Here is a 144,179-nt window from a genome sequence, read left to right on the forward strand (position 1 = left end):
CTGATGAAGTACAGCTAACGTTCTCTGAATTAATGCAACAAGAACAGCCCATTTGTGAGGGGGGGAAAGGAAAGTAAGAAAGAAAATAACGCACTGGGTGTATATGCCATATGTATTTCATCACTAATATTAGGAAGAGACGAGAACCGTTTTATGTACATTCAACTTGGTACTTAATATAGTTCTAAGGCCTGTTTGGATGGAGGGATAAGCCCAAGTACTTTAGATTTTATCCGCAAGGATAAGAATCTGAAAATTCACTGTTTGGTTTACTCATATCATCATGGGCAGGAGCTTTCAAATTGATTTCCTTCTGTCTTCTGATCAATATGAATTGGATGGGATTTATCACCAATCCCATTCATTAGGAGACACCCCATCCAAACAGGCCCTTAATGTGTGTTGTGGATACAAGGGGACATGTATCATCATCTACCGTTAGATAGTACCACCTTGAAAGCCCATCAAACTGATGCATGGATGCATACTTACATATGCATAGACATGCATGCATACATTTGTACATATATGTTTGTGTGTAAGTAATACTCAAACAATGTTTTATCTTAGATAAATAATTATGCACTAGATAAAAATATAAGGTTTTCTCTCAATTGCCAAACTCACGAAGCCGACGCCTCTCCGAGGCAATTTCTTAAGAAACAGAATGTCCTCGTTGAACAGTTTCAAGTGCATCACTTCTTTCACTAACTTTCACTGTCATAGATGAGTCTTTATGTAATCCATCGCCTTCATGTCACCTTATGTCCACATGGACTGCATCTAAGTGTTGGGTTTTACGTGGTAGCCATGTTGAACATTGACACATGTTCACATCTAAGTTTTCAATACTTTTCAGCTACCGTTAGCACTAATTATATGGCATGGGGCTTTGTTTATGCTTTTGTTTTCCCCTCTCTATTAATACATGCATTTCACTGAAACATCTAATTACTTCTCACTGATTTATGACAGTTGATAGTTGCCGGAGCGGGCGTAGGCGTTTGGGCTTATCAGAGGCACCGGCAGAGGACTAACGTGCACATCATGGCATTGAACCTTGTGAGAGGCGTCCCATTGACTCCAAAGGAGAAGCAGATGATGCTTGAACTCCTTACTCCCCCTCCGCCCAGGAAGTGAGTATAATCATGACTCATTGTGCCACTTACTCATTGGTTCTTCAGCTGTCCTGCCTGCTATTACCCCAGTTGAGTTTGCTAGAGCTCCCCCTACACACTCCCTCCAAGGTGATCCCGGGCCCACTGACATGTCTCCTTATCCATGGTTCGGCATGTTTCAAGAGATCGAGAAGTTTAGGTTGCGTTTGGATGCACTTTTGAATTGAATACTGATAATTGGTTTAATTAAGTGGTAATTACAAGCCTGTTAGTCTGCTTGGTATTCAAATGAGTGGTGAGTCTCCAAATTCCAACTGCATTACTTTTGGGTCCGTTTGGATGCCCAACTGGACCATTGCAATAATTCAATTACATATATAGAGTAAATGACAAAAAGAAAAAAAAAATGGAGGTCAGAGCATTTTTGTTCTTTATGATGGCTACTTCTAATTGTAATTTCTTGTGTTTGGATTTGGACATGAAACCAAAATCAGTTGACTCAGCTTAGAATTTTCCACTAAATGAAGTTTTTCTGGAAGTATTGACAAATATTCATGAATTTTCTAATGAAACCCAAATGTTCTCTTTGTTATTATCAAAAATAAAATAAAACAAAATATTATCCGACTCTCGGTTGCTTAGTCTTCTGGAAAATTTCCCATAACTCAGCGAATGGGTCGGGTTAAGCTCAACTTGAACCAGGCCCATTTATTAAACAAGCCAAGAATTCGCCCATTATAATATATGGCTTAGGTTAGGTCTGAATCATCCGACTGAACTGACCTCACCTGGCAAACTCATGTTTAAGATTGAAGTATGAGGTAACTGCTATAAGGTATGTCCAAACCAGCACAATTTGTGGATACATGCATTATATTATGTTCTATCTTTTTGTTTTGGGTTTGGGGTTGGTTTTCGGCAAGTGGTCTTTTAATGCCTGTGTCCTCAGTTGATCTTGAAAACGACAATTCCAGGTGGGTTTCAAAAGGGCTGCAAAACCCTCGTTTCCATTGAGGGTAGGGTTTTCATCTCTGAACATGGTTTTTTTTTTTTAATGGTGGATCCAAACCGTCCCTTGGGCTATTAAAAGTTTAGCAAATAAGGTCACATTAATGATGCGATCCAACGATCGGGTGGGCCAACCAGATCATTGTGTAAGGTCACCTTAACGATGTGATCCAATTAAGTTATATGAAGCTAATTTGGAAGTGGAGAAAACATATTAATTATATTGGGAAAGGTTCATAATTTATCCGATTTGCATCATTATACTCCTCTAGCACAGCTAGATATCTAGTATTGTACCTAAGATCATAGTTGTAAGCCTTTTTCAAATATCTTAGTACTTTATTCACAACATTCTAATGATCTTCTCCATAATTACTAGTGTATCTACCTAGCTTATGAATTGCATATGCAATATTAGGTCTAATGCAGTTAATTAGATACATTAAATGCCCAATAACACTATAATACTCAAGTTGCAATATATTATTACCCTCATTTTTACACAATTTCATACAATGATCAAAATGAGTACTCACAGGTACATAATCAAGAATATTATATTTTTTAAAGATTTTTTCAACATAATATAATTGAGATAAAGTGATTCCATTAGAATCTTTCACAATTTTGATTCCGAGAATCACACCAACATTTTTCAAGTCTTTCATGTCAAATCAAAAACATAAGAAGGATTTGGTCTCATTTACCGCATCAATGTTAATACCAAAAAACAATATATCATCCAAATATAAGCATATAATAATGTATGCATTCTCAAATAATTTACTATATACACATTTGTCAAATTCGTTGATCTGAAAATCATTTGACAAGAAAACTTGATCAAACTTCCTATGCCATTGCTTTGGAGCTTGCTTAAAGCCATAAAGAGATTTAACTAACTTGCACACTTTATTTCATAACCAGTTACCACAAACACTTCGGGTTTATCCATGTAAATCTCTTTCTTTTCTTTTTTTCTTTATTTATAAATGTACTTTTCACATCCATTTGGTGAATCACGAAGTTCTGAATGGAAGCAATTGTTATCAATACACATATGGTAGTGATTTCAGTAATAGGTGAATATGTATCAAATGAGTCAATACATTCATTTTTCTTATACCCTTTAGCCACAAGTCTAGCTCTTAATTTTCCAATAAACGTATCTAGTCTGAGCTTAATCTTAAAACCTCATTTAAAACTTATGGCTATCTTCGGGCAAGTCTATCAATTTTTAAGTGTGATTGTGCAAGATAGAGTTTATTCATTATTAATGATTTCTTTTCAAAAAGTTGCATTAGGAGAGCTCATTATCGTTGCATATGCAATGGAATCATCTTTTACTAGAAAGGTGTAAAAGTTTTGTTCAAAGCTAGTCTCTTCTCTAGCCCTTACTTCTTTTAAGTTTCATAGGCTCATCAACTATGTCATCCTCTACACCAATTCTTTTAGCCGAGTATACTACTGCTACGAAAGAGGTGGCCTCGGATCTAGCTAGGAATATATTTTCAAAGAATTTGGCATCTAAGGGTTCTGTGATAAAGTTGACTTATATATGGTTATGAGACTTCAACACCAAGAATTTATATCCCTTGTTATTTTGCACATATACAATGAATGCACAATCAAAAGTTTTATCTAATAATTTTATTTTCTTAGACAAAGATAGTCCTATCTTGACTGAGTGCACTTTAAGATACCTCTAATTTATAGCTTTGTTCTTCCATAGTTCATAGGGCGTCTTATATGAATACTTATATACAGGGTATGCAGTTAAGAATGTGACATACGATAAAGAAGGCTTCTCCCGATTAGTTAGATGAAAAATCAAAACTAGAAAGCATAACATTTACCATATTCGTTAGAGTTAAAATTTTCTTTTAGGTATGCCATCTTGCTGGGGTAAATATAAAGCAATTACCTCGTGTACCATCCTTTTTTATTTATAGAACGATATAAAGTCATGAAAAATATATTATTTGCTTCTATCGGATCTTAAAACATCCACATCTCTTTCTAATTAGTTATTTACTTCATTCACATAGGCCATAAATTTGTCATTTTTTTCATGTTTACTCTTGATTAGATATATGTTTGCATATCTTGAGTAATCATCGATGAATGTTATGAAATATTTCTTTGCTCCATGAGTTACAATATTTTTCAGATCACATGCATCACTGTGAACCAAATCACATGCATCACTGTGAATCAAATTCAAGACTTGAGTGTTTCTTTCAATTAACTTGAATAATTTCCTAGAGTGTTTGGATTTTATACAAATTTCATATTTGTTTTGGTTTTCCCTTTTAACTCTAAGAATAGTTTTATATTAATCATGCTTTCAAGAAAATAATCTACATATCCTAATCTAGCATGCTAAACATTTAGAATCTCGATCAAGTGAGAGAACTAGCACCATTTTATTCATAATATTGAGCTTAAACAAGCCATCATACGTAACTTTTCCCAATAAAGGTACCAGTCTTGGAGATTACATATTTTTCCTATTAAAAAATTAGCTTTAACACGTTCTTGTCGAGTGTGGAGCCGGAGATCAGATTCTTGGGGAGGTCTGATACGTATAGTGTGTCCAAAAGAGTCGAGACATTGTCAAAGGTAAACCTCAAGGTCACATTTTCCTTGCCAACGACCTTTGTCCTAAGACAAATTTTTCATGAAAATGTCACTCTCATGCTCTACCTTCTCGTGAGAGGAAAACACTACTGATTTCTAGCTTAGGCGTTTTGTGGCTCCTGAATTAATCCATCACTCAGCAACGAGTGCTTCAATGATTACTCCTATAAATTTCTCAGCAACATGTACGTGGGTTTCCTCCTCCTTATCACATCTGCGTAAGCCTCCTCGTTATCACGTCTGCATAAGTGACAGTCATTGGCAAAGTAACAAATTGTTCACATACATAGCAACATTCACTTTTTTTTATTATTTTTGTCTATTTTCTTATTCTTTTGGACATGTGAGTGTTTTTCTTTGGTGGTCCAAATTTTCAATTGTCTTAACCCTTCCGGTTACTCTTAATAAGATAGGTCGGGCCTTTATTACATATTTCAATTTCAGAGAATATCCATCACAGTTTCTTACTTCTTCCTCCATCCGTATACGGAGGATCAGGTCATCCAGGCTCATGTCTTTTCTTTTATGCTTTATAGAATTTTTATTTCTTCCAAGATGGTGGACTTTTTAATCATTACTACCACTTGAAAAGTCTCATCGATGACCATAACTTCGGATGAGATTTCATGGGCAATCTTGAGTAGATCATGCACTTAATCTACTACAAATTTATCATCCATCATCTTGAAATCAATATAGCAACTGACTACATATTTCTTACTACCAGCATCCACATTTTTTAACTTCTTTTCAAAATAGCTCCATAGTTCTTTGGTAAAAGAATGATGACAATAGATATCATAATTATTATTTGTCATCGCATTAAGAATGTAATTTCATCACAAATAAACATTGTTCTTCAATTTAGATTGTTCAAATGATGTTGTTGGTTCATTTGCCTCCGATGACGAGGTAGGATCTTTGATGACATATATCAATTTGAGGGTGGTAAGATAGAATTCAATTTTCTATTGTCATTTTTTAATGCTCAGATCATTTAAAAAATAATAATAAATAAATAAATAAATAAATCTAAGATTCTCAGAAATAGTTGCTATAGATGTTGAGATTTTGAGAGTGAACTATGTCTTTAAATTGTTAGTTCTAATAAAGAGATATGCCAGAAAATCAAAATATCACAAATAAAAATAATATAAATTTATTTAGAGAGTTAAGGAATGTTACAGCCATTGTCTTAAAGACAATTTTGCTTCCACAAGAAAGATCCCCCATGCACGATGTTTCAACAACTCTGCCTCCAGAATACAACAACTCTCCTCCATGATGAATGTCTTGGATTAGGAGCATACACGATCTCAGCCACAAGAACTCAAGCTTACGCTTTCTGATTTGCTCAATAGAGAAAATGTAGATACAAAAATTAAGAGAAAATCAGAAAGAATGACAAATGATTTTTACATGAGTACAATGAGAAAATTGGAAGCTTGTAAGGAATTATGAGATACTTTCTTAGTCACTTGACGTATGCTAAGCAACGTATCAATGATACGTTAGTGCATGATAGCTTATTTATTATTGTGTTGATACATGATGGCTCTTTATATATGTGTACATGCACGTGATATCACATGTGTAAAAGGGAAAATGGTACTACTATATATGAGGTTGACCTCATGGGAAGTTGTGGACCCCACCGTGATATGTGTCTAGCATCAAGACCGTGCATTTGATGAGTACCCTTTAGGTTATGGGATATCTCAAAAATCAGCTATATATGGAACTTAGGTGGGCCATACCATCTAAAACATGTGAAGACATGCCTAAACCATGTGGGCCCACCTGAGTTCTGGATGTGGCTGAAATTTGGTCTGACCTTTCATCCAAGTAGGACACATATAATGGATGGGCGGATTTGTGAACCACATCTAGGTGAGCCCAATAAATGATTATAAATGTTTAATGGGAGCGTAACTCCTATCAATTGTTGTAGGTGGTGTGGCCCATCGAAGTCATGGATTGACTTGATTGTTAAAACCGTGGCCCACCTTCTAATGGCACATTTGACAGTTGGGGTAGATGTTAAACACACATCACAGTGGGGCCCACCCAGCTCGACCTCATGGGACGTATAGTACCATTTTCCATGTAAAAGAACAAAACAAAACAAAAATAAAAATGCCAAATCAAAGATACACCGTGCTTTATTGTCATGTGTGTAAGGTTGCTTTCATAATATATTCTCAATACAAACAATAAGTAAATGATATATATACACACACACACACACACCGTGCTTTATTGTCATGTGTGTAAGGTTGCTTTCATAATATATTCTCAATACGAACAATAAGTAAATGATATATATATATATATATAGAGAGAGAGAGAGAGAGAGAGAGAGAGATTCACTTTCTTTTCATTTTCAAGTGGGGCTAAAATAACGTTAAAAAAGACAAAATGCAGCAATGGACACCCAACACGTAAGATCGAATCAAAACAAGAAAAAAGACAGTTAAAATAAAAACAGAAATTATAATGATTATTAAATATATTTTTTTTTCCTAACAACCTCAGCAGGATCCTATGCATCCAAGTTTCCTTCCATTCCCTAGGCAAGGTAGCAGAGGCTGCTGAACATGAATGACGTGACATAAACGAGCCCATCCATTGGACAACTGTTGTGTGTGAAACTTTATGATGTGAAGAAAGCCCATCTCTAATTTGACCATGTCCGCTGATCAGGATCGTTAATCCTGATTTCCCGGTGTGGATGGACCAAACAAACGTGAAAACGACAATGGTTTAGCGTTCAATGAGCAGAAATGGATTGATACAACGGTTAGGATGATCTAATCCCGCTATCTGTTGGGTTGTAGCCTTTTCACGGGGATTTCCACTGGATGGACCGTAATCATACCGTACAATTTCTCACTGTGATGGCAATACGGTAATTTAATGCACCAACTGAGGGCAATGGAACAGTCGGGCTCGGCTTACCGGTTGTTCCGTGGTGCACGCTCTGGACGATGTGTCCGAACAGTGCGGAAGGCGTTACTGTAGTTATTACAGCGGCGGCGAGTGAAAAAGTAAGGTGAGGTACGGAAGTGGATTGGCTGGTGTACCACACACCAGCTACATAGCTGCTGTAGATACGTGTCGTGTGAAGACGAGCGCCGACGCTCCTCGAGTTCGGAGGTGTACGAACGGTTCAAATGAGATCAAAGTTACATGAGCCCCACATTGATGTATTTATTATATCCACACCGTTTATCAATTTTTTGAGATCATTTTAGATCATTAGCCAAAAAAATGAATCATATCCGAAGCTCAAATGAACCACACTAATAATAGTAGCGGGATAATGATTTTCACCGTTAAAATATTTGTAAGCCCAACATAGCGTTTATTTTCCATGCAATCTGTTCATATGGTCACAGGTACCAGTATGAAGAGGCAAAAAAATTTCATGCTCATCCAAAACTTCTGTGACCCAAAAGGGTTTAAATGGTAGACGTTCAATCCCCGCTGCTTTTTGCAGTATGGTCCACTACATCTTTAGAGCTGTTTTTAGCTGGGGTGTGGTACACCCGCCAATGCTTCCGTAGTCCCACGTGATGCCGGTGATTGCAAACATAAAAATATCTGATGACCGGACGCGGATTGCGTCCTACCCGGCCATCTTTAGCCACGAACGGCCAGTTCTGTGGGCGGGCCCACTGTTATCTATCGGTTTATCCACGCCGTCTATCACTCCTGTAAGATTATTTTATTGGATTATTTTAAGGCATAAGCATAAAAATTAGGCAATCCAACGCTCAAGTGAACATACTATATATGACCATTTAATGTAACCGGCGTGTATAATGCTCTTTGCATTTATGACGCGGATTTCCTGCAAAAGCCTATCTTAGTAAGTTCCTGTGCAACGCAAGGATGCTGCCACCACCATGTTTGTGGAAAATATACTACATTACTCCGATTTTGCGAGCTCAAATAATAAAAAATGAAGTGGATATAAGCCTCAAGTGGGCCACACGAGAGGAAGCAATGGAGATTCAATGAGAACCATTGAAACATTCTTAGGACTATGAAAACTTTGCTTCAGGCCCTTTTTTTTTTTTTGTATTATTTTCAGTTCATTCTTGTAGTAATGACCTTATAAACGGTTTGGATGGCATATAAGGTGGAGCTCAGAAAGGTTTCAACCGTAGGTATTTCTTTTCCCAATTTTCCCTCTCCAATGGTCCACTTTAGTTTTGGATCCACCTCTTTTTTAATCTCGTCTTAAAATGAGCTTGCCAAACGGATGAACGATATATATTTCCCACAAACATTGTGGTGGACTCCACTCAGCATCCTTGCGCAGGAACTTCCTACGAAAGGCCTTGTGCAGAAACATTAAAATAATCTGTGGGAAGGTATGGAAGGCGTGGATAAATTGATAGATCAGTGGGTCCACCCACAAAACTATCCATTCGGGGCTAGAGACGCGGGTAATTTTGTGGGTGGACCCACTGTGATCTATCAATTTATCTACGCGGTCCATACCTCCCCAGTTGTAATATTTTCATTCGAGGCATATCATGTGTTAGACCTATGTTGGAGCAAGATTAGGTGCGTCCCTCGCCCTTACGGAGAGGGCCACTTTGATGTATGTATTTTATATCCACGTCGTTCATCCTTTCTTAGGTGAACCATATCACAGTAAACGGTGGTGATTAGCAATTAATTGTTAGAAAAACTTCTTTTGGATACACCGAAAATAAAAAATAGAATAAATAAAAATTATCACCAGGCTGAATCACGTATAAAATACGTTGCCCTTAAAGCGTGATTCGCCTCCTTATCAACTGCTGATGGGTTACAGGCGAATTGCTTCCAGGATAAGACAAGCCTTATCTGAATTCAGCATGCAGCAATCACGATAGGTCCACTATGGAACAATTTTAACGCAGTAGATTTATTCTGGCAGACTTAGACTATGGAGATGATAACAGTATTCTAATATGAAGCTATGGACTATCTGATTTGATGGGAGAGCTGGTGTGTTGAGATGATGAAATCGGACTGGAATGGTCCAGTTTATATAGGCCTCAGGTTTAGATCCGTTGCTGTGTGGTATTCAATGGTCCAGAACGTTTGAAAAACATTTCTGGCCGTTGTCCATTAATCTCAGAAGTTTCTGGTCATTAGATCTGTAGATCTGACCATTGGATCATCCTGGCCCGTCCGTTTTCGGACCGTTGTGGCTTTTAAGGTAGCTATTCGTTTAAGAAACGGCTGGACGTTTCGGATTTAAGATCCGACTGTTCTCAGTCACCTATAAAACTCAGGCTCATTTTCAACATTTCAGATCCACACCGCCCTAAGGCTCTGACCAGACCCATCGCACCGTCTCGCGTCGGTTCGCAAGTGCAAAGTGCGCCATCTAGCGCCACTACAGCCACACTGCCTCACTGCCCACGCCCATGCCCACGCCCATACCCGAGCGCGAGCGCGCGCGCGCGTGCGTGTGTTCCAATGCGAACCCGTATTTCATCTCCTTCAAAAAGCTCCGAGTAAGAATACGTTTCTCAACATCTCATATAAACTACAAAACTTTTCTTTGCATTTCCGATGTGGGACAAAGCACACACACCGCACTTTTTAATTAAAAATTTAAAAAAAATATTTTGGCAGGAAAATCCTGAAATTTTGAAATTTTTGAATTTTCATTTTTTATTATTTTTTAAACCACTGATTTTCAACATTAATGTGCCAAGAAAGCTTTGTGTTGATGCAAAAATCTGGTTCGTCCTCTTAGACCTTCGTATACCTGCACGGAAAGAGGACAAAGGAGACCCTGGCTTGAGCAGGGGACCCTCCGATGCCAAAGTCAGGCCTGGATTCTGGGTCTAAATGTATTGAGGGGTTTTGAGAAAGAATTTTTGCCTACCTCACAAGACGATGGAGGTCCCTCTTTTATAGCTGCTGGAGCATTTAATCGTACGAGGATTCTCCTCTTGATATCGTGTGCGGGATCCTCTCCTGATATCACGGAGATGGGATCGTGCCCATCTCCAGTTTTCATCCAATCCCGTGAGCTTCGGGGTCGGGGATCTTATCCCAAGATATTCGGGGTGAGGCTTTATCTTGCGCTGGCCGATCTGATAAGAAGATCGGCCCGATGCATGCCCGGATTGCTGATATGTCGTCCGAACCGACTTAACTTCTGTCTCGGTTTAGTGAACCATGCCTCGGATCTGACACATCCTTTGGCGACCCGAGGCATTAAGTCCGAGTCTCCGAACTCTGTATCTTTTGTCCCCAACAGTAAGCCCCCTTACTCCGTGTGTTTCATATGACACTTAGGAGTAGCGAGTTTTGAGTCGGTTCATAACTTAGTCCGAGACAGTAAGTAGTCATTTAATGCATTCTGTGTCGCCTTTGACTGGAGACGGTTCAGTTTCTGACATCGCATGCGCCGACAGCCGTCAAATCGCTCACCCCGCCAATAAGGGTTGGATACGTAGCAAGGGCATTATTGTCGTCAGTCGACATGCGCCACGTGTCGAGTAGGGGAGTCGATGCAGGCGTCGAATCATTTTTCCATTAATTGCTTCCGCCACATGGCAATCTTATAAAATGGTGGGGGTCCCGCATTTCGAACTTCTACTGTCATTCCCGCTTTGCATTTTCTTTGGAGCTTTTTCGGTCTTTCGTCTTCTTCCTTTCCTCTTTCTTAACTGTCAGCGGCTCCTTTCGCCATTTTCGTTTTCCTTCCTCCCTCCGGTGAGTCTCCCCTTCCTCTTTATTTAGTGATAATGGCGGCTAGAGGTTCTCGAAGTCCCCAGGAGGGAGTTTCCGGAGATGAAGGCGAAGCGCAACGTTTTTGGAATGTTGCGGAATCGCCTTCCTTACTGACAGAGATAGCAGTTGATGCGAACGCTGCTTTTCTTTCTGAGAGGGTCACTGAAGCTCCGGCGGAGCGCCCTGCTTCCGTTGATCCTTCTCGTGGTGGGTCGTCTTTAATAACCCGCCCGGGAAGGCCTAATTTTCCAAGGGGCATGGAGGAAGAAGAGGAGGAGGAAGAGGAAATATTGATTGCCGAGAGAACCTCTAGGCCGGTTCCTGTTGATAAGTCGGCACACGCCGAGTCTGAAAGAGAAGGATCGGGGGATGATCTAAGCGGCCCGGTTCCTTCAGTTTTAACTGAGGCGGATTTAGACAGAATCCGAATCGAGTATCACATCCCCGAATCGGTTATCACTTATCTCCCCCATCCGAATGACTTGCCGGATCATCCTCCTGCTGGGGCGGTCGCGATCTACCAAGTCTCGATGCAATGCGGCTTGTGTCTGCCCCTTCAGGCCATCGTCCGGGGAGTTTTATCTCGTATTCAGATTGCCCCGGGGCAAATAGTTCTGAATGGGTGGAGGAACTTATTCGGGTGTGCGGTGTTGTGGGCTGAGATGGAACAGCCACCGCTAACAGTCGACGAATTTCTCCACTTATACCAAGTGCGCGTGAACCCGAACTACCCCAGCTTTTATGTCTTCGCTGCTTGGCGGGGCGGAGGCGGCTCCCTAATAACTGACCCTCTCACTTCCAACAAATATTGGAGAGAACGTTGGTTTTGGGCCTGTGGTCGCTGGGAGACGGCTGAGTCCGGGTCCTGCGAGGCTCGTGTTCCTCGGGCGTTCCAGAGAGCAGGTGACTTGGGTCTTCTCTCTTGCCCTTCTTTATTTTTGTAATATTCTGAGTCTGACTGGCTTGTGTCTGGCAGATATTCCGAAGAAGCGGCAAAAGCTCGGCTCCAGTGCTTCAGCTCGGATCAAAGAGTTGAGGACGTTGGATCCGGCAGATAGGTCCTGGAAGGTGCTCTTACAGCCGGAGCGTCTTCATCTCGCAGGTCTAGATTCGACCGTCACAGGTAATGGAAAAATGTATCTTCATGTATCTTCTGAATTTTTTCTGACTTACTTCGTTTTTTTTAATTATTATTTTTAGATTTACCCGAAGCTCGACCCCATCTCAGGATTGTTCCCGAATCGGCCCCCTCGGAAATGACTAGAGCTCGTCCTCCTCTTAGGGCGGTTTCGAAGTTAAAGGCTCCTCCGCGATCAGTTCTTCTGTCGGAGCCTCGGCCGCCGAAGAGACAAAGAGTGGTGCGGAAGGAGAAGGAGCCTGCGAGTTCTTCTGCCCCTACTGTCGTCGTAATTTCTGACCCGGAAGAAAGGGTGGAAGTGACGGTGGCCGCAGCCTCGGAACCTCAGGCGGCACCCGACTCGGGACACGTTGCAACGGATGTTCCGAGACAGGAGGAAGAGACTAGGGCTGCGTCTTCCAGAGGGGAAGAAGAGACGAGGACTGCATCCTCCAGAGGGGAGGAAACGAACCAAGAAGGGCCGTCCGTCCTGCAGAAGGTGGTGTCGGGGATGGTTCCCTGGGCCTTAGCCCATGGGAGCGAAAAAGAGTTCATCAGTCTCTACAACGCTCCTTCATCGCAAACCATCGGCCATGCAGCAAGGGTGCTTTTTGAACTCACTCCCTGCTTGGTTAAGGCCAGCAAAGAGTTATCTTCGACTCATCGGCTGCAGACTCTTCTGTCGGAAGCCGAAGGGTGATGCGAGGATGCCGAAACTCTGGTCGGCGTTCTGATAGGCGAGGCGGCCCTTGCCCGGAAAGCTGCCGAAGACGCAAAAGCAGAGGCGGCTTTCTCCAGGAGAGCCCTTGATGAAGCGCAAGCCGAGGTTACTCGAGTATTGACTCTCCTTTCCAGAGCTGAAGAAGAGAACCGACGAGTTCTCGCAGTCCATGCTTCTTGTGCAGATGACTTGGCTCGGGCTAAGCTTGAGGCGGCGGGACATATTCAGCAGGCCAACGAGAAGACTCGGGAGGCTAAGAAGGCTAGGGACCAAGCCGTCCAAGCTTTCCTTGAGTCAGCGGACTTCGAGGATGAGAGGGATCGCTTGTTCCAAAGTCGATTTCTAGAATGTGTCAAAGACATAAAGAAATCTTTTCCTGACCTTGATCTCTCAGAAATCGAGGGTGGAGGAGCCTTGGAATCCGAGAATCCGGACGCCGCTGCTGAAGTCACTGCTGGGGATGAGGCCGGTACATGCGAGAATGCTTCGGGTACCGTTCCTACCGGAGGACAGTAACCAGGGCCCCTTGTGTTTTTTTTTTTTTTTAATCGATGTATTCACATGTTGTACTCGCATGTGGTTGATGAATGAAAGAAAATGCTTAGTTTTATTCATTTGACTTGGCTTTAATCTTTCTTAGTTCAGAGTCTTTAAACATTGAGTACCGAGCTAAGGATAGTAAATCTTGAGGTGCTCAGCGTTCCAAGGATGAGGCAATGATTGTCCGTTTAGATCTTCTAGCCGATACGTTCCTGGTCGGATGGTGCCCGAGACGATATAGGGTCCTTCCCAATTGGGTCCCAACGTACCCGATCCAAATTCCTTGGTATTGAAAAATACTTTTCGGAGAACCATATCTCCCATTCGAAACCTCCTGACCTTAACTCGGGTATTGTAGAACCGAGCCACTTGTCGTTGCCGTGCCTCCATGCGCAGCCGCGCCACTTCCCTTTGTTCGTCCAGAAGGTTGAGCCCGAGTGTAAGGAGTTCTTCATTTTCTTCCGCATTGAACGAAGTGATTCGAGCCGAAGGTAATCCGATTTCAACGGGAGTGACGGCTTCCGAGCCATACGCGAGTGAAAAGGGAGTTTCTCCTGTGGCGGTTCGAGCTGTAGTTCGGTAAGCCCAAAGAATTTTCGGGAGCTCTTCGGCCCATGCTCCTTTGGCCCGGTCAAGCTTGGTCCGAAGATGTTGCTTGATAATCTTGTTAACCGCCTCAACTTGTCCGTTAGTTTGAGGATGATGAGGTGAAGAATAGACGTTTTTGATTCCGAAGTTGTCGCACATCTCGCGAAAGCTCCCATTATCAAATTGCCTTCCATTGTCTGTAATAATGGTACGGGGTACTCCGAATCGGCAGATAATGTTTTTCCATACAAACTCGGTGATCTTCTGCTCGGTTATTTTAGCTAATGGCTCTGCCTCGGCCCACTTCGTGAAATAATCCACTGCTACCACAGTAAACTTGGTCTGACCTTTTCCCATAGGGAGTGGACCTATGATGTCGACACCCCACTGTGCGAAGGGCCAGGGACCAGTCATCGGCGTCAGTGCCTCGGAGGCTTGCCTCGGAATTGCCGCGAACCGTTGACATTTGTCGCATTTTTAGACGAGCTTGCGAGCGTCGTGTTGGATAGTGGGCCAGTAATATCCGTGTCGTAGAACCTTGTGGGCGAGAGATCGCCCTCCAGAGTGGTTTCCGCAGATTCCTTCATGGATTTCACGTAATACATAGTTCGCCTCACTGGGTTTGAGGCACCGCAGCAACGGAGCGTAGTAACCTTTCTTATAGAGGGTTCCGTTGAGTATGGTGTAACGGGAGGCTCGGATCTTAACTCGTCGAGCCTCGGCACGATCTTCAGGCAGCTTTCCCTTGTCAAGGTATTGGCGGATTGGATCGATCCAGGATGGTTCCGAGTCGATTGTATTGACGGCCTCGCTAATTGGTTCATTTATACTCGGCTTATCGACGTATTCGACAGGGACGGACCTGGGTATATCATCTTCATCGGCGGAGGCGAGCTTTGCTAATAAATCGGCTTTGCCGTTTTCTGTACGAGGGATCCGAGTGACACGACAGAGTTGAAATCCATTGATAAGTTCTTTCGCTTTCTCCATGTATGCTCTCAATTGGTCTTTCCGTGTCTGGTATACACCGGTAACTTGATTAACAACCAACTGAGAATCGCTGAAAACACTTAGGTGCGTGACTCCCATGCTAGCGGCGAGTCGGAGGCCGAGTAACAATGCTTCATATTCTGCTGTATTGTTCGACGCTTGGAATCCAAGTCGTAAGGCATACTGTATATAGGTATGATCGGGGGTTTCCAGCACAACCCCAGCCCCACTTGCCTTCGAGTTGGAAGAACCGTCGACAAACAGTTTCCAGGGAATAGGGCAGGGTAGGGTCGGGGGAGCGGTTGTTGTTGGAACTGCAACATCCTTTGGCATATCGTTGACCGGGAGTTCGGTTGGTGGTGTTCCCTCGGCAATAAAATCAGCTACGGCTTGCCCTTTGATTGCTACCTTCGGTCTGTATTGAATGTCAAACTCACTCAGTTCGATAGCCCACTTCGTGAGTCGGCCGGAAGCTTCTGGTTTCTGCAATACCTGGCGAAGCGGAAGATCGGTCATCACGATGATGGTATGAGCATGGAAATACGGCCTGAGTCGGCGAGAGGAAGTTATTAAAGCCAAGGCCACTTTTTCCAAGCTTGGGTATCTCGTTTCTGCTGGCAATAACGCTTTGCTGACGTAATAAACCGGCAGTTGCTTTCCTTCGGATTCTCGTATCAAAGCCGAGCTAACCGCTGCCTCGGATACTGCTAGGTAAAGGAGCAGGGACTCCCCTGATTCGGGTTTTGATAAGAGAGGTGGAGAACCGAGATATGATTTTAATTGTTGGAATGTCGCTTCACATTCTTCCGTCCAACCCATTGTTTGTCTTCCTTTCAACTGTTTGAAGAAAGGGAGACATTTATCCGTGGCTCTGGACAGGAACCGATTAAGTGCTGCGACTCGTCCAGTCAACCTTTGGATGTCCTTAATGGTTTTAGGGGATTCCATATCAATCAAAGCCTTTATCTTCTCAGAGTTTGCCTCTATTCCTCGCTGACTAACCAAAAAATCGAGGAACTTTCCAGAGCCCACCCCAAAAGCACATTTACTTGGATTCAGCTTCATCCGAAACTTCCGTAGGATGAGAAACATTTCTTCCAAATCATTCACATGATCTGCCGCGTGTATACTTTTGACGAACATGTCGTTAATGTATACTTCCATGGTTCGGCCTATAAGCCGAGCAAAGATTTTGTTAACTAATCTTTGATAAGTTGCGCCGGCATTCTTCAGACCAAATGGCATCACTCGGTAACAATAAAAGCCTTTGTCGGTGACAAAGGTAGTTTTTGATTTATCTGTTTGATGCATTACAATTTGATTATACCCTGAATATGCATCCATGAAGCTAAGGAGCTCATGTCCGGCGGTACTATCTACTAGCTGGTCTATCCTCGGAAGCGGAAAGCTATCCTTCGGGCAGGCTTTATTTAAGTCAGTATAGTCAATACAGACTCGCCACTTCCCGTTGGATTTCTTTACAAGCACGACATTCGCGACCCATTCTGGATAGTGTATTTCTTCTATGAAATTAGCCTGGAGGAGTTTGTTGACTTCTTCTTCAATGATGGCGTATCGTTCAGGGCCGAGCGGTCGTCGCTTTTGTCGGATCGGTCGATATGACGGATCGATGTTGAGTCGGTGAGTCATCACAGAGGGGTCGATCTCGGGCATATCTTCATAACACCAGGCAAATACGTCGGCGTACCTACGGAGCAGGGCTATCAGCTTTTCTTTCAAGGGGGACTGTAAAGACGAGCCAATTCGTACCGTCTTGGATCCATCTGTTTCGACCAAGGGGACTGAGATAAGATCTTCGACCGGCTGCCCTCGTTCATGACTCTCGCCCCGAGGGTCCAATGATTCGATCGTTGATATGTTGATCGGACTTTTGTCGGCGGTTCCTTTTACAGCTATCATGTAACAACGCTTCGCATCTTGCTAGTCTCCTTTGACAATTCCTACTCCCGACTCAGTCGGGAATTTCAGTGAAAGATGGTATGTGGATACCACGGCCTGGAGGAGACTCAATGAAGGTCGGCCGAGTATTGCGTTGTATACTGAGGGTTGATCGACGACCAAGAATTCAACCATCATCGTCGTCTGATGTGGGGCACTACCAGCAGTGAGTGGTAACGAGACAATCCCTTCGGGCAATACTTGTCCTCCGAAAAAACCGATTAACGGGGTCCGAACTGGGCGTAGCATGGATCGTTCGATCCCCATTTTATCGAACGCCTGAGTAAACAACACGTCTGCAGATGACCCCGTATCGACGAGTATCCGGAACACTTTTCGGTTAGCGATAGTCAGGGTGACAATCAATGCGTCATCGTGGGGGTGATAGATACCTCGGGCATCTTCCTCTGTGAACGAAATGCAATATCTTTCCCTTTTCTTCTCCTTTGGTGGCCGATCTATAATCATAAGCTCGGACTTAGGCTGACTAAGTTTTCTCGCATGATTCCTTCGAGCATTGTTTGAGTCGCCCCCACCTCGCGGACCGCCGATAATTGTCCGGATTTCTTCCATAGGCTGACTCTCGGTCGGACGTCCCTCAGCTACCCCAGCTTTAACCACATGTTCTTTGAGTCGGCCGTCCTTTATGAGTCGTTCGATCTCTTCCTTTAGGTGACGGCAATCACTTGTGTTATGCCCGTGATCACGGTGATAATAACAGTATTTATCCTTGTCCCGCCGATTAGGATTACTCCTGAGCTTACTGGGCCAGTTGACAAAGCCTTCGCTTTTGATTTCCATCAATACCTGTTCCTGAGTCTTGTTCAGGGGGGTATATGTGGAAAATCTTCGATCTAGTCGTTTGCCTGACCTTCGCTCATCATGCGCTTGATCATCCTTGCGTTTCCTTCCTCCGGCCGAGTCGGCCTCCTTTTTGGCCGACTCTTTGACCAAAGTTTTAGTTTCACGCAGAATTTGCGTTTCTTCGGCGTTTGCATACTTATCCGACCGTGCCATAAATTCTGCCAGAGTATCGGGCGGAGTTTTGTTTAGAGATGCCAGGAATGGCTTATCTCTAACTCCTTGCATGAGCGCATTGAGAGCCGTTTCTTCTGAATGTTTTCGAACCTGAAGGGATTAGAAATTGAAACGCTTGATATAATCCTTCAATAGCTCTCCCTGCTTTTGAACTATATTGTTCAGATGTGCAGGGGGCTTCAATTTCTTTTTTCCACCGATGAAGTTGGTGAGGAAGGCGTCGCTCAGCTCAACGAATGAACTGATGGACTTTGGTTTCAACTGTTTGAACCACAGTCGAGCTATATCGGTCAATGTAAGAGAAAAGGCCCGACACATTACTGCATCCGAGGCATCGTGGAGCTCCATATAGATTCTGAAGCATTCGATATGCTCCGTCGGGTCGGTCTTGCCGGTGAAAGGAGTGATTTGAGGTAATCGAAACCTCTCGGACAACCGAGCCTTCATTACCGAGTCCACAAAGGGGGACGCCTTTGCTTCGGATCTGGTCGAATACATATTCCGGCCATGCTTTATGTCCGCCATCTCTTTCGCCATTTCTTCCCACACTTCTCTTTTAAAATTTTGAATATCGGCTTTCCAAGGTTCACTGCTCTTTGCCGTGCCTTCCATGGAAGGGCGGTTGCGCCTTCTTCGCTCTATCTCGTGTCGAAGATCGGTCGGGGATAGGGAAGCGTTGGCCGACTGCGCTGGAGATGGTTCTGATTCGCCTTGGGGTTGGCTCGGCCGGAAAGACTGCGGCGCGGAAGGTTGAGGATCAACCGTCGCAGTCGGAACGTGCACTGTCTCCCCTTGAGGATGCGGGAGTGGCTGCATTTGCTGCTGATACATTCGTTCCAGCATCTGCTTCATCATATTCATATCGAAGCAGATTTCTTCTGGTCCAACCGCCCATCGTTGCGACCCCGCGGATTGTTGCTGTTCTGGTCGCTCCTCGTTGGCGCTTGTTAGGTGGGTTCTGGGCTATGGGGACCGCGACCGCTGGCCCTGTAATCGCAATCTCATTCAAATCTTCTTCCGGGACCGTCCTTCTAGTCATCACCATGGAATTCAATATAGAAATATGAGATGGCTTTTTTGTACGGTTCCCACAGACGGCGCCAAACTGTTGATGCAAAAAACTGGTTCGTCCTCTTAGACCTTCGTATACCTGCACGGAAAGAGGACAAAGGAGACCCTGGCTTGAGCAGGGGACCCTCCGATGCCAAAGTCAGTCCTGGATTCTGGGTCTAAATGTATTAAGGGGTTTTGAGAAAGAATTTTTGCCTACCTCACAAGACGATGGAGGTTCCTCTTTTATAGCTGCTGGAGCATTTAATCGTACGAGGATTCTCCTCCTGATATCGTGTGCGGGATCCTCTCCTGGTATCACGGAGATGGGATCGTGCCCATCTCCAGTCTTCATCCGATCCCGTGAGCTTCGGGGTCGGGGATCTTATCCCAAGATATTCGGGGTAAGGCTTTATCTTGCGCTGGCCGATCTGATAAGAAGATCGGCCCGATGCATGCCCGGATTGCTGATGTGTCGTCCGAACCGACTTAACTTCTGTCTCGGTTTAGTGAACCATGCCTCGGATCTGACACATCCTTTGGCGACCCGAGGCATTAAGTCCGAGTCTCCGAACTCTGTATCTTTTGTCCCCAACACTTTGTATGCTGATATTTGTTTTTTACCTTCGTCCAGGTCTACGTGTTCTTATCAACCGTTTTGACGTAAATAAACATTACGAAGGCTTTACCGTGGGTTGTCGGAAGTTTTTAATTGTAGGGCATTAAATCACTACTGTTTCCTATAGAGATCTTCTTTATTTTTTGGATTATGCTTTAAAACGATCTAGAAAAATAGATGTACATCATGGATATAAGAATACATCAAGGTGGCCCACTGAAAGGGCCGCACTATCTTAGATAGGCGCACCTAACCCGCTCCCGCTGTGTTGGACGGGGCAGATTTTAGTCAGCCACGTGCTGCGGTCAGAGATGAGGCCGAAAATCTGTCGGGAGCGGGTACTCTTCGGTGAGGCGCAATTAACCCGCTTCATCTGGACCAAGCTCTTTCCTTCCTCATGTGAGGGAATTTGAGTTGATGGCCGACAATAATTGCAGATGAGATTTCAAACATGATATTCAATTGAGGGAGCTCGGTCCATATGCCATCTTTGATAATGCATCCCTCTATCCATGGATGTGGGTGGATACTTGATTGTGGGCCTACCATGATATATGTTACTTAAATTCATGTTGTCCATCTGTTATGACGGATCATTTCAGGGACTGATCCAAAAAATGAAGTAGATCTAAATCTTTAGTGGATCACATGATAAGAAACAATGGTGATTAAATATCCACCTTTTAAAATTTTTGGGCCATCAGAATGTTTATTTGTTATCCAACTTGTTGATAAAGTCACAAAGACTTGGACTAAGGGACCGCACAAATATCAACTTGATCCATAACTTTTGTGGCCCACAGGAAGTTTTAATGGGCAATCACCCCTGTTTCTTGTGGTGTGGTCCACCTGAGATTTGGAATTTCCTAATTTTTTGGATCATGCCCTAAAATGAGTGTCAAGACAGACGGACAGCGCGGATGTAATGAACATACATCACAGTGTGCCTCACACTCAGAAACCCACCTGAGGATCCCCCAATCCCGCGCCCTCTTCGGCCCAATTAAATCTCTCACGTCCTGACACTGGGGTCACCACCCAATCGGACTTCCTTTCTCATTTTACCAATGCGTTCTATCTTCCATAATGCCCATGATAAGGACGGTTTGGATTTTCTACAAGTTTGACCCTTGCACGGTGAATGTGTGCATGGATGGTTCGTAGGAATGCAGACTGTTAAAATGGTGGTCCATATATATATATATATATATATATATATATAATAACTATCTGCTGAAAGGCATCAAATTAATTAACCTAGTGAATTCAACAATCAAATGTCCATTAATGGCGGTTTTTTTTATTTATTTAATTTTATATTATGGCCTATCTATAATTATTTCCACGAAATCTGTGGTTTGGATTGGCCCGAAGTTATGCCAGTTATAACACGACCGGTTCTGGTATACATGAGTATACTTACCGTTGGGCCCACATTGATGTATATATTCTGTTTACACGCCGTCCATCCGTTTTTCGAGACCATTTCGTGCTATGAGACTAAAATATAAGCAGATACAAATCCCAGGTGGACCATACTTTAAGAAACAGTGGTGATTTAACACTTCACAATTAAAAACATCCTAAGGCCCACCGTAATGTCTCGGTAATGTTTATTTGCCATTCAACCTGTTGCTAAAGTAATGCAAACTTGTGTGTGTGTGTATAAATTGGCCCACAAAAAGCTTTCACTGGTCAATCACCGTTGAAATCCATGGTATGGTCCACCCGAGACTTGAATCTGCTTTATTTTTTTTGGCTCATATGCTAAAACAATATGAAAAAACGGACGGATGGCATGAATGTAGAATGAATACATCAAAGTAGGCCCCACAACAAGTGCCGCACCTAATTCGCTCTCCCAATTAAATAGCGTCGCTTTTAGTTGAGACTATAAAGAATCACCGAAAGTTAGCTTCTCGTGGTCAGTTTGAATCTTCCAATTACAAAGAAAAGCTTCAATTTCCTGAAAGTGTATGATATTTATAGGAATTCACTAGCGCTAACAAACTATAAACATAGTATATATTTAAATAAAATTGAACTGCCCAAATATTGGTGATGGGTGGGAAAATAAATAACCGCACTAAGATTTTCTATTTATCTGATCAATGGGAAAATGTAAAGATTTAATGGTATGATTTCAATAAACAAATAACCACTAATAAGAGAATTAAGAACATTCAATTGATCTTATTTTAAGGTTATGATATAGTACAATAAGGTTGTCCAGTTTGAACTGTTCAATTGAGTTACACAAATACCAGACGTGAGATTTTAAATGATCGTGTATGAGCTATCACAATCTACCAGACCATCAAATAACTCTTCATTTTCCAAATATTGGCAGGGTTTGCAATAGTACACCCCCAGGAGGTTTGCTACCAGATAAGCCTCGTATTACCAAAGGGGTTATTTTAATTATCTAAATTGTTTATGCAATGGGCCCACCTTGAGTGGTGAATAGACAAAATCAGAATATTTTTAACCCTTGGATCACTTGAATTTGTACGGCCTCCTTAACGTTTAAATAATTAAAGAATTAAAATATTTCTCCGGAGAGTATTTTTAGATATCCCCATTAAAAATGAATTAGATGTATTTTTTCTTTTTTTTTTTTCTTTTTAATACACATTCTATGTGGGCATTTGAACTCATGACTCCAATATTGAAACGTTATGCGTTCACCACTGAGCTATGCATTGAGACCTTGAAATCAGAGGTATTTGAAATACATAGCATTCTTGTGTTTTGAAGTTTATCTATTTTATTATGATTTATAATCATTTTCATTTCTTAAGGTAGAAGAGTGGCACCTGTAACAAAATTGTTGCTAGGTTATTAATCTATTATACATGTGGCACATTGATGATACCCAAAACAATCAAATTGTGTTGATAGAATGATCCGAATAATCCAAATGTTGACCTAGTAAATCAAATATTAAAAAACATTGGTTAGTTGCTCGTTTGTGATATATGTTTATGGCCCACCCAAAGCATGGAAATTCATCATTTTTTGTAAAAGTATATATTTCAACGAGCTTATTATCATCATTTTGTCAAATATCACATATGTATGTTAAATCACATATATACACTAAGTCACGTATGTACACTAATTAAAAATATTAAAGTTAATTTAGTAAGATAATTTAAAATCTTGTAAATATACTATAGAATTTCTTTACATTTATAATTTTGGAAACCAATGCATTTCAATTATCAGCTATCAAACACAACTAGAAATTTCAAATTACTTTTGTTGTTATTTAATCAGGACATGTAGCCACATGTGTAATGAACGATCGAATTCAAATAAATGTGTGTAATTGTGAAAAGTGTGAAGCGTGTTAGAGTTGTAATCAACTCGAATCAATTAAATGCCTATGACCCTAGGCACCAAACTAGCTATATTAGAATCAAATATATGAAAGTTGATATGCCTATTCAGCCACAAATTATTATCATGATCAGGCGATTTATGAAGGTAATGGTTAATTTTTCATATTATATATTTTTACCATGAGCTAAGGATTTTTTGTTTTGGCGATGATAACAACTTATGTTTCTTAGTGAATCAATAGTGAACTGGCAAGGTAAAAGGTAAGATTGATCATCAATTTTACTGATTTGTATATAAGAACAGTATAATCAACGAATAAATAAAATAAAATATCTAGATAAAAAAATAAATACATACAACCACTTGTAATGACAAAAAAGAGGTTGTAAATGTATCAAATGGTCGTGAGGCGGCCTTAGTGTGAAGTCAGCAAAATATTACTAATGATATGCCAACTAAAGACCCGATGAGCAGGAATTCGATGATGATAGGTGTGGATATTTAAACTATTATAAAAGCATCCCAATAATTTTTATATTTTTGAATTTCTTTTTTATTTTGGATGGCTATGTTGTGCATAAATTAGCTTGCGAAGAACTTAATTAGCAAATCTTTGAAAATTTCCTCCATGCACCGAAGTTCACGTGTCATGTGTAAATTAATTATGCATCCTTCAAACAATATCCATCTTTTTTATCATATATATGCGTACGGCTCCGAGCAAACTTGCTTCTAAGGGGTTATATATTAGTGAACGGTGAGTGCTTGCAGCATATTTCTTACTTCTAGACCGAGTCTGATTTCCTCGTTATTAATACATAAGTGTTGACACGCAACGACTTCTTACTTAATAATGCAGACTCTAACCGGCCGGCGTATAAACAACCTTAATTCAAAAATCAAAGGTATTTAAAATACAGACTCCCAAGCGGGAGTACAAGCAAAATATTAAACTGAGCTAATGGAAATAATATAAAATTGCACCTAAAGTCTCTAATGGAAAAAATATAATACTGTACCTAGATTCTCTAAACGGTTATTATACCCAGATTATCTAAACTAAGCCATGCTAACAGAAATAATATAAAGTTGCACCAAAGGTCATGTGGTGTTGGCTGCCCAAATTTTGGATTAGGATGCCTTCGAGCAGTCATTTCATCACCGTGAATCACACCTGCTGAACGTGTTTGATGAAATATACACACCATTTATAGTGGCCCTACACACAATTCTATGGTTGGCGTCCCATCTCCATGGTTCCATATGTTTGTGGCCCACTGTCATTTGCATCGAACTGATTTTAGGTTCCAGGGCCTAGCATCCAACTGCCCACCTGATGGACGGTGTGGATGTCACACAGACGTCGTATGGGCCAACAGAACTTTATACTGTAAGCTGCGAAGAAGTACGGAAGATTGGATTCCGTGTCATTATACTGTAGAGGTTATTTTTTTTTCATGTCGGACACGAGCTGTCATACTCCTGCTGAATACACGTGAAATAGTATCTTTTGGGATTTTGACATTACTGGCTCTACTCTAGCCTCAAATGCTTGAAAGGATTCCACTTTCAAAGTACTCAGAGGGAAATTTTTCAGATCAAAATGTTATGTCCTTGGTTTAGTTGTTATATAGTTTTTGAGTGAATAAGATGGTTTTTTAAAGTTATTTGTAAGTTCATTAAATCATTTTTCTAATGAATATCATATCATTTAAATTGAATATGTTACGAGAGAGTTATGGTTGTTTTCGTTAGATTAACGAACCATAATAAATATTTGCGATTCACATTAAAAATATTAGCGATCCATAATAAATATTAATGGTCCACAGTTAATTTTAGTGATTTACTATTAATATTAACAGTACACAGCAAATATTGACAATATACATTAAATATCATCGATCTACCATATAACATTCATCCATTAGAATAATCATTTATTATAACATTAATCAATTCATGTTATTCAATTAAAAATTTATCAATTATGGTATTCTTACACACTTACTTCATTTCACAAATTCTTATAATTCATACCAAATTAAAAACAAAATATAAAAAATTGTAAATGAAACTAAGGAATCCAACACTTAACTGGCCCATACCAAAAGAAACAATAGTCTCAGAAAGTTTTTAACGGTAAGTATTTGATTCATATTTTTCTATGGCATGGTCCAATTGAGCTTTGGATATGCCTCTTTTTTGGCTTATATTATGAATTCATCTGATATAATAGATGAACGGTGTAGATATATGATATGCATCACAGTAGGACCCACAAATATTTCACAATATTTGCCATTTCTACACCCAAAATTTGATCCGTTAAATTAATTATGAGGAAGAGTGTAGCAACTAAGGAGGGAAATATTTATTACCATTCATGGGGCATTCCCCTGGAGATTGGAAAATCAGTCACACCCTAAAAGGATATTTCTTTTTTGTGGAACAAAAGCCTGAAGGGCAATTATGGGTTGTCTTTCAAATTTATTTTTTTTTAAAATATTAATTATTTTGGATTTATAAACTTTAAATTTGGTTAGTAGTTAGTAAAGGCTCTTTTGATGAACACATCTTAATGTAAGGCCATCTGAACCAAAAACACATTAAATAACCTCGCTTTTGGTTGAGACTTGAACAACCGAAATGTTAGCTTCTCATGCTTTTGAATGGAAGCGGATTACGTCCTACCCTCTCCGTCCAGGCAGAACTCTGTGGGGGCCATCGCGATGTAAACGTATTATCCACGCCGTCCATACATATTTATAGATCATTATAGAGCATGAACCCAAAAATGAGGCAGAACTAAGGCTTAAGTGGACCACAAAGTGGGGATTTAAGTTCTGCCATTAAAAACTTCTTGGGAGCTGTGAAGTTTCAGATCAAGCTGATATTTGTGTTTTCACTTCATCCAGGCCTACATGACCTTATGAACAGGTTAGATGGTAAAAAAACATCACAGTGGCCGTTAGAGAGGTTTCATTGGTGGGTGTCATTATCACCACTGCTTCCTTTAGTGTGGTCCCCTGGAGATCTGGACCTGCTTTATTTTTTGGATAATTACATAAAATGATCTATTAATAGATATGGACGGCGTGGATACTACGTTTGCATCGTGGTGACCCCACGGATCTTGGGGTAGGACGCAATCCACTTCCCTTTTGAATAACTTCTGATGGGATATGATGTTGATGGGAATGCACCTGCACTAGTAAACTATAACCCTGGTACATATTTAAATAAAATTGAACCGTACCGTCTAAATAGTAGATGACGGATAGGAAAATAAAAAACTGCACTAAGATTTCTTATTTATCTTATCAATGGGCTGATAATGGACGGTCAGAAAATGTAAAGATTTAATGGTATGGCTTCAATAAACAAATGGCCACTAATCAGAGAATAATAAAATGCAATTGATCATATTTTACATTTATGACATAGTAAAATAAGATTGTATGGTTTGAACGGCTTGATCTGAGTTACATAGGTACCAGATGCGCTACTTTGAATGTGTGTACGAACCACCATCCTCTACCAGACCATCAAATAAATCCTCATTTTCAAAATATTCCCGAGATTTGCTACCGTACATCCCACCTGTTTTCTACCAGACTACCCACTGTATTGCCTGGGTCATATTTTAATTATCCAAACCGTTGATACAATGGGCGACACCTTGACTGGTGAAATAACAAAAAATGGAAAAAATCTTTTATTACTTTAACATTCCATCATTTGAATGCGTACGTAATTCTTAACCTTTGGATAATTAAAGCATTAAAATGTTTTATTCGAGATATTTTTTGTGTATTCCCCATCAATTGTGAGACCCATCATTTAAACGGCTGGGATCATTGAAAAGGATTCTGATCCAACTGATGCTAGTTACGCGACATATTCTATTTCAGTACATCGGGATGTATTCTAGCAAACCTCAAAATTCACGGCCATATCAGCCAAGTGAACTCGCGCGAGTGAACTTAGCTCATGAGTCGAAACGCGGCACACGTGTGCGAGATCGTAACCACTCATCATCGAATCCCTTCGGTATCTAAAACTCAGGTCTATGTGACCTTCGTACAATATAAACTTGTGCATAAAATGAATAGTTAGAAGAAAACGATCAACGTTTCAAACTTCGTATAGCGGTATAGACCATCAGATGATCACATCTGCCTGATTTTCGTGGTATTAACTCTACCAAGTTCGGATTGCCAGATATGCGGCTCCGATTTCTCACGGCCTTTGGTCTTCGTAATCCGCTCCCCCAGTAACGAGTGACTAACTTCCAACGGAAACGGATTGGCTACTCCCCTGCCATCAGCCCCGTTGTTGATGGTCGGTTCTGTGGGGGACCCACCATGATGTATTTGTTTCATCCATTTGGTTCATCCACTTTTAAATATCATTTCAGGTCTTTATCCCAAAGCTGAGACGGATATAAATCTCAGGTACAACACACTACAGGAAACCAATAGTGATTGGATATCCACCATTAGAATCCTCCTAAAGCCAAATGTACTGTTTATTTGACATCCAATCTGTTGATTAGGTCATAAAGGACCAGATGAAGGGAAAAAACAAAGATCATCCTTATCCAAAACTTGTATGGTTCCAAAAAGGTTTTTACTGGTCCACACTCATTCAACACTGTTTCCTGTGATGTGGTCCACTTGAAATTGAGATATACCTAATTTTTGGTCCCCTATAGTAAAATGATATGTAAAAATAGATGGACGGCATAGATGAAATACATACATCATGGTAGGACCCACATAGCACCTACCACCAGCCATTGGCTGGTGGAGGGGGGTAGCCAATCCGTTTCCACTTCCGACACGAATTGCATCCTACCCTTGCCTGTGAGCCAGGAACTGGCAGGGGCTCTAAGTGGCCACCATGATGCATGGGTTTTATCCACGCCGGCTCTGAGTGGCTACCGTGATGTATGGGTTTTATCTACCCTACCATGTCATTTTAAGAGACAGCTTGCAGCTAAGGAGGATCAAGACACAAGCGGACCACACAGGGGAGATTAAACTCTTAAGACTTGTTTCGGAGCGTGGATTTGAAACCCCCTAGATTCGAAACTCCCTGAATTTGAAATTCTCTTGTTGTGTTTGGCATCTTAAATTGAGAATAAACTTTAATCCAAATATAGCTATTTATAGTATACCTGCAGGGGTTTGAACTTAATTACTAAATCAATTTTAATATCTCTAATTAGTGAACTCATGTAATTTGTGACACAATGGTTGTCATAAGCCCGTTGAAATATATACTTTGCCAAAAAATGATGAAATTCCAAGTCTTGAATGGACTACAAGCACAAGATCACGTCTGAATGATTAATCAATAATTTTTAATTGTTAATTTACATGGACAATGTTCGGATGGTACTAATCATCGTATTAAAGTAATTATAGTGATGCAATTGATAATCTAATTATTTTAGGATATCCTTAGTAGGTCATGTGTCTAATAGATTAATAGTCTAGTGATACACATGTTATACATGCATCTATAAAAATAATTTTAGATGTAATCTAAGGTCTCACCTTAGATTTCAAACCCCCTAATTGAGGGATTTGGAACCCCCATGTACTTTGTGGTGCCAAACAACTAGGGGCTTCAAATCTCCCCAAATTCATAGTGTCAAACAACCCGTGGTGTCAAAAACTTCTTTGAGTTTACATAAGTTTTGAATTGAGCAGATATTTTTTGTTTCCCTTCATTTATGGGAGTTTAAGATTAAGTTGGATGACAAATAAATATCATATTAAGCCTAAAAAGAGTTTTAACAATGAGCATCATTATCACCACCACTTCCTTTACTGTGGCCTACTTAAGCCTTGAATCTACCTCCGTTTTGAGCTTATACTCTAAAATGACATGGAGAAATATAGTGCGGATAAAACCCATACATCACCAAGGCCACTCAAAACCCCTTCTTGTTTCTAGTTCAAGTCGAGCCCAGTTCGTCCTCGTCCGCTTCCTTCTGCAGCTAAACTGACGAAAACATACTAAGAGCCATTCTCCGTACCAAACGGGTTGGCCTTATGGTTCTATGTTTGTTCATTTTAAAAACATGGTGGTGACTCTTAAACCCTAAACAAGACATTGTTGTGAGGCAATCTAGACCGTTAAATCGCTGACCCAGCTGTGTAACCAAAAGAGTGATACTCTGCACAGGGTAAGGATACACAAGCACTTAAATTTTGCTTCTAAATTAAATACAACTACCAGATTAGTTGTGGTAGTCTCACAAAAGTTTCAATACTAAGGCCGTGGGGTGAGGTGCCCATTGTTGTGTGTGGGTGAGAAAGTGTGCCCAAGATTATTTTTTTTTTTTACCAATTTGCTCTAGATTTATTAAAGGGTTGAAAATAAAACTATAGAATTTCCTATTTTCCTCCATTGTGTTCGGTCTACAACATTATTAATATTGTCAGCATTGCTACATTAAATATAGTCAAGTGATAATGTGACCCAATCATACTGGCATAAATAGAAAATTCCTATCTTGGCAAGTAGAAGATTGAATTTAGTTTCAACATACAAGTGTCTACAAATGAGATGTTAGAACTATTTCATTGCGTAGTTTATTTGGATTGAAACTTACCCAAATCAAGTTTCACAATTTAATTGCTTTAATTTGAATTAATATAAGCAACCGTGCCATTTTTAAATGCTTTGCATTATGCATCATTAGAGTATCGAATAACTCTCTCTAATAGAAACTCTGATGAAGATTATAATGGTTACCCATTTGGTTTTCTCTTTGAATTTGGACCACTTATCAAGCAAGCCATTCAATAGCCATAGATGGGACCTATGATTTAGATGGTCTAGATGGCACAACTGGTGTGGATTCGGGGACGTAGATTGCGTCCTACCCCCACCTGAAGGGTAATCCGTCCGGGCAGGGCTCTGTGGGGCCCACCGTGATGTAAGTGTTTTATCCAAGCCATTAATTGCTTTTCCCAAATCATTTTAAGGTATGTATATAAAATTGAAGCAGGTCTACAGCTCCAGGGGACCACACCGGAGGAAGCTGTAGTGATAATGACACCCACCGTTGAAAGCTTTCTAAGGGCCACCGTGATTATATATTTTTTTTATTATTATCATCATCCAACCTATTAATAAGGTCATGTAGACGTGGATGAAGTGAAAAAACAAATATTAGCTTGATCCTAAACTTCTCTAGCTCCAAGAAGTTTTTAATGGTGGACATTAAATCCCCACTTTGTTGTCCACTTAAGCCTTTTACCTTTCTCAATGTTTGTATCATACCTTCAAATGATCTGAAAAAAGTGATTAACGGTTTGGATAAAATAATTATATCATGGTGGGCCCCACAGAGCCCTGCCGAGATGGATTACTGTCCAGGCGGAGGTAGGACGCAATCCGTGTCCTGGAATCGGTACCCTCGCTAAGATCTCGCTAGAGATGAATAATCTTTTCAGGAGTTCTGTCAGGCCCACCGTGATATATGTGTTTTATCTAGGCTAGTTATCCATTTTGAAAGATCATTTTGAGGGCATGATCCCAAAAAAAAGTCAGATCAGAGGCTCCAATGCCACCGATGAAGCCTTCTTAGGGCACACGGTGAGGTTTATTTGCCATCTAACCTATTTATGAAGTCAAGTACACCTCTATGAAAGGGAAAACATATATATCCGCTTGATCCAAAACTCCGAGGCTCCTAAGAGGTTTTCAGCGGCAGGCATTCAATCCTCACTGTTTCTTGTGGCGTAGATCAATTGAGTTTTTGATATACCTCATTTTTGAATTCCTCACTTAAAATGATTTTTCAAAATTGATGGACGGCGTGGATAAAACATATGCATGAATGTGGGCCCAACAGAGCCTCCGACAGAACCGTCCGTCTCTCACCATGTCCTGGTGGGGATAGTGCCCAATCCCCGCCCGTCTCTGGCTCTGCCCTGTCCTGGTTGGGGGTACCCAGTACCCGCCGTTGCGCCGCACGAGAGGCGACTCAACCAATTTTAAAATGGTGATAAACTGACAAAGTAGTCAACCCATCCCAGACTCATCTCTTCCCGACAAAAACCTCCGAAAACGTGTTCGAATTTTGCAGCTCCCCAAAAGGTTTTGGGATGTAAAAGCTCTTTGGATATCACATGAAATGTGAAAAGTACATAAGGTAGCTGCAGTATCCATTTAATGAAATCTAATGACCTCTTTCAAACCTAACACCTATCACTCAAATTATATTCTCCGCCTTCATCTTCTCCTTTTATGCCCAAACTCTCCTCCCTTCTCTCCACCTACTTCCAGAGCATTAGGGTTTCCAAGAAATCCTAGGTTTTGTTCTCTCTCACATTCTCCTCGATTCTCTTCTTCGTGTATGTTCTCTTCTCCTTTTCCTTCTTTACGGATTCGTTTTTCTCTGCTTTCTGGAATCTTCATGTCGAACTACCTCTTTTCTTGAAGTGGAAATATATATATATATATATATATATATATAGTGTAGTTGAATTAGGTTGTTTCGAAATAAATTTCGGTTACTCGCAGCTGGAATCTCTTTCTTTCTTTTCTTCTGTTATGAAATTTCCTGTTGAATTATCTTTTTTTAATTTTTTTTAATTTTTTTGGGATTTGCTAGCATGATAGTCGCATTTACACGTGGCATCCTGGACAATAAGGTGATGTCGGACATCTGACCCATGCATAAGGTTGTCCGCTCTGTGGAGGCGACCTGGCGCAAAAATCAGATTGGTCTATTCATCATGTGGGTCATGTCTGTATGTTGAATTTGGGCCACTGGCAACTTATTTCGAGCCCTACATTTTCTATGCAGGGGTTGTCCACCTGAGGAGTTGAACAGCTTGATTTTTGCACTAAGTCATGACCCTCAAGGTGCTTACTTTATGCATTGATCAGATGTCTCACACACGTGCCTGGTTGTCACGTGTGCCATGTTTAAAGGTGCATGGGGCATAGCAAAACCAAGGTGTTACAGCAGCAATTAGCAAGCAAGGATTTTCGGTTTTTGTAATGACAAAAATTGATAATTTCTATAGTTACTTCTTGTGAATGGAACTGTTCATAATAATGTAATTAAATCGGTTACTTTTTGTTTCCATTAAGTTGGCAAGTTTAGTTTGATGATCTAGTAATTTCATGTTGTTTGTGATGATAATGCATTTATGCTTGATTGTGGATTGAAGCAGTGAACGACTAATGATGGCAATGAATAGAGAGAATTTCATTTTCCTATTTTGATTTTCTTGTTAGGGTAAGAGATGAGATGCATCAACATGAAAACAACACATGAATAATGAAATTATGAGAAAGAGCCTAGTGGTGGTGAGTTAGTATTTGAATTAGTTTCTTGTGGTGTGATTTGTAAATATAGAGATCCGAATTGTTTACTGTTGTAAAGTGTAGGTATTGGCTGAAATTTCGCGTACTTAGGTAACAAATGGGAGCCAAGTTGTGAAGTTTAGTAGCTGTTTAGATGCATGCAAAGTTGTGTATGGCACAAGTTCTTTAGGTCATGCTGTCTTGAATAGGTCATCTAGGTTATGTTGTTTTGAATATGCTATTTAGGTCATGCTTATTTGGACTAGTTGATCTATTGCCAATTTGTCAAACACCTAGAATAGAGAGTAAAGATGGAATGTGGCATAGGGAGTTCAAGCTGGTTGGGGGCACATTCAACATTATGGCAAATGTGCACATTTGACACATGTGGCATATGTAAGGTACTTGAAGATTAATGGTGGCACATGTGGTGTATGTGGGGTGCTTGAATATGGACGGTTACTCATGTGGCACATTTCGCACATGTGATGTATGTGCAATGAACATTGTGTTCCTTCATATACTGAACTAGGGATAAGCCTTCCTTATATTTGTTCCACCTTTTTAGTAAAGACATGCTATTCTTGCTAACGGTCGAATTTTAGGAATATATTGTTCTTATTTCCCTCGGTTCTTATGCATGAATGAGTTTGACAAACTATAGACAAATGGTCTACCATAGATAACTTGCGAGAGACACAACTTATGTTGAGATACCACCAATTGTTGCAATCCAATGGCCATAGCATTAGCTTTTATGTTCCCTTCACATTTCTAGTTTTGAGAAGACCTAAGTTGATTTCACTTCTTATTCATTTTTTTTTTCTTAGGGCAAACCAAATTAAGTTCACTTCTTATTTATGTTCCAAGAAGCTTGTTCCCCACTTTGAAACCGATGTCCCTGCAATTGGGGCTATGTAAACGATACAAGTGTCCAATCGTGTTAAGGATTGACGGATTTTTGGTGTCCAATTATTAGGCTTCACAATTTTTGGAGTTCTTCATTCCACTACTCCAAAGCCTACTTTTGATCACTGCTCAATTGTGCTAGACTTTATAATTGAATCATGGGGACCAACGTTTTGATTTGATTTTATGTGGTTAGAGGACTAGGGTTTGAAGATAAGGTCAAGGGATGTTGCTTTGCATTGAAATTAAAATTTATGAAAGGTAAAGTCATAGTTTGCAAAAATCCAGTTTCAGGGCTACTGCAGCTAATAAATCAAAATTTTGGAGGAGATCTGTTCTATTAGTATGGCTTGAGAATCTAGAGGCCTGTCGGTGGAAGAAATTTCTTCATGCTAGGCCTTACGTGTTGATTTAACAAAAAGTTTAGGGAAGAGGAGATTAAATGGAAGCAATGATTGCATCTTAAATGGCTAATGGATGAGATAAAAACACTTGATTCTTCTATAGGGTAGTGTTGGCTTGGAGAAGAAGCAACATTATAGAGTCCACCGTAGTTGATATTTGTGTAGAACTAGCGTGAGGTATGCATTAAAATCTTGGATTTCTAGAGATCCCTCTTCAAGGCAAGAGGCTGGGAAAGGTTGAAGCTTGTTAATCTTTAATTCGTTATTATTTCCGAGGAAGACATGACTATTTATAACTGCCTTTCTTGGAAGAAGAATTGGTGCGTTGGTTTTGAATTAAGTAGAGACTGTGTGCCAGGTTTGGATTGTTTTCGTCATGGGTTTTTTTTTTTTTTTTTTGGGATATGTTGGAGGACGTCAGAGGAGATTTGGAGGATTTCTAATGGAGTTCAATGCTAATGGCAACATTGGAAAAGAAAGTTATGTTGTTTATTGCCCTTATACCCAGAAGGGAAGGGACATTGGTGGGGTTAAGGTATGTTTGGATACAAGCATAGTTCTACTTGGCACAGGTTGTTTGGAGTAGATGACATGTTTATGGTTTGTCTAATCCATTTATGCACATGAACTGAGAAAAATAAGGACAATCTGTTCCTAAAACTTAACTATAGCAAGGATATCATATATATATATATATATATATATATTGAAAAAAAGGTGGAATAAAGATGAGGAAAGCTGATACTTAGTTCGGTGTATGAGTGAACACAATGTTCCATTCATATAATTCACATGTGCCAAATGTGATATATATTTGACCATCCATATTTGAGTGCCACACATGTACCACATGTGCCATCATCAATCTTTAAAGTGCCTTATATGTGGTACACGTGTCAATGTGCACATGCACTACAAGTGCTACATGTGCCACCATCCAAGTTCCCCCACATATGCCACAATCCTTCTTCACTCTCTGTTCTATGGTGTTTGACAAACAGTAAATTGAATAGCTAGTCCAAGATAGCATGACCTAGATAGCTTATCTAAGACAAACATAACCAAGAGAATGTGTCTGAATCACAACTTTGCTTGCAACCAAACAAACTTAAGTCTTATTGGTGGTCTCAATAAAACTCTAGCAAAAATCATTGCTTCAAGAATGGCTTGTGTTTTTTCTTGAAGTGATCTCCTCAGCCCAAGTGGCAATTGTGGCAGGTCGTTAAATCTTTGATGGTGTTTTGATAGTTCATAAATGGATTGATCTTCAACACAATTGGGAATGCAAGCTTCATATGTTGATTTAGAAATATTTTATGATCAAGTTAATTGGGGATTCTTAGATTATATGCTTTGAAGGTTTGCTTTTGCATCTAGTGGAGGAGTTGGATCAATGAATGGGTTGCCTCAACATACTTCTTTATTCTTATTTATGGATCCCTTAAAGGCTTCTACTAGAGGCTTGCATCAAGGAGACCCTCTATCTCCTTTCTTGATTGTGACCGTTGCAAAGGCTCTCAGTAGGATGCTTCTTGAAGGAGTTGAGGAAGGACTCCTTTGAAAAGAAAAGGATCTAGTGAAGGATTAATTCAAGGCTTCTTGCGTGATAATGATAGTTTTTAGGTTTCTCATCTTGAGATTGCTGATGACACCCTGTTCCTGTCTAATACTATTACTAAGCAGGAGCTTTTTTCCAACCTAAAAACCATTCTAAGATGGTACCAAGACGTATCAGATAACAAAGTTAACTGGCTATCATATTGATGGTTTGGGTGGTGAATAACATTGCCTCTAGCTTGGGGTGCAAGGTGGGCTTTTTTCTATCTACTTATTTTGGGCTTCTTTATCCATTAGTAAAGCTTCCAAGAAGCTTTGGAATCAAGTTATTCAATAACAGTAACGATGGCTGTGATGACACAGGCCATAACAGCCATTACAGCCTCATAATGATAATTTTTTTTAAAGGAAGAAAATGCATCATCCCCGTATTGGACTATTACAGGCCTGTATCGGCCCGTTATGGTCCTGTATTGGCCTATTGCGGGCTCGTTACAAGTCCATTATGGGCCTTCTTTTTCAGAATAGCAGTTACAACCCCGTATCATGCAACAGCTCCCACCATTTCCTTTAAGTAACTGTTTTTGAATACCATGTTTGGGATCCAATGGTGGAAAGAATTGAGTGAAGATGGTCAGCTTGGAAGTGCATTATGTCTCTAGGCAATATAATTACCTGGATTAAGTTAACACTGGTGAATATGCCTTTCTATTTCATGGCTGGCAAGTGTAGTGAATTTTATGGGAAACATCCAAAGGGATTTGGCAAGGCATGGGTGATAAATGAAAGTACCATTTAATCGACTGGAAAAGGGTTTGTACCTTTGAAAAAGGGAGGCATGGGAATTAGAAACCTGAAAAATATGAACAGAGCTCTCATGGGTAAGTGGCTTTGGCAATTTTCTGTGGAGATTAATAGCTTATGGAAGTAAGTATTGTCTGCCAAATATGCCGCAGATGCCCATGGGTGGGACATTTGTATCAGACCATCTAATAGAATGTCAACTGTTTGGAGGGATATTCAAAAGTTGTTGCCCCCTTTTAAAGAAGGAATCTGATATAAAAGCGGTAATGGTGCTAGAGTTTGCTTTTGTATAAATACTTGGTATGGGGGACCATCTACTCTTATATCAGTTTCACAATATATTTGGGCTGCTAGTGGATGAGGATGCCTCAGTTCTCAGCTGCTACTCTACATCGGACGGTCAACTTGTGTGGAATATCCAATTTATCTTAGAGGCTCGAAGCGTACGTGAGTCTTTTGTCTCTATCAGAAGAGGTCTTATTCTGACTAGTGGAATCGATAACAAGAGCATGGTTGTGGGACCTGTTTGGAGTTTTCTCAGTTCTCTCTTTTGTTGATCAAGTTTGTTGTGTTAGGGGACCACATTTTGCCCCCATCTACCAGATTTGGAAGCTTAGTTGCCCTCCTTGGGTTGCTGCCTTCTTTTGGGTGGTGGGCTGCAACAATATCCTCACGATTGATCACCTCCAACACAGGAAAAGAGTTATTGTCAATGTATGTTATTTGTGCCTAAGAGTGGAGGAGACTGTCGGTCATCTTCTTATTCATTGCCAATTCACTCCTGGGGTTTGGTTCTCCACTTTTGGTCTTTTTGGGGTTCATTAGGTGATGCAGGAGACGGCACAAGATCTTGTAGATGCCCGGAATATTGGTTTCTATTCAGAGAAAGGTAAGATTCTGTGGAAACTGGCTATGCCAATGGTGTGGTGGTCAATTTGGATGGAGGGGAATAATAGAGCCTTCGAAAATAAAATGGATACCATTGCTTCGGTGGTTGAGTCTGTGAAAAGTAAAATCATATTGTTGGGCTATTCCTTGCAGAGAAGTTGAAGAGGGTTCACGCCTTGGACCTTTATAGAGGATGGTTGGAGGTTATTGAGGACAGGTGTGTTTCTTTGAGGCCCTAGTTTGTGTGGAAATCCCAAACCAAGGGTATGTTTTTTTAAAAAAAGATAATGGAGTGTATATTAAAACTAAAACAAGATACAAAGGAGGAGGAGTCTGCTGAGAAAGCAAACTCAGCTAACCTCCTAGAAAGCGAAAATCATAATCCTTCAAGGATGTTACATTAACAGCCCATTCTCTTAGAAGACACTTTGCATTGGACGCAACCACCTCTACAGAATTCGAAGTATCCCTGAAACATCTCCCATTTCTTTCTTCCCACATAGACCACCAGACTGCCAAAATAGCCATGCTCCAAAGTCTCGTCCTGATCTTTCCTATACAGACCCCATGCCAGGCTGATAGAAGATTATCCACCGAGCCAGCTAGACACCAACTGATTTTGAAGCACGAAAAAAAAATCAGACCATATCTTACCAATGAAAGGACAATGAACGAGCAGATGATCTACCGATTCTTCATTCTTCATACAACATAAACAGATGTTGACTAGTTGCATCCCCTTTTTTCTCAAATTATCAATCAGCAGGATTTTCTTTTTTCCAACCAACCAGCCAAAAGAGGATATCTTTGGAGGGACCAAGTATTTCCAAATGTTGCTTAAGATTTGATCATCCTTGACAGCAGGGTTATTATGGAGCAGATTATATAGCACTTTGACTGAAAATTTACTGGACTTATCCAGTCTCGAAATAAGATTGTCAGCACATAGGAGATTCAGCATTGATTTCTGAATGCAAAGAAGAAGCTCCACATATTCACTAATCTCCCATTCTTGAAGATGTCTTCTACACTCCCCATTCCAAACTATCTTTCCAGCAGTAACATCATAACAATCAGCAACAGAAACAGCTTTGTTAGGAGCAAGAAGGAAGATATTCGGGAAGCCTATTTTCAGAGGCACCTCCCCCACCCATAAATCTTCCCAAAACAGAATGTTGTCTCCCTTACCTAGCTCAAAACCAATACCTTTGAGAACTTCCCTTTTCATACGAAGAATGCCCCTCCATTGATGCGGATCGCTGTAAAGAGATGAATCTTTTGTCCACCGGCCACCCTCTGACGTACCATATTTACTTTTGATAAGAATATTCCAAAGGCTCTTTTCTTCTCGTCCCTAATCTCCATATCCATTTTCCTAAAAGAGCCCTATTCATATTCTTAAGATCTTTTACCCCTGCACCACCTTCTTGATGATGCTTGCAATTTAACTGAGTGATATGTGGAAGCTCAAAGTTCTTGATATGCTTGCAATTTCTTAAAAGAGCCCTATTCATATTCTTAAGATCTTTTACCCCTACCCAGTGATATGTGGAAGCTCAAAATTTAACCGAGTCCAGCTGGGATACGGGGAATTACTCGGAACAGTTTGGATTAGGTTCAAGGGGCTTATGCTGGGTTTGTTGGACTGTTGATTTTAATGAGGCGGAGGCACATGCTCTTTGGATTGGGTTGAAGGAGTTGTTTTGTCGAAATTCTCCCCCTTCAATTGTTGAAGGCAACTCTGTGGATGCAGTTAGATGGGGTGAATCTGCCAATTACTATCCGTGACACCCTTTTCGGTGGATCAAAGCAATTAGAGAATTAGAAGGAACCATCTTGGTTTCATTCGTTCATGTGATAGAAAGGAAAATGCGGTTGTCTCTGCTAAGCTATGAAAGGGAGCATGATGCATAATCTTGTAATAGGGAAATTGATTCCCCTCTTGCAATTTTTTTTTTTTTTTTTTTTTCTACTTAATAAAATTATCTATCCTTCACAAAAGAAGGGAAACAAATAGAGACTAGCTTCTTCCAAACCCAACTAAATGACTTAATAACACTTCAAAACCTATAAATAACTACTGAAATGTGACTCAAAACCTACTACTTTCTGATCTCTCAATGGAGATTCAATTAAAATGAACTGCTATATTGAAATTGCTTTAAATAGAAATACCCTAACTAATGGTAAAACCTCAATGCCCCTAGATGGAAAAGGTAAAAAAATTTAATGTCTCATCTGATTGAGATGGGACCAACACCAAATGCTTGTGACAGTATTCTCTTGATTATAGTCCAGTTGGTTTGCTCCAATATCTTGGTGAATCCCAAAGTATTCTCAAATCCCAAGTCACATCATGAAGAATTGCTGAATTTGCCCTCTTGGTTGTGTCTTTCACATGGCAATCTTTTTATTATATCTTTAAAGAGAGTGGTATGTGTTCACATGTAGTAATTTTTTCTTTATATTTTTTGCTTCTACAGTTTTGTCCCTAGCATCTTCTGACATTTACCATATCATTTAATGAGCATGCATTCTGTCATGTGTGGTGACGGTGGTAGATGTGGATCCAGGTTGCTGGATAGACAGGCGTGCAGAACCCAATGGGACAACTCCTGCAGAGAATTGTATGATAGTATTAAAGGATGAACTACACTACAAATAATAGTCATGAAACTTAAGATATACAGAATGTAATGAGATAAATTGAAATACTTTAAACTATTGAAGTACTTTAAACTATGTAAATAACATATAGAAAGATCAAAAGAAAAGTTCGTTGAGATTTTTCTTCTCTAATAGCAGTCTGAATTCGTGCTTGGCATATCTCTTTTCTAGAAAATGGATGGTCCTTGTCACATAGATTCCTAGCATTTTAGACTTGATTTATATCTTTCCTGTGGATACGTGTTGGTGGCTTCGGCTGCTCCTCGTTTCTTGTTTTTGTGTTGGGGTTGTATTCTTTTCTCGTGTTTCGCGAGATTTTTAATAAAATGTTGTCACTTCTCAAAAAAAAAAAAAAACTACTGTCTAATGTCTAGATACTCTAGACTACCACATGGACTTGGGTACACATGCACATGTTAGGTTTAATGTTGTCAGCATCTGCGGGAGTTCCATAATAGGAGTTATAGGTAAGATGGAGTGGATATCTCATGTTCAGTTGATATTTTACGTCATATGGAATTGCTGAATGTTTCTGCATTTTCTGCTTTAAATCGAATGCTACAGGTTCATCGTCTCTTCCGTTCATGGAGATTGTCAAAGCAACTGTTAGGCAAGGTTCTGCAGAACATGAAAGGATTGCTCTAAGAATTGGGCAGAAGAGTTACTCTTATGCTCAACTTATCTCATCTGCTTGTAGGCTATCCAACTTACTATGTGGTGGTGACTTCAATGGTGTAAGTTGAACAGTGAATGCCTATCTGCATATGACGAAAATGTTAATTCCAGTTTCACAGTTATGACCAATTATATTCTCCATTTCCTAATTAACTATCATCCTATTCGTTTCGAAAAAAAAAAACTATCATCCTATTGTTTGGGTGCAATTGGCTTTGATAAATATTAGCTGGTAACCATTAAAAAAAGATATATATTAGCTGATAATATAATTGGTCGAATTAAGTGATCATCACTTTATATCTTAGTTTCTTTGTCAATTCCTACCTGGCAAAGGTGTTACATTCTTGAACTATCTACATTTCCATGATGCTTTGTACATGGGATGTGGTTGTGAATGACATCTCATCTTTACTCTGGTGGATCTTTGTGATATTTTTCTAACCAGGCATTTTATCAGTGTAATGTTTCTTTTCTTATTCAGGTGCATGATGGGAAAACAAATGAAAACTCTTCCTCATTAAAATGCACTAGAGGAACACGATATCTCGATGGAGCTCGGATAGGAATTGTAGCTAAACCTTCTGCCGAATTTGTTGCTGGGATGCTGGGCACTTGGCTAAGTGGAGGAGTTGCAGTTCCGCTCGCACTCAGCTATCCGGAAGCTGAACTCTTCCATGTTATGATTGATTCGGTTTGTAACTTTCTACTGCAGTATTCTATATTATCTTATTTCTTTATTTCATATGTTGGAATACCAGGAACAGTGGACATCAAGAATGTAGTGTGACAGATTTGTGTTACTGTCTCCCCATTATTGTATTATTCATAAATTAAAATTCTTCATATTTTATTTTCTTTTATATTTTTCTACAGATTCTTTGTTTTTTTAGGAAGTTAAACGGTTTACGTTTTACAATTACCCACCAGTAGAATCTTGGAATAGGAACTGGAAAAATCAATGTCTGAGTTCTTGCATTGGGATTTTTAGACGTCCATGGACCATGAAATGCATCCAACAAAATCCTTTTCCAAAAAAAGAAAAAAGAAAAAAAAAGAAAAAAAAGCTAATAACAGAAGTACCATAGTCAAAACTTCCCAACTCAAACGCTGACTACTATTGCAATACATGGTGATGTAGGACCGATGCATCAACTCAAATATCGTGTGAGATCAACTAACAAAATTAAATTAATTAATAAAAAGTACAAAACTTCCTATCATCATCACAAATACCAAAATCCCAAGAGAAGATCATGCATAATTTTTGCCTAGGTTACCAAGCATAATTCTACAAGACCATTAAATAAGGGAAACTGGGATCTTATGGATGTAGGGACATCCAAATAGCATAAGATTAAGCCTATTTCAAAGGGGAATGTCTAATACTAACTAGGGTGAAATTGGAATTTAGGAAAATTGGGGAAAACTTGGAATTAGAGTTGATAGGTAAATTGGATAAAGAAATTAAAGGGTTTAGGTACTATGATAAGGGAATTAGGGTTTTGGATGGAGGAAATGTAAGGATTTGGGCATAATTGTAGAATGTGAAGAACTAGGGTTTAGTAATTTGGGGGAATAGGAAGATTAGGGATTTATAGGTTTAGAGTTAGGGTTTGGAGAAGAGAGAGTAGAGTTTTAATGCAAGGGTAGTGGAAAGCCAAATGGACAAGAGTGGGGCGGTATGACCGACCCTATGGGTTCACATGTGTGGCCGTATGGTCACACGTGTGGGCTAGGTATGTGAGGTTTTGGTTTCTAGGGTTTGGCTCGTCAATAGATGAATAAGGGATGAGGATTGGAAGGATGTTGATGGCTTGGAATGAAGAAGATCGAAGAACTTGAAGAATACCTCGATGGTTGATGAAGGGATGAGAGTGTGGGGGATAGAAGGAAGCCTCGCACCTCCGTTGATGAAGATTAGCTTCGCACCAATCTTCTTTCCAATTCACATATAAGTCATCCTCAAATCACATGAAGATGAGAGAAGTAAGCAAGGAGCTTTCTCTCTCTCTCTCTCTCTCTCTCTCTCTCTCTCTCTCTCTCTTTTAAAGAAAAAACCAACTAAAGAGATGTCACACGCCCCTTTCTTTTATAGCCTCAAGAACTTTTCGAAATCATAATTTAAACCCTGTATCATGAGTTTTGACAAAAATGACTCTAGTCTAATGAAAAATCAACTAAAATCACTCACAAGGTGTCCAAACATTAAATAATCATAAACTAAATCCTAAAAGATAATAATGTCAAAAAATGATAAAGACGATCAACGATCAATGACCCGATCATGCGATCCATGCGATTCAATGGCCCGATTGTCACGTCTCTCGAATTCGACGATCCAAATCACTCCCTAAAGCAACCCATGTGTATCTTCCCAGTGTGGGGTCTTCCGGATACCCGCACATGCACATGGGGTCTTCAACATGATCATGGGTACTCACCTAGCCATAGAAAAATTGGTGCGGCCCGCCTCCTCCTCTGATACGTACGCAAAGGTGTTAAGTGAAGTGATGTTCTCATTAACTCTCCTCGGTTGAGAAGAGTTCGCCTCTGGTGGACTAAAACTCATGTAGCGCTCCAAGATGTCTGAATCCAAATGTTGTAGCTCGTCCTCTGTAATCTAAGTGTTATCTGAAATCAACCTGTGCTTCCACTTGACGAGGAATTTCTGAAATCCCCCATGGTCAGTGGAAACCGCTTGTGCATCTAGTATGTCCTCAACTTGTTCACTTTGAGCAGGCAAGGAGGGTAAGGGTGGCAAAGGATGGGATGATTGGTCAGGTAGGGGCAATAGGTTAGGGACTAGGTCATGGTCAGGGGGATGGCCTGAGAATGGATCAGAAGGCGAAGTAGCAGGACCCTTGTATCGTACTAGATCTTTCACATTAAAAGTATAGCTAATTCCCATGGTAGGTGGAAGTTCTACTACGTACACATTAGGACCCAATTTCTGCAGTATTTTGTATGGTTTTGCATTACGCACTTGCAACTTTTTAATAGCCCCATGTGGGAACCGATCCGGCTGCATACGAACCATGACGTAATCTCCTACTTGGAATTCATGAAACCTGCGATGAAAATCAGCAAATGCTTTGTATTTTTCATTAAAGTTAATCCGCTTCTTCATTTCACTATACAACTCATGTATGTGACGTGCAAACTCATGTGTTGACTCAGATGGCTTATGGGACACAGACAGGGATGAGATCTACAGGTTTCCTAGGTTTGTAGCCATGTACAACCTCAAATGGACTCATGCCTATGGACCTATTAATGAAACTATTATATGCTAACTCAGCTATAGGCAAAACAGTATCCCAAGTTCTGACGTGATCACCCACAAGGCATCTAAGCAAATTTCCAAGACTCCTATTAACGACCTCAGTTTGACCGTTTGTTTGAGGATGATAGGTAGATGAAAATTGAAGACTTGTCCCCATCATGTGCCATAGTGTCTTCCAAAAATAGCTCATAAAGCGTACATCACGACGATCATACACTATGGTCTTAGGTAGACCATGCAAACATGCTACCCTCCCAAAGAAAAGTTTAGCCACATTGGAGGCCTCTGACATTTTCGAGCACGAAATGAAATGGGTCATTTTGGAAAAATGGTCCACAACCACAAATACGGAATCGTGTTTCTTGATAGTTTTTGGTAAGCCCAACACGAAATCCATACTATTGTCTTTGCCACAGAGCATGGGGAATTGGCAAAGACGTATACAATCCTATATTTTGCTTTCTCTGCTTCGTCAGTTGACAAGTCCTGCACTGCCTAACTATCTTGGTGACATCTCGCTTGAGACTTGGCCAATAGAATCTATCCTCCACAAGGGTAATGGTCTTGTCCCTCCCCAAATGACTGGCTACCCCTCTTACATGAAGTTCTCAAACTAGGAAATCACGGAAGGAGGTACGGGGAATGCAAAGTATGTCGTCTTTAAATAAAAACTCATTAATGATGACAAACCCATGACTGTCAGTCGATTGACCATCTCATAGTAACGCATGCAACTCACTAAAGTCTGGGCATGGATATTCTTCTCTCAACCACTCAAACCCGGTCACTTCCACTCTTATACTTTGGAGTAGCGCCACATAATGACTAAGTGCATCAACATGTTTGTTCTTAACTTCAGCCTTATGTTTAAGAACGAAAGAATATTCCTGAAGAAATTAGACCCATTTATCATGCCTAGGGTTTAGTTTTTTTCTAGGAGTTGAGGTACCGTAAGATCTCGTGGTCAGAGAACAAGACAAATTCTTGGGGTAATAAACGATGTCGCTAATGGCATAAGGATTGGACGACCGCATAGAACTCTGTCTTAGGTGGAATACCGTTGATTTGCCTCATTCAACTTCTCACTAAAATAAGCAACGAGCCCTTTATGACTATGCACTCCACCCATACCTATCCTAGATGTATCACACGCAACCTCAAAGACTTTGGAAAAGTCTGGAAGGCGCATGACGGGGGCTTCGCTCATCTTGCCCTTAATCTCCTTAAATGCTTTAGCGGCAGCTTTAGTCTATAAAAACTCCCCTTTCTTGATGCAATCCTTGATGGGAGCCATGATTGTGCTAAATCCTCTGATGAACCACCTATAAAAAGTTACTAAGCTATGAAAGCTTCGCGCCTCGTGAATATTGCATGGTTTAAGCCATTCAACTATGACCCTGACTTTCTTGGGGTCTGCTCTCATGCCCTTAGATGATACGATGAACCCAATGTTGTCAAATCGCATATGCAATCGCACAATCGCACAATTTTTTTAATATAAATTTTTTCAAAAAATTTTAAAAAAAAGAAAAATAGGGAGAAATTAAGAAAAAAAATGAATAAATTATTATATGCCCTTGGCCCTTGCAATACATTTAATTTAAGTAAAATAAAACCAATTATATAATGAATTAAATATTAAGTCATCATTCATCAACAATTCTACATTCTACAATATAGTCAACTTAACAAATATGAAATATCATCATTCAACATTCAACATTCAACACTACATCAACAATCAATATCAACACACTTAGTAAACAAAATGAAAAAGTCATTTATTTATTATGCATCTAATTATATACTATATATATTGACCTATTTGCCATTGTGGCACATCACCACCACCATCATCATCACGATCATCATCCGAGTTATCTCCTTCTTCCACATACACTGCTTCTTCTTCCGTTTCTTCATCTTCTGTATGTACTAATACTTCATCAACATCCAATGGTGGATCTTCAGCTTGATCATTATCACCATCTCCATCTTTCATCTCCTCAATCTCTTCAACGGGTTGACGGCTACTACTCGCCCCCCGACTCCCCGCCGTCCTTCGCCTTCGAGTGGTACCTTCACCAGGTGTCGATCTGTATGCGACATCTTCAACTTGCGCCCATGTTAGGTCCTCTCTAGCAAATACCGGGTCCTCCGTCTCTACGAGCCACTCGTTATCTGCATCCAACTCATCTAAGCAGATATGGTTAAAGAAACTAGGCTTTTCTATCCTAGTTTGGAATCGTTCTCGCAATTTTTGATTGTATTGAACGAAAACCAAGTTGTTGAACTTTTTTTGCTCAAGGCGATTCATTTTCTTGGTATAAATCTGCATGAAAGAAAGCGCATTTGGCATTAGCTATTTAGGTAATTAATTTAGCTTAGGCCTTACACTAAAAAATTGAAGTTTACAATTTCTAAACTTACCGCCTCGAACGTGCTCTAATTGCGCTCGCAACCACTAGCAGAACAAGTGAGTCCAAGAATTCATAGCTAGCTTTTTTAGAGCTGGATCTTTCCTGTTCGGGTCCACTCCATAGGCAGTCCACCAGTCAACTGAGAAAAACTGTTTAAGTAGGTTAGAGACACTTTGTAGAAAAACTACTTGTAAGACACTAAGACTAACATTCATAGTAATTGTACTTAATGGGTAATTTCATTGTCCGATGCCTTATTACGATATCCCTTGAGAATATCCCCTCACTCTTTGTATAGAAGCCTAGGAAAGTTGAGATCTTGTCCCGTTCTTCTCTATTTGGAATCATTCTTTCGAACACATCAATAAATCCAACCATATGCATAGTAAGTGCTTCTGCTGGATCAGTAGAAGTGAATAAACGGGCTGGGTTAAGGATGTAAGCAACCGAATACAATGGAGATGACATTCAGTTGCCCCATCTTCTATCCATAATATTTATAATTGACTTGTAATCACAGTCTCTATAGTTAAAATAGTCCATAATCTTATTTTTCGCCCTCTCCATCGTATCATATATGTAGCCCATTGCAGGCTTCTCATCCCCGTCTACCAATCGCAACATAGTGACTAAGGGCTCGGATGCTTTTAGTGCCTTTACCACTTGTTTTCAAATACTTTGCGAAATGATTGTTTGTTGAACCTGTTTCCCTTCAGCCTTCTTTGACCATGCCCCACTTGTAAAATCGGCCGACACTACAAAGCTTCTAAGTTCTGATTTTTTTGCATGTAATCTTTGTAGTGTTAAAAAGGCTGTAGCGAAACGGGTGACTGCTGGATGCAGCAAGTTACCCCCAATATGTTTTCTCATTCGACTGAGAAAAAGGGCGTGTTTGTACATAAAGACTGTGATTCTTCTAGCCCTTGCAATCACACTTATAAATTACCCACCTATATCTTCTAATATAAAATCAACACAATGAGCCACATAAGGGGCCAAAATAAACGACGCCTCTTCTCCATAAGAAGACGTCCGACCATTATATATGAGGCTGTGTTGTTTGTAATTACTTGTATAACATATTCCTCACCTATTTCCTCAACTACATTATCTAGTAAGCTAAACAAGTATTCTCCTATGTGTGAATGGCCTGATGCATCCACGGACTCAAGAACATTGTCCCAACTGGACAATTTGCCAAAAAGTTAATGAGAGACCAACCGGATCTAGCGGTTAATCCATCGGCCATTAGTGAACACCCATATGTTTTCCACGATTCCTTATATTCAGTTATGTAGGATCGTGTATAGTCAACTTCGGTTTTCAGGCGTGTCTCCCTCATTTCATGATATGAAGGAGGTTTAAGCCCAGGTCCAAATTGACCTATAGCCTCAACCATTACTTTGAAGCTTCTCGATTTAACGGCATTGAAAGCAATGCCGGTTTGGTAAAATCACTTAGCAATATATTGAATAGTGGTTTTCCTTTCTTTTTATTTATACCGGTTCTTTAAAGTTGTTTGAGCCGACTCTTTGCCTCGACCCCTTTGGTCGATCACATCCTCGTGGTGTGGTCTACACCATCTATCCATGGGCCTATGCCCTCGGGCTCTTTTCGAGACCGTTGGTTGTACTCAGTGTTCGCATCGTCGACGAAATGTCGATAATATCGCCGATAATATCAGTGTCGCTAGACTAGCGACACCGAAACCCCCATTTTTCGTTTCTCTCTGGATTATCAGGGAAATATCGGTGATATCGTCGATAATTTTGGATTTTTTGCGACAAAATAGGTAAAAAGTGAAAAAAATTGAAAAAAAAAACCTTTGATTTCGGTAATACCTGGTTGATGGTTGATTGGAACTCGGAAGAAAAGAATCTCGTGGGCAGCAATCGATAGCTCTCGTCTTCGACAGAGGTAAAGAAATCTGAAATTTTCCCCTCTGTTTGTTCGATTGGAAGATTGATGTCACAAATACATGATTTCGGCGAAAAATCAGGGATTTTGGGAGATTGAGATAGGATTTTGAAACCCTCAGTCGAAAATCCCCCCCTCTTCACCGAAAACCCCTCTTCGCGGACGAAATCCTTTCTTTTATTTTTAAATTAAATTTTTTTTTTTTTTCCTTTTATGCTTCAGAACTATAGAAGCAGACCAGGCACATGGTGCGCTTCAGCGTACTGAGCAAACTCTTTGGGCCCATCGTGAATGTATGTGATTTACCCACGCTGTCCATTCATTTTTCTAGTTCATTTTAGGGGTAAATCCCAAAATTAAAGCATATCCACAGCTCCAGTGGACCACACTACAAGAAATAAGGAGAATAATGATTTTCACCGTTGAAACCTTCTTAGGCCCCACAGTGATGTTTATTTGCCATCAAACCTTTTTGTAAATATAAAAAGGCATGGATGAAGGGTTAAAATAAATATCCGCTTGATTCAAAAATTCTGTGGCCACCAAGAAGTTTTTAATGATATGCGTTCAATTAACACATTTTCCTGTGGTGTGGTCCATTGAAGATTTGAATCTAGTTCATTTTTCGGATCACGCACTAAAATAAGCCATCATATATGATGGACGGTGCAGATGTGAGGTACATACTTCATAATGGGTCCCACAATTAGGGATCCACTGGAAGCGGATTGGCTGGTGTACTTCACACCAGCTATATAACTGCTGTAGGTACGTGTCGTGCGAAGACGAGCACTGACGCTCCTCGAGCTCCTAGTTGTACGAACGGTTCAAAGGAGATCAAAGTGACATTGGCCCCACAGTGATGTATTTATTATATCTACACCGTTCATCTGTTTTTAGAGTTCATTTTAGAGCATTATCCAAAAAATGAATCCTATCCAAAGATTATATGGACCACACCATAAATAGTAGCGGAGATAATGATTTTCACTGTTAAACAATTTGTAGGGCCTACCATAACATTTATTTTGCATCCAATCTGTTCATAAAAACAGAAATATCTGAATGAAGAGGAAAAACAATTTTCATATTGATCCAAAACTTCTGTGACCCCAAAAAGGGTTTCAATGGTAGACATTCAATCCCCTACTAGTTTTTGCAGTGTGGTCCACTTAATAGTTATATCTGTCTTATTTTTCGTCTGAAGCCTTAAGACGAACTCTTCAAATGGATGAACAGTTTGGATATAACACATACCTCATGATCAGACCCACAGAACTTGCTGATGTCAATAGCTGGTGTAAGGTACACCAGCCAATCCGCTTCCGGATCCACTGACCTCGGTAAATTTTGGGATCCATACAAATTGCGCCAGAACGGAAGTGGATTGCGTACTGAGTAAACTCCGTGGGCCCATCGTAATTTACGTATTTGATCCACTCTGTCCATCCATTTTATTAGATGATTTTAAGGCACAAGCCAAAAAATGAAGCATATCCAAAGCTTAGGTGGACCACACCACATGAAATTGTGTGAATTGAATGTTTAACATTGAAAAATTCTTGGGGGCCACAAAAGTTTTGTATCAACCTGATATTTCTGTTTTTTATTCATCCATGTCATTGCGATCTTATGAACAGTTTGGATGACAAATAAACATTGCTAGGCCCTATGAAGATTTCAATGGTGGAAATCATTATTCCCACTGTTTCATATGGTGTGGCCAACTTGAAACTTAGTTAAATTTATTTTGGTTATTATTACAGTAATTTCTTATGGAAACATATGTTTTTTTGGACCCCATTAAATGAATTAATGCCTTTTTTTTTTACAAAATTTTAATTTCTAAATATTCAAATATGTGTATTTAGGCATGTCCTGAAGTTTCATTAAAAAATTTCACCGTTATCTCCATGTTTTCGCATTTTTCTCCGCATTTCTGGTTATCGGTGATAATGATATTATATCTTTATCTTTGGCCAGCAAAACTTGTAGCGATACCGACAACTCGAACACTGATTGTACTTGTGGTCTAGACCGGCCTGTCGAAGTAGGGGGAGTGGGACTAGCTTTATCTACATTAAATACGTTTATATCTTCATACGCTTCTTATTCCAAATATTCCTCTTGACGTAAGGCACTATCGCATCTCTTTCTTGACTGTTTTTCCATATACTCTATGATCTCCCTTCAAATTTCTAGAGTAATTTTGTCGCATGCTTTTGCATTTGACCCCGGTAAATATGCAAGGTGTTGCTTGTGCCTTGCAATGCCACCAGAACCCACATACCCACATAACTCACATACTATGTGAGTCTTATCCGAAACACTACGATAGTGCCCATACTTCCAACCCGGGTCATTCGACTTGGGTTTCAAAGAGGAAGATTGGGAAGAAGACATTATATTAGTGGTGTGTGTGTATTGATTGCTAGTACTAAAAAGTAATTAGAAAGTAAACAAAAAAGTAAAAACTAAAATAAAGTAACTAAGAGTAAAGAGACTAAAGAGATGGGACTTGGGGGAGAGAGAGAGAGAGAGAGAGAGAGAGAGAGAGAGAGAGAGAGAGAGAGAGAGAGAGAGAGAGAGAGAGAGTTGAGTTACACTTGTAGTAAAAGAGAGGGGATAGAGAGATTTACACACGAACAAAATTATAATTACAAAATTAAAAAGAAAAAAACAAATTCTTCAATCGTCACTTCTTGTCTTCACCTTTTCCTTGACACTTGAGTCTTGATCTTGATTCTAGAATTATGTAGAATGTAGACTTGTAAACTTGTGTTGTTGTAAGTTGTAACACTGAGTCACTAACACAACACTAACTTGTAACTTGTAACTTGTAATAAAGTAACAAGGTAAAAAAATGTTAGAAGTTGTGATTATGAAACTTTAAGAGAGAATGAGATAGGAAGAGATAAAAACTAGAAAGAGAGATAGAAAGAGAGAGTGGTGGGTGTGTTGTGTGAATATGATTATGAATTTATGATTATAACTTGGAAAAATTAGAAATTAGAGAGAGAGTTCAATTCAATGGATGGAGAGCTTGGTTGTCTTGTCTCTTGAATCTTGATTCTTGAATCCTTGCAGATGTACTTGTCCCCTGATTGAAACTTCAATCTTGAAAGAAATATGGGTGGAGGAGTGGAGTTTGGGGCTTGAAATTATGTAAGAGAGCAAAATAGAGATCGAGTGAGAGTTTGAGCTTTGAATGCATGTAGGAGTGCTTAGAATCCCTTTTTATAGAGAAAAAAATCAAGATTAAAAATAAAATAAAATTCCAACAGTTAGATTTCTGACCGTTGGCAAATATGCGATTGCATATTCTGTATGCGATCGCATATTATCGCACATGTGGCATATGCGATCGCATATGTGTAGTGATTGCATATGCAATTGTCGCATATGTGATCTGTGCACACGTGTGCGCATATGCGATCGCATATGTGAATGTGCGATTGCACATGACAACACTGGATGAACCCTAAGAAGATAACGCTCTTTGACATGAATTTGCACTTTTTAAGGTTGGCGTACAACTTTTCAGTTCTGAGGAACTTGCAAACTTGCCTCAGATGGTGGAGATGTTCCTTTGATGTGCTATAGATAAGAATGTCATCAAAATACACCACAAGGAACTTACCCATAAAGGGTCTCAACACCTGGGTCATCACTCATAAATGTGCTGGGGGCGTTAATCAAGCCAAAGGGCATGATGAGCCACTTGTATAGCCCATCATACGTCTTGAAGATTGTCTTTCACTTGTCTCCTGGGCGTATTTGTATTTGGTGATACCCGCTCTTGAGGTTAATCTTTGAAAAGATTGTGACACCCGCCGTCATGTCTAACATATCATCAAGATGCGGTATGGGATACCAGTAATTGACCATGACTTTATTGATGGCTCTATTGTCCACCAGTGTTGTCATGTGCGATTGCACATTCGCATACATATGCGATTACTGCACATATGTGATCGCGTATGCCGCATGTGCGATAATATCGGATCGCATATTTGCCAACGGTAAAAAATCTGACTGTTTTCTAACCGTTGCATTTTTTATTATTATTTTTTTAAATCTTGATTTTTTTCTCTATAAAAAGGGATTCTAAGCACTCCTACATGCACTTAAAGCTCAAAAACTCTCTATCTCTATTTTGCTCTCTTACATTCCCTCTTACATAATTCCAAGCCCCAAGCTCCACTCCTCCATCCATATTTCTTTCAAGATTGAAGTTTCAATCAACGGACAAGTACATCTATAAGGATTCAAGTTTCAAGATTCAAGAGACAAGACAACCCAGCTCCATCCATTGAACTCTCTTTCTAGTTTCTTTTCCAAGTTATAAAGATCATAAATTCATAATCATATTCACACAACACACCCACCACTCTCTCTTTCTATCTCTCTTACTAGTTTCTATCTCTCTATCTTATTAAATCTCAAAGTTTCATAATCATATCCAAGTTCTAAGTTCTAACTTCTAACAAATTTTTTTTTTCGTTTATTACTTTGTTACAAATTACAAGTTACAGGTTAGTGTTGTGTTAGTGTTACAACAACACAACTTACAAGTCTACAATATTCCAGAATCAAGAGTCAAGTCTCAAAGGGTCAAGGCAAAAGTGAAGACAAGAAGTGAAGATTGAAGAATTTGTTTTTTTTATTTAAAAAAATAATAATTTGTAATTGTAATTTTGTTTTTGTGTAAATCTCTCCTCTCCCCTCTTTTACTACAAGTGTAACTCTCTCTCTCTCTCTCCTTTTCTTTTCCCAATCCCTTTTCTTCTCCCTTTCTACTACTAGTGTAAGTGTAAGTGTGTAACTCTCTCTCTCTCTCTCTCTCCTTTTCTTTTCCCTCTCCCTTTGTAGTTTCTACTACTACTAGTGTAAGTGTGTAAGCATGTGTGTGTAACTCTCTCTCTCTCTCTCTCTCTCTCTCTCTCTCTCCCAAGTCCTATCTCTTTAGTCTCTTTACTCTTAGTTTCTTACTTTAGTTTTTAGTTTACTTTTTAGTACTAGCAATCAATACACACACACACCATGAACATAATGTCTTCTTCCCAATCTTCCTCTTTAAAACCTAAGTCGAATGACCCGGGTTGGAAGTATGGGCACTATCGTAGTGTTTCGGATAAGACTCACATAGTATGTGAGTTATGTGGGTATGTGGGTTCCGGTAGCATTGCAAGGCACAAGCAACACCTTGCACATTTATCGGGGTTAAATGCAAAAGCATGTGACAAAATTACTCTAGAAATCCGAAGGGAGATCATGGAGTATATGGAAAAACAATCAAGAAAGATATGCGATAGTGCCCTACGTCAGGAGGAATATTTGGAATGAGATGCATATGAAGATATAAACGTAGTTAATGTAGATAAAGCTAGTCCTACTCCTCCTACTTCGACAGTCCGGTCTAGACCACAAGTACAACCAATAGTCTTGAAACGAGCCCGAGGGCATGGGCTAATGGATAGATGGTATAGACTAACCTCGAGGATGTGATCAACCAAAGGGGTCGAGGCAAAGGACCGACTCAAACAACTTTAGAGAACCGGTATAAACAAAAAGATAGGAAAACCATTATTCAATATATTGCTAAGTAGTTTTACCAAACTGGCATTGCCGTTAAATCGAGAAGCTTCAAAGTAATGGTTGAGGCTATAGGTCAATTTAGACCTGGGCTTAAACCTCCATTATATCATGAAATGAGGGAGACATGCCTGAAAACCGAAGTTGAATATACACGATCCTTCATAACTGAATATAAGGAATTGTGGAAAACATATGGGTATTCACTAATGGCCGATGGATGGATCGATAGATCCGATCGGTTTTTCATTAACTTTTTGGTAAATTGTCCAGCTGGGACAATGTTCTTGAAGTCCGTGGATGCATCGGGCCATTCACACATAGGAGAATACTTGTTTAGCTTACTAGATAATTTAGTTGAGAAAATAAGTGAGGAATATGTTATACAAGTAATTACAGACAACGCAGCCTCGTATATAATGGTCAGACATCTTCTTATGGAGAAGAGGCATTTATTTTGGACTCCTTGTGCGGCCTATTGTGTTGGTCTTATGTTAGAAGATATAGGTAAGTTATTTATAAATGTGATTGCAAGGGCTAGAAGAATCACGATCTTTATGTACAAACACGCCATTCTTCTTAGTCGAATGAGAAAACACATTGAGGATAACTTGCTACGTCCAACAGTCATCCGTTTCGCTATAGCCTTTTTAACACTACAAAGATTATATGCAAAAAAAAATCAGAACTTAGAAGCTTTGTAGTGTCGGGCGATTTTACAAGTGGGCCTTGGTCAAAGAAGGCTAAAGGGAAACAGGTTCAACTAACAATCCTTTCGCAAAGTTTTTAGACACAAGTGGTAAAGGCGCTAAAAGCATTTGAGCCCTTAGTCACAGTGTTGCGATTGGTGGATGGGGATGAGAAGCCTGCAGTGGGCTTCATATATGATGCGATGGAGAGGGCGAAAAATAAGATCATGGACCATTTTAACTATAGAGACCGTGATTACAAGCCAATTATAGATATTATAGATAGAAGATGGGGCAGCCAAATGGCATCTGCATTGTATTCTACTGCTCACATTCTTAACCCAGCCTGTTTATTCATTTCTGCTGATCCAGCAGAAGCACTTAGTATGCATATGGTTAGATTTATTGATGTGTTGGAAAGAATGATTCCAGATAGAGAAGAACAGGACAAGATCTCTACTTTGCTGGACTTTTATACAAAGAGTGAGGGGATATTCTCAAGGGATATCGTAATCAGACACCAGATAATGAAATTACCCAGTAAGTACTACTATGAATGTTAGTCTTAGTGTTTTACAAATAGTTTTTCTATAAAGTGTCTCTAACCTACTTAAACAGTTTTTTTCAGCTTACCTGCGGGGTGCCTATGGAGTAGACCCGAACAGGAAGGATCCGGATCTAAAGAAGCTGGCTATGAGGATTCTTGGACTCATGTGTTCTGCTAGTAGTTGTGAGCACAATTGGAGCACATTCGAGGTGGTAAGTTTAGTAATTGTAAACTTCAATTTTTTAGTACAAGGCCCAAGTTAAATTAATTACCTAAATAACTAATGCCAAATACGCTTTCTTTCACGTAGATTCATACCAAGAAAAGGAATCGCCTTGAACCAAAAAAGCTTAACGACTTGGTTTTCGTTTAATACAATAAAAAATTGCGAGAACGATTCCAAATTAGGAAAGAAAAGCCTGGTTTCTTTGACCCCATCTGATGCAAGACATGAAAATTAAATATGATATGCAAAATTTCAGGCTCTAGATCATACTAATTTAGAAACAATCATTAAAATTCCACATCTCACATAAAGTCAAGCATTCAATAGGGGGAATCTAAGAGGGTCCAAGCCTACACATGTTAGGGCTGAATCAATTAAAATTATAGACCAAACAATGCTCAAAGGAGAATAGATTCATCCACACATGCAAAGGAATACTTCCCAATCCAAGGGATTCACATGTTTCAAATCGGGAAAACCTAAGGTTTGCAAAAGTGGAATAGAACTTGGGATTTAGGATTATCTAGGGTTAGGGTTAGGGAAATAAGTGAGAGAGGAGTGAAAGAGAGGAAAGAGAGAACCTGTAATCAGTCCACACGTGTGGACAACAGACTGGCCTGACGCATGTGCGTGGATTGTTGGCCGCACATGTGTGGGGCCCACGAACCCAAAAAGGGCCAACTAGGGGTTGGTCGGCCAGGGATGAGCCACTCACACACCAAGTTTCAGGGCGATCGGATGACTGGTTTAAGCACGGTGCTCCTCTTAAGTTTTGGCCTTACTGCAGGGCCTGATTCTGGAAATCTGCTGTAGAGAAGGATTGACTGCAAAATAAAGGTGGATTTGAAGATTGGATGACTGTATGAGAGGATGAATATTGAGGGTAGGAGGTGGGGGCGATTTGAGATGGATGTGGCTCGCACCACGGTAGTTAGCCCTTCGAAGAAGGGAGGGTTTCGCACCCAATTGGATTTCCACAACTCAGAGAATTAGAAAAGGAGGAAAACACAGAATTTTATTCATAATCTTCAATGAGAAAAAACCTACAAGGGGTTGCCTATTTATAAGAAAACCCTATACTCCAAAAGCCGCTCCATGTGTGCACCTATTACTTAGAGACGAAGTAATAAAAATAACAACTAACCAATGCAATCTAAACCGTTCATGATGTTCCTAACAACAATAATAAGCAAAACTCAAAATCCTAGATCATATAGAGTAGTGGGCTACGATCATGAGATCCAATGGTGGGATCCACATAATGATTGGGTCTACTTCAAGGAACCAAAATAGTCCTCTAACTAGGAGGGCCTCCATGGATGTCGTCATTGATCCAGATTGATGGTGGGACCCTCCTCCTTGCGTATGTGCGTGGGGGGCGTGCGTGTACGCGAGATGTCCCCATCAACTCTCCCTGGCTGCGAAGATTTCGCCACTGGCGAAACAAAACTCCTGAACCGCTCCAAAATGTCAGGATCAACTCATTGAAGCTCCTCCACATACTATCTGAAGCTTTGCGTGACTTCCATTTAACCAGGTACTTTTGAAACCCGTCGTCCTACGTTGATACTATCTAATGGTCCAGGATATCTTCTATCTCCTCTTTGGGTGTGGGAATGGTAGATATGGGAGGTAGAGGCTGGGAAGAAGGGTTGGGAAGAGGCCATGGATCAAGTAAAAGGTCTGGGGAATCAGGATGGTTAAGTAAGATGCTGGACAACGTATTAGAGGTCTCCTGAAATGCAACTAGATCCTCCACATTGAATGTGGAACTAATTCCCATGAAAGGTGGAAGATCTACCACATACGCACTGAGACCGTTTCGTTTTATAATTTTGAATGGTCCAGCGCTACGCGCGTAATTTACAAACGGCTCCCTGAGGGTACCGCTCTGGCCTGATGCGGACTATCACAGTCCCCTACATTGAATTCCTTGAATTGTTTATGTTGGTCTGTAGAAATTTTGTAATGTTCATTACTAGTATTGATCTTTTGCTTGATTTCTTGATGCAATGAATGAATGTGATGTGCAAAGGAGTTTGCAGACTCTGATTGCTTATGGGATAGGGACATAGGGGCAAGATTAATAGGTTTCCTAGGTTTATATGTCCCAAATTGAATGGGAACAACATCACACCAAAATGTGTATTTATATGATCCAAACTGAATAGGAATAAGACAACAGTGCGAAACTGGAATGGAAGTTTCATCAACCCAAGACACTCTATAGGGTTGGGGATGGGCTTCAAGCCCAGACGACTCACAATGCCAGTAGATGCCATGTTGGCACAACTATCGCTATCCACGATCATCTTACAGTTCTTATCACCACATTTTGTGTAAGTATCGGAGATCTTGTTGTGGGCCAATTGTCGGTATTCTTTGCTTGTGCAAAGGCTCAATGCACAACTGCAAGGGTTGTGGACTCTTGTGCTCCCTCTTCCTCATCACTAGGGGTTTCTGCTGGCTCATATTCTTCCTCATCACCATCACTTTCTGGGGGCACTACTTCCACTTGCCCCTCAATAAGGAACACCTTGGTGCCATCTTTCGTGTCACACTGGTGGGCAAAGTAACCAAACCCCTGACATTTAAAACACCTAGTTGCATCGCTTCTGCGTGAGCTAGATCCGACAACTTCTTTACCCTTATCATCCTTGGGCCTAGACTGAGAACTACTGGAAGGCTTGTACTGATATCCAGTGCCAGGTTTATCCCCAGAAGGGTTGGCCTTAGCGCCAGAATCACAAGACTCAAACCGCCTTCCCACAGATACTTTGAGGTATTGCTCGATCTCCAACACTACTTGATACATATGTTCAAGAGTGTTTATGTCCTTGGCGAGTAATTCACTACTAATGTCAGAACGGAGGCCCATCTTAAATCGAGCAAGAGTGAGTACGGGATCCTCGTCAACTTCACATCGGGACGAGTATTCTTCGAACTTCTCAATGTATTCAGTCACACTCATGGAACTTTATCGAAGAGACTGCCATTCTTCAACCAACCTCAAGTGATAAGAGAAAGGGGGGTATTTTTCTTTAAGAGTTTCTTTCATTTCTCCCCAATGGACTTTTGGAGCCTCCCTCGACCTTTCTTTCTTTCACTCTACAATAGCCCAAAACCTCTTTGCTTGGCCCACAAGCTTCATCTTGGCAAATCGGACTCGACAAGCATCTGACATGTCATACTACTCAAAATAGTGGTCCATATCCGCCAACCAATTTAGAAAAGCCTTAGGGTCCAAGTGACCATCAAACGTAGGGGCCTCTACACTGACTCCCTTGAGGAGTTGCGCATCTGGGTCATAATGATCATGATGCCCCTCGTGTTGTGGGTGCATGGGTATGCGCCCATGACCAATTCCTTGGCCACATCTATTCCTTGATCTATCCTTCTGACCACCTGCCTGAGATTGGGCATCTTCCCCAATGGTGGGGTTTGCCCGGGTGGAGGTTTCTAATTGAGTAACGCGCACATTAAGCTGTTCAAAGCGTTGGTCCAAGCGCCTATCCAAAGACTCAAACTGCGGGGTTATATTGTTCATTGATTCTTGCAATTGCTCCATGTTTAGTGTGAGGTGCAAGCCAAAACCACGACCAGTACGTGAGGGCCTACAACTACTCACTCAACTCAAAGACCCTCTAACACAACTATATGTACCTAAATGGGACTAAATGATCCTATTGGACTCTATATGAGGGAAGCTACACAATGCTACTAAAATTCCAACAACCTAATTGCCCAAAGAGTCTGTCAATAGAAAATTCAGCAAAGAAATTTGGGGATTTTTTTACAATAGAAAATTCAGCAGCTCCTAATGTGAATGATGGGTCTTAAACAACCCTATATGATGAGAGTTAACGCAAATTAAATGTGAGTAGACTAAACCAAGGTGTGTCAAAATGGTTACGCATCGGCCGTTACGGTCGATACGTAACGATAACGGTGGGAACCGTTACGTGTTTCGGGGTCGTATCGGCCGATACCCGATTTTGTACCCGTATCGGCCGATACGGGTCCGTTACGGGGTGTAACGGCCGTAACGGGCCGTTACGGTAACTTTTTTTTTTTTTTTTTTTTTTTTCATTTTAAGCTTTGTTTTTGCTGTTTTTTTGAAACCTCTTGCTTCCAAACTGTTTCTCACTCCTTCTACTACTAATTTCGACCAACCTTGGCTAGGTATTTGAGATAAAAACACATTATATTACAGATTTTTTTGAATCAAAGCTCGGTGGGCCATTTTTCAGAAATTCGTCAAAAATAGGTATTTATACTTTTTTTAATATGTTTTGCTGTTTTAATCATGTCATATGATGTGTTAATTATAGTAGAACATGTTAATGTGCATTTTACAGATTTGGGGTGCCATTTTATATATTTTATATATTTTTTTCTATTTACGCATGAATTTTGGCCCCTTTTTTTAAAATTCGAAAAATCAATTTTTAATGGTTGTTTTGCTGTTTTAATCATGCCATTTGATGTGTTAATCATAGTAGAACATGTTAATGTGCATTTTACAGATTTGGGGTGCCATTTTATATTTTTTAATATTTTTTTCTATTTACGCATTTATTTTGGCCCTTTTTTTGAAAATTCGAAAAATTATTTTTTAATGATTCTTTTGCTGTTTTAATGATGTCATATGGTGTGTTAATCATAGTAGAACATGTTAATGTGCATTTTACAGATTTGGGGTGCCATTTTATATATTTTTTATATTTTTTTCTATTTACGCATTTATTTTGGCCCTTTTTTTGAAAATTCGAAAAATCATTTTTTAATGATTCTTTTGCTGTTTTAATGATGTCATATGATGTGTTAATCATAGTAGAACATGTTAATGTGCATTTTACAGATTTAGGGTGCCATTTTATATTTTTTTTAATATTTTTTTCTATTTACGCATTTATTTCGGCCCTTTTTTTGAAAATTCGAAAAATCATTTTTTAATGATTCTTTTGCTGTTTTAATGATGCCATATGATGTGTTAATCATAGTAGAACATGTTAATGTGCATTTTACATATTTGGGGTGCCATTTTATATTTTTTTAATATATTTTTTTCTATTACGCATGAATTTTGGCCCTTAAAAATAATTGCAAACACCTAAATGTAAGATATTTTCATATTACATTCATTCTAATATATCTATCATTGATAGTAGATAGTTAGAAAATTAAATATATGAATTTTGTAGTCAAAATCAGGTTATCTGGTTCATAAATTCATCAGACAGTCCGATACAACTTCTCACCAAAGAGTGGACCATTACACCACCATAAACATGTTCCAATTTATAAATGAATGCATATTTGGAATGCTTAGAATATTCCGGATTTAATCCATATTTTTTCATATTTTTTTGGCAAAAAAAAAATTTTGCGCCGTTACGCCCCCGTATCACCGTTACGCCCCCGTAGTGGGCCATGATCATGAGATCCAATGGTGGGATCCACATGATGATCAGGTCCACTCTAAGGAACCAAAATACAATCCTCTAACTAGGAGGCCCTCCATGGATGTCGTTATCGATCCAGATCGATGGTGGGGCCCTCCTCCTTGCGTATGTGCGTAGGAGGCGTGCGTGTGCGCGAGATGTCCCCATCGCTATCTTCTTAGTTGAGTTGGAAGTAGATAACGAGTGAATTGTAGAGACGAAGGACCCAGTATTTGCTGGAGAGGACCTGGGTGCAAGTTGAAGATGCCGCATACGGATCGACACTTGGAGAAGGTACCACTCGAAGGCGAAGGATGGGAGGGAGCTGGGGGACGAATAGTAGCTGTCAATCCGTTGAAGAGATTGAGGAGATGTTGATAATGATCAAGCTGAAGATCCACCATTGGATGTTGATGAAGTACTAGTACATATAGATGCTGAAGAAATGGAAGAAGAAGAAGTGTATGTGGAAGAAGGAGATGACTCGGATGATAATGGTGGTGGTGATCAAATGCCGCAATGGCAAATAGATCAATGTATATGGTATATGATTAGATGAATAATAAATAACTTCTTCATTTTGTTTACTAAGTGTGTTGATGTTGATTGTTGATGTAGTGTTGAATGTTGATATTTGTTAACTATATTGCAGAATGTAGAATTGTTGATGAATGATGACTTAATATTTAATTCATTATGTAATTGGTTTTATTTTACTTAAATTAAATGTATTGCAAGGGCCAAGGGCATATAATAATTTATTCATTTTTTTTCTTAATCTCCCTATTTTTCTGATTTTTAAATAATTATATATAATTATATATATATATATAAAACGTGCGACCGCATATGCGATTGTGCGATCGCATATGCGATTTGACAACATTGTTGTCCACATACATGCGCCACGTGCCATCTTTCTTAGGCGTGTGAAGCGATAGCACTGCACATGGTTTCAAACTCTCCTGAATGAAACCTCTTCAATTCGATAATGAGGAAGGTTTGGTAGAGTTGACCCAGGGACAAGATCAATGGCATATTGGATGCCCCTCATGGGTAGCTTATATGGTAACTCCTCTAGAAATACATCATAAAACTCATCCAAAATTGAATTCACCTCAGGGGGCCCCTCTACGCTAATCTCGGGTGTAACTTCTCTGGCCACTAAGGCATACACCATCGAACCCACCATAGCCTCTCTTTCAAACTCCTTGTCGTTGATAACATGGAGATACTTAGGTTGGGATTTCCTCGTATCCCTTGGGTTTCTCGACTTCCCCTCAGCTTTCTTCTTCGCATTTCTTTTTGGTGGGAGAGGAACTAGAGTAATCTTCTTGCCTTGATGCATGAATGAATACACATTTGAGCGGCCATGTATCGTCACATCGTGGTCAAATAACCAAGGCTGATCCAAAATGATGTGTCCAACATCCATAGGCAAAACGTTGCACCACAATGAATCTGAGTAGGATCCAAAGTTAATAGGTACGAGACATCGTTAGGTCATAGGCATGGAAGATGCATCCACCCATGAAACTCTATAAGGCTGAGGGTGCGGTTCGGGTTTCAAACCCAAACGGGATAAAGTGTTATTGGAGATCTCATTAGTATGGCTTTCACTATCGACGATCACCTTGCAATTCTTCTCTCCACATTTTGCATAGGTGCAAAATATCGTAGCCCGACGCCAGTCATCGCCCTCCTTGGCATTGGTCAAGGCACACCTAACTACTGCAAGTGGTGTGGTCTCTCCGTCTTCTACTTCCTTATCACTAGCACCGGTGATATTGGGTTGATAGACTTCTTCAAAATCGCCATGTTCATCTCCTTCTTCCTTACCTTCGTCAATCACTAGGGCCTTGTTCCTCTCTTTCGAGGGACACTGATGCGCAAACTGACCAAACCCTTGGCAATTGAAGCATCGCTTTTGTTCACCTCCTCTCGAGCTAGCATTTGCAATCCCATTTCCTTTAACATCTCTAGGGTTGGAATGGGAACCAACTTGGGGCTTGGACTGGCTTCCCATGTTAGACTTAGTCCCTTGAGGGTAAGTCTTAACACTTGGATCCCGAGAATCATAACGCCTACCAACTGGTGCTTTTAGATAGTATTCGATGTCTTGCACCACTTGGTACATGTGCTTCAATGTGCCAACGTCACGAGAATAAAGTTCTCGTTGAATCTCGAATCGGAAGCCCATCTTGAATCTGGACAATGTAATCATCGGGTCCTCAATGTCACATCACATCATGTACTCCTCAAACCTGTTGATGCAGTCTGACACAGTCATGGATCTCTGTTGCAAGGCCTGCCTCTGATCTAGGAGCCTTTGGCGATAAGAAAGAGGGAGATAACTTTTTTTAAGGACCTCTTTCATCTTAACCCAATGCTCAACTGAGGATTCTACTCTCCTTTCAATTTTACGCTCTATGTTAGTCCAAAAAAGTTTGGCCTGACCCACCAGCTTTATCTTGGCAAATCTCACTCGATGGGCATCAGACATATCATACCACTCAAGATAGTGGTCCATGTCTGCTACCCAATCAAGGGATGCTTTGGGGTCCAAGCGACCATCAAAATTGAGAGCCTTAACTTTTACAACCTTTCTGAGTTGCGCGTTTGGATCATGACGGTCATGATGTTCCTCACGTTGTGGTTGCATATGTGCTCGACCACGGCCAACGCCTTGGCCATGACCATGCCCTCGCCTATCAACTTGATCTCCAGCTTGAGATTGAACATCTTCCCCAGTGTCCGAGTTTGCCTGTAGGGAGGCCTCAAGTTAATTGACGCGCACATTGGTCGTGGTTAATTGAGTAGCGGTGGTTTTATTGTGCACCTCAATGGTTGTCAGACGGTGATTGATAACATTAAGGGCCTCGACAATTTGCTCCAGATTCATTATGGGTTGTAAACCAAAACCACATTCCGAATGAGTGGGCATACACAAGGAAACTCCAAAAGGAAAACCTAGGTCCTAGGACAATGATATGACAACGATAAAACCAACCTATAGATCAAATTGGACACACTAGAAACACTAATCTGAAAATTCAGCAGGATGGTAGTCTGAGGGTGCCAAACTGAAAATTCAGCAAGAATGTTATCTGAAAATTACAAACTGAAAATTCAGCAATGTGACAACATGAGATTACTATGCTGAAAATTCAGCAATGGTATAAGTGGAAATGCCAGCTGAAAATTCAGCAATAGGATACTCCTAACTATGAAAAAAAATTCAGTAATATAATCCTATATTTAATGTGTGCTCTACTAACCCCAGATGTGACTCTAACCTATATGCAACACAAAAATCCTATGCTAAACCTATGTGCTTTGATACCAAATTTGACGTAGGACCGATGCATGAACTCAAAGATTGTGTGAGATCAACCAACAAAATTAAATTAATTAATAAAAAGCACAACTTGCTATCATCATTACAAATACCAAAATCCCAAGAGAAGATCATGCATAATTCTAGCTTAGGTTACCAAGCATCATTCTATAAGACCATTAAATAAGGGAAACTTGGATCTAATGGATGTAAGGACATCCAAATAACATAGGGTTAAGTATATTTCAAAGGGGAAGGTCCAATACTACTTAGAGTGAAATTGGAATTTAGGGAAATTTAGGTAAAATGGATAAATGAATTAAAGGGTTTAGGTACTATGATAAGGGAATTAGGGTTTTGAATGGAGGAAATGTAAGGATTTGGGCGTAATTGAAGAATGTGAAGAACTAAGGTTTAGTAATTTGGGGAAATAGGAAGATTAGAGATTTATAGGTTTAGAGTTAGGGTTTGGAGAAGAGAGAGTAGGGTTTTGATGCAAAGGTAGTGGAAAGCCAAATGGACAAGAGTGGGGCGGTACAACCGACCCTATGGGTTCACACGTGTGGCCGTACGGTCACACGTGTAGGCTAGGTATGTGAGGTTTTGGTTTCTAGGGTTTGGCTCGTCGATAGATGAATAGGGGATGAGGATCAGAAGGATGTTGATGGCTTGGAATGAAGAAGATCGAAGAACTTGAAGAATACCTCGATGGTTGATGAAGGGATGAGGTGTGGGGGATAGAAGGAAGCCTCGCACCTCCGTTGATGAAGATTAGCTTCGCACCAATCTTCTTTCCAATTCACATATAAGTCACCCTCAAATCACATGAAGATGGGAGAAGTAAGCAAGGAGCTCTCTCTCTCTCTAAAAAAAACCAACTAAAGAGAAGCCACATGCCCCCCTTCTTTTATAGCCTCAAGAACTTTTCGAAATTTCAATTTAAACCCTGTATCATGAGTTTTGACAAAAATGACCCTAGTCTAATGAAAAATCAACTAAAATCACTCATAAGGTGTGCAAACATAAAATAATCATAAACTAAATCCTAAAAGATAATAATGTCAAAAAATGATGAAGACGATCCACGATCAATGGCCCGATCATGTGATCCATCCGATCTAATGGCCCGATTGTTATGTCCCTCGAATCCGACGGTCCAAATCACTCCCTAAAACAACCCATGTGCATCTTCCTAGTTTGAGGTCTTTCGGATGCTCGCACATGCACATGGGGTCTTCAACATGATCATGAGTACTCGCCTAGCTATAGAGAAATCGGTGCGGCCCGCCTCTTCCTTTGATACGTACGCAAAGGTGTACATGAAGTGATGTCCTCTTCACATGGTTTCTTAATTATAAATGATCTTATGTGTGCTTTCCTTTAAATTGTCTACTTTGTAACTTGATAATATATGTTAGGTCACTTTTACAAAAACAAAGCATTTAACAAATTAGCCGTCTCTCCCTTTGTCTAAAAAAATGCATGCATATCAAGTAGTTGTGAGATAGTTCTAATTTCTTTACTTGTTTGTTTATGGCAATGAAAAAATGCCTACAAAATTCTGAAACCATTTCATTTGCAGGATGTTTCTGTGCTACTAAGCACTGAAGAACATCAAGATCTTATGGAGAATGTTGCTGCTAAATGTGCCTCTCAGTTTTCTCTTATACCACCTGTTCCCAGTATTCCATTGAGTACAAATTTGCATGAACAGTCAAATACTGGCAATGTTGATGTTGTGACTTTATTCAAGGAAATTGAAAATTCAAAAATGGCAGAAGGTGATGTACATTGAAATGGACTGTTGCTTTTCTTTATGTATAAGCTGTGAATGAAACAATAGAGAATCTTTTTTTCTTTTTTTCTTTTTCTTTTTTTTTGTAGGTGATGATCATGCATTGATCGTGTATACAAGTGGTACAACAGGTAAACCTAAAGGGGTCGTCCACACACACGAGAGCATAAAAGCACAGGTATTTAGCTCAATGCCATGTAAATCTTGAGTTTCAACGCTTGTGCTTCACCCTTACCATGTACTTCATTTCTTTTCTGTTCATCTTGAAACACATGTAATAGAGTTATAAAGAAAGAGTCAACATGTGCATTTATTTTTCTCTTATTCTTGTTGATTTTCTTAGCAGCAATGCAGCATATACGAAGTGGAATATGAGTCTGTGAAAATGATGTGGTAGATATCAGTAGGACATGGGTATTATTCTTCCAGTGACTATGCAAAACAGTCTAACAATAGCATGACTTGCACTTGCTAGAAACATAACTGGTGCATATTGGTTAAGCTACGTGAATGCTTATATATGATGTATTTAAGACTTTAAGTAGCAATTAAAACCTGTGCTAATTGTGAGAAGTCATGTTTTTTCGATAAGATTTTACTAAAAGTCAACACCCACAACGGTGACCGAACAACCTCTTGTTCATGAACAATAACACTGCCAAATTACAACGGAAAACCCCTCCACTGCCACGCAATGTTAAAAAACTCACCGATCGGACTCGAGGATTGGTCTAATTCCCAGTCGGATCGACCTTAAAACTCACTTGCCTTGGATTGGGTTCTGACATGAAGACTCAGCCAAGTGACTCGGAAGACTCAGTCAAGTTCTCGTCAAGATTGGACGAATCAACTTGGTTTTCTGATTTTTCTTGTTTTTACATTTTCTCTGTTACATTGATGGCGGAAAGAGAGAGATTTCTCTCTAGTAAACTTCGGCCTAAAACCGGCCCTTCTCTATGTAATGTTGGTACTCTCTCTCTCTCTCTCTCTCTCTCTCTCTCACACACACACACACACACACACACACACACAGACAAACACTGAGCCTCTATAGAAATGGTGGTTGCATTGAATTCTCCCTTGAAACATTCTGAATCTTCCTTAAAAAAATCTATATTGGAATCCAGAGGGAGATCTGATTGGCATATGCAGCTGTACATGGAGCTAACAACTTGAATTTCCCTTGAATCTCCCCCTTTCTTTTGAAATGCTTTGTTGGAAATTTCACTCTTACATGTGTCCAGATCTGAGCCATTACTTAATATTTATTAATTTTGATTTGTGAGTTGACCCGTCAGAGTCTCCGATCCACTCAAGGGATCGGAGACTCTGCTTCAAGGCTTCAATTAAGTCAAGTTTTCGAGTTTCTAAACGCTGCTGCCTCAGAAAATCAACCTTCTAATACTCACGTACTGTGAAGAGTTGGGTTTAGACAGTTTCCATACCCAAAAAGATCATGTTGCTCACCCCCATAAGTATCTGCTCATGTCTTCATTCTTCAGTGTCCTCCATCACAAGGCAAGCACGTCACACCATCACCATGCCTCTCTCAGAAACCAACTTTTGTGGTATGCATTTTCCGCAAATTTCTTTGTCATTATATTCTAGTAGCATGCCAAAAAAGCCAAGTTTTCTTTTCTACTGATGTTTTTGAAAGGTGATAATATTATTAAGTAAAGTTGAAAGGGCAAAACAAAAACAAGAGGGAAGAGGAAATGAAACGAGATAGAAGAAGAGGAAAAAAACCCAGAAAAAAACAGATACAACAGCCAGTCCCAAGACTGGAGAAAACCCCAAAAGAAACCCAAAGCTATGGAGCCCAATCTCTGAACAAAATGAGAGCTCTAAAGAAGTCCTTGGCTGATGAAAGTTTTCAATTCTTGAAGCAACAACCATTCCTCTCTGCCCAAACAGCCCACAGGACGGCCATAAGAATAGTCCTCCATTTCTTTTTCCCAAGAGGCCACATGAATCCTTGTGCCAGATGCAACGAGGAATGCCAATACATTTAGGCATGGCCCACGAGATTCGCACCATACGCCGAACAGTCCACTGAACATCTAAAGGGAAGGGATGGTGGATGAATATATGATCCACAGATTCCTCATATTGAAGGCAAAGAATGCAAACATTTGGGAGCTATTGAGAAGGAAGTGTAACATGATCGCATCGAGAACCGACCAGAAGATGCCAATGACTAGGAAAGGGAATCTTCCACTCTATGAATAGGGGAGCAACCTTGCAAATGAGAACGGAGATCAATCGGGTCCCCAATTTTAGAGTCTTTTAGAGTCAGTTAGATTCCTTTGAAATGGAGGAATTCGCACTACTACACCATCATCTGAAAAACAATTTACCACCATAACATCAGGATTGGAAGAGATGGCAAACAATGCAGGGAAAACTTTAGAGAGAAAGTAGATCCGCACTATGGATCGAGCCAAAACCTAATCCTAGAACCATTCCCCAGGGAGAAGGACACTCTTTCGAAGACTTTGGGGGCCACATTAGCAATTCCTTTCCAAAGAAAGGAAGCCTGGTAAAGAGAGGAGGATCTGGTCCTCCATCCACCAGGAGAAAAGCTATACTTAGCTGAAATTAACAATTTCCATAGGCTGTCATTCTCACATCCAAATCTCCATGTCCATTTGGCCAAAAGAGCCTCATTAAAAACCTCCAATCTTTTTTTTAAAAAAAAATCCGCGCTCATCCTTCAGCAAAGGGGGAACAAACCTCCTTCCAGTTTAACAGACGAAATTTCCTTGAGGCCGAACCTCCTCGCCACAAACATTCTTTATGCAACTTATCAATCTTGGGAATGACAGATTTTGGGCAATTGAACAACATCATGAAATAGACAGGGAGATTAGAAAGAGAAGCCGTAATCATATTGATTCCGCCTCCCAGGGATAAGAATTTGCTTTTCCAAGTAGATAGCTTTCTCTCAACTCTTTCCACAATCTTGTCCCAAAGGTATAGCGGAGGTTTCCCAATACAAAGGGGAAGGCCTAGATAGGTAGTGGGCAAGGAGCCAGCCCTACATCTAAGGAGTCAGCCAAGGAAGAGATTATCTCTGTGGATAAGTTGATCTTAAAACATTCACTCTTAGCCAAATTGACTTTCAAACCTGAAACAACCTTGAACCAGCAGATGGTCATGCTCAAGAAGTCCACCATTTGATCATTACCTTCACAAAATAAGAGGGTATCGTCTGCAAATTGGAGACGACAGATCGAAGGGGAAAGTTTTCCACCTGGAAACCCCTGAAGAGACCTGCTTCCTGCCCCCCGGACAACATCCGACTTAAAGCTTCAATGATTAAAACAAAAAGGAAAGGGGATAGGTGGTCGCCTTGCTGCAATCCTCTCGATGCCCGAAAGAAACCAAATCGAGATCCATTGATCAACACGAAGAATCTAGGAGATGAGACACATGAATTAATCCACACCCTCCATTTATCGCCAAAGCCCATCCTAGCCAACATATAATATAGAAATCCCCAGTCAACATGATCATAGGCCTTTTCTAGGTCAAGTTTACAAAGAAAACCTGACCCATCAGCTCTGGAACATGAATCTAGGCACTTGTGAGCTATAAGCGCGCTATCTAGTAAAAAAGAAAAAAAGAAAAAAAAAGGGCGCGCTATCTAGAATCTATCTCCCTCCAACAAAGGCAAACTGAAAGGGAGATATAACCTTAGGGACCACCATCCTAAGCCTCTGGCTGAGGACTTTGGAGAGTATTTTATATGGACTTCCAAGAAGAATGATGGGACGGAAATCTTTAAGATCCCGAGCCCCTTCCAATTTAGGAATTAGAGCTAAAAAGGTGCAGCCCAACTCAGCCAGCAATCTATTAGATTCAAAGAAATCAGACACAAAGCTGAAAAGATCTACATGAATTAAATCCCAAAAAATCTGAAAAAAGGCAATCAGAAAGCCATCAGGCCCTGGACCCCCAAATCCCAAACAACATATTTAATATCTTCCAAATTGACAGGTTCTATGCAAGTAAGATTGGAAATACTGGTCTTAATAGAATCATTGTCTTCTTTTGGGGGCAAAAAATTAAGTCACATCATGTCTTTGTCGGGGGTGAGCAGTTGGTTTTTTCCACCTTTGTTACCTCCGGTGGCTAACCTCAGGTTTGCCGGAAATGGGAACTATGTTCTCTGAAATGCCCCATCCTGAGGTTAGGCTCTGGGAGGTTAAGCTTTACTTCTAACCACTAAGTGGCTTGCCCAAGGTATAATGATTACTTTGCAATTAAGTCACATCATGTCTTTGTCAAATAGATAGACAAGGTAGTCTCATGCATCAAATTAAGATAAAATAGGAGTTTTGTATCATATTTGCTGAGATGGAAAAAACAAAGTTCATGGGTTTTTCTTTTCCACTACATTGCTTTGTACATGTTTGTATTTACATGATATGTGTGCAGTTATGTGTGCATCATATTGTTGTACTCCCTTAGGTCACCATAACTTTGTTTAGAGTTAAGTTATTATTTATAATATGTTTACAGTGGCAAAACAACTCTTGTGCAACTCTTTTTCTCTTCACTTTTCCCCCCTCTCTCTTTAACATGCTATAGATTTGAACAATGTTCTTAATGTTTATAACTATAGAGTATGGGTTTCTCTCTCAGACATCTCTTTGTATACTCTTGTTTGATTTTGGTATTGGCATAACTTCCCACTGCTGTTGGCCATGTTGCAGGTCCAGATTCTGACAGAGGCTTGGGAATACACATCAGCTGATCAGTTTTTACACTGCCTACCCTTACACCATATCCACCAATCAGCATATGTTCTGAGAGTAAAATTTAAGTTCATCATGTATCTTGTTGGTTGAGATTCATCACCTTTTGGGGTCCTTAACCTTTACTTTACATGTGCATGGTCTCTTTAATGCTTTACTTGCCCCACTTTACGCTGGTTCTCTGGTAATGATATCTAACTTAAACATTTTTTACTTATTGATTTCATGAATTCGTAACCAAACTTAGGATACATTGCAATTACTGGTCAATCTGGTTGCACCCTGTAGTTTCAGCTATTATTTATTTGTTGGTGTCTTTGAAGGTGGAGTTCATGCCAAAATTTAGTGTGAGGGGAATCTGGCAGAGATGGCGTGAATCATATCCACAAGATGGAAGTAAGGTTGATGATGCAATTACTGTGTTCACAGGGGTAAGTCTGAAGTCTATTATTTTATAGCTGTGCCATGCTTGTCTTCTTTAGAGTACAAAAAAAATGAAAAAAGACAAGAAACTTTTCAAATCAATTATGGTATCTTGCAGACTTGCAACCATGCACATTGTCCAAGTGCATGGTAGCAGATCTATGCAAATTCAAGATGTTGTTGGATGCTTGGTCTGATTTGGGTTCTTTAAGCCACAGAGTACTGGAACATCTCTGAAAATGGCATGCAATAATTTTTTTTGGAGGTTGTTGGATACATAAGCTTCTGATGTGGTACTTAGTGCTGTTATCATTTTTCTTGCTTTATATACACTTTTCTTTTGGTAGAAATGATGATGTTAGTACATTACTCATAAGCATTCAAATATTCACTCATAAGCATTCAAATATTCATGCAAAAAGTAATAAATTGCAATCTTATTGAATATTCCTTATTTCTGGTGGCATAAGCTTTGGGCATTTGGAACTGAAAAGAAATAGGAACTATTTTATTCTGTTGATGGGAGTGAAGGGGTTGCACATGTCATAAGCAAAAGTTCGGTACTCATCAGTGTGGTATACTAGTTGCTAAAGCTGCTAAGTTTTGTTTCGCTAATTATAACGGGATGCTACTACGGAGCTCCTCTATTTAGAGGAGACTCAAGAACAGATCTGTTCCAACTGATGTACGAGTCAAATTATTCTCTTAAGTGCTGCGTAGCTTTTCCAAATTCTTCTATGAAGGGTGGTCCTATGCTCTGTATCTCTGAACTTGGCTCTTTAATGATACATCTCTTATGTTTTCTTCACCACTCTTGCACTGCTCTGGGCTGATTTTCTGTTATTAAAACTACTGCAATTGTCAGTAAGATGAATAAATTTGTAGAAACTGATGTCTTAGTGGTTAGGATGTACAGCTTGGCACCATTGCTGGCCTGGAGTCACAAGTGTTAACAGTGAAACCTACTAAAAGATCCAGATGAGTTTCCAAAAGCATATTTATATTTATAAACATGAAATCAAAGCGATAAACTTATCATCTTTAAGAGTTTAAGTTCAAATATATGCCCTGTGATCCACCAAAAGAAAAAGAAATAATGAATCCACTAAAAAAGAAGAGAGAGAAAATTCTCTGGGATAATATGTTCATAATGTAGACTTCCATTTAATATGAACAAGTTGTAATGCATCTATAGTGTCTTTCTAATGCTTATATGGTGCAAGTATATTTAACCAGATCTCTTGTACTGTCATTTTCTGCACTTGGCCTATTAAAACACTAACATTTCAAGTGCTTTTGGGTGGTTAGGTTCCAACAATGTACACTAGATTGTTACAAGGTTATGAAGCAATGGATCCGGAATTACAAGCTGCTTCTGCCTCAGCTGCCCACCAGTTACGACTTATGGTAATTACCAAGTATCATGATGCCCTGAAATCCTTTTTCTCATCATTTGTCAGTGTTTTAGAAACAGATTCTAGTTAATTTGTTTATGTTTTCTTGCTCTCTCAAGAACATATGTCACAGAAACCTATTCATTTCATCTCTCAGAATGTCACTTTCGAAAAATGTTCCACATGTTAAGAACATGCCATTGATCACACTAAGAGTAAGATCTTTCCAAAAAGTAATGGGATGGTAATTTAGGTTATCAAGAATTTTGCTCCATCTTAATGTGACCTCAAGAGGTTACCAGTCATGTTATACAAGCACTGCAATTTGGCTACATGTGTCAGAGACAATGGGTACTCTCATATCTTTAATTAACTGTGGTGGATTATTCATAAAGCCGACTCCGATTAGTTGGCATAGGGCATTGATAATGACGAACCATGATGGCAGATTATTCATAGAAGTAAGAAAAAAGTGGTGGGTTATATGCACTCTCTAAGGGGGCGTTTGTTTGCACACATTCATATATGTAGATTTTGATTTACATATGCAAACCCAATTTACATTTATTTACTCCACATTTCCTATGTAAACATTTTCACACCCACACATTTTCCTTTGTAAATCGCTAAAAAATCCCCTCATTTGGTTTTACCACCTCAACATGGACCGTTCATTACCCAAACCACTAATCCAATGATTAGGATCATCCGATCAAAGTTATTGAGAGAGATGGGCAATCAGAGGTGGGCCCACGTGATGGGCGGTCCACGTTAATCTTTGACCTTCTATTATCCTCAATATGGCCGGTCCATTGTCAAACTACTATTATGATGGTTAAGATCATCTGATCAAAGTGATTTGAGAGGGAGGGGCCACATGTGATGGACGGTCCACATCAATGCTTAGATCTCTCCGATATACTCAATATGGACCATCCATTTCCCAAACCACTAATCCAATGGTTAGGATCATCCAATTAAAGTGATTTGAGAGGGATCGACAATTGGGCTCCATGTGATAGGTGGTCCACATAAATGCTTAGACATCTCTAGCATACTCAAAATGAACCATCCATTTCCCAAGCCACTAATTCAATGGTTAGAACCATCAGATCAAAGTGATTTGAGAGGGATGGGCAATAACGGTGTGCCCCACATGATGTTCGTTCCATATCAACAATCAGATTTTTCTAGTGAATCAATTTGAATTTTTCATTCCATATCCATTGGTCGGATGGCTAGGAGCATCTAACCAAAGTGATTGAGAGGGATGGGCCACAAGCAATGGATGGCTTGCATGATGGATGTACAAACAAAGTATATGCATTTTCTGGACACATACTCACTCTGAACACAAATAGATTTTGACACTTATTACCGATTTGGAAAGAATGTTGGGCGGTTAAGGAAAAACATGTTCATAGGATGTGTAGCTAAAGTGAGGATGTCGAGAGGGGTGAGTGGCAAGAGAAGGAAGGTTACAATTAGAAATGAATGCATTTCAAGAAACTAAAGAGTGGCACGAATAAGTAATAAGATGGAAGGAAAATAGACTTTGATGGTTTGGTCATGTGCAATGGAGACCAAGAACTATGCTGGTTATGCCGGTTAGGAGCAGTTTGTGCAAATTGAAGGCTCTAAAAGGGTAAGGGGAAAGCCCAAAAGGACATGGGTGGAAGTTGTAAGGGAAGACTTGATGACCTACAGTCTAACTTAAGTCATGGCCCTTGATAGGGGCGAATGGCAAAATAAGAGTCATGTAGCCGAACCCAATTAGTTGGGATAAGACTTAGATGTTGATGACGACGACGACAACGACGACCTAAATGTAGTAGTGCAAACGAATGTTGGAAAATGATTTCCATGGGAAAAATGGACCAAAAACACAAATGTGGTGAACTGCTTAGATGGTAAAGTATTTACATATGCAAATGGGTTCCTAGTAAAATACTTTACCATGTAAAGCATTTACATATGTAAATGTTTGCAGATAAATGTGCCCTAATTTTTCTCTGAAAACACACATTTTGTTGAAGTTCCACTGGTTTTAGGGGGATGTTTTAGCTGAACTAAGAGATAGTAAGAATGAATTGCCATCAAACGATGAATGCCCTTTTTGGTATCCCAGGCAATACACCAAGACCATTGATGCTTAATCCAATATCCATTTTTTGGGATTGCAGTGTCCATTACCTTGTAATGGTGCTGTACCCCATGGATCCTAACCTAGTTTGGATGCCGGTCATAGTCATGCTGATCAAAGAGGGTAGAGGAAATACTGATTTCTCCATGATGTCCCTCATTTTAGGGCTCCGGAATCCTAGATATATATTTTTTCTGAAAGGTTCAGGAATCCTAGATAATGGAGTTCCACGAAATGATATGAAATCCCGTAGACACTATGCACATATTTATATTGATTTCTGTTATCTCTAGAAACTCACAAAGGATGAGGGGCAGGTGGATTAAGAATCAGAACTGAAAGCTCCTCCAAAGTTACTCTTTGCATCAATAAGAGAAAATCTCTGAAAATTTGGCGTACATTTTCTAGTGACTAAGCATACTTCACATCAGTCCTGGTGTTGTTTCTTTCCAGATGTGTGGATCCTCGGCACTTCCTTTGCCCGTTATGAAACAATGGGAAAGCGTAACAGGTCATTGCCTTTTGGAGCGCTATGGCATGACTGAGGTGGGAAACCTACTTGAAGTTCACCTTCTATTTACAAAGCCGTGAATATAGTTTTCTATATACCTATTTAAAGAGTGTTCTTGCATTTACTAATAATGATGCTTTACAGTTTGTCATGGCAATGTCTAATCCTTTGAAAGGTGTTCGAAAGGGGGGGACAGTTGGCAAACCACTTCCGGGTGTGCAGGTTAGCCTGAATTTTGTTGAATTCATTACCGTTTTTAATTAAATTATTTTCTGGTTGGTGTGATATTAGCAGGATTTTATATATTATCATTAACTGAATTCTGTCCTCCTCTGCATCAATAACATTCTATAGTCATGGCAAACTTCTGCTTGTCCTGTTGGTAGGTTATGTGCAATGTTTTTACCCTTTTTAGGTCCTGGGCCATAACTTGAACGTCTGTTGTTGGTATGAAATATCTCTGTTCATTTTTTATGAGCTTGAACTTTTTCCTTAGAGAAATTCCTTTTCATGCGTTCAAATAACTTTAGGCAAATGTTTTGTTCAAATTCAGAAATTTATTTACTATAGGCTTTATCATTTGATAAGTGAATGACTTATCTCAAGTAATTTGAGGATGAGATCCTCGAATAATTTCATAATTCACCCATGGATCTTGATGTCAATAGATCATTTTCCAGCACGCACAAACATTAATTGAGAAACAGTGCCCTGGAAATTTATTAGTTCACCTATATCATGTCACTTATGTCAGAAAAAATGTCAAGCATTATCTTGTTGGTCCACCACATTTGTTTGGTGTTAGGGTATTAGAGGTGGACATAATGATGTCTGTACTCTCCAGTCAAATTTTTTTTTTTTCTCGCCTGAATCCTATTTCTCAATTCAAATCCCGTTATTTCTAGTCCTATTTTCATTTTTCACTGCAAGAGCTCTTGTAGTTGATTATAGCTTTATGGTATGCTGCTGTACTCCTAACATTGTGTTTTCCTTCCAAGATATGCAATAGATAGTACCAATAGAAAAAAGAAGGAAATACACACACTTGCACACACACGCACGCACACATGGAATAGATGGATTGTTCTCCCTTACAAATACTATATTTCTGTAAATACATACTTATATGATCCCTTTAGGGTTTAACAATTTATTGATTCCTAAAGGCAACTCCAGGTAGGGACAAGGCTATGTTGGTGTTGTTGCTGATGATGGTGGTGAATCCCGTCATAGGGAAATCCAACTGGATCTTGTGCTCATCATGGCTCATCATGGAGAAGAGAGGAGCAACACAATGATGACACAAGCACGATTAAGTAAATCTTGGATTTGAAGCTGTGGCCTTCTTGCCTCTAGAAACCAGCTTTTCAATTTCTACTATTTGTTCTTCCCTACCAAGTCTACCAATTATCAGATGTTCTTCCCTTCTTGGGGTATGGTGGCCGAAGAGGCATTTTATAATGAAAGTATGCAAGCGTGCGGCATCATACTGTTCATTGGTCAAAATGCAGAAGATCAAATCATCACAGCTTTGCAGTCTAGGATTGTTGCTCATAATTCTTGTCTTAGCTACAACTGACTTCAATAGACTGCCACCGGAAGTTCCTGCATGTATCTTGTACCCAGAGCCTCCTGTTTAGTAATCTTGCAATTCCTGGATATGGCTTTAACATTTATAAAATTGTAGGGTTGTACACTACAGTTCCCATTTTCAGGTAATGAGTAGCATAAATGCTTCATTTCCTGCAACATTCTTCCACTAGATCTGTAACTAACGGAATCAATTTATTAACATTTTCTTGTTACACGTTCTATTTCTGGAAACATTCTCTGCGTTGCCATTTGGAATATGCAGAATTTTTATTCCAATATTTATCACTGTTTACGAATATGATGAAATCTCTATGTTTGCAGTTTGCAAAAACTGCAGAAGCTATTTTATGCCACAGCCTGTGTTCAAGGCAATCTCCGATTATAATGACATTTGCTCAAGAAATTTTCTGGTGATTATTGCTTATAAGCATCTCTTTTGGAATTATGACCAGGTCAAAATTCTTGCAGAAGACGAGAGTGGAAATGAAACAGCGGTGGGGGAGCTTTGCGTTAAAAGTCCTTCATTGTTCAAGGAATACTGGAAAAGACCTGAGGTATCTCTATGAATGTCTCGGTTTCCCACTCATATATTTAGTTTCATAACTGGTCCGACAATGATTCTACACAGGTCTGTAAAATAATAATGATGTCTGTCATTATTGCCATTCACTGATTCACATCAGTGGGTGATATATGAATGAGATATTAATGTTACAAACTAATATGTAATAACAAGTTACTTTATTGCGTGAAATTGTCCGAACAAAATTATGAGGGCATTTGATTCTTTTGCCAACGTGAATAAATGTGATTTTAAAAAAATTATTTTAACATTTATTGCACTTTAGGGCCATGCTCACATCATCTATGTGCCTGGTGGAAGCTACATTGCTTATTCTGCATGCTTGTATGTATTTATATTAGCTGTCCTTTGCAACAAAGCTTGTCTTTGTTTGGATGCCAATTTGGAAGTTCCAATACATGTTCCCACTTTGGGTTCCAATGAGGTTTCTTGGAAATTGAAGTTTCTTGGTATGAACTCTAATGACCCACATGTTCTTTTTCTTTTTAAAGGCGATGATTAATTTAGTAAAGCTGAGCAAGTTGTATTAAATCAACCATAAGACAACCAAGAAAAAGAAGCAGAGCGATCCTCCTGCATGAAAGAGAGGAGAATCATGGAAAACCTTCATGCTGTCAGGTTGCATGCAGTTCTTTCAGCACCAAAACTGTTTATCTCCCATTTACTGTCTTACTTGGACATAGGTCAATGTTGGACATGGACATGGAGTGTCTGGCTTAGTGCCTTAAAGGTGCCCAATCATCACCACCATCTTTGTCGACTTGTCCCAACTATTCCAGTCTGCTTTTTGCAAATCCTTTTCTTTTTAAAGTTCTGAAGGCCCTATCATAGGTAAGCGAAAAAGCCTTTGTATCCCTTCTCACTATCTGGATCCTAGTCCATTTGTGCACTTCCCTTGTCCTCCTTTCAGGCCAACCCTAACCAAATTTCCTTCTTAACAGGTTTGCCTCCAGTTATCTTAGCATGGCCAAACCAGTAAGCTATTATTTATGCCAGTAATACATTAGAAGTTTTAAAATTTTATTATATTTAAACATAGAACTACCAAAGGAATAATAAAAAAATATACAAAAAACCAAAAAGTAGGAAAGAATATAGAAATGCCCAAAGCTGCCACTAATTGTATCAACATGCTAAAAAAGGTCTAAGTGCCATGTCCTTGTTGTTCACCATGTTAATTCTAGTTCCGTCAAGAAACTTTAATGAAACAGTGGGACAAATTACTGCTATAATGAATTGCAAAAAGCCATGGCTCATATAAGATTTCAAAGCTACCTTGTAAAGGTGACAAGTGTGCCAAAATCGAGCATCATAAATAGATAATGTTGATTATGCATAATTAAAATCTGTTGCTATGTTTTGGAAATGAAAACTCATGCAGCTTGATGTTTGCCTGTGCCATACAAATTTATGCTTGTAAAATCTTGGCTGTATGCTCTCGTTTTGCTTTTGGTGAATAAAATTGTCATTTTTTATTTTTCTAAAGAAGAAGAAGAAAGGGAATGGTGCTATGTTTCTGTAAAGAGTATCTAGAAAGGTTGAAATGCTAATGCTATGGCTTCTTTATCATCTTTTGGTTTCACATTTGGTTTTGATTTGTGATAATTTTCTTAGGTAACCAAAGCATCATTTGTTGATGGTGGATTCTTCAAGACAGGAGATACAGTTAGAGTGGATGAGGATGGCTACTACATTATCCTGGGACGTAAGAGAACATTCATTCCTAATGCGATGATATTGTTTTTCTGTGGATTGTTTCACATGCTGCATGAAAGCTCTTTTGAAATCTTTGCATGTATATAAATCTTTTGAGAGGATATTGGCTCTGCATGTGGATATAATTCAAAGATTCACCCTCCTCCCAAACCCTCAATCAGATGATCAACTGTCTAATAAGCTCCATTACAAATGCATGCCATTGCTTGTAATGTTCCATTTTCGTCAAGATGGCTAGGATCATCTAATTATGGAGTTACTGGGGTAGGGTCCATCCTGTGATGGGATCAACTAGGTTAATGCTCATATTACTGACAGGTAAGTCCCACCTGTACCATAGTCCGCCCAAAAGGAAACTGTTTCTTTTGATCCAGCATCATGTAATTCCTGAATTTATATTGAAGTCATTAAACCATGATGGTGTGTTGGGCCCTGCCTGTGCCAAAGGTGAATTGAATTGCTCCTCCTACAGTTCCTCCCAGTGCTCAGAAACTCAAAACTTTGATGGTAGCTCTAGTGGGAATCTAAGCATTTCCAGAACCTTTCTTAGAAACAACGAGCATATTATTAAAATGAGATTCTATTTTCTGGTCCGAGTGAACTCCAATGATGCCGAAGTAAGATCATTAAGAGGACTAAAGGCTATGTATGGCGTTGTTCTCTGGTCCATTAATCAAAGGGACTTGTGAAACACTGTTAGGTAGGCATCTTCACAGGACAATGAACCATGGAGGCATCCTCCTTTTAACTATATTTGGCTTTTGGATCCTCAGCTTAATGTCTCTTTCAATCGCCTCTTGAGAGAGACTGATGACCTTGCTGATCATCTGGCTAGAGATGGAATTTGAGAGCAGCTAATTTCTTGCGAGAGGCTAATGACCTTCTAATCACGTGTTAATTTCCCATGTTCCTTTATCTTTGTATTTCCCTCATTTACCAATAAAGTTTTAGCTATTCACGAAAACAATCGTAAAACTGTGCCACCAGCATGGTGTGCTGTAACAGCTGTTACGGAGCCGTATCGGTAATGGTGCCAACCGTTATGCGTTATGGGGTCGTAACAGTTGTTCCGGAAAAAAAACGACCTATATCGGCCCCTTAACAGCCCATTATGGGGCTGGTACCCTTTTTTAAAAAAAGAAGAAGAAGAAGAAGAAGAAGAGAGACTGTAACGGCCGTTATGGCCCGTATCATAACTGTAACGGTGGTGGCCGTTATAGCACACCTTGATCAAGTGTGCTGATAATAATTTTTTTTCCTCACAAGATGTGAGGTATTCTGCATTGGTAAAGGTGACTGTGACGACCACCATTGTTACCATTACCATACGGCGAGTAACGGCTGTTACGACCCTTTTTTTTTTTTTTTTTTTGTTGTTGAGGAAAACCCATTTTGGCTCTGTAACAGCCTGTAACCCGTAACAGTTGCCACTGTTACCGTTAAGTAACGGCCGTTACCGCACGTTGTTATGATGTTATCTGTAATCTTGGCCATGATTTCGTAGCTTTTGATTTTGAAATTTAAGACAAATTGAAGAGTTTTGACCTGATTGGGATTCATGAATAAGCCTAATTGGAATAATGCATATAAAAATATATCTGAAATTGCCATAATTGGTCTAACTTTTTTAAATGGTCAAGGAACCATAAACATTCAGATTTCAGGGGAATTTGTGCCTCTTTTTTTTTTCCTTCCCAAAATAGAGGTGTTGAGCTTCACCAAGGGTCTAGAATTAGATGTTATTTACCAAGCTGGTAGCTGACAACCATTCAGGTGGTACTGTTTAGAGAATGGTTGTGAAGCCAGTGCTGCACTACTGGGTTTTAGGACTTCTAGTGTAACATACAATATGAGCCTAGATTTCAATCTTTCCTTTGTTTCATTGTGTTGCTCAATGATTTCAGGGTCTTGTCTAACTCTAACAGTACCATTTAGTCATTTTTTTGGTGCATGCTAAAGGTTCCGTGTAGATAAATGAATCATGCCCTGTTTTCTATTAGACTTATGTTCACAACCCCAAGTATAGGGTCGCGATGTAGTAATATTCTCAGTGAGACCAAGGTCGAATCCACAGGGACTAAACTTGTGCATATTCTGAAAGTAACTAGAAGCAGAACTAGAAGAAGATCTAAAACTAAATATGAAATTATTTGAAAGAGTAATTGTGAATTTAAAGGTAGGAACTAGGGTGCCAAGGATCCACTTGTAGCAATTGGGAGGCTACCTTGCATGATTCAAGAGATCTAACTGGAATCAGAGTCCTATCTTATCCAGTTAGAGAAAGAAGAGACGGTCAGATCTCTGAACTTCTCATGAACCTAGTCTTAACAGATGAGAGTTGTGAGGATTGGAAGTGATTCCATCACCCAACCATGCCCAGGAGACAATGGCAAAGAACCGGATATACCAATCCCACAACCAATCATAGGAGAATTGTGAAGATTAGGAAGGATTTCATCACCCTACCATGCCCAAGGGACGATGGTGAACAACGAGACTTACTAATTTTACAATCTCAAATTAGGAAAAGAAAATATTCAAAACAATTGCAGATCTATTGTAATTTGTCACAACAAACCATTAAAAACTAAAAATATTCTTTAATAAAGAACTAGAATCCATAAGAGTTCAACAAAACATGAATCAAAACAAAGCAAACATTTCAATCACGTTACAAGCTTCACCTCTTAGCGCTAGCTAAGAGGTTTAGCCAACCATAGACATGATTGAACTAAAAAATCTTAAACAAAACATAAAAACCAACTAAGGAAGAAGAAGAAAAACTCCTGAGCAACGGCTCCACCCTTTTGCTCCACTCCTTGAACCCCAAAAGATACCTAAGAACTTCCTAAGGACTCCTATTTATAGTTGTGAAGCTCCACCTTTCGCACCAACTTGGAATTTCCGCAAACCGCCTCGAATTACGTAATCCGCGTCGACCCCGCGTTAAGATTCTGCACGATTTCGGTGGCACCGAAGTTGATTCGGTGGCACCAAAATCGTATCTGAAATTTATCGCATTTGAAATTGTATGTGCAGAGTACTTAGGTGGCACTGAAATTGTCTTAGGTGGCACCGAATTAAGTTGTTTTCTTGCTGGACTGTTTTGTGCACTTTCGGTGGCACCGAAGTTGGCTTAGGTGGGACCGAACTGTCCTTTTTTTCTGCTATTTAACTTGTGTTTTTGCCAATATTTTCTTCATCCTTTGTACATGGTTTCCTTGGATCTTTGGCATGAGAATTCTCCGTTCTTGGCCTCCTAAGATCCCTCCTTTGCCTTGGTGATTCTTGAGCATTAAATCCATGCTTTTAGCATTATTTTCAATACAAGCTCTTAGATTCACCTTACAATACAAACATGCATAAAATATAACATTAAGTAGTATCATGTTCATAAAACCAAGATATAAATGGGGGAAAATATGCAATATTTGACACTCAACAACTTACAAAAATTTGTGACAATGGGCAGGTACGAGTGCTGATATCATGAAAGTCGGTGGATATAAGCTGTCGGCATTAGAAATCGAAGCAGTGCTTTTGGAGGCAAGTTTACCTTTGTGCCTTTTCATTTTACCTTATTGATAATATTAATGGAGTTATGTTTTTCATTATAGTTGCCATGCAATGTTATATTTTTGTGAAAAATAAAAATATGCTGTGTTATCTTAATCATCAAAATAGAAAGTGAAGAAAAGAACCAGTGCGATCTTAAAACTGATAAGAAGCCACTATGCAGTTGGAAGTAATAGTTTTTTTTTTTTTTTCCATTAAATAATGCTGCTGGATTAACAATGTGATGACCATGCAGTCGAGCTCTGGTGCCCGATGTGGTTATCTGTGTTATCTTATTCATAAAATTAACAGAGTTATCTTTTTCATCATAGTTCCCATGCAGTGTTATATTTTTCTGAAAAATAGAAATATGACAGTGTTATCTTAATCATCAAAATAGAAAGTAAAGAAAAGAACCAGTGTGATCTTAAAACTGCTAAGCAGCCACTGTGCAGTTGGAACTAATAGTTTTTTTTTTCCCATTAAATAATGTCTCTGGATTAACAATGCTGCTTTGGGTTCTAAAGTATTTATTTGCGACTGAAACAGTTGCAATGGCTGTATTTTAAGACCATATCTCCATCTTAGAATGCTGTTGTATAATTGGATGCTGACTTGGACTAAAATTTTCTTTGTTAGCATCCGGCTGTGTCAGAGTGTTGTGTGCTAGGCTTACCAGACAAAGATTATGGGGAATCCGTGAGTGCAGTGATTGTCCCAAGTGAAGATGCAAAGAGACGAGGGGAGGATTTGAAACCAGCAATCAGCTTGGAAGAACTTCGAACATGGGCTAAGGAGAAACTCGCTCCATACAAGGTTCATTTCAATACTCTTTCCATTCACATCTATGTTTCCTTTTTCTTTTATACTTTTGTTCTATATAAGCTAAAATTGAATTCCCAAATCAAAAGAGCAGGTCATGCTCGCAAACACTCTTCCTTGTAGTTATACATGAAGCTAATACACACACACACGGACACAAGCAAGTGAATGTTTCTATCTCATCTTTGAACACACATTTCCCTTTAAGTATAGTTTCCTCTCCCATTTGCCTTTAGCTTTCATGGAGTATAGTTTCCTCTCTCATTTCCCTTTAGCTTTCATGAAGTATAGTTTCCTCTCTCCTAACAAACAGATTGAAGGTCGCTGGAGGTTATTTCTTCATCTCTTCACTTGAAAGAGGCTAGCTGCCTAATCTAATCCTTATGTTCTTTCCTCTTTTCCTCTCCACTTCTTTTCCATTCCAGCTCCCTGTTTCTCATTGAATGAATATGTATTCTGAGGCATTGAACATGTGTGGCTTTTCAGATACCAACCAGATTGTTCTTGTGGGATATGATTCCTCGTAATGCAATGGGAAAGGTGAAATCTCTCTCTCTCTCTCTCTCTCTCTCTCTCTCTCTCAAATGGAAAATGATAGCATCTTTTCTTTCACTGGTGTGATTGCCATGTGGTATCATTGATGAATTTTTGTACCAGGTCAACAAAAAAGAGGTGAAGAAAATGCTCGAGTGATGTGCGATGTTACAAAAACCTCATTAGCTTGCTTTTGGTACACTGCTATCCTGAGAACTCTTTGAACTAATTCCAAGTTACCTAGAAGAACAGAGGAGAATAAATCTTAGAGGGCAATTCCAGAATCCCCTTTTCTGGGCCCCCCTTGCAGCCCCATTTCAGTCCTTTTTCTTATTCATGTCAGGGGGGCTTATATTCTAAAATCTATTCAGAATGATGCATTAGTTTTTATTGTATTTCATAAAAGAAGATACAAAAATAGTGTAGACGCTTGTGAACGGTTGTTATTTTTTCATTAACCAGCTCTTTATTGAAATGAATGCTGGCAATTCAATTCACTTGTACATCCAAACACAGCCCCAAGTTTGACCTGATAATTTGAACTTTAAAAATTCAATGGTTGCTGGATATGGCTCCTAATCCAATCAGATGGCTTGGGCTGTGGGAGTTGCGTATGGTTGATTATGGAATTATTTCCACTGGAACTTGGATCTGCTTTCTTTCTCGTTTGTTGGACTACAAGATTGGAATTCGATGATCTTTCCTTTCCTGGAAGATTTTTAAAAGAAGAGCAGGGCCTAACTGTCGGCAATGATCTTTCAACCATTGATCAAATTAGAGAATATTTAAAGAGTTCTTGCACATTTTTGGGGGTTGTTTGGATGCACTGTCAAAACAAACAGTTCGCAGACTTGTGGCCTGTTTGAAAATGGAAGCAGATTAGGTGTGACCTTGAATTGGTGGGACCCAATGTGATGCATGTGACTACATCCACGCTGTCCATCCGTATTGGAAGCTCATTTCAGGGCATGATCCAAAAATCAGAATTTCTGGTGGACCATAGTATAGAAAACAGTGGTGATTGACCATCAAAAGCTGGTCAAGATGATATGTGTGGTCTCTTTATCTAAGTATTTGTGACCATATCAACAGGTTGGATGGCAAATAAACATTCTGGTGGAATCCATGAAGTTTTTAATGGTGGGGATTCAATCATGGTTGTTTCCTGTGGTGCGGTCCACCTAAGATTTGAGTCAGCTTCATTTTTGGATTTACATACATCACTTATGAGCCCCATAGTTAGGGCTCCCACCCACCTTGATGGATCGGGGGTCTCACCTAGTCCGCTCCGTTTGGGAAACACACCCATGTAAGTTGGTTTCAACCCGCCAGACCAAGTAGGCGAGAAAACGGAACTCAAAAGCCAATCTGATTGGAGTCTCTCATTCCAAGAACCGCTGTTTTTGACAGTGCGTCCAGACGGGACGCGGGTTAGCTACTGAACCGACAGTAGACTCCCTACTGAAGTGACGTCATGGGCCCACTATGATGTATTTGTTGTATCCACAACATCCATCAGTTTTTGGAGAGATCATTTTATGATATGAGACAAAGAATGAAGCAGATCTAAAGCTAAGTGAACCCCACCACAGAAAACAGTGGGGATTGAACTACCCTTAAAAACTTTTTGGGGCCACAAGTTTTCGATCAATCTGATATTTATGATTTACCTTATTCCATGTCTATTTTAACTTATAAACAGGTTGGATCTCAAATAAAAATCATGGCGGACCCTAGGAAGGTTTCAACGGTGGGCATAACTGCCTCTGCTGTTTTCTGTGCTGGGTGCACTTGAGCCTTGGATCTGCCTTATTCTTTAGCTCATGTCCTAAAAGGATATCTACAAATAGATGGACGGCGTGGATACAACACACACATAATGGTGGGCCTACAGGACGCGGTCATGTCACTTCATTAGCGAGTTCGCTAATGTCGGATTCAGTAGCTAATCCGCATCCGTCCAAACGGGCCTTGGTTTTTCCTCCCAAGACCTGTGAGGTCCGTTTGGTAACGGCACCGGAACGTGTGGCCCACTTGAGTTTTAGATACTAGCAAAATGGATGGAGTGGGTGGATCTCTCAAACATCACAGTGGGCATCACGTAGCTTTCCATCGCTGGAACTTCCTGTAAAAGCTTTCCCAGGAAATCCGCGTCCATCCACTGGCGCGGCGCCATATGCTGAGATGGTCTGATGATTTGGACCGTCCATATACTCGTCAATAGGACCAATTGATTGCCCATGGTTCCGCTTCCTTGAGGATCTTTACCTTTGACTTTAAAAATTAAATGTGGGCCATTGAATTTTTTCATTTTATTGTTTTTAAAATAATTTTTAGATAAATTTGGATCACAATCATGCGTTCAGGAAAAAAAAAAAAAAAGGATTTTGCTTTTTGTTTTTGCATTTGTTTTAATTTGCTCTCGCATCATATCAGGAAAAAAAATAAGAAAGAAAGATTGTCTTTTGTTTTTTGTATTTGTTTTAATACGCTCTCGCATCATATGCTTCACAAAATGGACGGTCATAATCATCGGAACACAGCAAGCTGGGCAAACGAACTGGCTAGTTACTCCGCCACTAGCCATTGTCTGGTGCTCTATGCGATTATTTTTATAGATTGTGTCATGATATGAGCCCCAAAAATGAGACAGATCCAAATTTACAGTGGACCATACTGTTAAATGAACGCCCACCGTTAAAAACTTTTTGGCAGCCACAAAAGGTTTGAAACAAACTGAAATTTGTTTTTTTCCCTTCATCCAGGTCTGTAAGAGGTTTTTAATGGTGGACATTCAGTCAGTATTGATTTCCCGTCCTGTGGTCCACCTGAGATTTAGATCTACATCATGTTTGGTTAAAGGCTTAAAGCTATAAAATAATCTGTAAAAAAATGAAAGGGCCGAAGAGCCATCTGGCTAGTGGAAGAGTAAAAGTGAGTACGAATCTTTCGGGGGAGCCTATTAGGTGCGGCCCCGAATCTTTCTATAGCATGGTTCACCTAAGTATTATGGAGCGCGTTCCGCATTCACCGTTGAGCCAGACTCCTATTTGCGGAAAGAATTCAATGAAAAATCACCCCGCGCTTTCCGATCACGGCCTTAACAAACAACTCTTGATACAGAACAGGCCATTAGATATGCTTCATTTTTGGGTTCATGCCATAAAATGATCTGGAAAAACGGATGGACGGCGTGGATATAGAATACAGGCATCGAGGTGGGTCCCATGGAAAGGGCCGCACCTAATCCGCTCCTTATTTGTGGAAGATTTTGCCAGCGTCTGTGGACATTTTGCAGACTTTACAATTTGAAGAGAGAGAGAGAGAGAGAGAGAGAGAGAGAGAGCGCACATGGGAGGTGGTGAGGCAGCAAAGAGATGGCTGGAAAATATCGCAAACGATCGGTCACGTGACGAGGGAAACTGCCAGTCACGTGAGTTCAAAGCCCTGGAGCAGCTCGCCCTTTCAGGCATCCAAGTCCTTCAATCCGAGACCGGTCGGATTCTCTGCTCCTTCGTCGTCCCAAAACGCCTTGCGGTCAGTCTCTCTCTCTCTCTCTCTCTCTCTCTCATTGTGCCAAAGAGAAAACCTATCATGCTCTGGTAGACGGTGATGGATGATACGCAGGCACTTACAAATTAATCAGGAATTGCATTAGTAGAATACAGGCAATTTAAATTAAACCCTTCAAATTGGTGGACACTTATTGGACGGTTAAAAATGAAAATATACAAGGCTTCTCTTTCAAGAAGCAAGTGTCCACGAATCAGAGGTTAAAGATTGTTTGGCCAATCTGATTTTGGGACGATTCGGTTTAATTTGAGTTGATGTGTGTCTACGTATCAAGCGTCATAGCAGCTAGAGTATCAAATAACTCCCCTTTACAGAAATGACCATATCTCATGCACACTTGTCCAGATCCATCTATTTTACCATGGTTATCCAGGCCGTTGATATGATGCCCTAAAACTTTTCGAGATTGCCTATTTTGTCCGTCCATTTTTAACGCTTATTTCTACCAATTTTTGTGTTTTAATCCCGACCTGTTTTTCCACTGATTCAAGGTTTAATTTTCAATAGCGTGAAAGGTTTCCAGTTGAATAGGAAGTGGAGCTAGCCTTTCCTTACTTACACTTCCCTTTCCGCCAGGGGAAGAACACCACCTATGACCTAACCCTCATAGGTGAAGATCTACCATGTTTGGTGGCTGCAGTTTTTTCACCTTACAGTCTTTGCTAATAGTGCCATCGTCACCTCTGGTTGTTCGCTGCTCCTAGAAAGAAACCCTACTTTTATTCCTTCCCCCCAGTCTAGAAGAAGCCAACCTGGGCAGTAATGAACCATTTAAGGAGTCCTGTGCAGCATGTATGGGATATATGCAGTCACTAAAAGAAATGAGGGAAGCCACTTCCATCTATTACATCGGTTGTTTGTCTTCGGTTACATCTATTGCCCCATTCATCCGCACATGAATAAGGAAGTTTAAGGTCTTAAGGTGGTGGGATTTTTAGCGTCTCCAAATAGGAGAACTCTTCCATCCACCAGCTGTCTATGTACGTATGTGAAGCCTAGTTTCCTTAGGTTTTGACCTTGTTTTCTCTCACAGTGTTTTTCATATAAGGAAAACATATGCAGAGAGTGTATTATTCTGTAGTATTTTGGTAAGAGAGTTATTGTATGAAAGAAGAGTAATGCAGAAGTAAGCCTTATATTTTTTATTTATCTTGTTTTAGTAAAGAAGAGAGTTTCAGGTTGTTGCCTTGTGGATGTAGATATATTGCCAAATTACATAAATACCTATACATTTTGTCTCTTGTTTTTACTTTGGCATTGGCTATTGTATTTGTTCATTTTCTTTTGTGGTTTTACTTCACTTGATTGATTTTGTGTAGGTGTTTTTTCATAATAATGGGTGTTAAAGTTTGAGATTAAAAAAACTTTTAGCCCAAGATTAGTGTTGTTGTTTGTTGCAATTATATTTTAGATGGATGGATTGAGTTCTACTAGATTCGAGTTGTCGAAGTTTAATCTAATTATAGGTTGTCGAAATTAAAAATGAATATAGTGTTGGTGAAGGAGGGCTGTGCACTTGCGATAAAAGGAAAAGAAAAGAAATCCATAGGGATGAAAGGCGAAGTATATTAAAAAAAAAAAAATCAATTAGCTATGATGGATTTTCTTATTACATTGGATGATTTGATTTTGTTTAACATATTCGATCAAACCACTACAAAAGGTTTGTAAGACAAATTACGAAATCTATATGAAGAGAAATTGATGTCAAATAAGATTTTTCTTTAACAACAACTGTATAACTTGAAGATGAAAGATTGGTCTTCTTTGCATGAACACTTGAGTGGATTTAATATCATGATAAATAGATTGGAGATGGTTTATATGAAAATTGATTACAAAGAAAAAGTCACAGTTTTTCTTTGTTCAATGCTAGATTCGTGGGATGATTTGATTATGAATCACAACAATGGTGAAAATCTCAATATGGAGTCAGCCATGTCTACATTATTTATCAAAGAGTCTCGTAAAGTTTTTTATACCAAATTCTAATACAATTAGTACTCTATTTTTCATTAGTTGCAAGATGTCTTCAAATTAGTATATATCATGGCAGAAAAACAAAGAAGATATGTCTCTAATACCATATTCAATAATGGTATGAAGCCTTATGTTTGCCATGGTGTACATCAGATCATACATTACATAAGCAATAAGAGTAGCTAGTAAAAACATGACGAACTTGGGTAAAAATCATTAAACTGTTTTGAAGTGGATCATTCGTTATTTAAATGGTACTTCTGAGGTCGTTATTTAAATTGGTTAGATTCGTGGATATAGATTATGTAAGAGATCATGTTAAAAGAATGTTTACTATGTGTTATATTTTCTCTTTGGCCGAAGATATGGTTAACAAGACAATTACACAAGCATGTAAAGAAGGTATTTGGTTGAAGAGATTACTTAAAGAATTAAAATTTCAACAAAAAGGGGTGGTAATTCACTGTAACAGTCAGAGTACATTACACTTGGCTAAGAATATAGTATTTTATGTTCGGACAAAGCATGTTGATGTTTAGTATCACTTTGTTTCTGACGTGGTGGAAGATAGATATATTTCATTGTAAAATTATTCACACCGATGACAACCTACCAGGTATACTAACAAATTCTTTTGTAAAAGAGAATTTTGTTTAGTCTAGGATTTCTCTTTAGCTTATTGTTATCAAGTGATTGATGATGTTTGAGCAGTTGTTATCTAAAGTGTTTTTTAACTATCAGAGAAACTAAGCTTCAAGTGAGAGAATGTGTTGGTAACATGTATGATGTCTCTAAACAGGAGACGTCTTCTATCCACTTGGCATACCTACATACGTAGGTGAAGCCTAATTCCCCTAGGTTTTGGCCCTGCTCTCTTGTGGTGTTTTCTGTCTAAGGGAATGTGTGTTGAAAGAGTATTATTTTACTCTATTTCTTTGTGTGGGGGTTAGTATAGAGAAAGAGTGAGAGATGTAAGTATTGTATTTCTGATTTCCCTTATTTTAGTGAAAGAAAAAACTATGAATTGTTGTTATGTAGATGTAGGTGTATTATCAAATTACAAAAATTCCTGTATTTATTATCTCATAAGTTTGCTTTGGCTTTGCCTTTGGCTTTTATGTTTCGCTCCTTTTCTTTTATGATTTTATTTTACTTACATCGATCGTATGCAAGTTATTTTTTTCTTTTCTATACAAAGATTGAGCCCTAAAGTCAAGATTCCAGACCCGAACCTTAGCTGAAAAGCATAAAAGAGCATAGTGCTAAAGTTCAATGTTCCGGACACCGGCGGTCCTATATGATCATATCAGGATTTTTTATTTTAATCTTCAGATGCCGTAGGTTTAGGATCTTGTAATCCTGTCTTTTGTAACGGTATCCTGTAATCCTCTGTCTTTTGTAACGGTCATAACGTGGCAGAAATTTCAGTGGGGCCCATCTGAACACTGGCCCACTTGTTGTGGGTCAGGTGGGCATGGCACCGATCGATTACATTAGGATGCAGACTTCGTTGTATACCACTTTCAGCAGTTCCCATTCAATGGGCGGAATCCAATGGTTAAGATCACCTGATCAGTGTGGATTGCTCCTACATGACAGGCATGGGATTAGGTTTGTCCCTGCCTCACCCAAGACTGTGGGGCCCTTATCATGGGCCCACCTTGATGTATGTATTCCATTTCGCCAGATCATTTTAGGGCATGCGCCCAAAAAATGAAGTGGATCTAACTCTCATGTCGACATACCACAGGAAACAATGGTGATTGACTGTTAATGAGCCAAAAATGTTTTGGATTAAGATGACATATATATTTTTCCCTAATACAGATTTATATAACCTAATCAATAGGTTAAATGGCAAAATATTATAGAAACATTAAGGTGGGCTCTAGGAAGTTTTTAATGGTTGGGGGTTCAACCACCACAATTTCCTATGGTATGGTCCACTTGAGATCTGGATCTTCTTCAGTTTTGGGCTCATGTCCTTAAATGATTTGGCAAAATGGATGGACCGCGTAGATGTAGAATACATACATAAAGGTGGAAAGGGCCATACCTAATCCCAACGGGCCACAATGTGGATGGTCCAGATTGATGAGCATGTGTATCATGTAGCACTAGATGAGCGGCTGCCATTAGCTGTGATCAAAATGTACAACTAAGTCTAGTAGTACTGCCCTTTCCAGTGCCTATACAAGAAATGCCAGCACATGTGGCCAGCCCTTCAGCCCCACCACGCGATGATCTAGACCGCTGATCTAGATAGTCCCACCATGTTATGAGCTAAATGGGAAAATTGTAATGATCAGAGATCCTCGCCTTCCATTCAAAGGTGAGTAAGAAATCTGGACTGTCGTTCCGGACTCAATTCACTGTAGCATCTAAGGTGGGGCCTAGATTAATGGTCTGGATTGTCACCTGCTGGCAAAAGGGTAGTCCATCCAACTCGTTGGCCCATAGTGGATGGGCAATCTTAACCATCCAATTTCAACCACTGAATTTGGACAGCAGACCAACTAATTTTTAATTGTCCACTTGATGGGCAACAATTGGATGGTGAGGATCATCTGGTCTGTATGATGCTTTTAGCTATACTCCATCCACATCCGAGATATGCCGTGGGACTGAATATGATTATTTTGATCTTTGCAGGACAGAGATGGAAACTGGCATATGGGAGCAATGGCAACGGTGATTGATGATGTTGGGGCCGCAGCAATAGTATCTATTGTTGGGTGGTCAAAATCGTCTGTTGATTTCAACATCTCTTACTTTTCAACAGTTATGATCGACGTTCGTCTTCATGAACTTTCATCTTATTAGGTAGTATGGGGTTTGTGGTGGGGCAAATGAGATCAACAGTCTCGATTACTGAACCATCAACCCCACCTGCATTAATTTTTGTATGGTTTTGATGAAGATGGGAGTAAAATAAGGAATGCTGATGAGGTGTTTGATTGATGATGGGAATGCAGGAAGAAGTGGAGATTGAAGGAAGAGTTTTAGGACACAAGGGAAAGCTTTCATCGGTGATAGTGGAAGTAAGAAAGAAAGGGAGTGGACAGATAGTTGCTATGGGAAAGCAGTGGATGAAAACAACATTTCACCTTGCAAGATCAAAGAGCAAGCTTTGATTTCTATTGAAACTTTTCTTGGGTTTTAGTGGGCCACTTTCAGTTTTTTTTTTTAATGAATTTTGGGCTGGATCTTAGTTTGCGCAATTGCAACTCATCAACCGTACATGTGGCATCTTCTAGAATCCAGACTTGGAAATGTGGGGCCCATTGTGTATAGAACAGAGCCGGAAAATTGGGGTTCAGGTGATCTTTACCATCCAATTGAGGGGTCATCTGAATGATTAAAGGGAAAACTTTCAGCTGTCCAAATTGGACTCGCTTAAAAATGGCGGGGCCATAACACATGAAACAGTGGGGGTTGTATATTTGGAGGCGACAAGTTTTATATCAGGATGATATTTGTTTTTATAGTTTATCTGAGTGTTAATAATCCAATGAACGTTTTGGATGCATTATATACATCATGCTCGCTCGAGGAAGGTTTCAACAGTGGACGTTTTATTTCCCACTGTTTTGTTGGGTGTGGCCCACCTGAGTTTTGGATCTACCTAATTTTTAGCCTCCTGTTGTATTGTGGTATTTCAAAACAGATGGACGGAGAGCATTACATGTCATGGTGCTCATAGTTACATCGTGACATTTAAATGATCCAATTGATTGATCTGGTCCGTTCCTTAGGTCTATCTAGTACACAATTGCATGAACAACCGCACCAAAATCACACTGATCTGACCATCTGGTCAATAGCCAGGTCTTTTCAACTGTCTTCTAAATCGGCACATTCTAATTCTGACTTCCCGTTATCCATCCAACGGTTAACATTGATTCTTATCTTTTGAGCATGACCTGTTAAGAGTTTCTAGATTGTTATTTCCCCATGAAAGGTAAGACACATGGTATAAACGGCTTGGATCCTTGAAAGGTCACCCTAGATCCAAATGCTAGCCCCGATGTATCCTATTGCAATGGGTATGGATGTATTCTACCAAACCTAGAAAAATAAGGTTTTCGAATACATCCGGGCTTTAGCAATTGAAATTGGGTTCTTTACAATAACTCGAACCGTTTATATGATAAGGCTTCTCGGATGAATGAAATATCTTATTATAACAGTTTTATGGTAACCGTCCATTTTCTAAATATAGTTCAATTCAAAGGCTCATCATTGTTTTATCCATCATAAAAGGTGAGAATCATCATGGGGACGGTTTGGATCATTGGAAGAAACTTAGATTTAATGGCTAAACCTCGAACATATCATATTGTAATGCGTGGATTTGGAATACTCCCTTGCACCTAGATTTAGAATCCCCTTTAATCCAAAAATAACTATGCACAGTACATTTGATAGGGATTTGAATTTAATTATTAAATCAACTTTAATATATCTAATTAGTGTACATATGTAATGTTTGACACAATAGTTGGATGGACCACAAGCATAGGGTCACATCCAAGTTACTAACCACCAATTTTTTAACCTTGGATTTGCAAGGACAATATTTAGATGGTGCAGATTATCCTATTAAAGAAATTATAGTGATGCAATTGATAATCAGGCTGCTTTGGGATATCATTAGTGGGCTATGTGCCCAATAGATTAATACCCTAGTGACACATATATTACACATGCAACTCTTGAAAAGATTTTAGTTGCGACCCTAGAAGGGTGAGTACAACCCTGACCGCAAGGCCCACCTTGATGTATGTGTTGTATATCCATGCCGTCCATCCGTTTTTCCAGCTTATTTAAAGGAATAGTCCCAAAAATGAAGGAGACATATCTCAGGTGAACGACACAATACGAGTTAAATCCCACCATTAAAAGCTTATTGGGCCCACAAAAGTTTTGGATCTAGCTGCTATTATTGTTTTACCTTCATCTAGGTCCACGTGACCTTAACAACAAGTTGGAACAGTGGACTCTGGGAAGTTTTTAATGGTGGACGTTCAATAATCACTGTTTCCTGTGGTGAAGTCCATTTGAGATTCTTATCAGTTTCATTTTTGGGACCATGCCCTAAAACAAGCTGGAAAAATATACCACGCATACATCGAGGTGGCCCCCACCGTCGTTGTCGTACCCACCTGGCTGGATCCGAGGTCGCAGCTAATTAGCTCGAGTGAAATTGCACTCGCCTTGCACGTGGAAATGAGACAGGCATGCGAGATCACGGCCGCTCATCATCCGATCCGAATAATGTGGATTCAATGTCACAGAACCAGGACTATATGATACTTAGATGGTGCCGTTGAAAAAACTAATGAACGGCTGTAAGAAACTGACCGATGGTTCAATCTATGTGAGCGTGTGGCCTATACGATAGTCATATTTGCCTGATATTTTATGCCCTTAAATGTACGGAAATAGAATCACCTGAGGACCCGGTCCATCTTACGCACGTGTGGTTCGTGTCCACGTGTGAGCGACTGAACTTTCAGAGCGCTTTCGAGTCCAATTCGCACTTCTCTTTGAAGGTTTGCTCATTCACACGCGGGAACACGTGAAAATAGGAAACATGTGTATAAGATCTGATATTTCCATAAGATTGCAAGTAATTCCCAAATGTTCTAACTGAAAAATTCAGATAATCTTATTCCTCTGGTGGTCCACAAGATTACAAAAAGAAAAACTAAATTCACAGTTGAAGTTGCTTCACTAGCCATTCATTTGTTCTGATATGCTATAACTCACCTTAGGTGTGAAATTGCCTAATTTTTATGCCAGAATAAAAATAGAAGCATCCGAAGGGCACATTATATATATATATATATATATAACAAGAAGATCAACAAAAAAATAACACGTTCATCAACAAAACAAGAGACCTCGTACCAATCCAACAAACCAATCAAATTTATCATTCCTTATTAAAATTTAGTTTTATCCTAATAGCAGTAATATATTAGTAGTAATCTTTAGAAATAATCAAATACCATATAAAGTCTTCATGTAATTTGAAAAAGAGGGATAAGGTTTGTCTTCTTTCCTTTTTCTTTTGTTACGAGTCCTTGTTGTCTTCATAGCCGTTGAAGATGATATGCAACTCAGCCCTACTTCGAACATTTTCAAAAATTATACATGTAATCTGAAACACGACTTTTTCTCATATTTTAGATTACAGCTTGCAATCTGTTTACAGGCAAATATACCCCTCCATAACGCTCTCTGTAATCTGATTACCTATAATTAGATTGCTGCTTAAGGACTTTATAGGCATCCAAACGACCGCTTTTCATGCATGCGTGACTAGAAAGGTCGGGCTAACCCTCAAAAATAGAACGAATGTCAGCTATACATTGTAAGACCTCCGAGCGCGTGCGCACGCGAGCGAGAAAGAGATAGAGAAAGAGAGAGAGAGAGAGCTGTAGAAGCGGAAGCCTTTTTGTATGACGGGAAAAAGTTTGCTAGCAGATGAATCACACAGGACTACATGCCAATCTGTGAGGCATCTGAGCTATGCTGTAGTGGGGCCCACCATGAAGATGACCAGACCAAAACAAAAGCTAGTCGATGGGGAAAGGAAACACAGGTGAAAAACAATGGACGGTCTAAAATAACTTGCAAACAATCCACGTTCAAACCACACGTGTGGTCCTGATCAGTGGACCTTGCTGAAATTTACACCAGTCGTCTTCAAATTGCATTGCTCAGATGTCCCACACATGCCAGGCAGGCACATTTACCACATCTAAAGCTGCATCTGGACCAAGCAAAAATTGGGTGCAGTTTACATATCATGCAAATGTACACACATGGGATGGACCCAAAATGGGTGGGCCAAAGCCCCCACATCTCTACTAAACATCCCATCCAATCCAAATTTCATACATATCCATGTGAAAGAAGCACACCAATTATTTCATACAATCCAACTACTGATAAAACACCACAACTATGGAACCCAAACCAAACGTCAACAGATCCAAAGCCCTTTCATGAAGGGCTCAAAAGCACAAGAAGGAAAGACTATTAGAAGCAGAGTAGAACCTGGATGGGTCTGGAAATTACTCAAAGAGCCTTGATGATGTCTTCCGCGCTGGAGACCGTGAATTCTCCACCCTCTTCGATATTGGCAACCTTCACCTTGAGGTCATCAACCAAGAGAGCAAACCTTCGGGACCGGGTCCCAAGCCCTTTCTCAGAAAGGTCGAGCTCAAGGCCTAGCGCATGGGTGTAGGTGCCAGAACCGTCAGCTAGGAACTTGACGTGTTTGTTCTCAGGGTATGTCTTTGCCCATGCCTTCATCACAAAAGGGTCATTAACTGCCAACAAACAACAGAATTGGAGATTGTTAAGGGTTCTCCTCCCTACAAGCTCATATAGTGTTTAGGTGTGTTTGGACATACAAGTGAATTTAATTGTGAAATTTCGGTTCAATCTAGAGGGGCATAACCAAGTTTAGAGTTGTTTCCTTCCTCTCAAGTCCATGCTGACACAATCGTTATCACAAATTAGCAAAGAACAAAGTTGGTGTGAATGCCAAGGAAATTGCAATTTGGTACTTTCATATTATTTGATTAACCATATTGCAATTCAGTCGAATATTTGCATCCAAACACACTCTTTGATGAGGAAATCACTATTTGATTTCCTTCTTGAAATGCATAGGAGATTTCCCATAATCCAATAATATGGCAGAGGAACCAATGTAAGGAGATATGGACCTGTGATCTGATGAGTCTTGCCGCAGATGGGTTACAGCCCAAAATTCACATAGGGGGTCCAGTCACCAATGTGATTGCTATCAGATGGCAATGGGACTAGATGATGTATAGCACCACACAATATAAACACATTGCCAATAGTATGGTGATTCAGATCGGTCTTCCAGAATGCAGCCCAATATTCACACCTATTGGATGGTTAATAACAAACCACCACATCTACATATACAGAAGGACCAACATAAAAAGATATGGACTGCTGATCTGATGGGCCATAATGTGGATGGGTCACAGCCCAGAATTCATGAAGGGGTTGAATCACCAATGTAATTGCTACCAGATGCTGATGCGACCATATGATGTATATGCCACCACAGTATATACAGATCTCCAACAGTATAGTGATTCAGACAGTTCTTTCAGGCTGCAGCCCTATACTCATACCTATCATCAAGATGTTTAATATCATCCCAACCATGCAACTTGGGCATTCCCATCCAGGCAACAGCCCAACTTTGGTGGTGACCCATCCATCATAAATGTGTGGCTCTGATTATTCTACATGCATATGGCTGGTCATATTCTGGCAGGGAGTTGACATTTGTAATCAAACTGATTAGAGAGCGAAAGGACAGAAAAGTAGATAAGAGGAAGAGGAGGATGAGAAAAAATACCGCTGATAAGCAGAATTTCACTAATTCCCTTGGATTTCAGATCTTCTGCATGTCCAATGAAACCTGGCACATGCTGCATGCTGCAACCAAAAATAGAATAAGTATTAAATTTAATACAATGTCAAACTATAGAACTTCTACCCAAAATATCATAAAAAAATCCCACTTTTATTAGAAAGAGGCATGCTTAAAAAGACCAGAATCAGCCTTAAAAGACATCCACCCATTTAGTGGGTAGTTCAGCTCCAAGTGTCGATCCACTAATCAGAGATGGGAGGACCTGAAATCTACTTAACTGAAGTTTAAAAGTGCAAGTAATTAAATAAGTAATCTTGTCAGCATATTGGTTAAAGCATTTTAAAAAATATATATATATATATATAAGCTGTGCATATGAGTTTTGGCAGGTACAGTTAAGGCTGCAACTTGGATTCAGGTCAATCTAAACCTAACTGACCCACTTGTGTTTGGGTTGGGTTGTCAAGGTCCTTGGCTTAGGGTTAAGCAAATTTGGATCGGGTTAGCTCGGGTTGGGAATAATCACATGTATTGGGGCCAGGTGAGGTCTGGTTGGGAATAACCACATGTATTTGGATTGGGGTTGGATCGAGTACAGAGGAATTCAGACTGGGGTTAGATTGGGCAACTCGGGTTGGAAATCAAGTTGGTTGGATCGTGGGTTGGGTCGTCTTGACATTAGGTCGGGCTTGGGTTGACCCTCAACCCAACCAACCTGCACAAGTTGCACACCTACACTTGCATTATTGTTATAAAACAGTAGTCCAATTGAACAACACTAGGGGTGGCATGGACTTAGGGAAGGCAATGCGGCCGGTTTTTGCCAGGCCCATGCTAGATCAGGCCCAATCCAACATTTACGACACAAGGCTCCTGCCCAGCCCAAATTCGGCATTAGCTAGCATAGAAGGCCCATGCTCGACCTAGAAAAAAGGATCATGCCCGGGCCTGACCCATCTAAACTAACCTGTAAACTGATAAAATCCCTATTTCCCCCTTGAATTTTCCAGTCAGGCAGGCTACCGAGCTCATTGCAACCCTTATCTAGACCAGAGTAAAATCAGCCTACTAAGAAGAAGCGTTTTATGATGATGGGCTTGGAATAGTGTCTCTAAACCATTGATTCTTTCTATATAATGGTGGCCCACATTTGAGGCATACCATTCATTGTTGGCCTGACCTAGACACTAGGAGTAGATTTCAAGCCCCGGCCTGGACCTGAATCTGATGTAGGACAAGGCAAAGGAAAATCACATGAATCACTAGGATCTAAGGAAATCAAGCTAGCAAGTTCAATCCAAGGGTCTAATATACAATATAGCTTCTAAGGGACATAGCTTTGCGACCGATTATTTGTTTCACACATATAATATGTTTCTGGAAAGCCATTGACAAGGTTTGCATGTTAGCCAATGCCAAAGGCCATTGGCCCCAAACAGTTTTCCAAAAATTGATCGGTAAAGGCCATTGGCCCCAAACAAGTTTAGGGATTAATTTTGAGTTTTAAGTTAAATTTACCATTTTTAGTAAATTCCATTTTTTGCTAATTTAAGAGTCTTTTAAGGCTTAGCTTGAAGTCCTTGTTTAAGTATGGAAAAGAGTTTGAGTCAGTGAATTTAGGTTTAGGGCTTTGTAAACCAAATTTATTCAGGCTTTTATAGGTAATAATTATCTTACTTCTCATTTTAAAGAGATTTTTCTCTCCTTGCGGATTCATGGGCTATTCTTGAAAAGAAGACAATGATCTCTTTTCTTTATCCATGCACCCTTTGCAATATTTGGTATCAAAGCAGGGTGTTTCCATGGGTTATGGCATCCAATAGCAAATTGGGCAGCAACAATCCTGTTGGCAATGTTTCGAGGAATCAAACATTGATGAGCGTGGAATTTGAGACCTTTTATCGAGAAATCCGTCATTCAATGTAGGAGTTACAATTGAGGATTGAACGGTTGACAATGGCCATGGATTGCAAATAAAATCACTGCAGCCAATGGCCCATGATCATTGAAGGGGCTCGTAGTTGGTTGGCTTGAGGTCCAACAACTACAACACCCTTGCCTTTTTTAATGCATTTTCAGTTTGTTGCCTCAAAATTTTTTATTTATTTATTTAAAAAAAAAAAAAAAAAAACTACAACACCCATGCCAAATCATAGGGATACAATCTCACGCGGCAAAGCTAACTCTAGGAGTAAGATGTTTTTTGGCCAATCAGATGTTGAAGAAGAAGCGTGGACCTACGCATATGAATGAGTGTCTCTTGAGAATGAAGAGGAAAAGTGGACGCATGCAGATAAAGAGTTTCTCTTAAAGAGACCACCGTTCAATTGCTTGATGAATCCATGGATAGATCAACCGCTTCATACATGCATTAACATATACCATTATACCAAGAGGGATCCACCATTGGATCCATGGATAGATTAATGGTTGATTTACAAAAAGTTTCGATTGAGTTAGAAGTTAAAACCTCACCAAGTGGATGGATCCACAAAAGGGATCACTAGATGGACAAATATAAATGTCAAAATGGCTACGGAAATCGGTACTTTTATGATTATCCCATCAAGCCCTAAGCAGATTGTCACCCTTCTACCTTCTCCACAACAATCAAAGTTAATGGATCAAAGGTTGGTAGTGGTTGCAACACTAGCCACAAATCATTACAAAGAAACTGAAGGTGAGGCTTCATTTTATAAAGTTTCATCATGCCTTCACCATTAGTTGCTGCTGAAGACAAAAGGCCTGGCCAATGATGAATGGCGTGGTCCAATCCTCAAATAGGCCTCCGTCATACAAATAAAATGGTCAGTTTAAAGACACTTGTGAGCGTTCCGTATTCACCACACTACTTGATTCTAACATAGTAGGTGCATGAATAAAGAAAAGAGATTATAGTCTTCTTCTCAAGAATAGCCCTGGAACCCACAAGGAGAGAAACCTCATAAAAGGGAGAAGTAAAATTGATATTATTAATGAAACGCCTGAATAAATCTGTTTACAAATCCCTAAATATGAATTATATAAGCCTTAATCCAAAATTCGTAACTTTTCCTAAAATAGTAAATTTAAGAAACTAAATTGGGTCATACGACACACCTATGGAAACCCTCTCTCTCTCTCTCTCTCTCTCTCTCTCTCTCTCTCTCTCTGCATTCATTGGTCATGATTTTGGAGATTTCATGCCTGTGAAATTGTTCCTCCTTAGGAGACTTAACCCTTTCAGAAACATGCATGGGAGGGGAGAGAGATGTGTGTGACGTTCCGGCTTTTCTTTTTCTCTTTCATCCCATGCATCTTATGTCACTTGCTTTGGTAGTTTCGTAAATTTCCTTTCCCAAAATAGTAATCTATATAAGCTCTAACCCTATGCTTTGGTAGTATCCTAAATTTCCTTTCCCAAAATAGTAATCTATATAAGCTCCAACCCTATGCCTTGGTTGTATCCTAAATTTCCTTTCTCAAAATAGTAATCTATATAAGCTCCAACCCTAAATTTGTAACTTTCCTAAAATAGTAATTTTACAAAAATTAATAAACTTTCTAAATATAATAAGCAACATACAAATTAACCACTATAAGACTCTTGAAACCCTAAAGCAACCTTAAAATAGCCAAAACTAAAACTTACTAACAACAGTAAATTTAACTTAAAACTAAGTCTAACACCTAAAATGATCTTTTTTGGGGAAATCGCATGGGCTCCAACGGTCGTTGGCATTAGCCAGCATGTAAAATTCATCAATAGTTTTCCAACAACATAATATACGCACGAAACAAATACTCATGAATCGAACTTTATAATCCGGTTTCATTCAATCCTAAACATCCCTGTGATTTTCCTTAACTTTTTCCTCCATCAAACTCCTCCACTTCAAAAATTAAACTCAACCCCAAGTTTACATTGGTAGTAGCCGATCACAATGACCTTGCTTTTATAGCGCCCAGATTCTTGGCCTACATCCCAAGCTCTACTCTGTCCCCAAAGCCAATTTTAGGGACCCAGGCCCTGGCTCTACACGGTAGAGCAGCCCAGCCTATTGCCACCCCTAATTGACCACAGTTTATGATGACTGGTCCCATTTTGATGGCCGGTTCGGGTTGAAACCTGTCCAACAATCCGGTCGGTCTGGTTTATAGTAATCTGGATTCCGCGGCCAGGTTCGGTTTTTAATGACACCACAGTCCTCACCCATTTTGTAGGTAGGTTCCAATGCCATCCAAACTGATATCAAAATTAACAGGGACAATTTGGTCATTTGGTTCTCAAGTATTTTTGTTGGTCGATGTCTTCCCTACAAAACGAAATTCTCGTGATTTATGTTCAAATGACTATTTTTCCACAAAGGGGCCCAAATCCAGTGACCCTCCACGTCATTGATGCACACGTGCCATGTTTACACGTGGCGTGCACAGACTAGATAGAAACCATTCAATTGGTGAGTCGAACGGTGAACCAGCCGCTATTCCAAAATCAAAACCGTTTATCTCATCGATGGCCTTCAAATGAACGGTCAGAACCAAAAGATTTAAATGATTAAGATTCACAGAGGAAAGGTGTTGAAGAGATTTTGGAAACATGATCCATCCACGGCAGTCTACCCTGCCACGTGTACAGTGAACCACATGATATTTTGACAGACGAATGTTGGTCGAACCCCAGCTGATGAATGGCTAGGATCAAGCACTTGTGGGCCAATAGCCCCCCGCTCTGGGAGTGAATCTATCGAATTTCGGGGGTGGAAATGCCATTCCCCCAAACCCCAGACATTCAAGGCCGAACCGGTAGTCCGACGGGAGTTCCGGTCAGAGACGAAGAGATACGGAGGGATTACCTGCACGTTGGGGTGAAGGCGCCGGGAACTCCGAATAGGATGACCTTTTTACCGGCAGCGAGGGAGTGAATCGAAACCTGCTGGATCTTATCTTCCTCGTCGAAGTGGGCGAGGGTACCATCGGGAATCTTGTCGCCAACCGCGATCGGAGCCATCGATTTTCAAAGGCGGAGATGATATCAGACGGCAGAAAAGAGGGCGTATACACAAACTGTCGAGAGTGTCTTGGCTGGAATCTTTAATTTATAGGGAGAGCTCAGCGTTTCTTAGCTGGATTTGATAGATGCCTTCGAGTCCGGATCCGACGATCTGAATTCGAGGAAGCGGTTGCGTGATGTGGCGCACACCATCGCGGTCGGTGGTGTGCTGACGTGCATAAGTTATGTGGGCCCACCAAGATGTATATGTTATATCCACACCATCCTTCCATTCTTCGATATCATTTTAGTGCAAATGAAATAAAAAATGAGGCAGATAACAACCTCATTGGATCACGTCACAGAAATCAGTTGTATTGAACGCCCACCGTTGTAAACAACTGGAAGCCCCGAAGTTTTAGATTGAACTGATATTATAAACATCACAGTAGGCCCTAAGTAAGTTTCAATGGTTGGCTTATAAAACTTCGACCACCGATGTCAGCACACCCTGCAATCTGCTCTCAAAATCATCCGTGGGTGGGAAAGGATTAGGAAGTGTTTGGCGCATAGTACGAGGAAGGATTACGTGGGATGGATCCAAAGAATGTAATTATTACATATAGCAGGGTTGTCCCCTGATACCACGGATAAGCCTAATTCCATGCCATGCTATGTTTTGTGATCTCATTTCATGGCATGAGCTTAAAAATGCAGCAGATTGAGAACTTATGTTGTCCTGAAGAAGATTTCAACAGTAGATGGTCAATCCCAATTACTTTATGTGGTGAGGTTTACTTGAGCTTTAGATCTACTTGATTTTTTTACCCATGCTTTAAAATGATCCCGAAAAATAGATGAGCAATGTGGATATAAAACACACATCATGATAGGACCTACACAACTTCCTAACATTGAGTGGAATGGGCAATGACCAAATGCAATTCCATCTAATCTAATTCCAAGCTATTCCATTCTTCCCAAACATCGAGGGGCTGTTTGATTTTTAATTTCTTAGTAAATACATGGGAATAAGTAATTATTACTTACTCCACCTATTTGAAATTAGCCAAGAATTATGTATCGAAAATCGGTCCATACAAACCCTGTTGTTGTTGATTTAAATATGTGGGCCCCACCATGATATATGTGAGTTATCCACACCATCCATCCTTTTAAAAAATACATTTTAAGGCATGAGCTCAAAAATGAAGAAAATCAAAAGCTCAAGTGCACCACACCTTAGAAAACAATGATCATTAAGACGTTAATGGTTGAAAGTTATTTTCTACCTCAGGCTCTCATTGATGTTTATTTGTCATCCAACCTGTTCATAAGGTCACACAGTCATGGATAAAGTGGAAGCAAAAATATCAGTTTGATTTAAAACTTTTGGGATCCTCGGGAAGCTTTCAATGATAAGAGTTCAATTCTCATTGTTTCATGTAGTGTGGCCCACTTGATCTTTGGATCTGCCTCATTTTTCGGCTCATGCCCTAAAATGAGTTGGCTAAAGGGATGGACAGTGTGGATAAGACACAAACATCAAGGTGGACCCCATGATTTAATATTTTTATCCTCGGGTGATGTGAGGAGTGCTATAAATGAAAGGTGGTGGTCAACATCACCTTGGAATTTCAACCACAAATACATGGGTAAATAATTATTACCCATCTACCTTGAATTACCTCAGTAATTAGAAAATCAAACAAGTGAATTGGCATGGATCAAATGCAATTCTATCCCACTTAATCTCACGCGCCAAACGCCCCCTCAGTGTGGGGTCCACTTTGATATGTTCTTTATATTCACACCGTACATCCTTTTTCCAGACTATCACAATCTCAGGTTAACCACACCACGGGAACAGGAACAGGAACTGGGGTTATTGAATGTGGACCATTAAAAACTTATTAGGGCGTGTGTAAAAAAATTATTTTACATCTAACCCATTGATAAAGTCAAACAAACCCGTACGAGGGGAAAATACACGGATCGTACAGATCCGTAGCCTATGAATCATTTTTAATAGACTTTTTTGTATTGCTGTGATCCAGCATAGACTTCGATCCGTTTAAATTTTGGTATAGTGTTCTAAAATGATCTAAAAAAACCGATGGGTGGTGTGGATATACAACAGCTTCATCAAGGTGGGCCCCACATGGTAAGGGTAACTCTAATCTACCACCTCGAGGGAGAGCTCTCCGCTAGTCTACTTGGGACGCGGATTGCGTGGGGATCCTACCGGAAGCGGAGAAGGTGGGACCCCGATCCGCCAAAGTAGGTGGGACCCTAAATATGGGGTCCATTGTGATGTATTTGACTACATCCACATCGTCCATATATTGAAAGCTAAGGTGTACAATATTCCAGGAAACAGCGGTGATTGACTATTGAAAACTTCCTTTGGATCAAGATAATATTTTTATGGTCTATTCATCTTGATGTTTGTGACTTATCAATAGGTTGGATGGCATATAAATATTCCAATGGAATCCATGAAGTTTTTAATGGTGGGGATTCAAATTAGACTATCTCTTGTGGTGTGGTCCATGTAAGATTTGAGTCAGCTTCATTTTAAAAATCTTTTCTAAAAAGATCTTTCAAATTGGTTCTACAGTGTAGATTTAAGGCACATACATAACTGTGACCCCCACATTCAGGGGTCCCAACCACCTCGGTTGATCCAAGGTCTCACCTGATCCGCTCCCGATCCTACAACCGCATATCTCGTGGTCACGTGATGTGGCGGTACTTAACTGGTCATGTGCCGTTGTCATAGGGACGCGGATTTCCTGCCTAAGCCTTGAGCAGGAAGTTCCTGCCCAATAATACTGGGTGGGACCGACCGAGATGTTTGTTAGAATCCATTCCGTTCATCTGATTTGAGAGTTCATTTTATGACATGAGATAAAAAAATGATGGGTATCCAAAAATTAAGTGGATCCCACGAGAGTAAACAATGGTGATTCAATATGAATCGTTGAAACATTACCCTGGCCATCAGATTTTTGTGTCAGGCATTTTTTTTTTTTTTTTGGTATTTTCAACTCATCTCATTGACATTAACCTCATAAACCGCATATAAATATCAAGGTGAAGCCTAAAAAGGTTTCAACTATAGGAACTTCTTTCACCAATTTTCCCTCTCGTGTGACCCACTTGATTTTTGGATCCACCTCATTTTTTGCACAATTCTTAAAATGAACACTCAAAATGGATGAACAAGGTGAAATTCTCACAAACATCTCTCTAACCCCCACCCGGCATCCTTGTGCAGGTACTTCCTGTGAGAGCCTTTTTCCAGTAAATCCGTGTCCGGCTAGATTGGATCATCCGCCGTGTGCTCAACAAAACTGCTTTAAAATCCGTTGTGTGACTCATTTTGGACAATACGTTACCCAGTCAAATTATATATATATATACACACACACACCACCACACACTTATGCTGTAGTGGAATTTCACCACCTAGTTTAACGAAAATGAGTTCAGCAAATTCCCACTTTTGTGGGAAAATGATGGGGTGAGATTTGATTAGTAGTAAAAACTTAAATAATAACATGGATTTAATGTGAAAGCCTTTTATTGGAAGTTACTGCATTGGAAAGGTGCACGCCCACCTTGATTTTTATGCGAAATTCATTATTTCCATCCATTTTGCAAGATCGTTTAAGGACACCGGACTAAAAATTAAATGCCTAAAAGTCAAAAGAGCTCATACTAAAAGGAAAACTAAGAAAAAAAATTCCCACTATCCAAACCTGATTGGACTCCACCTTTAAGTTTATAGACCATCTAAACTATTTATAAGGTTATTCTCATTAGTATAACCTGGAAACCGAAAAACCACATCTTAATATAGAACTTTTTCAGCCATACGAATAGTTCAACGGTGGTCATTCAATAACCATGGTTTCCTCTTGTATGGCCCACTTGAGTTTTGAATCCAATTAATTTTTGGTTGCATGCATAAAATGAGCTCACAAACATATGTATAAAGTGGATTTCTCAAATACATCACGGTGAGCCCCACCTAACTTTGTAAGAAAATCCTACAACGGGCTTTGACACGAAATATGTTCGACTGGGAGCTTATAAATAAAAGTAAATAGAAAATTGAATTTACAGATAAATAAATGGGGGGAGTTAATGTCTTTCAAAGTTGTTTTTGGATGGAGTAAATGAAATGCATTTGAAATCAAAATATTGTGTTTGGATGAGAGTAAATTAGAGGAATTGGAATGTATTTGAATTTTTTTAATATATTAACAAGTGTGTGTGTATATATATATGATATCCAAAATCGGCTCGAATATTTCAACTTAGTATACATATGCAATATTTAATAGAATGGCTATAATAAATTTATTGAAATATATACTTTAGCTAGAAATGATGAAATTTCAAGTCCAGTGTACGCCACAAACTTGCTAACATATTTAACCATCTATTTAGATGGTCATCCTTTGAAATGTTTGGATCATTTCCTTTGGTGAGATTTTAATTATGTAGCTGATTTTTGCTTTGTTTTTTAGTATCATTAGTATGATACGTATATGACTGACATGTGCATAGCAACACCTTTCTTTACACCTGCAACTCTTTAAGGGTGTGTTTGACGCATGGTGTTGGGAAGGATTAGGTGGGATGTGATTAAAAAAATATAATTATTACAAATGGCAAGGATTGTCCCCTATGTACAGTGGGATAAGCTTAATTCCATGCTATGTTTGTAATACAGTGGTACATTGAATGGATATACCCATCATCATTTGAAACTATTGAGAATAACACATGTGTTATATCCAAACTGTCATCTGTTTTATAACCTCATTTTATGGCGGGCCTAAAAATGAAGCAGATCCAAAACTTATGTGGCCCCAAAGAAGTTTTCAATGGCAGGAATTCAATCCCCGATGCTTTCTATAGTGGGATCTACTTGAGCTTTAGATCTACCTGATTTTTTGGCCCATGCTCTAAAATGATCTCGAAAAATGGGTGGATAGTATGGATATAGCCCACACATCATGGTGGGACCTACACAACTTGCTAACATTGAGTGGAATTGGCATGGGACCCAATGCAATTCTATCTAATCTAATTCCAAGCTTTTCCATTCTTCCCGAATATTGAGTGGAATTGGCACTGGACCAAATGCAATTCCATCCCACCTAATCCCATCTAATACCATACACGGAACGCCCCCTAAGGAAGCTTAAAAAGTCATTCCACCACATGTACTTCCATCCAAATATACCTCAAATACCATTTACTCCCAAATGCCACTCATTTACCTCCAATTATTCCCTACCCAAACAGCTTTCTTTTTTAAGCACCCCCACACACACACGCTAGTGGAATTTCACCACCTATGAATACTTGAACCCTTGACCGGGTGTTGAAACTCCTAAAAGTCTACCGCAGGAGGAAGAGTAAGGATCCAAAAAGCCTGAAGATAAAGAGTAGCCTCATCTTGGACAACGTAAACCCACCAGTCTAATCTCACAACATCATTTTACTGCTTAGGTTATGTTGAGCTTCTCCCCAATCCATGTTTTTATGTGGGCCCCATGTATAAAAGTGGCATGTGGCCCACTCAACAGCCCGGCATTTGGTCACCATGTAGGTAGGTCCTTGGTGCATCATAAGAATTAGAAAAATTGACAAAAAATAAAAAAGTAACAACATAATATAGAATATATTTTAATACAAGGCATAACTGAATCACCGGTGAGGCTAATTTTGAGCCCGGAGCTTAACATTAAGCAATGCACCCTGCTACCAAGGTGGATTTTACATAAACATCATGAAATGACCTGTTCAAGCCCCTAATGGCTTTTTTCAAATCATAGACCCCAACATTTAAGAAATCTAATTAAAAGGTACTCACCTGATCAATTAAGAGGATAGCGTGTTGAAAACATTTAAAAAAAGGGTATTAGGATATAAATTCATATTAAGTAGGTAATCTTTTATAAAATTTCTTTAAAATGAGGAAGTATCTGGAATATTCTTAGATTTTAAAAATGAAAGAAGCCCAAGGATAACAAAAAAGTTTAAATAACTTGGCCGGCCGCACAAAATAATGGCGGCAAGATTGGACCTTTTTTTTCTAACCTAAAGTAGATTGCCTAAAACAATGACAGCTAATTTTTTTTTGAGAAAATGACCACTGTAGACAAAACCTTTTACCCAGCGGTTTTTATGAAAGAAGACAAACTTAAGTTACCAAGTTAGACTAGCACGTGCGGACAGCGACTTTGAGGACGAAACTACCCCTCCTTTTTACTGCCGTTGCTTTTCCTCTCCCTCACTTTCCTCTTTCCATTTTCGAAAAACAGAAGACGAAAACTCCTGCTGCTTTTCCTCTCCCTTTCAACTGTTTGTTTTTTCTCTCCCTCCTTTTCACTGTTGCTTTTCCTCTCCCTTTCCACTACTGTTTCACTGCCATTGCTTTCACATCCTTTCCTCACCCGTTAGAAGGACAAAAAAACACCCTTTCTGTGGGCCCCCCTTATCAACATTTTGTCTTCTTCTGAAAATGGTAGGTCCAATGAAGAAAGCACGCACCACGGGTATATTTTAAACTCAGTTGGGCCCACATTGAATATATTTAATATAGGAAACGGATTGGCTACTCCCCCTAACACCAGCCCCATGGCTGGTGGTCGGTGATCCGTTGGCCCCACCATGATGTACATGGCTGCTGGTCGGTGCTCTGTGGGCCCCACTATGATGTATGTGTTTCATCCATTCCGTTCATCCATTTTTAAAGTTCATCCAGGGCTTTATCTTAAAAATAAGAGGGATATAAATCTTAGATATACCACAATACAGGAAAACAATAGTGATTGGATATCCATCATTTAAATCGTCCTGAGGCCCACTGTACTCTTTACCTGAAATCCAATCTGTTTATTACGTCATAAAGACCCAGATGAAGGGTAAAAACAAAGATCATCTTGATCCAATACTTTTATGGCCACCTAAAAGTTTTTAATGGTTGATGTTCATTAAACACTGTTTCCTGTAATGTGGTTCAATTGAGATCAGGATATACCTCATTTTTTGTATAATATCGTAAAATGATGTATAAAAATTGATGGACAGCATGGTTGAAACACATACATCATGATGGGGCCCACAAAGCACCGAACACCAGCCATTGGCTGGTGGCATGGGGAGTAGCTAATCCGTTTCATGTAGTATATCCACGCTATCCATCCGTTTTTCTATCTAATTTAAGGGGTTGAGCCTGAAATTGAAGCATAATGATTTTCTAGTTTGCCCCGCTGATTTTCTAGTTTAATCCACTCAATTTCATATTTGCTGGAAGTGCATGGGTGGATGTATAACATACTTTGTAATTTTGGTAGATGATGAAATGATCATCTTTATACTTTGTCACATTGTATTTTCAGTTTGTCTCGCTCAATTTTCAGATTGGCCCGCTCAATTTCCAGTTTGTCCCGCTCAATTTCCAGTTTGGCCCGCTCATTTTTCAGTTTGTCCCGCTCAATTTCCAGTTTGGCCCGCTCATTTTTCAGTTTGGCCCGCTCAAATTCGAGTTTGTCCCGCTCATTTTCCAGTTTGTCCCGCTCAATTTCCAGTTTGGCCCGCTCAATTTCTAGTTTGGCCCGCTCAATTTCCAGTTTGTCCCGCTCAATTTCCAGTTTGGCCCGCTCAATTTCCAGTTTGGCCCACTCAATTTTCAGTTTGTTCCTCTCAATTTCCAGCTTGTCCCGCTCAATTTCTAGTCAATTCGCTTCACTTCACGATCATTTCCATGCATTTCACGGTCATTCCCAGCGATTCCGTGTTGATTCACGATCATTTCCATGCATTTCATGGTGAATTCCCTTCACTTCATGGTCCTTTCCACGCATTTCATGGTCAATTCGCTCCACTTCACAGTCATTTCCATGCATTTCACGGTCAATTTACTCCACTTCATAGTCATTTCCATGCATTTCAAGGTCAATCCCGGCGATTCCGCGTTGATTCACGATCATTTTCATGCATTTGACGGTCAATCCCGTCGATTCCGTGTTGATTCACGGTCATTTCCATGCACTTCACGGTCATTTCCCTTCACTTCACGGTCATTTCCATGCATTTCACGGTCAATTCCAGTGATTCCGTTTCATTTCACGGTCAATTCCCTTCACTTCACCATCATTTCCATGCATTTTTTTATAAACAAACAAACTAAAGTATAGGACTACTCCATTACAAGTCGTATTTTCTATCAAGCAATTTATTTGGGAGAGGGAAATCCAGCATATCTTGTTAGCTTGAGGGGAGGCATTGGAATTTCCTTTGCCTTCAACACAGATGATCTGCACTTAATTATAATTAATTTATGTATATCTTATATATTAATTGGGTTCGTGTTGGGTCAGGCAACCCAAGACCTCAATCCGAGCTCAACCCAAGTTTTATCAAGTTGGTGTTTGTATGGCCCAACCCCAAGACCAAACTCGATACATCCTGCCCAAGCCCAACCCAATGTTGGGTCGGCCACAGGTTGGTCGGGTTGAGCCTGCCCAACTTCTAGCCCTAAAATCATATACGGTACGTCAATTAACTAATTTTGGTTTAGAAGATATTCTTGTTATATGAATAAAGAAAGAAATGAAAAAAAAAAAAAGCGATAATTTTTTTTTTGTGGCATATGCTTATATATACATATTTATATAAATATGTGTTAGAGAAAAATGTAGGTAAAATAAAATTCTCCATGTAAAAAAACAAAAGACTGGATACGGATACAGTTATAGCTACGGTTATAATGCGTAGCCATAGATCGGGGGTGGAATCGCCGCATCCACGATTGATCGCCGATTGGGACAGCGACTTGCGGTGGAATCGCGGGAGCTGCAATGGATCGCCGGTCTGTAGCTACGGTTATAATCCGTAGCCATAGAAAACCGTAGCCATAGGTTCTTTCTTCTTTCATTTTTTTTTCTATTCTTTTTTTTTTTTTTTTTTTTGCTGTTTTAATCCCCACGTCCTTTTGTGGGTCCAATCATGAGGTTTGTGTTATATCCAAACCGTCCATCTATTTGACGAGCTCATATTAAGGCTTGAGACGAAAAATAAGATAGATCTAACTATCGAGTAGACCACACTGTAAAAGGCAATGGGGAATTGAATGTCTACCATTGAAACCCTTTTTGGGGTTATAGAAGATTTGGATCATTCTGAAATTTGTTTTTCTTCCTCATCCAGGTCTTTGTGACCCTATGAATGAACTTAGACGGGTAGGATTTCTCACAAACATCACAGTGGACCCCCAAAAAGTTTTTAATGGTCGACGCTCATTCAACACTGTTTCCAGTTTGTCCCACTCAATTTTCAGTTTCATTTGACATAAATCACTATGCATGCTTCAAAAAATCAGTACAGTGCAAGGCTTGTCGATGGGATTAAAGGGCAGAAAATGTACTTTTGTTAGATTTGCTAGTCCCTGTAGGAAAAACAGTTGTTTATAGTTTTTCTCTGAGTTGTTGAATGAATGATTGTAATAAGATTAGTAGTGAAGTTAAAGTCTTATTTAGGTACATTTTCCAAATTGCTCAATCTAGAAGCTGGTATTTGAAATTGCAAAACTTTCGTCATAGATTTGTAAACAATGAAATTTTCCATGAATATAGATTTGTAAACGATGAAACATGCCAATCCATTCGTTTCAGCTTCTTTCTTGAAAAATGTTGTTTTATTATAAGGAAAAAAGAAAAGAAAAAGAAAATGAGAAGAAAATGACAGAAAAATGCAAATATGGGTTGGTATCCAAATGTTAGGTGGCAGCATGAGCAAGGAGCGTCATGGCATCATCTTGTTGCCAACAGATATGGATTTTCTGATTGTTATGTTCTTGCTAACAAATGGAATTAAGGAAGATGGTTAGATCCCAAGTAGTCATAGCCTCATAAGAAGGGGTTCCATATTTAGAAGGCGATTTCTAAATTTTGAGATGCTTTGAGGGGTGTGGGTAAAGCCTTTAATGATGGTTTGAGATTTTTACGGTTCTCACATTTGGTAGGCAATTTCCAAATTTGGAGATTCTTTGAAAGGTGTGACTATACCCCTAAATGATGGTTTGAGATTTCTATGCCTCTCATATTTGGAAGGCAATTTCCAAACTTGGGCTTGCTTTTAAAGGTGTTGTAAAGCCTTTTAGTGGGAAATGGGGAAAGAATCATATTTTGGGAGAATTAATGGGTGGGGAACTCTTCAAGCTCAATGATTTCTTAGGTTGTATATAATGTGGCGAGATCGGGAGGACTTTTTCTTCAAATTGTGAAGTCAATTGAGGATATGCCATCAAGATGGAGATTGTTGGGGGTAATGGCCCATCACTTTGGCTTTAGGTGAGGAGCATTTTGCAAGGGTAAAACGTCATTTATGCATGTTGGATGAGGGGCATCTCGTTAAGGGCAAACGAGTCTTTTTCACCTATGATTTTTAGTATCCAAGTTAGGGCAATGTTATAAAAGGTAAAAAGATGGCATTTTCTCTTTGGAGCCTAGAAGGGTTATTCCCTTCTAGGCTCTAAAGATAAGTGGATGTTCACCATCATCAAATCAAGACACGAACCGAGATCTCTCTGCGTAAGCGCTTTGATGGCTATGTAGATGATCACACAAAGATAATGTAAAGTAACCATAAGTATAGACTTTGGCATATATGAAAATGAGTTGAGAAGGGGACAAAATATACATGGTTCATTGCAACATGACTACATCCACTGGGAAGCACCAAAAAATTATTTTACTAGCAAAATTAGGAGAACACAAGACATAAGAGAAGCATTGCTTACATATAATGAACAAAACAATAAACATCTTTTATCTCTTTTTATAATGGATCAAGAGAACCTTTGAGAAAACTCTCTCCTCTTCTCTCTACTTTGTTAATACATGAGAAGAAACCATTGGAGAGAACTCTCACCTTTGCCCTACTTGGATTAGTGAAAACCAAAAAGTTGATTAGGAAAAGGAAAACGCCATATCCGAGGCAAATTATGGAAAAGGCAATCTGTGGAAAAGAATCCTTACGTAACCTGCTTGTTTTTGGCACACATAAATTCAATGGAAATGTGGAATGCTCAATGGTAAAAAAGTGAGAGTTCTCTCTTAAAATGGGTGGAAATTTCCTTTTCTTAGACTTTAGAGAGGAAAATGAAATGACCCTTTTTTGAGGAAATATGAGGAAATGAAACTGATTTCCTCACCGCTCTTGGCTTTCCTAAATGAAGGGAACCATCACATAAGAGTAAATTAGTTTTCTTTACTAGTTAAATCCTAGTTTGCACTAATATGAACATGCCATAAGAGAGACCCTTCTCCATCTTGCTGGCAAAAGGAAAACCCTTCTAGGCTCTAAAGAGAAAATGCCATCTCTTTACTTTTTTTATGACATGTTCTAACTTGGAAATGAAAGTGAAAAGATCTTTACTTTTTTGAGGGGTAGGAGTAAAAATAAAAACTGTATCATTATTTCTTCTGTCTATTCAGTTGTAATTTATATGAGGGGTAGGAGTACAGTGGAAACCAATATTCCTACAATTCACGCCTTGTTTATGCGAGTCGCAGTTCTTTTTTTGAGAGTCATCTCCCTCCCTCCCTCCCACCCTCTCTCTCTCTCTCTCAATTATTTCTTCCTCCTTTTTTACCAGCATTGTTGATGTTAATTACTTAACAAAACTATAATATAAATTTTCAAATCAACTGGTTACAATATTGACCATATACATTAACATGGACCATCCATCATGTGACCCTAAATGGCTAGAAAATTCAGTGCTTCTCATGAGAAAGAGAAGGGGACAATGTGGTCATGGCAGCACCTGATGATCCTGATCAGAAAGAAATGGATTCCATTCTCCTCAATGGATTTTGATTACTCACCAGGTGTATCATGATGTCCTAAGATGAGCAACTGTCAGAAACAGGCCAATTGCAGTTGATCAATAACCTTTAAAGACAAACAGTCATCTCTGAGAAATGAAGAGATCTATCTATTATAGATTGTTTCTTCTGCATCTTCTTCAGGACTAATGGCAATACATGTCGAGACTTTGAGCATATGGTGAGGTGAGAGAGATGCATGGCAGCTGTATCTTGAACATTTCCAAGACAAAGATCCAATGCATCCCATTAATCATCATTTTCTCTATTTCCCATGGCTTCTATTCCATTTGCCCACGCATAGAGATTACAGATGAGGGTTTTATAGTGCGGGAGATGAAGATATATCAATGGAAGCAGCACCATGAGCTTTTTTTTTCTACCTCTATTTGAGGACTGAAATCAGTTACCTGTTTTATCTAATATATGAGAAATAAACAAAAAAGGAGAGTTAACAGCTATGCTGCTCTTAAACAATAAACAATAAATTGATAAATAGTGAAATTAACTTCATCTATCTCTACTTTTTCCCTTTAAATCGAGCGAGACAAGCTGAAAATTGAGCGGGCGAAACTGGAAATTGAGCGTGACAAATTAGAATTGAGCGGGCCAAACTGGAAAATGAGCAGGACAAACTGGAAAATGAGCGGGATAAACTGGAAATTGAGCGGGCAAACATGGAAATGAGCGGGACAAACTAGAAAATGAGCGGGCCAAACAGGAAAATGTGCGGGCCAAACTGAAAATTGAGCGGGACAAACTGGAAACTGAGCAGACCTAACTAGAAATTGAGAGGGCCTAACTAGAATTTGAGCAGGACAAGCTGGAAATTGAGCGGGCCAAACAGGAAATTGAGCGGGACAAACTGGACAAGTCAAGTCGAGCTTGGCCCACCTCGACTCGAGTCAAACTCGACTTAATCCATCCATCATGAAGGAAAGAAAATTTAATAAGAGGTCCCAACTTAACGATTCCAAAAATCTACTCAGCTGCTTCTTCTATGTATAACCGCGTGGGCTTGGATATGTGTACGGTTGTATGAAGCCCTCCCATACTATATGGTTTTTTGCATAAACCCAACAATAAGGCTACTAGTTCTAGATATGTGAGACCAGGTCCAATCAATGGAATTTGATTGGATATGTGGGTCTTAAATTGGACCTTAAATCATGTCCTGAGTCTACCACTAGCCAGCCATGGACCAAGTCCTTCATTAGATAGACAACATTCCAATGGCTATGTTGTTGAAACTGCCTAGTAGGAAATCTTCATCCTTCCCTATTGTCATTTCAGGGCTTTATCCTACAAATAAGTGGGATATAAATCTTAGATGTATCATAATACAGGAAAACAATAGTGATTGGATATCCATCATTTAAATCCTCCTGAGGCCAACTGTATTGTTTATCTGAAATCCAATCTGTTTATTACATCATAAAGACCCAGATGAAGGCTAAAAACAAAGATCAGATTGATCCAATACTTTTATGGCCACGAAAAGGTTGTTAATGGTCGATGTTCATTAAACATTGTTTCCTATAATGTGGTCCAATTGAGATCAGGATATACCTCATTTTTTAATATAATATCATAAAACGATATATAAAAAAAGACAGACAACATAGTTGAAACACATACATCATGATGGGGCCCACAGAGCATTGAACACCAGCCATTAGCTGGTGGCAGGGGGAGTAGTCAATCCGTTTCATGTAGTATATCAACGCTGTTGATCTATTTTTCTATCTAATTAAGGGGTTGAGCCCCAAATTGAAGCATATCAAAATATCAAGTGGATCATACCACAGGAAACAGTGGGCATAATGATTTTCTAGTTTGCCCCACTAATTTCATGTTTCCCCTGCTCAATTTCCAGTTTGTCCCACTCATTTTCCAGTTTGGCCAGTTTGGCCCGCTTAATTTCTAGTTTGGCCCGCTCAATTTCTAGTTTGGCTCGCTCAATTTCCAGTTTGGCTCGCTCATTTCCTAGTTTGGCCCGCTCAATTTTCAGTTTGTTCTGCTCAATTTTCAATTTGGCCTGCTCATTTTTCTGTTTGGCCCGCTCGATTTCCAGTTTGTCTCGTTCATTTTCCAGTTTGTCCCGCTCATTTTCCAGTTTGCCCTGCTCAATTTCCTGTTAGGCTAGTTTGGCCCGCTTAATTTCCAGTTTGGCTCGCTGAATTTTCAGTTTGGCCTGCTCAATTTCTAGATTGGCCCGCTCATTTCCTAGTTTGGCCCGCTCAATTTCCAGTTTGTCCCGCTCAATTTTCAGTTTGGCCCACTCATTTTCCAGTTTGTCCTGCTTAATTTCCAGTTTGGCCCGCTCATTTTCCTGTTTGGCCTATTTGAAATTTTCAGTTTGTCCCGCTCATTTTCCAGTTTGTCCTGCTTAATTTTCAGTTCGGCCCGCTCAATTCCCGGTCAATTCGCTTCACTTCACGGTCATTTCCATACATTTCACGGTCATTCTCGGCGATTCCGTGTTGATTCACGATCATTTCCATGCATTTCATGGTGAATTCCCTTCACTTCATGGTCATTTCCACGCATTTCACGGTCAATTCGCTCCACTTCACAGTCATTTCCATGCATTTCACGGTCAATTCGCTCCACTTCATAGTCATTTCCTTGCATTTCACGGTCAATCCCAGCGATTCCGCGTTGATTCAAGGTCATTTTCATGCATTTCACGGCCAATCCCATCGATTCCGTGTTTTTTTTCATACGCTTATCTATACATATTTATATAAATGTTATGTTATATATACGTCAATTTCCAGTTTGTCCCGCTCAATTTTCAATTTGGCCAGCTCATTTTCCTATTTAGCCCGCTCATTTTCCAGTTTGTCCTGTTGAAATTCTAGTTAGGCCCGCTCAATTTCCAATTAGGTCTGCTCAATTTTCAGTTTGGCCAGCTCAATTTCTAGTTAGGTCCACTCAATTTCTAGTTTGGCCCGCTCAATTTCCAGTTTGGCCCGCTGAAATTCTAGTTTGTCCCCCTCAATTTCAGATTAGCCCACTCAATTCTCATTTTGGCCCACTTGTAGAATTGCCATAAGGTACAGGTTGTTTACCTTAATATCGAGACTGAATCCAGCACATACAATACATTAAACAAAAGATGCTTACACCCAACTCCATAGCCCAATTGACAGACTAAGTGGCGATACCTCGTTTCAACAATTGAGGTCTTGGTATTGATCCCTAGTGGGGGTGGCTTACATGGAGGATGTGTACTGACATGGGTGTTTACCAGGAAGCTAAACCACATTTCTATGCATTTCACGGTCAATTCGCTTCACTACATGGTCCTTTCCATGCATTTCACGGTCAATTCACTTCACTTCATGGTCATTTCCATGCATTTCACGGTCATTCCAGTGATTCCGTGTTGATTCATGGTCATTTCCACGCATTTCACGATCAATCCCATCGATTCCGTGTTGATTCACGGTCATTTCCATGCACTTTACGGTCATTTCCCTTCACTTCACGGTCATTTCCATGCATTTCACGGTCAATTCCCTTCACTTCACCATCATTTCCATGCATTTTTTTGTAAACAAACAAATTAAAGTATAGGACTACTCCATTACAAGTCGTATTTTCTATCAAGCAATTTATTTGGGAGAGGGAAATCCAGCATATCTTGTTAGCTTGAGGGGAGGCATTGGAATTTCCTTTGCCTTCAACACAGATGATCTGCACTCAATTATAATTAATTTATGTATATCTTATATATTAATTGGGTTCGTGTTGGGTCAGGCAACCCAAGACCTCAATCCGAGCTCAACCCAAGTTTTATCAAGTTGGTGTTTGTATGGCCCAACCCCAAGACCAAACTCGATACATCCTGCCCAAGCCCAACCCAATGTCGGGTCGGTCACAGGTTGGTCGGCTTGAGCCCGCCCAACTTTCAGCCCTAAAATTATATATGGTACGTTAAGTAACTAATTTTGGTTTAGAAAATATTCTTATTATATGAATAAAGAAAGAAATGAAAAAAAAAAGAGATTTTTTTTATATGCTTATATTTACATATTTATATAAATATGTGTTAGAAAAGAATGTAGGTAGAATAAAATTCTCCATGTAAAAAAAACAAAAAAAAAAAAAACAAAAAAAACAAAAAAAAAAAGAAGAAGAAAGTGTGTTGGGATACGGCTATAGCTACGGTTATAATTCGTAGCCATAGATCGGGGGTGCATTTGCAAGGTTCACAATTAATCCCCAATAGGGACAGCAACTTGTGGTGGGAGAGGGCTATAGCTACGGTTATAATCCGTAGCCATAGATCGGGGGTGGATTTACAAGGTTCACGATTAATCGCCAATAGGGACAGCAACTTGTGGTGGGATACGGCTATAGCTACGGTTATAGCTACGGTTATAATCCGTAGCCATTGGGGGTGGAATCGCAAAGTTCACGATTAATCCCCGATAGGGACAGCAACTTGCGGTGGAATCATGGAATCCACGATTAATCGCCGACTTACTGCTATAGCTACGGATTATAACCGTAGCTATATCCGTATCCCTGTCCACACGCCAATACCATTCTACTTGAATGTCTACGGTTGAAACCCTTTTAGGGGCACACAAGTTTTGGATCATTACGAAAATCGTTTTTCCTCTTCATCCAGGTCTTTGTGGCCTTATGAATAGATTGGATGGAAAATAAATGTTATGGTGGGCCCTACAAAAGTTTTAACGATGAAAACCAATTTTCCGCTGCTATGTGTGGTGTGGCCCAGTTGATCATTGGATATGATTTTCTTTTTTTGGATAATGCTCCGAAATGATCTCGAAATATGGATGAACGTTGTGGATATAATAAATACATAGCTGTGGGGCCATGTAACTTTGATCTCTTTTAAGCCGTTCGTACAACTGTCAGTTGGAGGAGCGTCAGCGCTCGTCTACGCAGTGAAAAGGAGGGGTAGTTTCGTCCTCAAAGTCGCTGTCCGCACGTGCTAGTCTAAGTTGGTAACTTAAGTTTGTATTCCTTCATAAAAACCGCTGGGTAAAAGGTTTTATCTACAGTGGTCATTTTCCCTTTTTTTTTCCCTTAAAAAAAAAAAAAAAACCGGAGCAAATTGACTAGGATGGTTATATCCTGTGGCAGGGGTTGTAGGGCTCACAGCATTATATGTGTTTTATCCATGCCGTCCATCCATTTTGTCCCCTCATTTTAGGCATAAGCTAGAAAATGAAATGTTTCAAAGCTCAAGTACCCACAACAGGAAATAGTAGTGATTGAACACCCTCAATTAAAATTTTTTATGGGACTCATGAAGTTTTGGATCAAGCTGAAATGTGTTTTCCCTTCATACAGGTCTGTGTGGCCTTATGAATTCGTTGGATGGCAAATCAATGTCACGGTGGGTCCCAGTAAGGTTTCAATGTCACGGTGGTCCTAAGAAGGTTTCAACGGTGGGTGTCGTTGTCCTTACTGTTTCGTGTGGTGTATTGCACCTGCACGTTGGATCTGCTTCATTTTTGGGCGTATTTCCTAAAATGAGCTGAAAAAAATGATGGACGGTCTGGATATATAACAGATACATCACGTTGGGTTCCCAGTGCAGGGTCCAGAGGGAATCCGTGTCTTACCTCTTTAGTCTCTCGTTTGTGGGGACTCTTCTCTAACGATAGACGTGGCTTATATATAATTTGAACAGATGCGGATCAGCTACTCTCCTCTCTACCCATCCCGAACTCGGAACGGGCTGGGGCTCTGAGGGGCCCACCATGATGTATGGGTTCATCACCACCGTCCATCCATTTTTCTATGTTATATATTTTAGGATAAAATCTAAAAAATAGGCAGATCCAAGGCTTCTACAGCTCACAAGAAGTTTTTAATGGTACTTGTTTAATCCCCACTGTGTTCCACTTGTTCATTGGATCTGCCTATTTTTTAGCTTATAGACTTAAAGGATATGAAAAAAAATGGATGGATGGTGTTGATAAACTCATACATAACGGTGGGCCCTCAGAGCCTTAGCTTGGTCCGAGCTCAGGACTGGTGGGGTAGTACCAAATCCACGTCCAATTTCAACCATCACTTCTGTTAACCCAAAAATAAGACACGTCGGACGATTGTGAGATATTAGACGTGGAATTTGAACGGTTGATGTTGACCTTGTCTTGGTAACCTTTCATCCAATGGCCACGAATAAATGATCAGCATGATAAGCGTGATTCGGAATATGCGGTATACGGTAGCGGATTGCGTCCGACCGGTTCTGGCCTTAACAGATCTGTGTCGGGGCCCTAATGGACCACGCGAAAGATTATTCTTGCATTTAATGCAACATAAGCTTAGTATTTGGTGTGGTCTATTAAAGCGTTGGATCTATTTCATTTTTGGATTATGTCGTAGCATAATCTTAGAAAAGAGATGGGCGGCGTGGATAGACAGATAAGTCACGGTGGGCTCCACACAGAACTGGTCACGCTTAAAGGTCGACCGGGGTCGGACGCAATTCGCTTCGAGATATACCCTACCCCAATACTTGAGGATTCTATTGGTAATGTGCATGTGTGCCACGAAGATTCGCCACCATTTAAGACGGTAAAAAATACACATTGATATATAACCCTTGAGTAAAAAGACGGTAAAAGGGAGGTGGTTCGTTGAGACCAATTGAGTTGAAATCGTTCAAGAGGTGGGCCACACTGGGACTGTGGGGTCATATGACCGTACGATTGGATTGATGAAGTGGGGCATTGACCGGATACATGGAGCCGTTTGCTGATGTTCTTGAGGTTTTTAGTGCGCACTTGCGCATGCAGGCGAGAAAGGAACTTCTTTCTGCGAATATTTCAAGTGCGTCCTAAGTCTGTTGACCAAGCTTACTCAACTCGTAAAGGCTCGTCCAACTCCTCTTTGAGAGGAGGTTTACTATTTCCACACGCGAGTGGTAACCATATAAATTCAAACATATGCGCCGGAATGTGAGAAGTGCGTGTGATTAGAGATTTTTATTTTATCAATTCAATCAAACACAAGGTCACAGGTGTTATTAGGGGCTGGTATTCGACTTTCATATGTGTTTGCAATGAGCTTGCATGTAAGTACACTTGACTCGATATTTGATTGAACTAGTGGGTGCCCCATGTGAGGTCAAACTAATTAGAGACTGGACATAGGATCCAGCTATTCTCTCAACCATTGATTGACCAATGATCAGATAATTTACGAAAGGGTTGGGGTTAATCATTCAGAATGATTCTTTTTAGCTTGTGTTAATAGACTTACAAACTTGTTCTCTCAACAGTACCTTAGTTTGATATTTCTCAAGGAATATTAGAGATGAATAGATAGGTAAAAAGAAAGTTAAATAATATTGATTTTATTAATATTTGAATATATGATCCATTATAATCGCTAAGGTATCCAACAACTAAAGAAAGAAAGAAATAAGAGATAATAATTACAATCCAACAACTTCAAGTTACAGACATTTAATCTACTTATATGGTATTGTAGCGGGAGCCATTAGGCAGTAGCTATCTGTGCTAGAATTAGGTCAGGCTATGATAGGATAAATGAAAGATAAATTGAAAAGTAGATATATGTATTTGGCATAGGGCATTGAGCTTTTTTTCGTGTACTCCTTTTATAGCTTGTCGAGGCGACAAAATTCTTACTGGATTTTCTTGCCGATCATATATCATTCTCTTGTTTACGACATGTATTCCGAATAAGAAAATCTCCTGGATAGATCTAGAACTGTTGGCTTTTAGGATCTTCCCGTCGTAGATGATCCTTTCATGCAGATATTCGTGGTCCACTAATCATATTCATGATCTATTCGGGGAACCTCAAGGCTGATTTCGGACCTGAAATCGAACATGACCACTCATCTAATGGCCCATTTCCTGCACTAGAATGTTTGGTCCCATAAGGTTTGGAGTGCTAGAGATTACAGATGGACAGGATCCATCTGATATTGATCTTTCAAACTTTTGATCTCAATCAAAGCACGATCACACTATCGGGTCATCAAACTTTGCCGTTCTTTTTATTCCGATTATTGTACAACTTAGGACTTGATTTGGCCGATGTCCATTTTCTCCCGATTTGAGTCTGAACCATAGCTGGATTTACTTGAATATCGGTTTGATCTTTAGATATTCGGAACCTTCTCGAACGTTACGAACACTCCAAACGTCTCTAGGAAGATCTCTCATTTTAGAGGGACTGTGACTTTGTGAGAGACAACCTTGCTAAGTGTATCATAACCATATGTGTGATAAGATATGTTTTCTGCGGGTCTTTTATAGACATGTTGGGCACATTACCTCATTAATTGGCATGTTTAATAATCGTGGTCATGTGACATCCGTCAATTTTCTATTATAAAGGCATGCATAAGGGTTTGCGCCTTCGCATTAATAACAGAATGCGTATGACCAAAGGAAAATCAAGTGAAGATACTCCTAAGTGTGAGTACGATTTCTACAAGTATTAACCCCTTAGTATCAACATGTGTTGGCTTCCCATTGATCCTTGTCAAGGCAATGAAATTGAGTGCAAACACTTTCCATCAAGTGTGATACACTATTTAGATCTTTTGGGATACAAATGAGGCCACTTCAATCCTCAAGTGGGCCAGTGTATGGATGTATATATATAGCTAACATGGCATGTGAAATTAGCAAACCTGTGTTGGGACAATTGACATTTTTGAGAGCTATTACAGATCCGCATCATTGACAAACATGTTTGATATTTGGGCCATTTATTAGATTTTTCCTACCATTAACATGCCAAAATCAAAATTAGGATAGTGTTTGTGCCACACATGCACATCAAATGTGGCCTGCATGAAATTTTCCTTTTTCAAATTAGTTTTTTTTTTCTTTTCAAAATGACCATTTTTCTCCTAGAAGTTTGAAGTTTTAAACTAGCTAATCATTGGACCAATGTTGTTCTTGTTCTAAGGCATGTTCATAAGGTACTTTATTTGATGACTAGTCTGAATTTCTGACATGTGTGCCTGTTTGGACAAGATCTAGTAGTTCCATATTAATGGTGTAGATATGGTCACATGGCATGTATGTTATCTTCATGGCATGCGCCAAATATTGGAAAGACAAATCGTAGCTAAGCAGATCATTAAGGAATTGTGCTGCTCATGTGATTTAGAGATAAGAACTTGTGAGCGTTAAGGATATGTCAGCCCTAGAGCACATATGAGAGACTATTGACAAGATAGAACACATTAAAAAAGAAAAAAGTTAGGCACGATCAAGTGGAGTTAACCCTCAGCTTATAATTGTTAATACGTAAAGTTGACACATAGGCAGTGGTTATTCTCACGACCTTTTCAAGTAGTTTATAAATAGCAGAGGAGAATACGGAGTAAGGATCCCAACATCAATCAAAACACACAATAATTCAATAATCAATCTAGTGTAGCACTATTTATTTAGTCCTTCAGGGCATTTAGCTTTCTTCACTCCTCAATAGTCATGAAACCCTTAGTTTGTAGGATTGGCTTAGTCTATCCCTGCCCTAAGACGGACTGACTATATGATAGCTAGTAGTTGTAATTCCCTCTATGTGCGCCCACATGCTATATTTGAAGGAAGATCGTAGCCTTAGGAATTGTCTATATACGCCCATATACCGGGTTGACAGTAGCTCATAAGTCTCTGTTGGAAATTATATATATTAATGTATTTCTGTATAATGTGGAAACCGAAAATTGCAAAATAATCAGAAATCAGGACAGGCTGAAGCACGTCTGAAACGCTGTCCTTGAAGCATTATTTGCCCCTACTCAAGTGAATTGAGTATGCTGATAGGCTACAGGCAAACAACTTCTAGGATACGACGAGCCTGGTGTGGGTCTGCGTTCAACAAACACGAAGGCCCACCAAATAGAACTCAATTACACACTTTCTGGCAGTATTTCAGTATAAAGGAAAAAAATTCCAAGAGAAGAAGAAAAGAAGAGAAAAAGTAGTTTTGACTTCTGCACAGGTCAGTTCAAATCTTCAGCCACTGGTTCAGTTGAACCGTCCTAGACCACACCGCTGGTCTGTTCTTCAAGCTAAGGTTTAAGCCTTACTACGTTGCTGAAAACACTAGAATATATGAGTGGAGAGAGGCTAGCTGTCTTAGTTCGTATGGGTTTGCTGGAGTGAGTTGAGATGGTTTGGAAACCCATCCAGGTCCTCCTTTTATAGGCTATGGTGGCTAGGGGGTTATGGTCCAGAGACTTAAATTCCATTAAGCCATTTCTGGTTGTTGGAAAACTAGCCGTTTTATGGCTGTTTTCTGATTATTGTGCATGAGTCATTAAGCTGCTGCATGCTAACCGTTGTGAGACAATAGCTAGCCATTTTTTGGCTGTTGGGCTAGCCATGCAGCAATTTACAGCTGGACCCTGTACTAATGGCTCAGCTATTACAGTTTCTACTCGCACACGTCTCGCTCCAGTTTGCTCAAGGTCTCGAAGGAGCGACCCTCTGCAACACGATGCGGACGTGCGAAGTGCAAAGTGCGCTACTAGCGCCTCTACAGCCACACTGCCTCACATGCCCATGCCCTCGCACCGAGCCCAAGCCCGAGCCCGAGACCGTGCCCGTGCCCGTGCCCGAGCATGCGCGCGAGTGTTCCAGTGTTACGTACTGGAACACGTAAGGTCCATAGTCCACGGACTAGGTAGGTAAATATTATAATACTCCACATCCTTCATATAAATCACAGATTTTTCTCTTCTCTTTTTCATGTGGGACTATTCCCAAAAACCTACAAAAAAGTATTTTTTCAAAATAACTTTTATATATTATATATTATATTATTATTAAAATCAATATTTTTGCAACAATCCCCCACTTGATTTTATAAAAATATTTTCTCGGTTAAACAATACTGCCAGAATAATTTGCTTATATGCATAAAGAAAGATATCTTTCGATTTTAATCTTTCCTTAGTGTAAGTATCTCAAAACTCTGTCGAAATGACTGGTAGCCGCAGCTTTGAACCAGTTATTCCTAGATAACAGAATTGAAAATACTATACACATATTCACTATGTGTTTGTTAGAGTTCCCACAATCTTGCTCATCACAATTAATGGTCATGTGCTTATCCTAATTCATGAACGATCCCGAGAGAAAACTCCTAACTCTCATGAGAGACGGCACCATCTCTACGTTCATATAGGTGAAATCCTTCTAGTGTCTCCGTTACTATAAGATATTTGTCCGTATAGACTGGATTTCATTAAGAGTTCTAAGACTCAACCCTTTATTTAACGCTCAGCACTTATCTATTATGGATGAGGTTTTATAATTTAGTGCTGAAAACTTTCCACATATCAGTGACTTGTTCTTACCCATTAAACCCAAAATTAGAGATTTTCTGACTTTAAGTTAGGTTACCATCACTGATGAAACTTTGGTTGAAGAGTTTCAACCCCATCCCTCTAGATGTAGCCTTTACTACCACTCTCGGTAGAGGTTTAGTGAAAGGATCTGCCAGGTTATTGCTTGATTTCACATAAGAAATAACAATGATTCCATCTCGAATCAATTGTCTGACATAATCATGTTGAAAACTAATATGTTTAGACTTACCATTATAAGTGCCGTTATAGGTTCTAGCTAAAGTAGCTTCACTATCACAATGTAGTGATACAACCAATATAGGCTTTACACAGAAAGGAATTTCTAATATAAGATCCCTTAACCACTCAGCCTCTTTGCCTGTTGCAGTCAGGGCTATAAATTCAGACTCCATAGTCGAATGCGTTATGCAAGTCTGTTTCTTAGATCCCCAAGATACAGCTGCACCTCCTAAGGTGAATATCCACCCTGTAGTAGACTTGTTGTCCCCTGCACTCGATATTCAGCTTGCATCGGTATATGCTTTTAAGTAACCAAGGACTCTACTTATTGCATTCCAGTGTTCAGTAATGGGGTTACTAGTAAACCTACTAAGTTTACTTACAACATATGCGATATCAGGTCTAGTGCATTGCATAGCATACATAAGACTCCCTATAGCACTTGCATATTCTAATTGTGCAACTATTCTTCCAGTATTTTCTTTTAGCTTGATACTTGGATCAAATGGAGTCTTTGCTTCTTTTAGATTTAGATGGTTAAACTTATTTAGTATCTTCTCAATATAATAAGATTGACACAAAGCATAACCTCCACAATGTTTTTTAACTTTGATACCAAGAATGGTATCAACTTGTCCAATATCCTTCATTTTAAATACGGAAAATAGAAACCTCTTTGTTTCAGTCACACCTTCCATTTTATTACTTATTATTAACATGTCATCAACATATAAACAAATAATAACGATGTAACTACCATCTACTTTAGAATATAAGCATTTGTCAGCTACATTATGCATGAAACCATGAGATAGTATTTTGGAATCAAACTTCTCATACCACTATTTTGGTGCTTGTTTTAATCCATACAATGATTTGACTAATCTACATACTTTGTTTTCATTTCCTGGTAGAATGAATCCTTCAGGTTGTTCCATATATACCTCCTCGTTGAGGTCACCATTCAGGAATGCGGTCTTTACATCCATTTGGCGGATGTGAAGATGATGTATGGAAGCTAGCACAAATAATATCTTAATAGATGTTATCCTAGCTACAGGAGAGTATATGTCAAAGTAATCTATCTATTCTTTTCGTCTAAAACCCTTAGCTACTAGTCGAGCTTTAAAGGTTTGAATAGTCCCATTAGTGTGATATTTCTTCCTAAATACCCACTTATAACTTATGGGTCTAGAACCTAGAGGTTAGTTAACTAGTTCCCATGTTTGATTTGATAGTATAGATTCCATTTCATCGTTTATAGCTTCTTTCCAGAAAGCTGAGTCTCTAGAGGATATGGCCTCTTTATATGTTTTAGGATCATCTTTTATAGTCATTACTATAGGTATTTTTCTTATAACATTTTCTCTATCTCCTTCTACAAGATGGAAAATGACACGTTATGAGTCTATATAGTCATCTCCTAGACTCTTTTCTATTCTTGTCCTTTGACTCCTATGAGGCTCAATAGGAGCTTCCACTATTTGTGGAGCTGTACTATCTGATTTTCTATTAGGAGTTTGGATTTCATTATCCTTTGACTCCAAGGACAGTGAGTTCTCAAAGAACTCAACATCTCTTGATTCTATTATTGTATTAGACTCTATATCTAGAAATCTATAAGTTTTACTATTTTGTGCATACCTTACGAAGGCGCACTTAACAGCTCTTAGTCCTGACTTAGTTCTTTTTGGATCAGGGGTTCTACAATATGCAAGATCCCCTCACACTTTTATATATCCTAGGTTAGGTTTTCTACCTCTCCACATATGGAGATATTTTATATTTTTTTAGATGGAATTCTGTTTATTATATGACATGCTGCAAGAAGTGTCTCTCTCCATAGACTTAGTAGCAACTTTGCTCTTATCAGCATTGAGTTGACCATTTCTACCAAGGTTCTATTCTTCCTTTCAGCTATTCCGTTTTGTTGAGGTGTGTATAGCGCTGTACATTGATGTATCAGTCCATGTTCTTCACAAAAGTTATCGAATTCATTGAAGAAGTATTCTCTTCCTCTATCGCTACGGAGAATTTTCATTTTCTTATTCAGTTGATTCTCTACTTCTGCTTTATATATTTTAAACATGTTTAATACTTCATCTTTGCTCTTTAATAGGTACACATACACATACCTAGAGCAATCATCTGTAAAGGTTATGAAAAACCGTTTACCTCCACGAGTAAGAATGTCATTTAACTCACAGATATCACTGTGCACAAGATCCAATACTTGACGATCTTTCAACACTTTAGAAAAGATTTCTTTGTCATTTTGGATCTTATACACACTTCACATTTTTCGGTTTCATTATCTGTGTATGAGATTAAACCATTCTTAGCCATGAACTTCAAAGTACTATAACTTATATGGGCTAGTCTATCATGCCATAGTCCAGCGGATTCAACCATATACGCAGAAGTGCTACTTTCATTCAGAGAAAACTTAACCATTCCGTTACATGCATATCCCTTTCCGACAATTTTCATTTTTGGATAGAATCAGTTTACCTGACTCATACACCACCTGTATGCTTGGTTTTCCCAGAAGATCCACAGAAACTAAGTTTCGCCTCATGTATAGGACAAGCAGTACATTAGTTAGAATCACTTTCTTTCCAGAGGTGAATATCAGTTCGACAGTCCCTTTGCCGATGACCTTCGATCGGACTTCATTACCCATTTGGACTTCTTGACCATCGGTCAATTCCTCACAGGTTTTGAAAGCTGATTTATCGTAGCACACATGTACAGTAGCGGCAGTATCATACCACCAACCTAGAACTTTGCCTTGGATGGTATTCACCTCAATGATCATAGCCACGATATCGCTTTCTTCTACTGCACTTGCCTCTTTTTTAGATTTGCGATAGCGGCATACTCGAGTATGGTGCCCAGTTTTTCCACAGACATGGCATGGGCCCTTGAACTTTCCGTTCTTCTTTTGAGTGTTTTACTTGAATTTCCCTTTATTAGGTTTCAGGGAATCGTCCTTCTCGGGATGTTTGTTATTAGTGTTTTCTACAGCATGTACCTTGGACGAGGTATTCCCGTTATCATTTTTTCTATCGCGATTACGGGATTTTTCCTCAATCCTGATGTGTTTCTGGATTTGTTCCAGTGTGTAGTCCTCGGTTTTATGCAGCAACTTCTTTGTATAGTCTTTCCACATCGGTGACAATTTGGCTATTATAGCCCCGACTTGGAATGATTCAGGAAGATCGATTTTTATTGCTTTTATTTTGTTTACTATTAGCTGCAGTTCTTGGATTTGGGGTAGCAGCGGTTTATTATCTACCATGCTGAAGTCAAAATACCTGGCGATGAGAAACTTGTTGGTACCTTCTTCTTCAGCCTTGTATTTGAATTCCAGAGCGGCCCAGATCTCCTTTGCTGATGATGTTTGTTGGTACAGATCGTACAGGCGGTCGAAGAGAGCATTTAGAATGTATCCTCGACACAAGAGTTCGTATTCGGCTCTTTTGGTGCGGGCAACTACTTGTTCAGGTGTGTCTTTGTCAGATGCTTCAGGTATTGCTTGCAAATTTGGATCTAATATGTAATAGATCTTCAGCGCTGTCAGGAGAAATTTCAGCTTGTCTTGTCATCTTGTAAAATTGGTTCCATCGAACCGATCAAGACGTATCAAGTCCTGATTCATCAACTTGATCGATAAAACACTGTCAGCTTCCATCAGTAAAATAACGCTTTAAGATTGTTGAAAATTATACAGATTAATGTATTTCTATATAATGTGGAAACCGAAAATTGCAAAATAATCAGAAATCAGGACAGGCTGAAGCACGTCTGAAACGTTGTCCTTAAAGTGTTATTTGCCCCTACTTAAGTGAATTGAGTATGCTGATAGGTTACAGGCAAACAGCTTCTAGGATACGACGAGCCTGGTATGGGGTCTACGTTCAGCAAACACGAAGGCCCACCAAATAGAACTCAATTACACACTTTCTGGTAATATTTCAGTATAAAGGAAAAAATCCCAAGAGAAGAAGAAAAGAAGGGAAAAAGTAGTTTCAACATCTGCACAGGTCAGTTCAAATCTTCAGCCACTGGTTCAGTTGAACCGTCCTAGACCACACCGCTGGTCTGTTCTTCAAGCTAAGGTTTAAGCCTTGCTACATTGCTGGAAGCACTAGAATATATGAGTGGAGAGAGGCTGGCTGTCTTAGTTCGTATGGGTTTGCTAGTGTGAGTTGAGATGGTTTGGAAACCCATCCAGGTTCTCCTTTTATAGGCTATGGTGGCTAGGGGATTATGGTCCAGAGACTTAAATTCCATTAAGCCATTTCTAGCTGTTGAAAAACTAGCCGTTTTATGGTCGTTTTCTGACTGTTGTGCATGAGCCATTAAGCTGCTGCATGCTTATTGTTGTGAGACAACAGCTAGCTAGCCGTAGCCACTTAGTCGCACCACGACTCGCACCTGTCTTGCTCAAGTGCAAAGTGCGCTACTAGCGCCTCTACAGCCACATTGTCTCACATGCCCACACCCTCGCACCAAGCCCGAGACCGAGTCCGAGTCCGAGATCTTGCCCGTGCCCGTGCCTGAGCCCGATCGCGCTCGCGGGTGTTCCAGTGCGTCCATAATCCACGGACTAGGTAGGTAAATATTATAATACTCTACATCCTTCATATAAACCACAGATTTTTCTCTTCTCTTTTCCATGTGGGACTTCCCAAAAACCCACAAAAAAATATTTTTTCAAAACAACTTTTATATATTATACATTATTTTATTATTGAAATATATTTTATTAAAATCAATATTTTTGCAACAATCTTGGCATTGCCTTTTCCTCGTTCATTGGTGTGCTGATCAGTAAAGCACTCCTCTGCTCTCTGCCAGGTTAGTGATCCCATTTTTAATGCTAAGTTTTACTTTTTTGCATCCATCTTCAACTTATTTTCGTTCAATCATACAATTGTTGTACTTTTGAAAGTTTTTGATTTCAAAACAAAAAGAACTCATTGGAAGAAGTGACTAACATCTACAAATTGCTTGATTACCACACTTGACAGTTGGCTAAATAGATGGTTGGTCTCTCAACCATTCGACCAAGCACTGCTCTATCTCGACGCCAGTGGTTGGTGCCGTTCGGTTTGAATCGGACCACAAATCAATTCTGGAATAACCGCAAATCTCACACATGTACCACGTGTCCGAATTCCATACCAATAGTACCATCCAACAACAGAACTACATACTACATGGGAGCCGTCATACATGACTATGTTTATCCAAAACTCACCAAGGGATTGATAGAGTGTGTAGAAATTACAATCAATGACACTACCCAATTAATGTAGGTGCCACCACACATGCAAGAAACCAAGGGAGATAGAGAAAATGAGAAGGGGGTAAAAATAAATAGCTGCATTGGTAAAGAAAACCAAGGGCAAGTGAAGGCGAAAGACTTGTCCTCACATTTTTTTGTTTTTTTAATGACGTGGTTTGCTCGAGTTTTAGATCTACTACATTTTGGGTTGATGTGGTAAAATGACATAGCAATATAGATACACTAAATACAATCATGCATGTGGGTCCTTATAAAGCCTTTGTTTTATGGACTCCCTAATTTCTATATTCGAGGTATATTTACTTAGAGCATTTGTTACACTAGGAGGGAAGGAGACAGAGTGGTTCACCAGCATGAAAGAAATGAAATGATAAAAATACCCTCAGCTAAAGGGCCAACAACATCCCTTTGAAAATCACTTTTATGCTCCTCTCTTTACTAATTGTAGGGATAAATTTGAACAAATGCTATTATCTTTTATATGTAATAGAGATGATTCCCACCATAATAGTCATTGCTTTGGTGGGGTGCTATGTGCAATTCATTTTTATTTTTAGTTAATTAAAATAATAATTATTTTTAACAATAAATAATTATATTTAATATAACTAGCAAATTTTTATAGAAAATTTTCTCATAAGATTTAAAATTTCCAAAGAATTTTCCTACATCAAACAAGATTGGTAATGCTTTTGAAGAAAGAGAGTAACTAAAGTATCTTCATATATTGTTTTTCTTTAAAAGGTAATAAGGTAAGAAAAATTAGAGCCCACATTATATTTATACAACATCTAACCTGTCAAACATATACACTCAACCATAACAATCATAAGAACTGAAAACCTTCAAGATCAAACCACCAAATGGGATGTACTTCGCATACTAAAGTTTGTAATTGATGTGGCTTACCTTATGTTCCGATCGACCAAATGTTCTATTTTTCTGAACATTATTGCGATTGCAGCCATTGAACAAGTTGTATATCATATAAATATCACGTACACCTATGCAATTATGCGTACTCTACAACTTTTTATAATAATGTATACATTGGGTATTATGGTAATTTCATGATTCGAAAAATAATTTCCTCCTTATTTGGTAAAATTTTAATATCTAGGGAATTTTACTGTAAGAGTCCTATATTACGGTGGCAATAAGTACTTATATCTATACATTTATTATTATTATTTAAAATGTCACTTGATTCCGGTGTGGCACACAAAAATAAATGTACCAACCTAATTTTTCTGTGTATTCCTGATGTTGCATACTGTTTGTATGGTAAGGGTGTCCCATGGCATGTTCGTGGGGCAGGCACGTGTATGTTTTCAGTTCAAAATAAGAAAATTGAACACACGTGTAACTGATGTTTCCATGCGTATGATACACGCGCGCTCATGTGCTGGAAGCATTTCTCCATGATGCGATGTGACGTGACGGTGGTGACAGGCAAGAACGTCAATCGAATAAAATAGAAACGTGACTAAATCTTCTGTGTCTGGCTTTATAGTAAGTGGCGTGGTTTCCGTTTCAACGGGGAGATCATGGGATAAGCACCCGTAGTGGAAGCGGATTAGCTGGTGTACTACACATCGACTACATACCTGATATAAGCTACATGTCATGCGATGACGAGCGCTGACGCTGCTCCACCTCCGAGTGGAGATCAAAGTTACGTGGGCTCCACAACGATGTATTTATTATATTCACATTATTTATGTATTTTTTAAAATCATTGTAGCGCATTATCCAAAAAAATGAATTATATCCAAAGATCAACCGGACCACACCATAAATAGCAGCAGCAGAGATGATGATTTACACCATTAAAAAATTCATAGGGCCCACTATAACATTTATTTCCCATCCAATCTGTTCATAAGGTGACGGAGACCTATATGAAGAGGAAAACAAATTTCATATTGATCCAAAACTTCTTTGATCCTACAAGGGTTTTAATGGTAGACGTTCAATCCCTAACTGTTTTTTGCAGTATGTTCTTCTTGATCATTAAATGTCTTATTTTTCCTTTCAAGCCTTGTTACGAGCTCGCAAAATGGATGAACGGTTTGAATATAAAACATACCTAATCATGGGACCTACAAAACTTGCTGACATCAATATATCAGTTATACAGCTGGTGTGTGGTACCCAGCCAATTCGCTTCCTCGTATAGTGTAGGTGTGCATGTTTGAGGAAACATATTGGCTACTCCCCATGCCACCGGCCAATGGCTGGTGGTTGGTGCTTTGTAGACCCACCATGATGAATGTGTTTCATCCATGTTGTCCATCTATTTTTCTAGGTCAATTTAGAATATGAGACAAAAAATGAGGCGTATAACAGTCTCCAGTGGACCACATTACAAGAAACAATGTTTAATGAACGTCAACTATTAAAAACTTTTTGGGACTATAAAAGTTTTTATCTTTGTTTTTTTCCCTTCATCTGGGTCCGTATGACCTAATCAATAGATTGGATGTCAAATAAACAGTAAAGTGGGCCTTAGGAGGATTTTAATGATGGATATCCAATCACTATTGTTTTCCTGTGGTGTGGTCCACCTGAGATTTATATACCTCTCATTTTTAGGATCAAGCTATAACATTATATGTAAAAAGGGATGAACGGCATGGATGAAACACATACATCATGATGGGGCCCACATAGCACCGACCACGAGCCACTGGGCTAGTGGCAAGGGGAGTAGCGAATCTGTTTCCTATGTGTGATGTGGTGTGGTAAAAAAAGAAAAAGAAAAAACCAATCTCGTTTTAAAGAAGTCCATGCTTACTAGAGCAGATTTTGGTGCATTCCTGGCCGTGGGCCCACCCTGATGTATTTATTGTACATCCATGCAGGCCATCTATTTTTCCAACTCCTTTTTAAGGCATGAGCCAAAAAAACAAAACAGATACAAATCTCAAATGGACCACACTAAGGAAACAGGGGTGATCGACCATTAAAAACTTCTTGTGGGTCACAAATTTTTTGGATCAAGCTGATATATATATATATATATATATATATATATATATATATATATATATATATATATATATATATATTCCCTTCATCTAGGTCTGTGTGATCATATCAACAAATTCGATGGCCAATAAATATTACACTGATCTTTAGAAAGTTTTGAACGGCAGACATTCAATCACAAGTGTTTCTTTTGATATGGTCGACCTTTGATTTGGATCTTGTTCATATTTAGGCTCATGCCCTAAATGAGCCGGAAAATAGATAAATGGCTTGGATTACAATACATACATCAAGGTGGGCTCCATGGTCAGATCTGTACCATGTTAGATGAGGCCGGGCCCCACCTAATCCGTTCCCATGCTGACCATGAAATCAATGGTCCAGATGCTTCCATTTGTGGAAGCAATAGGACCCATCACTTTTCGTAGGCCACGATGTTTCCGGCAAGCTAATCGGACCCATCGATTTTCAATGGGCCATGTTGTTTCGAGAGAAGCAATAGGAACCATCTGTTGTTGTGCGCCGCACCCATCGATTTTCAATGGGCCATGTTGTTTCGAGAGAAGCAATAGGAACCATCGGTTGTTGTGCGCCGCATTGTTCACTGCAGAGCAATAGTCCGTCCACCTATTACCACTGCCCATCTGTTATTTTTCATTCATACATGTAATTATAAATTCCTCAACTCAGAAAAGGAAGGTGCAAAGCTGGAGCGTTGACTCCTGTGACAAAGCACTTGAAATGATATGAACCATTCAAAGAAAACGACGGGTGAAATCATAAAATAGCAACTGTTGAACTCAAGTCCATTCATGGAACGGTAAAAATCATTTGCAGGGGAAAGGTATTCCGCCAATAGCGTACCAGTAATGTGCAGGAATGCTTGAACGGCTCCATTACCCACACGCAGGCGTAGCCTAATGGATTGTGGGTCCTGCTTGAGTTAGAAAAAGTGGTCTGTTTACTTGAATGGGTCAAGCTTTGGATGAACCTAAAATTATAAATTTACAATTTCTGTAAAAAATAATTAAAGAAATCGAAAATAAAAGATAAGATTAAGCATGTGTGATCACGCTGTCCTTAAAGTGTTATTCATCCATTCTAAAAGATAGTTGAGAATGCTAATAGGTTGTGGTCAAATAGCTACGACGAGCCCGTTGTGATTCAGCATTCGGCAAACACAAAGAACCATGAATGAAACCCTATGTACACATATTTTTGTTTGGCAAATAAATAAAAGAAAAAAAAAATCTATATTTAGGAAGAAAATTAAAAATTTTAGACCATTACTTTGGTCTGTTTTTTGAGACCTTTAGCTAAGGTTCGTATGAACCTTGCTGCTGCACGTGCAGTTAAATCTCTCTCCACTCGCTAATTGCAAAGTACAAAGTGCCCTGCTATCGCCTCTATAGGCATTCTACCTTACATGCCCACACCTTTGCATTGAGCCCATGCACGCATGGGGGTGTTCCAGCACACAAGTCCTGGTACTCCACAGATCAACCAAGCAGATAATAAGGTACTCCACGCCCTACATATAGACAGTTTTTTATTTTCTTTTTTCCAATATGGGATTATTCCCATAAATTTCAAAAACGCAAATTTTTTTCAAACAAAATCTTTTATTTTAAATTTTTTTTAAAAAATATTTTTAATCAATGTTTTTCACAACATTTTTTCTATATTCACTAATTAGGCAGGGTTGGTATTATATCATTAGCCACATATTCCATTCTTAAACCCCAAGCGTGGACTTTAAGGTCAGGTCGAACCTGATTTGCAGGGTGGGTTTGGGCTAGAATTCTTGGCCTGTTCAGTAAATGGGTTGGGCTCAGGCTCATTGTCAGCCGTATATGCAGCTCAGTAGTATTGAATAAGTCCATCTAGGCCGGGTTGGGCAGTCCTGTTGAGCATGCATATTGAGCCTTAAGGGTACATTTAGACCGTAGGTTACTTTACATAAGCTACTAAAACATTTTCTAAGCACTGAATCATTACATTTTCCAATAGGAAAAATTAAGAAAACATAATTTCTAGGAATAGAGCAATTGTCTGCAATTGTCAACTTATTATGAATGGGAATGAGCTATGTAGTGGCACACAATCTATATATTTAGTCAAATCTTACACAGATTATTCTGTAGTTTATGAAAGCAATAAGGAGATGAATTTAGCGACTACAGTAACTGCATTTTGGGCTGCAAGAGATGCGAAAACAGATGCTTCGTTGGACTCGGCGGACCCACCACCAGCCAGATCAGATAGGGCCCTGAAAGCTATGAAAGGAGTTGATTGCTGGCGACAGACGAGAGCTACCGCAGCACTTTCCATGTCGATTGCGGTGATATTGAACTTGGAATTTAGGAATTGCCGGTAGGCAGCGTTGTCGATGAATGCATTGGCACTGCTTCCTTTTCTCACCCTCACCACCACAGGCGCCCTTGGTAAACATGTTGTGGCATTGATACACCCTTCCAGCGTCATACCCTTAAGTTTACAAAAGGGAACATTTTCAGCACAATGCTTACATGGTCATTTTCATATGCAGCACAAAAGTCGGAATGTAAGCTCATATGTGTATGCATGTGTGTGAAAAACTCGAAAATGGTCAATAAAAGTTTACCCAATTTTATAAATTATTTTAACATTTTATTTATGATTTTTAAATATTAAATAATACTGAAAAAACTCACTGAGTTTCTGAGTCAACTAGAGTCAACTGGATTTCAGGTAGAGCCACATTTTGTGTTTTTAAACATGGGTTAAGATAGGGTCCTTACTCATGGCTCAATGGCAGACTTACAAAGAGTTTCAACAATAGGTCATGGGTTCAAGTACTTGGGTGAAAACCACCCTAATGGAAAACTCAGATGTTCTGCAACGAGAACAATATCGCTAGAATGATAACGTCTTTCTCAATGGTCGTGTATGCATGCGTTCAAATTCACGTGCTCAAAGGTTGGAACCCAGTGCAATTAGGAGTCAGATCTGGGCTCCCATTAGCGTAACGCTGAGACAAGTGGGCCAGGCCCAGCCCCGTTTGATTCAGGCCCTTAGATCATGGGCCTAGCCTGGCTCATTTGCCAATATTCAAATATTAATGAGAAAAAGGAGAAGAGAATAGAAGAGAGAAGGCAAGTCACCTCAAGCTTCCTCGAAACAGCAAAATAGCGCTTGTCTACAGAAACCCAAAAGGCATGTTGTCTAACTTCAGGCACCCCATTTACTGGAAATATCTCCTCTGGCTGATACCACGCGTTATTTAGAAGGTTGTCTGAAGACTTTTCATTTTTGCTAACATTGTTGTATTTGGAGAATTTGAGGTAGCCTATTCTCCTCGTGTAATCCCCATTGGATTCCAGTGCCAATTCATCATCGGGCCCATTTCCATATCTCTGCTTAAATAGAGGGTCAACATCTTACCAAAACTTGCTATTTATATCCAAAAAGTTAAGAGGAAGAAAGGAAAAAAAAAAAACAAATGATGGCATGAGTTGGGTTTCTTGCAAAAGCCTTCGTAACTTTCTGAATTAATTGGGCTGGATTGGCGGGCCCAGCCAGAGTAAAGACTGCTTTGGCCAAGTTTTGAGCTGTGTGAGCCGAGTTGAGCTTGGCACAGCTGGGCTAGGCTCGGTCAGCAGCTAACCCCAGCTCAGCTCGGCTCAGTTTGGTCAACAGTTCGAGCTAGTTCGAACTGAGTTTAAGCATACCAGACATTTTCTCAAGCACATATAATGCATTTTAAATCTCTCACATAATACAAAACAGTAACAACACCTAAGTATTTAACACCCAATAAGCAACATAAAAAACAAAATATGAGGGCTCTTCTATAATTTAAAGTTTTTTCTTCATAATGATTTGTTTCATATTTATTCTTTCTTCACCACTAGCTGATTATGCAGATAATGTATGAATATGAAACAACACATTGTTGAGTCATTTCATTAAACATTTGGAGATCGATCCAAGTCAATTCAAAATGAGGTTCGAGCCGGGTCAAGTTAAGCTCGAACTCAGCTCGAAATTTATTCGAATTCCAACAACCAGCTCGACTTGGCCTGAATCCAATTTCAAGCCGAGGGGAGTGGAGCTTTTCCAAGTCTAGTCCAGCAAGCTGACCAAGCTAATTCGACTCGTGTACAGCTCCTGTGTCCTAAAGGCCCGTTATTCAATGACTACGCAGCCTTCATCTCCCCCACAAGGGGCCATGATGTACACTTGATTAGATCGGAATAATCAAGGAAAATTTCATCCATTGGATGGTTAGGATAATCTTCAATCTATGGTGGGACACACTCAACAAAAAGTCGAGTTGACCTGTTTCCTACCATCTCTGTGGAGGCCACTTATCAGATGGCTAGGATCATCTGATCAATATATTATTTTCATCTCTTTACCACCCGGAAACTAAATGGACGGTGACAAATGGCAAGTCATCTTGCCACGTGTAATGTTGGGGGAGGATTTCGCACAAACATCGCAGTGGGGCGCACATGGGTTCCAGTGCAGGAACTTCCTGCGAAAGGCTTTAGCAGGAAATCCGCGTCCGTCTGTCTGTTAACGGTATCATCTCCCAAGATAGTGTTGAATCGAGGTGGGGAGAACGGCTTCTGATTAAATTTGTAATTATGGTGGAGACAGAAGCACGTCTGAACTATAAAGTTATGGTGTTCCTACTTACATCTCTACATTTGGACAGCTCAATTGACTGATCCTGACGGTACATTATCTTCATCACACATTTGATGGGCCACCATGCAAAAATCACACTGATTGAATGACCTGATCAACCCATAAAATGATCTTCTTTTCTGTACCCATTCATTTTGCATGACATGGGCGGATGGCTAGGATTTCCTTCTAGGTCTATTTTTGCATAGGCACCATAACTTTTGGTGCTCCAAGAGCACCGAATCATTTCCCTGATTCTCTACATGTATCCATTAATGGTTGTAATTATTTCTTTTTTTCTTTTTTTGATAATATACTTGTTTTTTTTTTAGTTTTTTCTGATTTGAATTGAAACCATCCCGCGTATGGTACGCGGGCATAGCATGATCATCCATGAGTATGCACAGAACTAATGTACTCATCACATGCATATATTCTCAATCCAAGCCGTCCAAATCGTTGGAAATGATTTTTTCGTAACCCAGAAGCTACACAGAACTCATTTCCTCAATCATGTGTAATATTCAGTCCAAACATCTGTTGGGCTTCCTAAATCGGTGATAAAATGATCTCAACCGTTGAAAAAAAAGGAAGGTCCACCACCCACTTTTAGGCCTTGTTCTGATTAGGGCCATAGCTAGTTCATGGTAGGGCCCACCGGATGAATGGCCTGCATCTTGTACACGCTGACTATTTGAATAATTCTACAACGAAATATATGAAAAGGGGTGTAATTTCAATACCTGCCAATTCCAAAGTCCTGTGTGGGCCCAGTAGTGAGGAATGGTCACATCTCCTATCTGGAGGTTTGGGTTTGCATTACCAGCAATACCAAAATGCAACACTCCTTTCACCTTAAACAGGCTTACTAGTAATTGTGTGGTTAGACCTGCATTAAGCTGTCAAAGAATAAATTATTATTTAGTTAATCATATACCTATATTTGTTATTTGATACTCTGGTAGTGTATGACATTTGATACGCAGTCACTCAAAAATTGTATGAGTGATGCACATAAACTGAAGCTAAAATAAATGTAACTTTTTCGTTCATGTTACATGTAAATTAGGACTGATAATTTGGGCAGTTTAGTTTGCATTATTTGTATGTCATGTATGACAATTTCTAAGTACTTGTGTATCACCATCAAACTCAGGCAGAGTATTAAAATAATTATTTTATATAATAAAATAATACATATTTATAGAAAATCGAGGGTTAATTGCTTTTTTACATACCATGCCCAATCCTGTCATAACTAGAATAATCTTTTCATTTTCCAACTTTCCAATTCGGAATCTTCTGCCTGACAAATAAAATAGAAATTTTAAGAAAATAAAAGGAGATTAATAATTTTGTGAGTTTCCATATGGATGCCCTGGAAAAAAATCATCTGTAGAGTACGGACTTTGTGGGACCCGTACATGTGAAGTCCGCTCTGTCCATCGTATTTGTTCATATCATTATAATGCATGAGCCCAAAATTGAAAAAGATCCAATTCTTAGGTGGACCAGACTATAGAAACAATGGTGATTGAATGAACTATCATAATGTTTATTTTCCATCCAACCTGTTGATAAGGTCAAACAAACCTTAGATTAAGGGGCAAAATAAATATCATCTTAACTCAGAAATTTTGGTGTCTCATAAAATGTTTTTAATTGTCAATGATTCCTATAATATGATCCACCTGAGATTTGGATCTCTTTCATTTTGGGTTCATGCCCTAAAATATTCTGAAAATAGGGATGGACACATACACCAAGGTGGGCGCCACAGTATGGGCGCACGTCCCATGTACGTGGGTCTAGGCAGCCGCCTTGCTCAAAATAGATTCACGTGACCATGAGCCGTTTGAAAGTCTGACTCCTTGGCTTTGTTCGGACTCAGGAGGTTCCCTACTATAGACGGCTCATGTACTTCATGTTGCATGAGACGCGAGTATAACCATGGTGCGCCGTCCAATATAAATGGGCTCCAGTGCGGCTCAGACAACCATGGGCGCCGATTAGCTACTGACAGGTTGAGTAGCGATACTCCTGCTGCTGAAGTGACGTCACCAAATTCCGTCGGCGCCACCATGACGTATGTTTTGTATCCACACCTTCCTTCCATTTGAAGAGATGCAACACCCAGAGAATGAGTTAAATCCTATGCTCGATTGGATACCAGCATAGAAACGGTGGGAACAGTGACGCCCACCGTCAAAAACATCTAAAGGCTACAAAAGTCTTATAACAAGCTGATATTTGTGTTTTCATTTGTCTCATGTCTTTTTTAACTTTTGAACAAGTTGGATTTCGAATAAACATTATGGTGGGCATCTAGGATAGTTTCAACGGTGGGAATCACTCTCCCCACTGTTTTCTGTGGTGGGGTCCACTACAGATTTTTGCCTGCCTCTCATTTCCTAAAATGATATCTCCAAATGGATGGACGGTGTGAATACAACACATACATCATAATGGGCCTACAGAACTTGGTGACGTCACTTCAGTAGCCGATTGGATACCTGTCAGTATCTAATCCGCGTCCGATAACCATGGACCACATGTATATATTGGGAATATTTCCATCTTGATTATATCAGGACCCAATGATTCTTCCCACGGAAAAATATCGTTTCTCAAAATCAGAGAGAGAAGGAAAGGAAGATATTTTTTTTTTCTTTTACATTTGAAATTGCAATAAGAGTAACTTCAAACAGACCAAAGTGGAAACGAAAATAGAAGAGAACTGTTCTACAATGGCAGGGCACCAAAACTTGTCTTGCTTGTCTTCGTTTCCCTTTTCTTTTCTGTATTTTTTTTTTTTTTGCAATGTATTATATGTGTAGAAAATCAGCACCATGAAAATTGTAGGTCCCAGCACGAAGATCACCTGTAAAAAAATCAGTTGGACCCTCTCATTACCTGGGCCACACAACATTGGAATAAACGGACAACTGACCGTTTGATTAAACATACAGTTGTGGCCTACCTAGTGAGTGCATCAGTCTGATTCTGTAGAAGGATCTGATCCATTTGGTAAGGCCAACTGTTTTCATGGTACTGATTTCCTACCCAACTGGTTTGGTTGTGGGAAAGATGGTGTGGTTCCACAAGCTGGGGTACCCTTGCCTGTAAATGATCAGTTCTCAAAAGAAAAAAGAAAAAGAAAAAGAAAAAGAAAAAAGAAATTAGAATATGGGAGATGGGAGATGAATATTTAAAACTTACCAGCAAAATCCAAGTATGGAAATCTCTGATCAGCAGCAAAGCTATTTGATTGCAAGAGAGGAGCCATCTCAAAGGAATTGGGCACTACAAGCCCTATGTAAGGGCCCACCTTGTTTATTCTACTAATGCTTTCCATTGTCTTCTCACTAACCTCCCCATATGATACACTGCTTGTGCCCATTAAAATAATACAACCCATCAAGATAATCTTCAAATTCCCCATCTCTCTCTCTCTCTGTCTCTCAACCCAAGAGGCTCTTCCAATGCATAGGGAACGAAAGCTCGTGAAAAATTAAAAAGAATCTTTTGCGGTGGGGAAAAAGAGAGCTTGAACAAGGAAAAAAAGGTAGAGGGAGTTGACCTGCGGTCCGCCGATATGCATGGAGATCACCGTCCGTTCACACGTGCCAATGTAGAAAACGTGTGCAAGATTCAAACTTTTCATCTGGCGGATCATAGATCCTTTGGACGGCTAGAAAATTGTTTTAGCCATCCATCTCGTTCGTACGTTTTGGTTTTTGAGGGAGAAGATATAATAAGTGTGGCCCAACTGATGGAGGGCTAGGACATCTAGAAGTGCACCACATTGTCACGTCTGCTCGTGGAGTAGGGTCGGCGAACCCGAACCTTGTACGGCGTATTTGTAGTCCTGATGCATTGGATCTGAATAGTATTCGTCATGCACCTCATTTCCTGGGACCCATGGTTTTGGGACCGCTGATATTACGGGACCAAGCACGGATAGCAGATGATCCGACGACCTTCAAGATTCGAATATTAAAGACATCCAATCTTTTGTCTTTTCTTGGACCGTTGTTTTAAATTTTTTTATTATTCGTTTATTTCTGGGCCACGGATTTAATGGTTAGGAACTTCTACTTTCTCAGTCTACGTTACATCCATCGGATAAATGGTCCAGATTTCTAAAGCATGGGCCATTTGTGGGACGCCGATTGCATTCTGACATAGACAGTAGGGATGGGCTACTGGACTGTGTTCTGTGGACCTACCATGATTTATGGGTTTTATCTAGGCCGTCCATCTATTTTGGATCATTATTTTAGTGAAAAATAAAAATAAAAATGAGTAAGATCCGAATCTCAGGTGGACCATATACCACATGAAAACAGTGGTGATCAAACGGCCACCACTAAAAACTTCCTAGGCCCACTGTAATGTCTATTTGCCATCCAACCTGATGATCTGTCAAAATGGATGAACGGTGTGGATAAAACACATACATCGTGCCATTTAATGTGATGCCAGTATGCAATCCCCGTCATTTGGTGTACAATCCAAGTCCGTGTGTAACGCGGATTCAGTGGATCCGGAAACCATTGAGCCCGGTAGATCCTTCAGTGTGGGGCCCCATTATTTATTTATTTATTATTATTATTTTTAATCTACGCCATCTATCTGTTTTGCTAGCTCATTAAAATGCATGATTCCAAAAGTTTAGCAGATCCAAACCTCAGGTGGACCATAGCACAAGAAATAGCGGTGA

At 39.6% G+C, this 144,179-nt stretch overlaps 5 protein-coding genes across 10 annotated transcripts in view; 3 read left to right on the forward strand and 2 right to left on the reverse strand.

Annotated features, from left to right (window-relative positions):
• Positions 1 to 1,407, forward strand: part of LOC131257350 (cytochrome c-type biogenesis CcmH-like mitochondrial protein) — a 15,386-nt gene extending 13,979 nt beyond the window's left edge. For both annotated transcript variants that reach the window (XM_058258248.1, XM_058258252.1), the window contains exon 4: positions 976 to 1,407. In XM_058258248.1, the coding sequence (XP_058114231.1) occupies positions 976 to 1,140 (165 nt within the window). In that variant the 3' untranslated portion in view covers positions 1,141 to 1,407. The remainder of the gene's footprint in view (positions 1 to 975) is intronic.
• Positions 1,408 to 31,503: 30,096 nt separating this feature from the next.
• On the forward strand, positions 31,504 to 84,513 carry LOC131257366 (probable CoA ligase CCL8). 3 transcript variants are annotated; one of them, XM_058258268.1, is made up of 17 exons: positions 31,504 to 31,659; positions 40,616 to 40,785; positions 41,211 to 41,420; positions 65,770 to 65,968; positions 66,072 to 66,160; positions 70,701 to 70,769; positions 70,873 to 70,926; positions 71,066 to 71,173; positions 72,474 to 72,572; positions 75,156 to 75,248; positions 75,358 to 75,435; positions 77,259 to 77,360; positions 79,004 to 79,094; positions 82,578 to 82,651; positions 83,300 to 83,476; positions 83,969 to 84,022; positions 84,140 to 84,513. In XM_058258268.1, exons 2-17 carry the CDS (start codon positions 40,636 to 40,638, stop codon positions 84,173 to 84,175), a joined length of 1,683 nt encoding a protein of 560 aa, XP_058114251.1. In that variant the 5' UTR covers positions 31,504 to 31,659; positions 40,616 to 40,635; the 3' UTR covers positions 84,176 to 84,513. The 3 variants fall into 3 exon arrangements, with proteins under 3 accessions (XP_058114251.1, XP_058114241.1, XP_058114248.1); XM_058258258.1 differs by having other exon boundaries at positions 31,512 to 31,861; XM_058258265.1 differs by lacking the exon at positions 31,504 to 31,659 and adding an exon at positions 31,684 to 31,820.
• A 2,787-nt stretch (positions 84,514 to 87,300) lies between these two features.
• LOC131257394 (uncharacterized) lies at positions 87,301 to 92,996 on the forward strand. Its single transcript, XM_058258271.1, has 3 exons — positions 87,301 to 87,553; positions 92,222 to 92,362; positions 92,545 to 92,996. The coding sequence occupies exons 1-3, from the start codon at positions 87,368 to 87,370 to the stop codon at positions 92,701 to 92,703; spliced, it is 486 nt and encodes a 161-aa protein (XP_058114254.1). The 5' UTR covers positions 87,301 to 87,367; the 3' UTR covers positions 92,704 to 92,996.
• A 3,412-nt stretch (positions 92,997 to 96,408) lies between these two features.
• Positions 96,409 to 103,074, reverse strand: LOC131257405 (peroxiredoxin-2-like). The gene is made up of 3 exons (XM_058258275.1): positions 102,842 to 103,074; positions 97,989 to 98,068; positions 96,409 to 96,912 (listed from the first exon to the last, which is right to left on the reverse strand). The coding sequence occupies exons 1-3, from the start codon at positions 102,994 to 102,996 to the stop codon at positions 96,659 to 96,661; spliced, it is 489 nt and encodes a 162-aa protein (XP_058114258.1). The 5' UTR covers positions 102,997 to 103,074; the 3' UTR covers positions 96,409 to 96,658.
• A 33,790-nt stretch (positions 103,075 to 136,864) lies between these two features.
• On the reverse strand, positions 136,865 to 143,208 carry LOC131257416 (bark storage protein A). 3 transcript variants are annotated; one of them, XM_058258277.1, is made up of 5 exons: positions 142,676 to 143,208; positions 140,695 to 140,762; positions 140,200 to 140,355; positions 137,926 to 138,177; positions 136,865 to 137,269 (listed from the first exon to the last, which is right to left on the reverse strand). In XM_058258277.1, exons 1-5 carry the CDS (start codon positions 142,896 to 142,898, stop codon positions 136,928 to 136,930), a joined length of 1,041 nt encoding a protein of 346 aa, XP_058114260.1. In that variant the 5' UTR covers positions 142,899 to 143,208; the 3' UTR covers positions 136,865 to 136,927. The 3 variants fall into 3 exon arrangements, with proteins under 3 accessions (XP_058114260.1, XP_058114264.1, XP_058114267.1); XM_058258281.1 differs by having other exon boundaries at positions 140,695 to 140,758; positions 142,672 to 143,202; XM_058258284.1 differs by lacking the exon at positions 140,200 to 140,355 and having other exon boundaries at positions 142,676 to 143,204.
• Between the last annotated feature and the right edge of the window lie 971 nt (positions 143,209 to 144,179).

Source organism: Magnolia sinica, chromosome 1 (genome assembly GCF_029962835.1).
Source record: "Magnolia sinica isolate HGM2019 chromosome 1, MsV1, whole genome shotgun sequence".
In the NCBI taxonomy this organism is placed as follows: domain Eukaryota; kingdom Viridiplantae; phylum Streptophyta; class Magnoliopsida; order Magnoliales; family Magnoliaceae; genus Magnolia; species Magnolia sinica.

What these genes read in the sequence shown, in the direction of transcription:
- LOC131257416 (XM_058258277.1), bottom strand. Translation starts at nt 142,898, where the DNA reads ATGGGGAATTTGAAGATTATCTTGATGGGTTGTATTATTTTAATGGGC. An exon ending in TCCATACTTGGATTTTGCTG is followed by an intron (nt 140,763 to 142,675) that starts GTAAGTTTTAAA and finishes TTTATTTGTCAG; the next exon opens with GCAGAAGATTCCGAATTGGA. An exon ending in CTGTTTCGAGGAAGCTTGAG is followed by an intron (nt 137,270 to 137,925) that starts GTGACTTGCCTT and finishes TGTAAACTTAAG; the next exon opens with GGTATGACGCTGGAAGGGTG.
- LOC131257394 (XM_058258271.1), top strand. Translation starts at nt 87,368, where the DNA reads ATGGGAGGTGGTGAGGCAGCAAAGAGATGGCTGGAAAATATCGCAAAC. An exon ending in TCGTCCCAAAACGCCTTGCG is followed by an intron (nt 87,554 to 92,221) that starts GTCAGTCTCTCT and finishes TGATCTTTGCAG; the next exon opens with GACAGAGATGGAAACTGGCA. An exon ending in TTTCAACAGTTATGATCGAC is followed by an intron (nt 92,363 to 92,544) that starts GTTCGTCTTCAT and finishes ATGGGAATGCAG; the next exon opens with GAAGAAGTGGAGATTGAAGG.
- LOC131257405 (XM_058258275.1), bottom strand. Translation starts at nt 102,996, where the DNA reads ATGGCTCCGATCGCGGTTGGCGACAAGATTCCCGATGGTACCCTCGCC. An exon ending in GCCTTCACCCCAACGTGCAG is followed by an intron (nt 98,069 to 102,841) that starts GTAATCCCTCCG and finishes TTTTGGTTGCAG; the next exon opens with CATGCAGCATGTGCCAGGTT. An exon ending in TGAAATTCTGCTTATCAGCG is followed by an intron (nt 96,913 to 97,988) that starts GTATTTTTTCTC and finishes GTTTGTTGGCAG; the next exon opens with TTAATGACCCTTTTGTGATG.
- LOC131257366 (XM_058258258.1), top strand. Translation starts at nt 31,690, where the DNA reads ATGACCTCTTTCAAACCTAACACCTATCACTCAAATTATATTCTCCGC. An exon ending in TCCTCGATTCTCTTCTTCGT is followed by an intron (nt 31,862 to 40,615) that starts GTATGTTCTCTT and finishes CGAATGCTACAG; the next exon opens with GTTCATCGTCTCTTCCGTTC. An exon ending in CTCGTAATGCAATGGGAAAG is followed by an intron (nt 84,023 to 84,139) that starts GTGAAATCTCTC and finishes TTTTTGTACCAG; the next exon opens with GTCAACAAAAAAGAGGTGAA.